At 43.6% G+C, this 144,179-nt stretch overlaps 1 protein-coding gene across 9 annotated transcripts; it reads right to left on the reverse strand.

Moving 5' to 3' along the window:
- Positions 1–500: 500 nt before the first annotated feature.
- On the reverse strand, positions 501–95,332 carry CD44 (CD44 molecule (IN blood group); the record flags this gene model as incomplete). 9 transcript variants are annotated; one of them, XM_079707425.1, is made up of 19 exons in its annotated part: positions 501–1,441; positions 7,607–7,685; positions 9,808–9,879; positions 14,218–14,283; positions 17,276–17,482; positions 18,359–18,448; positions 20,446–20,547; positions 23,514–23,645; positions 25,139–25,267; positions 28,081–28,197; positions 28,671–28,784; positions 30,954–31,079; positions 32,331–32,477; positions 34,619–34,738; positions 39,898–40,131; positions 42,590–42,658; positions 55,647–55,780; positions 59,265–59,430; positions 95,266–95,332. In XM_079707425.1, 19 exons carry the CDS (start codon positions 95,330–95,332, stop codon positions 1,237–1,239), a joined length of 2,376 nt encoding a protein of 791 aa, XP_079563551.1. In that variant the 3' UTR covers positions 501–1,236. The 9 variants fall into 9 exon arrangements, with proteins under 9 accessions (XP_079563551.1, XP_079563550.1, XP_079563543.1 ...); XM_079707424.1 differs by lacking the exon at positions 34,619–34,738; XM_079707417.1 differs by lacking the exons at positions 25,139–25,267; positions 34,619–34,738.
- Positions 95,333–144,179: the final 48,847 nt, after the last annotated feature.

Below are 144,179 nucleotides of genomic sequence, written 5' to 3' on the forward strand. Positions count from 1 at the left end.
TCCAACAGGATCTGCACTGTTCCCTACCCCACTTTCCCAATCTGTGTCGATCAGCTGGGTACTGTCTAGGCTTGTTGATTTCCACTGGTTTCTCCTTTTATTGCAAAAGGTCACAGAAGGCACTTCCATATTGTTTTTGGACACCACGAACAGGGTCAGCGTCTAGGACATGGGACATCACAAATGGTCGGTCATGCAAATTTGATGTGACTTTTTACAGCCTTTCAGGGGAGAGACTAGGTAGCCGTTAATACCTAAGAGCAGCTGAAGCTCCTCCTCTCACAATTCTGGTTCTAAGACAGGACAGAATGCCTTCAGAGCATCAGAAATAAAACAATGCTATCTGCCTTGATCCTCTGTGAGATTTGGGTGAGTGAGCCTGACTGGGGGCTTAGCTCTGAGATGAAGAGCTGTAAGGAGGACCCTCTCATGTCTCCCTGATGAGCTGTCGGGACCCAGACTTTGCTGGTTAAGAAACTGAAGGATCACAGCACAAAGGGTTAAAGTGGAAGGAGTACAGATGTTTATTATGAATTAGCGTAAACCTTTTTATGCTTCTGACAAAGTAACAACAACAAAATAATCATTCTGATCAAAGGATCTCCAGGGTTTCATATTTCAAAAACACAGATAAATAGCTTACTACAGATAAATAGCTTCACCTTTTGGGTATTTTCCAGAAGCATCTGAAAATTTTCCAGGGGGTCTGTAGAAGGGGATGTGTGACCAGTGCACCCCCTTCCCCTACCCCACTGGAAAGAAATGCCCAGGGATTGGGCTGCTGGAAGGGCAATATGGACCCATTCAAATTTCCTCCCAGGGACCAATCCCTCTTAGCCCTGGGGGATGTCCTTAGCCGGTGGCTGTTCCCTGGTCGGTGCGGTGGAGGGAAGGTTGAAGATCAGGAAGATGGATGTGTGGCTTTTGCTAGAAGCCGTCCATAGCACACCCCAGGGTGGGGTGAAAGGCTTCTAGGTGGGAACTGGGACAGTCAAATTCTTGCCGATTATTAACTGGGCCCTCATTTCAGAAAGCAATGCTGTTTTTATAAATTGGAACTGACTTTAAGAAACAAAACACACACTCAAAAAACCCCAAAAAGGAATAGAAAATTTTATGCTGAAAAAAGATCCCCAGTGAAACAATCAGTAGCACATCGCATCTGTGAAGTGTCCCAGCTCCCTGTAAAGATTATGTCTCTGACAATGGTTTCTTTCCAAGGTCATGGAGTAGGTGTTACACCCCAATCTTCATGTCCACATTCTGCAGGTTCCGCCTCTCATCTGCGGTCATAAACTGGTCTGGGGTCTTTGACGACTCCTTGTTCACCAAATGCACCATCTCCTGAGACTTGCTAGCTTCTCCGTTGAGTCCGCTGGGCTTTCTCTCCTGCACAGTGCCATTGCCATTGTTGATCACCAGCTTTTTCTTCTGCCCACACCTAATAATTTAAAATATCACAAGAGAAATGGTGCAATGACCCAATTATCATCATCACTGTCACTGCCACCATCACTACAGTTGATGACAGTCTGAGTATGTTTCATCCTACTGACTCTTAACAAGTGGCACTTCTCAAAGTGAGGTCCTTGAACCAGCAGCAAAAGCATCACCTGTAAATTTGTTAAAAATGCAAATTCTCAGCCCCACCCCAGACATACTGAATCAGAAAACTCGAGGAGAGGGGCCCAGGGTCTGTGGTTTAGCAAACCCTCAAGGGCTTTCTGATGTGCACTTCAGTTTGAGAATCAGTGGTCACAGCTTTGGGAAGCCAGTGCTATTATTATCCCATTATCACAGCCAAAGAAATCCTGGGGCTCAGAAAATTCCATAACTTGCCCCAGGTTATTCAACAAATACTAAAAGAATTGGGATTCAAACCCCGGTGTGTCTGACTCCCAAGTTCTAATTCTTCTTCCACCATACTAGGGAAAGGAAATGTTTGCCTCTTTTAAACTCCAGCCGTTTCTGCAGGCTCAGATAAACCATCAACGGAACGACTGTAAATCATCCTGATTTACATATTCAAGGAAGTCCCATTCCTTCCTCTTCCGGTCAACACGTTGTGGGCCTTGTCCGGGTTATTACTGCAAGTACCGAGACGAATGAGACAACTCTTTTCTAGAAGTATAAGGCCATATTGATTTTCCTCTTAACATTGGTTAACTGCTGTATAACCCTGGATATAGGAGGTTTAACTACCTCCTAGGCAAGTTGTTCACTATTACCTTAAGATTTCTCAGTAACATTACTTAAGATTCAAATGCAGAAGGTCTTCTATGGAAGAGCATGACCTTGGCCTTGTTGCTGGGTCAGAGCATTGCCTTATCATACCCAGCCTGACACAATGCTTCCTCTTTCCTGTAACATAATCATTGCCACACATCTAGAAGTCAGATGCTGCTTAAACAAAAGCAAAGGTGCAGACCCTCACAACTACACATGGAGTGGGGATGAGGGGAAATGGGCTAGCATTTATTGGACACCTCCTGAATGCCAGGCACTTTGCATGTAATTTCATGTAATCCTTACAATAATCTCACAAAGCAGCTGTTATTCCCATTATACAGCAGTGGAAACTGAGGTTCAGGGAGGTTTAGAAACTAGCTTGAGGAACTGAGTCAATATTCAAATCTAGGCTTTTATGACCAAAAGCCTGGGCTCTGCCACACTCTATTCAGGCTACTAACCATCTGGAGATTTGGAAACAGTATGAAGTCGGAATTGTTCACTTTGCCACTGGATATTTGGAGTTGTACAGACAAAGCTTCTATTATTCATGATCATGGGCCATTCCCTCTGGGACTGCCAAGGCCATAAACTTTAATCCCTTGTTTGGGGAAGTAGACATTATACATCCTGAATAGCAGGTTGACCCTGTCTTCTCTGGCATGACGGTTGATGAGGGGTTGGGGGAAGAAGAATGCTTGACTTGTGATGGTCTGTGAGGCTGGACATATGGATGCAGTCCACATAGACAAGAGCAGGGGCTTGGAAGGCCTGGTTTGGGGACCTTAACGCTGTGTGACCTGGGGCAACTCACTTCACTTCTCTGAACCTCAGCTTTCTTATCTGTAACACCAGGCTGTTCAGAGTACCAGTGTCAAAGGATTGTGAAAATCCTTTGAAACAGAGCCTGGCACTGGATACATAAGTCTACCACTGTTTTATTTGTTGCTCTTCTGAACAACGTGGGGTGAGGAAACCGAGGCCTTGGATAAGCACTTAGAACAGTATCTGGAACACAGTAAATATTCAAGAAGCACTTGCTGTAATTGTTAATATAACCAGAGCCATATGAAATGTGTTTGGTTTGTTTCTTCTGGCTACCTCCACCCACCTTGTTATATTTACTCTGAAGATGATGGAAAAGGCCAAAGGTGGACGCTGCTTATGTTTTTTCAGATTGCCAGGGGGTATCTCATATGTTCTTTGTTTTCGATAGTTTTTTGTTTAAATTCAATTTTATTGAGTGTAGTTGATTTATACAATGTTGTGTTAATTTCTGCTGTACAGCAAAGTGATTCAGTTATACATACATATATACATATACATTCTTCTTCATATTCTTGTCCATTGTGGTTTATCACAGGATATTAAATACAATTTCCTGTGCTATGGAGTAGGACCTTGTTGTTTATCCATTCTATATATAATAGTTTGCATCAGATGTTTTTTGGAGAAAAGGTGTCTTATTAAAGTAAATCCCATTCACCTACCTAATGTGTACTTGAGAGGTTGGATGAAATATTGCAGGGAAGTGATTTATACTCATAAAGAATGTTTGTGCAAGGGGGTGAAGTGGGGAGTAATGTTATTACCCTAAACGAAGCTGACTTTGAAAGTGGGTAACATTCAACGTGCAGGGCTTAGGAATATTGGGCTTGGGTTTGGTCCTGACCCCATTTCCCTTTGGATTCATGGTCTCTGTTTTTTGTCTGAGTTATTTCAGGAGGGAAGGGTGATGCTCATAAATAACTCAGCCCAATATTTGGTGCTCCGGGCATTTCATAAGCACTTTTAAAAAGCAAGTTCTAATTTTTTTCATTCTTATTAGTTATAGGAATGTTAAAAGAAACATTAGAGCTGAGGGTACTTCAGAGGTGATCCAGCTAACCTCTTTTCTGAGTCCAAGAAGTCGAGCATATCACGCGAAGCTACCCCGCTAGGTATGGCAGGAACTACACCGGATCTGCAACTTTATGACTTTATGACTCTAAAGGTCAGAGATTTTTACTGAACTGCCTCTTGCCTGTATCTCCTTTCCCCTTCAATCTCAGGCATTAGCTGAGGATGCAGTGACGACACGATGTAGAGGATACCAGACCGAAGCCTGGCCAGGAGCGGGTGGGGTTTAGAACCCAGGTAACATATCTTTAGGGCATGGGGGGATTTATCCTGAAAGACTTGGGTGGGTGGGGAGTAACTTAACAACTGACCTCCTGTCTCTTCTACCTGACAGTCCTTAAAGATATTTAGAGATTTATTTTGCATTGTGTTGGAGCTTTGCCATTCCATCCAGTAGCCACCAGCCAGATGTGTCTATTTAAATTTAAGCTAATTCAAACGAAATAAAATTTAAAATTCACTTTTTTTTTTTTGGTACGCGGGCCTCTCACTGTTGTGGCCTCTCCTGTTGCGGAGCACAGGCTCTGGACATGCAGGCTCAGCGGCCATGGCTCACAGGCCCAGCCGCTCTGCGGCATGTGGGATCTTCCCGGACCGGGGCATGAACCCATGTCCCCTGCATCAGCAGGCGGACTCTCAACCACTGCGCCACCAGGGAAGCCCTAAAATTCACTCCTTAAGTCGAACTAGCCACATTATGAGTGCTCAGTAGCCACAAGTGATTAGTGGTTGTGTATTAGCACAAATGTGGAACACTTTTGTCATCACAGAAAGTTATACTGGACAGCTCTGCTGTAGAGGGCAGAAGGAGATTGGGTGAGCAGAGATTACAGTGAGCTACACTGCTACAGCTTTAAGATGATGGAACTCACGGATCACTTCCTCATGGGAGCCCATGTTTAACTCTCCCACCTCCACTTCAGCAATTAATGCTTTTCCACTTTTATCTTTTAACTGTAATTCACATAACAGGGCCTGGCCCAGAGAATGTTCTCAATAAACATTAGCTGACTCAAATTCAACAGGCCAATGGTGTCACGAAAGCTCAAGATTCTTGCAGAGAAGGGATGGTACCCTTTTCGTTTTAATGTCTTCCTCTTCTCTGCAGTGTTGACTGTCGTAACCACCCCTCAAAAGAGGTTTGCTGAATAACTGAATGGCTGCTGTAGGCTTCTTATCCTCAACCAAACTTTCTTTGATGAAAACAGGATTCTGTGTCCCTCTATAATGCAACGTGCAAAGCAGAAAGGCCTCAGCCTTTTAAGAGGATTAGAAATGGGCTGGCAGCTTTAGAAACACACTGCACATTCAGGGGCCTGTGCAGCTGTTAACCACCCGTTAGCTACGTGGCAAATCTGTTTTTGATTATCAAATCAGGACATAGTAATTTACAGCATCCAAGCAGCTACTTTCCCTGTGAGACACTTGCTGTGCCAGCTCCTGTGTGCCCCTGTTTGCCTGTTGCCAGGGTGACCACTGGTCTTGGCAGGAGGAGGAGGAAAGCAAGGGGGCCCATTTTTGCTGCAGACATGATGAGAAGTGACACAGGAGCTAACCAGCTACACTGCAGGGACTCCAGCTGCTCTGGGGACAACTGAGATGCTTCTCCAAGTTCTCCCCCACGCTGAGAGCATCTGAGGCCAACGTTTCTATGGTGACGTGCACAAAGCTTATGGACTGTATATGTGAGCAGAAGTGGTGCATTCTAGGGCCTGGAACAAAAGGGTTGATTTCTGACAATAGGAAATTCATATTTAATTGAGCAAAAGTCATCTAGGAGAAAACACAGAGGCCGAGGGAAAGTATAAAGACTCTTTGTAAGGGCTCCCTCAAATCGCATTATTTAAATTCAACTAAAAAAAAAAATCTCTTTCCATTTAGTCATGGGAGACTTCTAGGAGGTCTTTCAGATTTATTTTCCTAGTTTTTGTTCCTTATACAATTGGCTATCATGACTAATTTTTTTTTATGCCCTCAAAGGTACAGATGGCAACACAGCTATTCAACTTTAAAAGCACTTTCTTTAACTTGTACCAGTGTAAAATGACATTATTTGATTTCTCCGATAAGTAGAGATACTGCATGGGCTGTAACATGGCAATGAAATGAGCTGTTTCTTGCTTTCCAAAAGCCAACAAGAAAGATTCTAGAATTTTCTCCAGGCCTTTCCCCAAATGGAGGGGCATTTTCTGGCCTGTTAGATGATCTAGTGATACAATCAGTGTGGTCCCACTTGGATGTAAGATTCTTTTGCCTTATAAGAAGAAACCTCAAGGCATGTTTACCAAAGGTTAAATGTTCCTCTGCATTTGCTTGGAGAAACATCGTGGCTCTTTAGAACATCTTGAACAGGAAATTTAGCATTACACTTCTGGAATACCCCTGTGAAAGCTCATTTCCTCTGATGCTAGAATTACCGTTCTCCTTCACTTCATTTTAGGTAGCATTATTTCTAGAGCCTGGTCACAGCTCAATCAGGTGTATGCATTGTGTACGTTCCAAAACGATAGGCCTTGGTTGAGGTAGGAGAGAGGGGACGTTTGACAGTATGAAAACAGCCCACATGCCAGTTCTAGGGAGCTGTCGTTTTTCAGACTTCCCTAAGGAAAGTTTTTTATTGTCTCATACACCTCAGTCTCAGGGAACTCTACCTAGGCCATAACCTGAATCCTTTCAATGACAGCTTCCAGAAAGCAGAAAATACTGTCATTCCAAAAAAAAAAAAAAAAACTCAGCAAATAAAAACACAAACCCAATGCCTACTTTAGGTAAGGGTTCTAGAAGTTTCTAGGGGCCTCAGAGAGGATAAAGGGCCAACCCTTGAATCTCTATATAGCGTTTTTGTGCACTATGAATTCACAATAAATATGTGTTTAATGAATCAATGAATGAATATATCTTTTATGTCTTCCTGGTGAGATATTGCACGACTTTCATCACATAGAGTCTCCATGGGCTTAACCCCCCCAAAATTAAGAACCACAAAAAAGTCAACCACTATTTAAAAGCAGATGTCCAAATAATCACAGTCTCCTTTCTCTAAGAAGTATGCCAGAGCAGAGCTTCTTAAACTGTACTGTCCACATGAATCCCTTAGGTCTTATCAAAACACAGACTCTGATACAGGAGGTCTGGGGTAGGGCCTGAGATGCTGCCTTTCTAACAAGCTTCCAGGGCGCGGAGGCTGCTGGTTCCAGGGGCTACACTCTGAGTAGCAAGGACATATCACCTAAGGCTTTTTAGTTTTAGATTAAAGTATGGTTGACTTACAATATTCTATTAGTCCCAGGTATACAACATAGTAATTCGATATTTTTATAGATTGTACTCTGTATAAAGTTAATATAAAATATTGGTTATATTCCCAGTGTTGTACAATATATCCTTGTAGCTTATCTGTTTTATACTTAGTAGTTATACAGCCCAAGTTTAAATGATGCCCTTTCAAGGTTGAAGGCCCTGAAGAGCATCCCCTTACCTCCTCCTACTGTTGACAGCGATGCAAACTGCAAGAATCAAAGCCAGGGCCAGGAGAGATGCCAAGATGATCAGCCATTCTGTTGGGAAGCAAAAGATATCCATGAACTTGGGAAATAAGCTTGTGAAAACAGAAATGTACTTTATAAATTGACCTGGTCCAAAAAAAGAATTACAGTCAGCTCTATACATGGGTCCAACCAAAGGTCCAGTCAATAGCCAGATAATACTGGAAGAATCATTTTGCTATACATCTTTGCCCAACAGGACTCTTGTTTTCATCTCTTATCATCAGTCAAGATTTCCAAGTCCCCCCAAGAAAAACACGTTTCCAAAAATGTGTAGAATGACCTGTGGGAACTTGTAGGTGCCTTTGGTGCAATGTTATTAAATAAATTAAAGGAACATCCCTTAAAAGGAACATTCCTTTCCTATATGAGAGCATCCACCTTACATTTTATTAAGGAACAAAAATGGAGGCCACTAGAGGGTGGGAAAAAGGACAGTCCTGTGTGTATAGGGCGGGGTCATTTGGCAAAACTTATCAAAATCCTTCAAGATATACAGCCTTTGATCCATCATTAACACTTCTAGGAATATATAGGACCTCAGACTTAGCTATAAAGATGTTTATTACTGTGCTATTTGTGATAGTAAAGTTGGAAACAACCTACTATCCAACAGTTAGGGACTGGTTAAATGAATTAGGGTACATCCATTGTATTGTGTATTAAGATACAAGGGAAGAGTATTTAATGACATTGGAAAGCTGTAGCCAACCAGTTGGGAATGTAGTTTACTAAACAGTGTGTATAATTACAAGTTTGTATAGAAATTAGATTGAAAAATAACAGAAAGGGCATACATGAAAATGGTAACCATGGTATTTCTGGATGGTGAGGTAGATAATAAGGGATTTATATTTTTACCCTTTTGTTTAGCTGTATTTTCAAAAATGTCTCCAAAAATTAATGTATCACTTGTAGACCAATAAAATGTTATTTATATGTTTTAAAACCAAGCTTTAGTAGGATTAAAATATGACTTGACAATTTGCAAGTCAATTGCAAAGTGGGCCCTATATCCACGCAATGAACTAAAGCTTAAGGAACAAGAAAAATGGGAAGCCATTCACTGGCCATTCTTCTTTAGGAAGCTTGATTCTCCTCTGATGACCTGCTCAGTACTGCCTCTGACCTCTCCCTGGTTAGATGAGTTTGGGGAGGGAGGTAGAGTTAGGAGGTGTGGAGGCTGACAGGAAGTTACTATTTCTGTTCTTTTCCCAGGGTTCCAGCCCTGAGATGCTCCATATTCACTCTCACTAGTGCTGGGGAAAATCTTGCTGCCTGATTATAGCAAACTGCATCCCACCCACCCCCTCAGCCCACTCCCTCTCTCCACGTGCTATGCTCAGGTAAGCTGAGGTAAGGGGACGCGGCCCATACCACGTTCTTCTCTCTCCCCAAGGGAGGCTCAGTCTGGAGACCTCTGAAGAGCAGAGAGTTAAAAGAGTCATTTACAACCCTAGGAAAAACCTTCCTTTATTGTAATCCCCCTTTACAAATGCCCAGTTTTGAGCCCAAGTCGAATAAAGAATTTGCCTCAAATGCCTTAAATCCTGATGCTGAAGGGAGCCAAGTGGCCCAGGCTTCTCGCTGCACATCACACATTCTGACACTTTCTTCTGTCTGGATCAGTAAAGACTGTCCCTCGAGAAAAAGTAGTTTTTCTTTTAGTTTTTATGCCAGAAGAATATTCTCTCTCCGCCTAACATGACCCTTATATCTCCCCGTTGTCTGCAATGCAAGGGGAAATTTACACGCTTCACCCCAAACCCGGAAGTAAAGAGATAACTGGACTGGGATAGGAAGGATCAGGGGATGACAAGGAGTCCCTGGGGTGATCACTCATTTGGGAAGGAAGCTGTAGTAACTAACATGGCGCTTCTTTGGGACAGACCAGGGACAGGTCTCAATAGGAGCTCAGTCAATCTGTGGGACCGAGGAAAAAAGGAATGTTCCATCCTTTCCCACCAAGAGGCTGTGGTGCTCTCATTCAGCCTTTAGCTTGAAAAGAGGGGCCATCAGCTTCAAGGTTAGACATGCAGGAGAATACGTTTTCTAGCTGGTCTCTGCTTCCTTTCTGGGACATTCAGAGAGACCCACTTTTAACATTATTTTTCCTTCACAGCTCAAAACTCACCTGGAATTTGAGGTTTCCGCATAGGACCTGAGGTTGTGTTTGCCCCACGTTCCTGACTCTCACTTGAGTGTCCTAAAGAGAAAAACAACATCTCTCAACCAAAGTTTGGCACGTATAACCACAAGTTCCTTACCGAGTAGCACATAGGGCCAATCTCTATGTGCTGCATCACTGTAAAGCTATTTATAGATTCAAGCCACAGACATTTATAATGTGTTGCATGAAAAAACACCTTCCCAGAAAAACTCGGTTTGATTAAGGCTAAGGTTTGGAAATGTTATTTTTCTACAAGAGCATGAGAATTCTCAGCAGCAGTACTATGCAGTGTTTAAGAGGCTGTAAAGCAGGACAGCCCTGGATTCAAGCCATACTTCTGTCTCTTGCCAGCAACATCTGCTGGGTCAAGTCATCCCTCTCTAGGTCTCAGTTTTCTCACTCATAAAATGGAGTAATAATAGAATCTACTTCATCATCATTTTACAGAGGTTTAAAGAAGTGCACAAGAATGGTAATTGTGTGCAGTTACTGTAATAGGGAAGAACCTCTGTTTCTATTACAAGTCAGTCACTAAAGGGATGTTACCTATAAGCTTAAATTATATATAATGGCCCATCTTTGGTAACCCTGCCTCCCAGGGAATGAGCATTATGGTAAAATATCTTTGTTTCACTCATAGGAAACATTCTGATCAGCCTCACCTGTGAATGACTGCAGGAAGGAAGAAATTAACACATCCCCTTGGGAGGCTGACCAGAAACCAGGAAAAGTTTGACTTTGTTCCCTCCTCTTTTAGGATAAAAGAAGCCTGAATTCTAACTCAGGCAAGGTCGTTCCTTGGGATACCAGTCCATCTTCTCGGTCTGCTGGCTTTTTGAATAAAGTCACTATTCCTTGCCCCAACACCTCATCTCTTGATTTATTGGCCTGTCATGCAGCGAGCAGTACAAGCTTGCACACAGTAACATTACAATTTTCTGTTTTTAATTTTAGGACCTTGCTACCCTGGACCAGCAAGATCACGTGGGAGCTTGCTGGGAATACAGAGTCTTAGGCCTCATCCCAAACCTCAGAATCCTCATTTTAACAAGATCCCTAGGGGATTCAAATGCTCCAGGTAGTCGAAAACAAATCTAAAAACCACGTCCAATATCTTCAATAGATATAAATATAGGTATTAAAAAATAAGGATTTGGGGTGGGAGGGGCAATGGCCCCCTCTGTCTGTGAAAAATCACCCGAAGGAGAGTGCCTGTTAATGTATTCCTGAAACATGCATTGCTTAGAAGACAACATTTTCTACTGCTACAAAACCAAATAAGGAGACAAATAAAGGATCTCAAACTGGAAGGAACAGGAAGTATCACAAGATAAAGAATCCACAAGTCAGAATGGGAGGTTCATCAAAATGACGGAGGAGGGGCTTCCCTGGTGGCGCAGTGGTTGAGAGTCTGCCTGCTAATGCAGGGGACACGGGTTCGAGCCCTGGTCCGGGAAGATCCCACATGCCGCGGAGCAACTAGGCCCCTGAGCCACAACTACTGAGCCTGCGCGTCTGGAGCCTGTGCTCCACAACAAGAGAGGTCGCGATAGTGAGAGGCCCACGCACCGCGATGAAGAGTGGCCCCCACTTGCCGCAACTAGAGAAAGCCCTCGCACAGAAACGAAGACGCAGCACAGCCAAAAATAAATAAATAAACAAAATGACGGAGGAATTATGTTTTAAAAGAAACTTCTAAGACATCTTGTGAAGGACACTCACCCAAATGAAAGTTTTGGTGTGTGTGTGTGTGTGTGTGTGTGTGTGTGTTTTGTGCTTCCTCCACTGCTTCAAAGCAAAATGTGAAAAATCCCCACTAAAATCAACTCTTTTTCCCTACCCAATAGGACCCCACTGCAGAATCCTGAAGGCTTCCAAGAAAAAAACCAAGGAAGTCTGCTTGGCTAACCAATGAATGAAGATGGCCAGGCCTTAAATGGTCTTTTTTCAGAGGGTCAAACTGTAGACTGTGCATAGGGGACTCTGAAATTTTGATGGCTGTGGTTATTTTGGGTAGAATGGCTTCTGTTTATGCAATTTGATGTTCTTGTGAAGCTCAAAATGGAGCAAAACAAAGTCTACCAGACATCTGGCTGTTTCAGCAGGCCATTTTGACAGTGGCCTTTTACTTTACAAACCTCAGAAGGAGTCCAAGGGGCTTCCTCTAGCTGCCTCCCAGAGGCCTTGGTCATTATTGGCAGGTGTTTGCCTGTACAGGTCATGGGATACTGGCCATCTAAACTAGAGATCCTTGCCTTGAAAACCACCTAAGAGGTACAGCCACTCTCACTGGTCTTTCTCTGACTCATAGCAGCCTTTGATATTTGAATGGGAGGCCACTAATGGATCACTATCTCTATTTTGATTTTCAAAAAAGTGCCCCCAGCAAGGAAAGATCTGGGTGTGTGTACAACCAGATGAAACCTACCGTTTGAACAATACACACCTGCACAGGAGGCAAACAAAAGAGACTGCTCCCGCCCACCTGATTCTCACTTCAAGCAAGAGCCAAAGAAGACGGAGGAAGATGGACAAGACACAGCAGGCTGCCTCGCCTTGTGCCCTAGAGGCCTGCAAATCTAGCCCGGGTAGGGCTGGCTGGGGAAGTTCTGCAAAGAGGGACGCTTGACAATGCAGTTGGGAGGTGAGATCCAATCTAAGACATATGCACAGAGATCATTCAACTGGCTCTGACCGTGAGGAAGAAGTCTAAGACAGTGCTTCTCAAACTTCAATATACATACAAACCACCTAGTGGGGGAGGGGTGGGGGAGGCCTAGTTAAAATGCAGCTCTCCATTCAGTTGGTCTGGGATGACTGGGGAGTCTGCATCTCCAGCCAGCTCTTAGGTGATGTCCCTGCTGCTGGTCCAGGGACCACACTTGGAGTGGCTGGGGTCTCTTGATTTTAAAGAGCACTTCCTTTTAGTCAGAGATCCATATCATTTCCAAAACACTTTCAAATTCCTGATACCACACGCTCTTCACAAGAACTCTAGGAGGTAACAGAGGCCAGGGTTCTGATCTCCTTTTACCAATAAATTGAAGCTGGGAAAGGCTAAGTGCCCCACCCAAGGTCCCCAGAGAGCTTGGGACTTCTGTCTTTATTTTAGGAGCATTTCTACTAGGCCCTTACATCCCTGTGCTCTTACAGTATAGGTTATTACTGAAGCCACCATGTAAATATCCATCTTCATATTTGCTGTAAGTGTGTGAATCTTCAAGCCTGGAAGTAACCCTGCTCCCACTTGGGCATGAAGGGGAGGACAATAGTTCATATGGCTTACCTGGTTTGCATGGGGTCACCTGGACTGGTGACTGTCAAGGAGACCACAGTGAGACTGCACTGGCAGAACCTTTCAGTAGCCCCAGCATCAGTGGTCACAAGTCAACCTGCCTTATGGCCTACTTTTGCTGCCTGGAGTAATGTTTCTAGGGGTGTGATCATTACAGTAATTACGGCAGTAATGATGGTCATGACAGGGTACTTTCTCCAGATCCTGCTTCTAGAGGCAATACGAGACCCCTGGGCTTGAAACCTGGCTCTACCACTCAGCTCACTAGTCATGTTAACTCAGCCAGGTTGCTTAGCCTCTCTGAGCCTTAGTTTCCTCATCTGTAATACTGGGATAATAATAGTACTGACATAATTAAATGAGTTAATAATAGATGAAACATATGAAATCACTGATATTTGACTGTTGACCTACAGAAATGGCAGTTTCATATGGTCCAACCTAATACATGTAAAGTGTTTAGAACAATGCCACCAGCACACAGTAAATCCTCAATAAAGGCTAGCTATTATGCCATGTTCGGGGAGGGGAGGTTATGCTAAATGCTTTACAAGTATACATCATTTAGTCTTTAAAACAACACCCTGTGACAATTATTATTATCCCAATTTTATTGGTTAGGAAATCGAGTCTCAGATCCTTTAAACAAGGTCTCTCGTTAGCATGTGGAGGAGTTGGAATCAAACCCAGGCCGTTCTTTCTCCAAAACCCATGTTCTTAATCGCTCTGGTGTAATGCAATGTTCAACTGAGCGCCTGCCTGAATTCTTCTTGATCCTTTCAGATGGAAGAATTTTCTTGAAAGCAGTAGTTCTCAAAGTGGAGTCCCTGTCCCAGCAGAATCAGCATTACCAGAGAACTTATTAGAAATACAAATGCTTGGGCTCCACCCCAGACCTACCAAATCAGAAACTTTAAGGATAAGGCCCAGCAACGTAGTTGAATAAGCCCTCCCCGTGACTGTGATGCATGCAAAGAACGTATGAGAACCACTCTTCAGGAGACACTGACTCATACTTCATTAATAATCAGCAGGTTCAACAACAATAACAATAAATGACTAAAGCAGCTCAAACTCACCAGCTGATTCGGATCCATGAGTTGTATAGAACCTCCCGCTGGGGTCATGGGATGAGTCTTGGTCTTCTGTAAGGAGCAATAAACGGAGATTCAGTACTGTGTGCTCAGTTACACCGCCATCTGCTTTTCCTCACGTGTGCATTTCCACAGAGCCCATCACAAAGTTTAGCCTTTTAAAGGTGGCCAAAAACAATGACAAAGGAGCTTTGAATGGGTCCACAATATGAAATATTGTTCATTGCTTCATCTACTGATGAGCGGTCTAGAGCTTTAATCAAAATTTTAAAAACTGCGACAGCACAGACCTGCAAGGATGACCATAGGAAGTGTGGCTTTAGTAAAAATCCCCAAACTGTAACACTCTACCAAAAATATTATGAGGTCTTGGCAAGTGTGAGGTGGGGATTTGATACGGTGTCTTTGAAATAAGGACTATATGCTTTGGATCATGACAAACGTGATCACTGGGAATGCGTGTAGTCTGTGGCTTACGGCATGAGACATTTCAAGAGATTTCTCTGAGGCAGGAAATAGAAAAAGGTTTTGGTGTGCAATAAGGGATCTTGGGGTTGAATCATGTAAGGATTCAAAGAGAAAAGTCAACTGCTTATTTATAGAAAAAGAGTCTGAAAATAAGTGAAAAAGAAATGGGGAGATGATAACTAACCTGTGGCTAAGGTGCACCTGGTTAATAGACTATGTTCCAAATAATACTTCCCCAAAATTAAATCTGTATTTTTAACACCAAGAGTTACTATAATCCCATCTTCTCAAACATCCATCACCAAAAGGCTTTAGGCTGAGGCAAGTTTATGAATTGCTAAAATCTGGATCCACAGGTCAAATCTTGGGTTCAGCATATGGGAACTCTCAATCTTCTCCCTCCTCCCCACACATTTTCCAAAACTATAATGGAATCTTAAAGCGAAACAACACAGGACAACAGTTCATAAAATGGCTATGGTCACCCATTATGAAAGGTTCTTATAAGGAATACACAGTAGTCTGATCTTCACCATGTCCTTTTTTAGACAAGGCAGACATAGGTGACCTGTAATCTATTATGTAATTGCACGGGGGAGATAGATTGTTTTGTTCCTCGGCTGATGGTTAGAAAAACTGAAAACAGCATTTGCTGAAATGCTGAACACCAATACCCCCAATACCACCACCACCATCACCATTATCACCACCACCATCACCACATCCACAATTCCAGATGTTTTCATTCTTAACATCAAGCAAAAAGACGGAGAAAAAAAATGTATGGGAGGAAATGAGCCTTTCTGAGTGTTCTGGAAGAAAACCAAGGGTGATAGATCATTTAATCCATGAAGAACCATGGAAAATCTGTCTGTACCAGCACAGAATGTAGAAGGAATCAGGGTATGTAAATATCAATTTTTGTAGGAAGTATTTTATTTACTAACAAATAGATTACGTAATCCTTCGAGGCTACTGTAACTATTAAAATTGCCATTTAAAATTTAAATTCATTTGGGTGCATAAAGGGCTCTATTTTGCCATAAGAAACCAGGCAGTGCTCTAAGATTCATTTCTCCTGAAGAATACTGACACTGCTGCTAGGAATTTTTAATAACTGAGGGCAGACCTATGCTGAATAAAGAACCAACGGATGTAAGGGCTTTTGTCTTGCCAATACTGTCGAGGTTAGTATATATTTTTAAAATTTATTTATTTTTGGCTGCATTGGGCCTTCATTGCTGTGCGTGGGCTTTCTCTAGTTGCTGCAAGTGGGGGCTACTCTTCATTGCGGTACACGGGCTTCTCATTGTGGTGGCTTCTCTTGTTGCGGAGCACGGGCTCTAGGCATGCAGACTTCAGTAGTTGTGGCTCACCAGCTCTAGAGCGCAGGCTCAGTAGTGGTGGTGCACGGGCTTAGTTGCTCCATGGCATGTGGGATCTTCCCGGACCAGAGCTTGAACCCGTGTCCCCTGCATTGGCAGGCAGATTCTTAACCACTGCGCCACCAGGGAAGCCCGAAGTTAGTATTTTTTAAAACTGTTTTCCTTGAAGCCCTGGGATGGGCAGCCCAAGCATGTGGGCTCTAGGAGAGAGGCCAAGCATGTGGCATTCTCATTCTGGGTTTTCTGTCCCACATCAAGTCACAGTATCACAGCTGTTATCTGTTTTACATATTGGGTTCTCATAAGATTTATTCTTCTTTTGAGAGGGAGGGGGATGGGAAAAGACATATGCTACTATATATATATACACACACATATGCTACCATATATATATATATGTGTGTGTTTAAAATCATGAATCTTTAATATCCCTTAATGGTTGAATGGTAAGAATATTTGAACAGTTGGCACCAGGGAGAGTTCCATTTTAGTTTCTTAGCCAGGGTATTCTGCAGTTTCCTTTTCTTCAATGTTACTTTCTTAATGCAAACAGAGAAACAAAAATGGAAGCAGGGAGGATTGCTAGTTCCATGTGTAACTTAATTGAATAAGTCATCTTCAGTCATCTCTTTGCCATCACAACAAGAGAAAGGGTGCCTAGTCATTAATAGTAGATTGAATCATATAGTCTTAAGTGTACAACATAGTTAGAAGAGGTTATCCATAAGCCCTTAACCAAAAGTAAAATTCACCAATATCCATCACCAATAAAAGAGAATTTCAGAGCAAAGATATTAGTATATGGAAATTATGCACACGTTGGGTAAAACCTTACTACATAGGCAGCATATACTAGTGGAATCAAATGAAATTGACACTTGACTACTTTTACTTACAAAAATATCCACTTCATATGGTTCAACTAAATATATCACAAGATCAGGAAGAAGACAAAGAAAGAAATTCTGCCATAACAATCGTCACAAAAAATAAATGGAAATTTCACAGGCTAATGAAAACATTATCTAAAATAAATCTATTGCACTAGAATGATGATCTGTGTGAAAGCCATTCCCATGTTACACATCAGTCTAATCACAGCCTACACAGAAGACATTCCCTATAATATGAAAGGATGTGTTGTTTCTCCCTATAGAGAAAGCAAACCAGATAACAAATGGCCAAATTACCTGGTAAAGAAAGATAAACATTAGAAGTAGAATCTCCAACAATAGTAACTTCAGTAACTTCAGGGGACCCAGTCTTAGCAGGGGTCACTGGGATGAGGGTTCTGTATTCATTTGTGTCTGGAGAATAAGGAGTGTAACCTTCCACTGAAGTAGTTGAGTCTTCAGAAAGATTTCCACCTCTTCTGCCACCTCTGCCACCATTCCTATCTGTGTGGAGGTGGAATCAATGGTAAACCCACATGTGTAAGACCACCACCAATCGTGTGCTTGTCTTCTGAACGTGAAATTGCTGCAAAAGCTTTCCACTTGTTATTTGTGAACGTGGAGCAAAAGACAGTGTGGTTTGTTACACTATTGAACAGAATCAATATTTTGCAATCAATACCGCCTGGACATCATTCAATGGAAGAGATTTTGGTGATCCTAATATCTAGAAGAGACATTTGTTGCATCATCTACCTGGCTTATTAAAATAAGGTTTATGCCACTAGAACTGTTACCTTGAAGCCAACTCAGGTACTCGATAATCTTGAGCTCTTACCCAATTGGACCCACCTTTGATGAAGTGGAAGAAACAAGCTATTGAGCTGACAGGTAAAATTATGCCCCCTGCGACTGGAAGAGCAAATGCAAAGTTTCAAAGACGTTGAGACTTTGATTATTCTTTCCTTTGCCAGAGGGCACTGCTTCTTGGTCACCAGCACCATGTATTTATGGTCCAGAGGATAAATGGCAAAATAATATTATTAATGCAAGGAAAATAGAGAGTGATATAATTCAGATCTTTCCACCAACTCAAACATAAGCGATCTGTTATTTTTAAACAAAGCCACTAACTCTGGAGTTTAAGAAAACCAAACTTTAAGATTAAAAAAATATAGTTTGCATTTAATATACAATGGCTTCTAAGAGATCTACAAAGCAGAAGAATCCGAGAACCATCACCAGCCACAGCTTCTGATCAGGGGCAAGAGCACAACAACAGCCAACTGATGCACCTCCACCAAAGACACTGCAAAAGCACCCATAGTTCATTGACTTTTTTTTCAATAGCTGAAGCCACCTGGGCTTTACAGTCCTTACTGCTAGATGTTGGAGTAGCAGTCATGGGACGGTCTTTGTCTTCTTCCAAGCCTCCATGTGATGTAGAGAAGCTCTGAGTATCACTCTGCTCTGTTTCAATAAGGGATGAATCCAGTATTAATTTGTAGTCACGAAACAAACCCTCTGTTATCTGCTGATAGGGAGGATCTAATATAGTGGTGTCAGATGGGTAGATGCATAGGAATACCAAGGTTTGTGCACACCATTCTCCTCTGACTGATAGAAATGCGCAACAGAATTCTGCCTTGCCCCTAGTTGGCTTTGTTTTTCAGTATAATAAACAAGGTAAAATGCTAAGGTGAAATCTGGGCCAAAACTTTGCCCACCCTGGATCATCCTGGCCCAATTATAGCATTGCTTCCTGTCACTCAGGAAAATCAGAGAACTCAGAGACAAAGAAAAAGGAATGTTTGAATCCCAGCGTTCCTATCAGCCATCAAGAGCACCTTAGCTGTGTGTCAAGAAGCGTGACTACAGGGAAAATAAACATGATCATAACAGGTAGTATACATGTAACCACAAAAGAGACAGAAGTTCATCTAGAATAACTTGCTCAGGTAACTCAGATCAAATTTATACAAGGAAACACTTAAGACTCTTCTAAAGAACATTAAATTAAGTTACCATTGTACTCAGTTATTAGGTTTTTTTTTGTTTTGTTTTGTTTTTTTGTGCGGTACGCGGGCCTCTCACTGTTGTGGCCTCTCCCGTTGCGAAGCACAGGCTCCGGACGCGCAGGCTCAGCGGCCATGGCTCACGGGCCCAGCTGCTCCGTGGCATGTGGGATCTTCCCGGACCAGGGCACGAACCCGTGTCCCCTGCATCGGCAGGCGGACTCTCAACCACTGCGCCACCAGGGAAGCCCCCAGTTATTAGGTTTTTGATCTCATCTGTGGATGAGAATTCTCATCACTGCCCTGAAATGCCAGGAAACGCTTGTCTGGGCAAACACAGGGTCCTCACTGATATATATCAATTTCAGGTTGAACCATTGCCCGTATCTGAAATGGCTTTGTTTTGAGTTAATTTCTTTTGCGTTCTTCTAAGAAAGGGACCGACCTCTGAGTTACAGGTGCAAGCACTCCATAAAGCACACCGCTAAGCCATGTCTACCACCAAGTAAATATTACAACCAGGAGAGAGACAGTCACCAAATCCCAAACCCAACATCAGAACAAAAGTCAACAGGGACATAAAGTAGGAATATGAGACCCTCCATTGTCAAGGAGCATTTTAAGGCTTATCTGCATCTCCTTTGATGCTTATTTACATTCTTGACAATTAACACGTCCTTGCTGATTTTTCCCTTTGCCTAAAGGGGCTCACATGAAAAGACTCCGCCCATTATGTGTAGCAAACAGTGAAATGAGGCCCTCTTAATTCTGGATTTCTTTCATATTCAGTCAAGAAATTATGAATGACTTTATGGCGATCTCTAGGATAGCCCTGTATCTGTGGTGGACATTAAGGCAACTAGAAGTTTAGCATTGTTTCTACCAGATGTTTAGTGATAGGAAGAGATATAGCAAATGTTCCTCTTTTGTTCCCGGGCCCTGCAACCTATGTCAATTGTCAACAACATGCCTTGCTCCTCCTCTGTGGGCTGATGTGATTTCCGTACTCTCTGTGATTATCTGGCCCCACAACATGTTTTTACAACCATTGAAAAAAGGCTACCCCTCTTCTGCCTTGATTAAAAGATGGGAATCTAAAGGAGCTGGTCAGTTAAAGCATAGAGACACCACTGTCCTAGCTGTGGTCTTGAATTTTCATAACTTCTCAGAAAAGGAAAATCAAGTGGAATGGAGTCCCACATCCTTTTTTTTATGTTTCAACATAAAGTCATTGAATCTGGAAAGCACCACAAATGAAGGTATAATCAGATTTAAAGAACCATCAAGAAAATATAGAAAATGAAGACAGCTTTTATGTTCTGAGCTGAGCTGAGCCATGTAGCACTGAATGTGCTGTCCCATCACCAAGCCCAAGCCCTGCATCGGGGCTAAGGAGAGCAAGAGCTGATGCAGCAATACAGATCAATAGAGACCGAGTGTCATTATCCTTACGAGTTGTCACTGAAAGAGGTCCTGTCCTGTCCAAGTCTTCCACCAAACCTGTGTTTGGATCTGTAGAAGGCTGAAGCGTTGTATTATGGCTGTTGTCCATATCTGAAGGAATTAAATCAGTGTTATTGCTTGATTTCCTAACTACTATCTGAGGGTTGTTTATGGTCTAGAGACAAATTATTCTTATATTCAAACCTGTATAAGAGGAAAGAAAGCACATACTGATTCATGTCTCCAGAATTGAAACGGATTATCATCTCTCCAAAAGAGCATCCCAGGAAATAACTGGTTTTCATTTAAAGGCTGAGTTGTATGAAAACTACAATTTTTGTTCTTTTTTTGCTGAATCTGGAAGAATGCTAAATGAGTACATGATGGGTCTCCCAAGCCTTGCAGACAGATGGAAATATAACCCACGTGTGACTTGTCCCATTCTACACAAGTGATCTGACACATGGAGAAAAGACAAAGTGCACTGGTTCAGGCACCATTTTGTCATATCCCCTTGACGTGGCACAAAAGCTTTTGTTACAGCCCTTTCCCTCATTTGCTCCCCTTTCGCTTCACAAAGTGAACGTACAAATAAAACATAAAATCATCATCCCATACTATCTAGTTGGAGGCTACAGGAACAGTTTAGGCCAAGGAATAAGAAGCAATGGATGTCAGTGAATCATTCTTCCTATAAATGCAAGCAGGAAATGTCTTTGGAATGTAACATGTACAATGTTGAGTGGTACAGAAATTTCACTGAAATATTTATAGAAGCTGTTTCTAATAACTATCACAAATCGATTTTGCTGAAGTAAGTCCTTAGTGAAATAGAGGCCACACAAACCATAAACACCATCACTTTTGCTGGCTCTTGGATTCAAAGTCCACCCACACTGCTGCCTCTGGGGAGATTTAATGTGCTCCAGATGACTCCGGAGGGAAACACTGGAATATTAGGCACCCACGTCTACATTGCAGCCTTTACATATAAAAAGAAAAGAGTATCGAGATCTTTGTAGGACAAAACGTGGCTGACTCTACTATTTAATAATAATAATAGTAGTAGTAGTAATAGTAATAGTAATTATTCAAAAAAGAAGAAAGGCTAACTAATCCAAATCAAAACCCCAAATGGATATTCTCCCAGAAGAAGTCCTGCCTGTTGATGGCCTCTAGACACTCTTGTTCATCTTTCCTTTAAGAGGTATCACACCACTCCATAGTTGAAGCCAATTGTAACGTTCTTGACATCATCAGTTTGACAGAAACTCTTTCCATTCATCAGTATGGAGACTTAATATTGATTCTGAAGCTCTTTTACTGGCTTGGTTTTCCACAATGGTTATCATCAGAGCCTCTAGCCACCATGTGCATAAAATGTGTAATGGGCTTGCAAGTGGCACTTCAGCCACACCACATAATGGCCCCAACCTCACCATTCACACTCATCTTCCTTTGTGACATACAGATCCATTCACTCTGCCAAACTCATTCCTTGGCTTTCCTTCCTTTAAGCCTGTCCTTACATGTGCTTCCTTCCTAGAAAAACTTTCTTCAACTACCTTTCTCTGACTAACCAGGGTTTTTTCCATTTTTCAAAAAACCAGATCCAATCTACATTTCTCTGACGTTCTCCAAGGGGTCCTCTGAATTTATTTTGTGTTTATTGCTAGCAATATTCATTTGACATCTATTACTTATTGTATTGTACTGTTAGATCTATTTTGAAGCTAACTGTTTTCTTTTCCTAACTAACTTTTAAGTTCCTTAAGAGCATGGACCATGAATTAAGTGTACATTGTTTGTCTCCATAAAGCATTGCACATAAAGTATTAATACAATTCTATTAGCAGATATTTAAGACGATTGTACTTTAAGGGATATATGATCACTAATATTTGGGTACCACATAGTTAGGGTGTTCTGCAGAAATGAAACCATAAAAACTGTTGGATTGATTTTGGAGATAACGTTGTTTAACTCAATACCAAGAGACATTATCATTTCATTCTGAGAACTCATTTCATTAGTTTTGGGTCACGTATACCCTTGGGAGTTTGGACCCAAATAATATATTTAATGCTACGACTGAAAATTCATATCCCCATATTGGTTCTTTTGGTTGATCTCCCTTTTTGGAATGTCACATTTCTGTGATCAAGACATCTTGTTAAATTAAAAAGAAATAAATAAAACTTGCATAATTCTATTCATGGATATAGTAAGGATTTTTCCCAAAGATAAAACATGGATTCTTCCACTTCGTAAACACTGAGAAAAGAGGGGCACCACCTGCTACCAACTCTTTCAGATTCTCTCAGGAACACTGTCATCTGGTTCTGATAAAGGAAAAATTCCTTTTAAATATAAAAATTTGTTAAATAAAATAACAATCTTCCATTCTTGCATAACTCCAGCTAGTATTTTCTTACTCTCTCTTGTTTAATTCTGTTTTTGAATTGCTTATAGGTAAATAAGAATGCTAATTAAGAAAACAAGGATTCCATCTTGTGTAAACGTTGTCCATTCATTAAATTCACGAACATTTATTGATGGACAAGAGTGGTCTAAATCCTAAGTCACTGGGTATAGTATTTATTTCTAAGTGTGCAAGAGTAATTAATACCATTTTCTGAGCCTTTTAGTTACTTCTTTGGAATGAGTACTCATCAGTTTTTGATCTCTAAGATTTCTCTACCAAAGACAAGTTTTATCTTTGGGTCTATAATGGAGACAGTCACTGAATCCATCACTTCACTCTTTTTAAAACCCTGCACTTAGAAGTAAATGGAAAAGAAATCTTGAAACTGCTCCTCTTCAGAGGAAATGACTTCCACTCCCATCATCTTAGGACTAATCCTTCTTTAACTTTCCCACCAAATTCTCCACTCTCATCTAGGACTTCAGATTCAGATGCATGTGCATATCACTCTTACCAAGAAAACTAATTTTTGAAGAAACTTAAAGTTCCTTAGGAAAGCAGACTGGTCTAAAGCCAAGGGCACATTTCTAGGAAAATAGCCATTTGAGGGCTTTCAAAAACATAATATATAAAAAAGCTCAGAGATTATTACCCATCCTTCTTTCTGTTTGATGACCTCGTCCCACTGGATGTGAGACTGGGTCGAAGAAATAAGTCCAGGAACGGTCCTCTTGGCTCTGCTGTGTCACTCTTTGATTTTGATGGCTGTCATGGGCTGAGGCTGCTGTGACAATGCAGTTCAAGCAATTGTCAAAGTGTTAGTTGACATTTGGCCAGGGATACACTGATTTTTTAAAGACTTTATTTTCTATGCAAGACAATGAAACCGTCTTCCGGATATAGAGGGCCAGGAAGTTGCAGAATGTTTTAGTAGGTATAGGTTCATTCATGCTCATTTTTCCTAGCAATCAGCATGTGAACTCGAGGACACAAAAGCATTAACGACTTCTCCAGTGGGTAGATGAGAAGTTATAGACATCAAGTGAAGATGGAGGAGAAATAGTTCTTTACCCACACCATGTTGCCACCATCCCTTAAAGGAGGAAGTGTAGAAGTCCAAACACATGATGTCATTCCTAGACCATGTCCCAGTGAAATGCACATTAGGCCAGTAGTGATTTAGAGAAGGAATCAGATAACATTGAGATAAACATGAAAGTAAATGCCATTGAGATAAACATGAAAGTAAATGCCATTCATCTCAAAAGCATGAGTGGAATCTATTAAAAACATCACCTTCTAACAATGAGATTTATGGCACAGTGGCATATAAGAATGCAGCACATGCTTTGGCTTCACTCTGAGCCACTGAAGACGTATAGGTAGAAAAGATGACAATAGTAGCCCCTTAGCAACAACTACACCACATATCCTGTCACTGAATCCACTGCTCTGCCAGCTATGCATTCAGAAGCTGCCACACACCAGAAGAACATCATGCATTACATTCTATATTGCAAATAAAAACTTAGGGATATTTCTCACTGATATTAAGTAACGATATGGAATTCACATTCTTTTACGAGAATGCATCTTACATGCATTTCAATATTTCTGTCACACAGACAAAAGAATCATGCACAGGAGCTGGTAGAGCCAAGTTATCTGGCATCAGTTAGAAATGTTGACAAGATTGGGTCTAATCTCCCCAGTCCCACAATTCAAATATAGAGAAGAGGTGTTTTTTATAAATCTAAGAAGAAAACATTGTACATTCAAGGAGAAATCTCCAAACAAACATGACAAAGGGCCAAATGACACCAGACAGGTGTTTTTCTCAAAATGTCTGGCTCCCTTTCTTTGACTACTGAGGTTCTGACCAAAAGCTTTCTAACAAGCCCAGGATTTCATAGAACTGTGTTGTAAAGCCTGGATCCATATCATAGAGCAGATTCCTTTACAAAAGAAAAGGGAGTATTTTATAAGATCGGAGTCCCTGCATCCTCTTACTAAGGGATGCCCAAAATTAGATCTGAAAGTGACATATGCAAGGGCATATTCTCTGTGTCTCCTTATGTGCTTGTATCCATTTCTGTTCTGGTGATTTGTTACGAGCACTTAAGGGTTGGCTCTGTGTTGACTGAATGGTAAGTGATTAAGGAACTGTAACATCTTGTGACATTTCCTTCAAACTCTTCTTGTTCACTGTCTTCAATGCCCAGTACTTAACCCCAGAGGAAGTTTTCACCCAAGTCTGCCTGTGAAACCATCCATTACCAGTTGTCCCTGCTGTTGAATGAGAGTCTTCTTTTGGCATTTGGGGATATTCCCCAGGCCATCCATTCTCAAACCACTGCTCTTTCTGGGTAGCTGTTTCTTCTGTTGTACTAGTAGGGGGTGCTCGGGCTGTGAGAAGAATGTCAATTGTGAGCTGTTATTGTTCAATTAATTTCCTTACCAACACATATCTTTCTACCTTAAGAGCATATACATGTGGGAGAGAAGGTAGAAAAGGAAAGCAGGGAGGAGAGACACCACTGATACTCTGAAAGGAATATTAGACATCAAATGGCCTGATACTTTAGCTTTTCAGATGGGAAAACTGGGGCTCAAAGAAGCTTTGATTTGCTCAAAATCATATAGCCAGGTTGGTACAAAGTTAGAATCAGACCACGGTCTATGAATTCCAGTATTATTCTTATTTTGCTAGAGTCTATGGCCTCATATATCCTGTCTGAGAGAACTGTTCATTGAAAAAACTTAACCTGTCTTCAGTGATCTTGGAGGGAGGAGTATATTATATAACAGTCCATGACAAGATCAGCCTAGTAGGAAGCCTTCTCAAAAGGTGGTCACATGACTCATAATTGCACACACTGGAAATACACCAGCAGTGCATTTGCCCAGCATGAAAGATGCTGGGAATGATTGAGATGTTACCCCACTGACATGTTACAAAGTTATGTCTATGGAGCATCTAAAATTGCCAAAATGACTTTTTAAGAAAATTAATTCAGTGGAGAAAAACTTTTCTAGCCAGTGTTTGGCATTATATAAATAGTAGAAGTGTGTGACAGGCTTAAAATTTCCAAGGCTCAGTGTTGTAATTGTCCAGTTTTAAAAAGGGCATAATGAATGAGATGAAATTGTATCGGGGTGCCTTTGGTAAAAATCATAAAGCCACTGACATTTTCATCTGTAGCGACTAATACTAAAGTTTTAGTTCATCAAGTAAATGAGAGTGTTATAATACTGTATATCAACTATACCTCAATTAAAAAAAAGAAAAAGAAAATGAGAGTGTATAAACTTGCCAAGCTGAAGTATATTTTGCAACTTGTAAAACTGGTTTATTTCATTATTTTAGAAATTAATATGTATGATCTGATCATTGCGAAGACATTTAAAAAATAAAACTTACTGTCCTTGTTTCACCCTTGCATTGGCCAAAACATTCCTGGGGTTAACTTGTTATCCAGAGGGAGGGGAAAAAAACCCCAAAATCTTAAGTTTTCCCTCCCCCTGACTAAATCACTACCTCATGACAAATAATAAAGTTAGAGAAAACACTGTGTGTAATTACAAAAAAAGAAAAATTAACCCAAAACATAGACTGCATATTTAAAGTTTAAAAAAAAGAAAGGAAAAAAAATGCGCATACACACACACACACATGCCCACACATGCGCACGCACACACTATTCTATACTACTTCTACCTCTCCCTTTATAAAACACAATGATCCTTTAAATATCCAGTAACCCCTTGTTGTCTTCAATATATGGGTTAGCAGAGTAATGGATTTCCATTGCAAATGACTCTCTTCTGGAAGTTGTAAATGTTCTTTTGACAACGCCCAGAATCACCAACCAGAATCACTTAAGTTTTGCAAGTCCTGATAAAAGAATTGCTGCAGCAGCTGCTGCTTTCCCTCTGTTAGGTTCTGTTATGTCCTGTTTTTCAACTGCCCTCCAGTAATCATGGCCCTCCCCCCCATCTTTTGACAATAGGATCATTAATTCCAAGCCTCTTAGTTTTCCACTTCTTAAGTACAAACCGTCTTAAATAATTTCTAAAATACACTGCTAGGATCCAAAGGGACTGGTACAGAATTCCATTCTGAAGACACTTCTGTTTCTTATGTCCTTCCTCTATCAGAAGACTCTTTTGTTAACTCAGCCTATAATCCACATGTGTATATCGAATCTGTTGGGGCCAATAATGAGATATAGGCCTGTTGGGTGTATTCAGTACAATGCCCAGGAGGTAGTAACCTATTCAGTCCTAGCTGATGTCTGAAACTTTTTTTTTGTTGTCTGAAGACCTCCTCAAACCATGGATTCCCAAACTTCTTTGGCTTCTAAGTGATTGTTTCTTACATTTTTGCTTTAGGAGTATTCAAGGCTATGAGAATCATGGTTGAACCATAATTTCTAAAGTGCTACAAGCTGTTATCCTAAATTAAAGCTTCTTTTATTCCAAACATCATAGGCATCGCTCTGAGAGATAGATAAAAAAAAGAAGAGTATACACTTCTTACTTCTTTTTTTTGTCCTATCCTCATAGGCCAGGAGTGAGACCTGAAATTGTTTTAGGAAACCTGAGATGTTTGCACATAAGTAAAAATAACAGCGTCAAAGCCTTCCCCAAGTTACCCTGGGCTTAAAAACAAAAAAAAGAACAGTCAAGGAATTCATATATAGACCATCTGAGCAATTGACTTTCTTCCAAAGAGTACAAGGGATGCCTTTCTACAATGCAGTGAGGAACAGAATGTGAAAAAGAAACTGAATTCATCAAAGATCTTTATAGAAAACAAGAATTCCAAAGATCCTTGCACTTGTCATGCTTTCTTTCCAGATCCCACTACTAAGCATCAAAAGAACACACTCTTCTTCAAACATTTCCATAAACACACACAAATTACCCAAATGGAACCTCTGGGAAACTTTAACACAAAAACTGTATCTCAGATATTTTTAAACATTTTAACTTTTTAAACATTTTGGCCTTTTGGGCCACCTGACAAGTTAGTATTTTATTCCAATTTCTAAGAAATTGTGTGCAGATTTGGCAGCTTTTCATGCTCTGGGGATAAAAGAAATTACTGTGTGGAAATAGAAGATGTAGCCAATATCTGCAAAAAAAGTCTTCCCCATTCTCTGGAGTGACTTCACTAACTCAACTAAACCAGAACTGATGCCTGCCATCCTTCTTACTTGTGCTTGTAGGATGCTGGGTCTCCTCTTCATCATGGTATCCATGGTGACTGAGAGAAGAGTGTGTTTCCTGGGTCCATTTTCCTCCATAAGCACTGGTGCTACTTCTGTCCACATCTGTCGTGATGACGGTTATGTACACTGTGACTTTTATCAACCAACTTTTGATTGTTCTGTTTTTTCATTAAAGTACATGCCATCTAATGGTTCGATGCCTAACTAGTACCTCTGAGCCTCTCCTCTTAATACTTTTCAGTGAACTCACTAATATCTCCCAAGAGAAAACCAACGGGCATGGAAATTACTTAATGATTACCTGTTATTGTACTACAACCACTTTATCAAGAGCAGCACCACAAACCATTTTAACGTATTCATTTTTATAATGAAGCAACATAAAATATCTTGTGCCCAGATGATATAATTGACAAATGACTCCTAAGCTGAACTGAGTATCCTCGTGAAAGTTCACTAAGAATTTGTGATGAGATCTTAACTGAATTTCCCACTGTGTCCCGATGATTGATCTTTGCAGCATCAAAGACTTTGAGGGAAAAAAAGTCTTTAATTAAGTATGTGTAACCCATTACCAGTCATCCTTGTGGTTGTCTGAAGTGATACTTCTGGATTCGAATGGCCTGGGCTCAGTTGCATCCAATCCTGGTTCTGTTGTGGGTGGTTAAAAACCCGTGGTGTGGTTGAAACTGTGATAATGATGATTGAAGTAATAAGGAGAATGTTATTTCTTGAGCCTTCACCACTTGTTTTGCATATCTCTCCCTTCTTCAGTCTATAGAGTAATTCATCTATACCAGGCTGTATAGATGGTTGAGTGGAAATGAAGGGAAAGCAGAGGGTGCCTTCAGCTTGATTCAGCCATACTGTTAAGCATCTCAGTGTCCTTTGCATTCTGTCAGAGAACACATAGGGGTCAGAACATGAGATCTTCTGGAGAAAGCAGCCAAAGAAGCTGCAGCAGGAGGAAGAACAGCTTTGAAAACACCAGCCCTACACCAAGGAGAACCAAAGATGTCAGCACTTTGCCTGTCCATGCAGTCTGTAATGACCCTCTGCAATTGAAAGCCCAAGGAATCTGTAACACTGCCAAGTGTGCTACATGTAGATCCTCAGGCTGAAGAGTAGATAACTAAAAAGTTATACCATGATGACCAGTTTACATTATTAGTAGCTTTAGTGGGGAAGGAAACACCCTGAGCAGCCAGAGCTTTCCTATAGATGATTCTAACAAAGAATATCTACCTAGAACAGCCATGTGATTTAGCTATACATTTCTGAATATTTATATTTATCAAACACCTATGGTATTCTCATCAAACACAAAGCATTTCATGAGCAAGCCATTCATAGCCAATGAAAGAAAACCAAGACGCATACATTCAGTAGAAAACACCATAGGTAACCAACCACCATCACAGCAGCTCCCCAAAGATAAAAAGGGGCATACATCCACCAGTGCCCTGACACTGTCACCCAAAATGATAGGGCTGGAAGAGGAGATGCACCTGACAGAAGAACCATGACAAAATCAGAATCAATGTCTTTTGTGAAAGGTTATTTGCAAATACATCCTAATTCTTTCAAACTTTATTTTGATACCCAAATAATACAAAAGTCTTTTCAGAACTATAATACTATGAGCTCTATTTCACAAGTTAATAAAATCAGGTTTAGAATCATTAACTACATTCTCAGTAAGCATGAAAAACTGGCAGTTATCATAACCCTACAGAAGAGAGAGGGCATCCTGCTGAATTACGTGCACAGGTGCCAAGAAGAAAAGTGAGCTGAAGTCGGAAAATATGCCACAGAGATGAAAAAATATCAAGGGAAGTTTTCTCCTGGAGCTTGATGATACGATTTATTTTCAGGTTGATCTGTTTGGCTTGCCACTCAAGAGGGTTTAGTTTCTCAAGTGTCAAGACCACATCTTTCCTGATGCCCAACTTAGAAGATGTAGCCACATCCTGAACCCAGCAGACAGTATAATAGTAAAGCTCCAGTGTCTTGGGGTATTTGGTTTTCTTTTTGAAGTAACTAAAGAGAGTTTCTTTGTTAGGTCTCTAAGCTCTGCAGGGGTGTCCAACTAAGGAATACACTACTTGAAAGCTTAGATATAAAGCATATAGTTCATCTCGAGTATTTGTTGTATCGATGTCATATACTCAGATGACTCAGGCCTAAGCTATGCTTTTGGACCCCTCCCTCCTGGGGTGCTGTCTTTTTGGGGATGAAACCCTCAGGTTCTAATTGGATGGACAGGACTTCTGTGACCTGAGAGAGTTCATGTAGCACCACAAAGGCACATCTTCTCTAAAAAAAAGGCAGAGCTGTGATAGAGTCAGGTTCAGGATTCTCATCTCGGTTCAGCAATATCTCAGATCATGACAGGTATGTACAGGAAACTCAGTCATTTGGCAGAATATTAGACCAACCTTTGAATTTTTTTAAAGGACCTTTCAGCTCAATTTCCATCTCTGTTCTCAAAAAGTTTTATAATTGTCACGAATTTGGATACTATTATGCAATGGTTTCACTATTTGTTTTTAATAATTGGCACTGTTTTGTTATATAGCTCAGCTTTAACACATAAATAAACAAAACAGGAAGTACCTGAGGTATTAGAAATTTTATAAAAGATATTTTTTCCATTTCTCTTCCAAATATATTTTGGCTTCCATTAAAAAAAATCAGTTTTTTCCTTCATAATCTCATCAAGGTATAATTAACCTGTGATCATAGGCTTATGCTCATTTTTCATATTAACTATTTCCTAAGATCGATAATCTTGGGCATCACTCAGATTAATCGATAAACCTGGCATAGATGGTTCTACAGGAATTGATTATTCTTACTGGTGTTGGAGATAAAATCTTCATCATCATCAATGCCTGATCCAGAATAACTGGGGTGTCTGTCACTTTCATCTTCATTTTCTTCAGTTGGCTCCCAGCCTGCTGAGATGATATTTGAATCCGTACCTGTTGTGGTGACTTGCATTAGTGGCTGAGCTGGATGCCAAGCAACCCATTTGACAAAGGAAGAAAATCAGGCACAGAATGTATAAAAGAATTCCCAAGATCATAAGAAGAAAGTGAGAGATTTGACTTCTATACCTCAAATTCCTATATTCTGGTCTCTGAAGCTAATGTATAGATCTAAAAACAACTGGCTATGATCTTTACAACTGAACACTCTTTTTAAGGAAGTTAAAAGAATAAATATGGACATAACCCCACCAAACAAGTAAAAGAAAAAAAAGGCCAATAAACACAGCCCCATGCTTTCAGATGCATTTATTATTAACTTATTAACCATATGCCATGAAAGCTAGGGTGTCAAGAATAGAATGAAAAGGTTTCACACGTGCCTATTTGTTTTATCAAGCCACCTTCAGTAAAACCTTGGAATCTAAACACGTCAGTCATTTCTAAAAATCCCTTAGTTGTATTCACTATTTGCTATTCACCCAGCTATTAGGTTTGATCTTCTCTAGCATTCGATTACTGTAGCTCTGAACGCAAATGAAAGCTATACTGCAGTTCCCATCAATACTTTAGCATGTAGCCAGAAAAAAAAACAAAATTAGTCAATTAACAGAGAAATTTTGCGGGGCATTTATTAGTCAACCAAAAGGGTTGACTAGAGTGGATTGTAGCCAATATTTGCAAAAATTCTCACTTTTTCCCTTTTGGATGCAATCCTAAGAAAGGAGATGGAAAGCTCCCACCTCTTCGCAGTGGTTACTGTAGATGTCTCTTTACTAGAAAGAGGTTTCCTATATTTTGAATGAGATTCATGCTATCTTTCAGAATGACCATTTATCTTTGCATCCTATGAGTATCTATCCCGAAAACAGTTCCATTGATGGAGATTTTTGTTAGCTCTACCTATGCTATTTTATTTTCTCATGAAAAGTCAAGAACTTTTTATCACTTCAGTCATTTAACAACATCTTTCAGAGTCAAAGTTTTGTTCTGTCATTGAGAAAGACCTAGCCCCCCTTCTCCAGCCCCCAGATTAGCCTCCTCCTGGGCTACATTAATTCTATAGAATATAAAGAAGAAATCTGCTTATTAGTACTAGAAAGTCAAACATATAGATCTCAGAGTCATGAAAAACATTTGTGAAACCAGCATGAACTTTAGACTTTGACAATATCCCCGAGGTCAATGAAAATTACTGAAGACTGCCAAGAAAACATATGAAATGAGATAATAATAACTCGTTACCAGCCATTATTGTTGTGGTGTGAAGATGAATCTTGGATGTTGATGGCTGAAACCACCAAGGAAACCAATCCTGCCAAGAAAACCAATCCTGGGCTTCTTGCCTCTTGGTTGCTGTTTTGGAAGTTGTACCACTAGGGCTCATCAAAGCTGTTGTAACCATAATTGAATTGATTGTTGAAAGGTTAATTATCAGTGCTTAAGAAATAGCATTGTATGTGCTTTCACTCTTTTACCACTCAAGAGTCATCTATACATGATACAGATGGCAGAAAGAAAGAGAAAAAGCACGGAAGTTCCATTTCTTTCCAAGGTCCAAACCAGGGTTCATAGAATGTCAGAGATGGAAGGACCTTAAACAGCATCTGGTTCATGCTCCTCATCTTGAAGATGAAAAAGCTGTGCTGGACAGACCTTGACTTGTCTGAAGTTAGGATGATTAAACAAGAGAGAAGTCTCGAGGAGAGCATGAGAGCTGTCTTTGAATTTTGAAAGGCTATAACATAAACAAGGGATTAAGTTTTTGTTTGTGTTCCTAAAAGGTCAAACTAGGACCTGTGGTGAGAATTTCAGGGAGATTAATATTCTTCCAGATGTTAGATTTAAAAAGGTAATAATCTGAACTCTCCAACAATGACAGTATTATACAGAAAGTATTATAACCCCCACCATCAGAAAGAGCACTTAGCAGGAAAACTGTGTCAGAGATTAAATGATTAGAAATGTTGATGGAACGAGACCATTTAATATCCTCTCCACATCTGAGTCTTTGATTCTAAAGGATGATGAGTCCTAGCCCATCATCTTCTACACATTCTATCTTGGTCAACCAATATCATCCTCCAAGAATTTAGGGTATGACATTTCTGCCAGCAGTCCCACACACATAGCCCCAGCAATATCTTATACGTGGAAGAAGGACACATGAGGTGGAAGCCTGAAAGAGATGCCATTCCACTTTAGTTGGCGTCCCAATTCCCTAGCAGCCTTGCCCATGGTCACTTTTATATCAGCACTAGATTTTGCAAAGCAGAACAGAACATTTTGAGACCCAGTTTTTGAAAATAGGATAATCAATCAGGAAAGACAGACGAAGATGAAGTGACCCAATGATCTCACTAACAAGACCAGAAGCAAGAGTCTTGATTTGAAAACTTCCAAAGACTGCCATTTCTGCAACCATGATGTGCATCAGAAGAACAGTAGAGAATAGCAGACAAAAAACTGAAAAAAGTTCAAGCAGAAAGGCTGAAACCATCATTAAATTGCCAAGTACAAAAGTAAAGTGAATTAGATTTCTTCTTTCCAGTTATCAAGAAAGCCCAGAAGTGTCCCAAGATGAAGTACTTCAAGACCTTTTCCTTCACAGTGTTTGTACTATGAAGATGAACATTGTCAACATTTTAAAAATACCATTTTTTAAATTCTGCAGTCAGTCTCTCTCTCTCTCTCTCTCTCTCTCTCTCTCTCTCCCTCCAGCATTATCTTAATCAGTATGATATGCAATCATAGCATAACATCAGTACTATTTTCCTCACAGGAGTATTTGTCAAAATAAAAAATACAGTTTATTCAATGTATTATAAGCTGAGCAAATGTAAAGGACCATTTTTATAACTCTTTTTCTGCATAAACAATGCTTAATTATTTTGAAATATGGCCATATCCTCCATCAACAAAAGTTAATAAGTGAAGATATGCTTATAATATCCCATCGTTATAGACTTTGAATCTTTTTTCCACAAAAGCTCTCAAACTCTCAAAAACACTTTATAGTGATTTAGAATTAACAGTCAAACATCCAGGGAGCTTTTTAGAGGCCTAGATTTTGATATAAAGCAACAGGTCACTTCCCACACTTTATAGTTGAGGTATCAGATGTCCAAACAATTGTTCAGGGCCTATACTTTCCATCTGTAAATCAGTATTCTCTTCTATTATTACTGGCTGGATAATTAGATCAGTGGAAAGTAGGAGTATGCATTTTCTAATAGACTTCTTTTAAGAGGACATGTTCTGAATTAATCTCTTAATTGAAGCTCTGAAGGAAAAATAATTCTGATTCTATGTGCATGTTGCCAAAGGAAAACAAGTAGGACACTGGGCAGAATCCAGTCATGTCCCCAGATCCATGGGCCTCTCTGTTAAATGAAATGGTACCAGATCCTGTTCTAAGGATGTGGTGACAGCACATCAGTAGGAAACTTCAGCATGATAATGGTGTCCTTTCCCTTAACATTGAAAGGCTTGGCATTTAGGACAACAGATAAGCAAAAGACATAACAGTTTACCTGCCATTGCTGTTGTGGTCTGATCCTGAGTCTTAGGCTGTGAATTACCAAATGAGGGCCATATCCAATTATTTTGCTCCTGAGCTGCTGCATGGCTGTTTGAGTGCACAGTTGAAGTAACTGGATCAATTATGAAAATATCATTTTGTGGGGTCTTTCTAGAAAACCTTTACTCTCAGTCCTGTCTATATTAAATGTATGTATATATTGTAGAGTGAAGATTAGAGAAGAGCGAGGCCTGATTTTATCTTTCCGGTCTCCTAAAGTCTCTTAGAATCTTAGGACAACATCAGAAATGCAAATTCTGTATGGATAACCACAGAGTGCTACCCATTCTTCAAACTGAGACCCCTGAATATAGGCTCAGAACAAAACCAAGTAGCAACGGAATAACCCGTGATGGAAAAGAGATTTTATAGCTACCTGATTGGGTGACCCAGCCATGAACTGGATCATTCATTTATTTTCGGAATATCTTTAGAGGTGCTTGCTTGTATCTTTTGGATCTGTCTATCATTTTATCCAGGAAGCTTGTGATGACAACTAGCATTTCAAAGTTCTACCCACACTCATTAATCTCAAGTCAAGCTTTATACTTGAGCAGGAACTTTGCAAAGGGTGTATATTCAAAGTGTTGAAATCAGATAAAGCTTTGTCAAGTATCCATCTAACACTTTCTGTCACTTTTAATTCTAATTCAGAATGTGTTTCCAGAAAAGAAACACAACTGCCCAAGTTACAGAAATTCTGGACTCTATTCAAATTAGAGAAAGGATAATCGGTGCTATTTTGCAATTTGAAATCTCCCACTTGACTCTCAAGCTAGACTTGAGTCAAGAATGTTTCTCTGTAGAAGAAGAATGGCAAAGATCATCAGGATAAACATCTAAACCAGTTGAGATTTTTAAAAACCATTTTGAGTCATATGCGCCCTTGAAAATCTGATATAAGTCATAGCTTCTCTCCTAGAAAAACAGATCCTACACATACGTATTCTCAAAGTTTTGCATATTTTTTTTGGTGGCTCTTAAATAGCTTATGGCCTATCATTGAACCTACTGGATGTCCATGAACTCCAGGTTAAAAGCTTTGACTCTATACACACCCAATGTCAACTACCTACACAATATGCTCTATGCTACAAAGTACGCATTTGCACAGAATAGACTAGAGAGATTGGAACCAATTTCACCACTGATGCCCCCAGATAAACCTGGGCATCCCCTTGGAAAATCTGCAGACACCACTTTCTTACCCAAGTAACTTTATTAAAGATGCAGAACTCTGGCCACCCTCACCCTATAGTACATCAGATAGAGACCAACAGGAAGCAAACATACAAAAGCAAGACAGAAATAGGCATTATTTCTGTCTTCCTAAAAAGAGGTGTATGAGGGCTTCCCTGGTGGCGCAGTGGTTGAGAATCTGCCTGCCAATGCAGGGGACACGGGTTCGAGCCCTGGTCTGGGAAGATCCCACATGCTGCGGAGCGACTGGGCCCGTGAGCCACAATTACTGAGCCTGCGCGTCTGGAGCCTGTGCTCCGCAACAAGAGAGGCGCGATAGTGAAAGGCCCGCGCACCGCGATGAAGAGTGGCCCCCACTTGCCACAACTGGAGAAAGCCCTTGCACAGAAACGAAGACCCAACGCAGCCATAAATAAATAAATAAAAATTAAAAAAAAAAAGAAAGAAAAAGAGGTGTATGAGATTTGGGGAAAATGAAAAAAGCTACTGCCAAGACAGCAGAGTTTTCAATTTTCCCCACCCAAGTAGATCATGCCAGACCAAAAAATAATAATAATGATAAAAAAATTTTAAATATATACTTATATATATTCACATACACATATATATTTTTCTTTTACACCCAGAAGACAAGGAAATAGAGCGTTCCAAGGCAGGAGTCTGCTTCCTGAATTAGTTTAAGTTTTTGGATTCCAAAGAATTCCTGATCACCAATAGTAAAAAGGCTTATGACATGCCTCCAGGAAAGCACTTCCAAAAACAACATTTATAATAGAAAGCCTGCTGGAAGTCAAAACCTACCCAGATGGTCGTTCTCACTGGCTCTCCCTATTGCCACCCACTAAGGACCCTTAAGGATGGAATCAGCCACACAAGCCAAAGATACTCTTCTCTGTGCTCAGCCAGCCCTCCTCTTGACCTTTGTCCTCCTGTACGCATTAGAGGGGATTTGCAATCACTCCCTCCTGGTAAGTCCCAACTCTGAGTCCAACACTCATGAGGTTTTGGGATTCTCCTCACTGGGCTTAGAAACTATGGTCTATTCATGAACCAGCACTAACTTGTTTGAGTACACCATACGCTATGGTCAAGTTTCTACCTGATTCTTTTCTTTGACACCTTTCTTCCCATGAGCTGATTTATTTGGCACTGCTGTATTGGGTTCTAAAGCACTTCCATGACTCTCAGGTTGGCTCTGAACTCACTCTGCTGGACATACAAGTCTCTCTCTTCCTAAACTACTGAAACTTAACTAAGTGCTCTGGAAAGAGGAAAGCACAATTCTTTTCTCAACCCAAATCCTGAACTATTCGTAGTTAAGTAAACATACTTAACTAAATCATTTCCTTGATTTCTGAACAGTATATAGGCTCCATGAAGGTAGGTCCAACTCTGAGTCCCTAGTAACTAGAGCAATGTCTTGCACAGAGAAGACCTCAAATACCAGTTGAATGAATGACTAGGTTACTAATCCTTACTTCTCCTCAATATTACTTTCTAATGGTGTTTACCAATAGGTCCCAGGCATTAGAAGAGCTTGGTACGTAGTAGGTCTTCAAAATATGTTTGCTGACTAAGGCAGGAGAGGCACGGTCCTTTAAAAGATGTGCTATGAATGTTTATAAAATGTCCTCATTGTCTTTTTTAAAGGACATGTGTAATACTATTTCTCTACAGTCTGTCAGCAGCTTGACTGTTAATTTCATCTGGTTCCCACAAGATATATTTTGTCACTATTTTCTTCTTTGGTGGGAAATGGTACTTTAGGATAGACCCGATCTGCTTCCTGCTGAGACCACTAGTTGTTGCGTTTGCCAACATCTGACAAAATTGCATGTCCTGATGATAAACCCCTTCAGTGTGGCTACTTTACGAAGGCAGGGAACTCAAGCAGCAAGTAACTAGCAGCCCACCTGCCTGGTTTGCAGAAGCTTCTCTCAAGAAGGGTTGTCCGTGGAATTACAGACAATACAGTGACACAATCTTCGGAGAGCCAATAATCTGGGAAATCATGGGAAGTTTGAAAATATGTGCTTTTTGAAATGTTTCAAAGAATCTGAGGAGAATGATCAGAACCCAACCCTATTTGTATCACCCTTCTCAGCAAGATGCTAACAGAAATTTAAGACACTGTTGAGAAAGTAACCTTACATTAAAACCTAAGTGTTCATCGACAGATGAATAGATAAAGAAGACGTGGCACATATATACAATGGAATATTACCCAGCCATAAAAAGAAACAAAATTGAGTTATTTGTAGAGAGGTGGATGGACCTAGAGACTGTCATACAGAGTGAAGTAAGTCAGAAAGAGAAAAACAAATACCATATGCTAACACATATATATAGAATCTAAAAAAAAAAAATTGGTTCTGAAGAACCTAGGGGCAGGACAGGAATAAAGACGCAGACGTAGAGAGTGGACTTGAGGACACGGAGAGGGGGAAGGGTAAGCTGGGACGAAGTGAGAGAGTGGCATTGACATATATGCACTACCAAATGTAAAATAGATGGCTAGTGGGAAGCAGCCACATAGCACAGGGAGGTCAGCTCAGTGCTTTGTGACCACCTAGAGGGGTGGGATAGGGAGGGTGGGAGGGAGACGCAAGAGGGAGGGGATATGGGAATATATGTATATGTATAGCTGATTCACTTTGTTATAAAGCAGAAACTAACACACCATTGTAAAGCAATTATACTCCAATAAAGATGTTAAAAAAAAAAAATCCTAGTGCTCTGGTGATTTCCCTGGCTTCTGGGTGATGAGGAATAGAAAAGGGCCCTGTCTGGAGCATTTGCAAACCAGTAAATTTCTGCCACACTCTTTGAAGACCCGAGTTCCACCCCTCAAGAGCCATAGCCAGGAAAAGAGAAAATCCACACCATACTAGGAAAGTTGCTGAAGAGGCAGATGCCCTATTTGAGTGTGAATAATCCTCCACAGAAGGAATGCAGCCCATCTGGAAACCTGTTTTAAAACAAACCATAGGGGAAAAGTAAAGAAGGAAACAGAGAAGGAGACAAGGGGAAAATGTAAACACTTTCCAATGAAAGTGAAGCACCGGGGCCAAAAACCCAAAGGAATCTAACGCAGTGTTTACATATTTGCACTCTAGCTGTCCCAAAGTAATGTTACCCACATAACCAAGCAAGAATTAAGAACCTTCCCCTACCAGCTGGGATAGCAAACTTTTAAGCAGATTACTTTGATCAGATAACTCCTTCAGCTATGCTTCCTTAGACCAAAACCAAAGGAATTGCTTAGCAAATCATGGGTGGTGAATATGACTAATTATGACTCAATTAATAATACGAATATAAATCAGGTTAAAACCTAAAAATATAAAATTAAACTGAGAAAAGTAGCAGATGAAAAACGCTATGACCACAACTTTGTGAAAACAATCTTATCCACAGATGGATAAGAACGAGAAGGAAACATGCAAAAATGAAAATAGCTTCTGCATCAGGCTTGAATTGTCACCGTATCTCTGGGACAAGAGAACAAGGGAAGTTCTTCTGAAAAACTTCCAATATGGTACTTCTCGTAGATGAAAAAAAAAAAAAAAAGGTAGACAGTAGCAGTCAATGCATACGGTGCACTGACAACCACAGCAACCTGCCTCCCCAGATGATGTCACCACCTTCTAGAGACGGAGGCAATCAACAGGTGAGTGGGAAAGAGAGGCATGGACATATATACACTACCAAACGTAAGGTAGATAGATAGTGGGAAGCAGCCGCAGAGCACAGGGAGATCAGCTCGGTGCTTTGTGACCGCCTGGAGGGGTGGGATGGGGAGGGTGGGAGGGAGGGAGATGCATGAGGGAAGGGATGTGGGAACAGATGTATATGTATGACTGATTCACTTTGTTATAAAGCAGAAACTAATAAATAAAAAAATAAAAAAATAAAAAAATAAAAAAATAAAAAAAACCAAAAAAACAGGTGAGTGGGGATCGCTCAGGAAGAGCAGAGACGTTTTTTGCAAACGAATCGCTATTGGAAAGCACAGGGATTCATTCTCCTTACTGGTAGCCAGGGTAGTCTCTGGGTTGCTGGGGACCCAGGGACTATCTTGGTCCGGAGTCGGGTACACGGTTGGCAGATGGGTGTGGAAGATGCTGTAGCCCCCTGAAGTGCTTCTCTCACTGGAGGATCCACTGCTCATGTCCTCCTCGGGAGTGGTGCCAGGGTTGATGTCATCGGGGTTAGTTCTGTATTCCCCTTTCTTGGTGTACCGGGTGCCATCACGGTTAACGATAGCTGGAAGACAGAGGAGGCACTTTCAGAGCTGGACAGCTGACGTTTTCCGACTGTAGGAAAACTGTGGCTTATCTTAGAAGACTTTAAAGCTATTTTTCTTTTTTATGAAGCAAACCAACACCTAACTACCTCTCTAGTTGGGGGGATAGAGTGAGCGATGCACTAAGAAAGTGAACTCTCCCTGCCCACCCACACACCCTGGAGATGGGGAGGGGGAAAGAGGGTGTGTTTGGGAGTCCCCAGGTTCAAATCCCAGTTTCGTGTGGCTCTAGACAAGGTAGGTAACCCTCTGAGCTTCAGTTTCATCATTTGTAAAATAGGGATGATACTACCTTCTGCTATGAGCACTATATGATATGTTGTATGGAAAGTGCTTAGCGTAGTATTCAAGACAGAGTTTGTGCTCAATAAGTGATCATTCTCCTGCCTGGTCCCTACCCTCCCTTCTCAAGTGCATGTAATATTTGTTGCTATTAATTCCATCTATTTCGAGAAAGGATTTGAAATAGGAGACAAAGAAGTGATCGGTCTCAGCAGGGAATATACAAGCATAACTCATTTATTTGTGCTTCACTTCATAGCTTCACGGATACTGTGTTTTACACCTTGAAGGCTTGTGGAAACTCTGCGTTGTTAGATAATGGTTAGCATTTTTTAGCAATAAAATATTTTTAGTTAAGGCATGTTTTTTAAAACATAATGCTATTACACACTTGGACTACAGTATAGTATAAATGTAATTTCTATATGTGCTGGGAAACCAAAACAATTTATAGCAATATTCACTTTATTGTGGTGGCCTGAAACTTAACCCGCAATACCTCTGAGGTATGCCTATAAATTTAAAAATCCACAAAGAATTAAATTTTCTTTCTAAGCGGCAAATGTTGTCAGTTTAAATGAACTCCCAGTCCTGGCTAAGAAATCAGCATGCTTAAATATCGACAGAGCCTCTGCCATCTTCTGTGAAATTCAACCTAAAATGAAGAAGCACGGATGTATACAAAGGTCAAAGTCTTTGGTTTAAACAAGCAGATGACTAGAATGACAGGAGGAGAAAGAGCAAGGAGGACTTCTTTCATTGTTCTCCTCTAAATGTGTTTGTTGCCTTCGAGCGTGGGTCACTCACTGCACAAGTGTGCATTTAGCAGAAATGATTTTCTGCTGTATGACATTGGTAGGACTAAAGAGTCTGTCTGTCTGCCTATCTAGATTGCCCAAGTAGAACTATTAATAAAACATAAATTTGAAAACATTGCAAAGTCTCAATCACCCTAATTATCTCTGCAAATAAAGATCTGACAAGAAAATATGACTAAACTTGAACAGATCCAGACTTTGAGAGAGATCTGTGGGGACCAAGGAAATGGGGCATTTATTGAGCATCTACTAGGGGCCAGGCGTGCATCAGACACATTATCTTTCTTAATTTTCATGACAAATTTCATATGTTTCATTACTCGGATGAGAAAACAGGCTCAGATCACCTGGGTGGTAAAGAACTAGGATTTCAAACCAGGCCTGATGTAGACAGCATACCTCACAGTGCAGGCCTCCCCTTCCTTTTCCAAGGTATAGGCCAGGGCAATCTCTTTCCTAACTGTGGGGGGCTGGAACTGTGTGGTCCAGGAAGATTCTGGTCCCCCTGCCACCATCACCATTGTCCCCATGCACACCGAGGGGTCTGGCTCTTAGGAGGCAGAAATCCAGCCTCCTCGTCACTGTGATACTTCTCAAAACATGAGGCTCAGAGTCGATCAGATCAAGGTTAACAGGTTGACCTATTTGAAAGTTCTGGCTGAAATATTCTGTTTTCCGCAGTGCCAACTGCCTACTTCTGAGGATAATCAAGATGGTTTTAGGTCGACATGTTGTAAATCATGCTGAAACGCATATCAGGAAGTTTGTATCATTTATTATCATTTTTCAATACTCCAGTTAAATCAAACAGAAAATTTGGGGGGCCAGAATGTCCCTACCCCTGACACTTATCAATCCCTGTCTCTGAGAGAGAGAACATAGCTCAGACTCAGAGCCTTCAGCAGCTAGAATTTAAGAACATCATTTAATTTTTCTTACATTTAAATTTATTTTTAAGGTTACGTTTTATTTATAACCAGAGATGTTGGCTTTACATTTGCAGTTTTTTAATGTATTTTAAGTAGAAAAGAATGGGTCAATTAAATGAAAAATATCAAGTAAAAGATACTTCTGTGTCCACAGAGATGCCAAAAAAATGTGAAAGTAGTTTTCAGATGACTGATGTTTGAGGAACAATGTATTGGGGTAAACCAGAGAGCAGTTTTAAGTCATCGAAGGAAAAGGGGAAGGGTTGGTAAATCATAGCCACTGTCCCTAACCTTAGGGAAATAAGTGCTATTTTATAAAACATAGAAAATACACCTCATCCTTTCTCCAAGAATAGGAATACTCAATCAAGGTTAAAAGAGATACGTACTTATGGTAATTGGTCCTTCAAAGGAATTGGGCAGGTCTGTGACTGATGTACAGTCTTCTTCAGGTAGAGCTATGAAGTAGAAAAGAAAAAAAAGGCATGAGAACTTGAAAAAAATAGGAGCCTAATTGATGTCCATTTCTACTAGTTAGGATGGTTTTTTATTATAACTTATCCCAAATCATTCTCTTTTTCTGAAACTTAAGTTTCCCAGGAACTTCTCTGATCTTGGTGACAAATTTTCCATTTTGATTTTGCTGCACACATTTTTGGAAGCTTACTTGTTCCCCTCCCCATGCCAACAAATTCATTCATTAACAAATGTATATGTTCTATATCAAGCACTGTGGAAAGCTGGGGATACAACAGTAATACGATAGACATGGTCCTTCTCTAATGAGGTATACATTAGAAGTTATTTTTAATTTGTTATTATAAAATTAATATGGGAATAACTGTAAAACTGTTAAAATAAAGAAATGTATGAACTATAATGAGGAAATCACGTGTAATCCCAATAATTTACAGAAATGATGGAAAAACACAGCCGACAAATGCAATCAAATGCTTATCAACATGAACAGCATGAGAATCTGAAGATTAAAATAATCAACAAAGAATTTACTTAGTAGAAATATTTTTTTAAAAACTAATCTTTCATCTTTTAATTAATATATTCATTTATTTAACAAATCTCCTAAGTGCCTACTCTATATAGACTGCTTCTCCCCACATAGTTTCTGAGGTTGTCCGTCTTTGGTCTGGGTGCCCAGAATATTTCCTGAGGCTTCTGTTTTGGCTTATCTCATCACAGGCGCCTCTGACTTCTTTTTCTTTTGGCCTCCATTTATCTTCTACTTCCCCCCACCCTTCTTCAGGGATAAAATTTCTGACTGTATGTTGGGCCTGCCTGATCACCCACAAATGTTACAAGAGCAGCCCTTTGAGAAGCACTGTCTAAAGCTCTCTGAAAGCAGACCCTGAAAGTTCCACCCTGCCTGCCATCCCGTGAGTCCTAAAGGAAGCTTTAACCAGTGGTTCCATTCCTGCCCAAATGCTCTATTCTGTAACTGGACCTTGTGTTGAGCTCTAAAAACTCAGAGAGTTTTAAACTGGCTTTGCTGTTATAGGAAGATTGGATTCATTTGTGTATTACAGCTTTTATACTCTGTGTGTGTGTGTATATGTGTCTGTGTGTATGTATGTGTGTGTGCGCGCTTTAATGTAAAATGGAAACTTATTTGTTAGGTTGGTTTTTTCCAGAGTTTCTTCTTGGCAAAGAGGAAAGAACAAAGAGATGGATGGATGGATGGGTGGATGGATGGATGGATGGATGGATGGATAAATGGGTGGATGGATGGATGGATGGGTGGGTGGGTGTATGGATGGATGGATGGATGAGTGGATGGATGGATGGATGGGTGGGTGGGTGTATGGATGGATGGATGGGTGGGTGGGTGTATGGATGGATGGATGGATGGATGGATGAGTGGATGGATGGATGGATGGATGAGTGGATGGATGGATGGATGGATGGATGGATGGATGAGTGGATGGATGGATGAGTGGATGGATGGATGGATGGGTGGGTGGGTGGGTGGATGGATGGATGGATGGATAGAGGGAGGCAGGCAGGCAGACTGCTATCACAAGGAAGTCTGTTATCACAAGTATTTTAAGTGTCCTGCCATAAATTGCTGGGTACTCATGACACTGGACAAAAACACAAGTCAAATGAAACAGAGTTTGATTGCTTCCCACTTCCTAGGGCCATCTTTTCCCACAGATAAAGGGAATGTCCTTTACCTGCCTATTCTTTGGCCTCACAGTGAAACTAACTGGCAGCTTTATATATTCAACTGCAGAAGAGCAGGTTTTAGAAATAGCTGTCCTTGCAAGGGCTGATCAAAAGATTTCTCAGAAGAGAGACTCTTCAAAGAGAAAGTCACCTCCTTGGTAAGGCCATTCCTCACCATCCAATCTAAACCAGCCTGTCACCACTCTCCCACATCCATCACCATTGCATATTTGTTCTCATTTCTTCTTCAGGTTTACCGCTAGCTAAAATTATCTTATTCACTTTACTTGATGGCTGTTCAGGTCACATCTCACATCCCCTACCCTCTGCCACCCACCCACCTCCACAGAAATATGGAAACTCCACAAGATGAGTAGTAACTTCACCTTTCTTGGCTAGAGCATTTATGTGTGATGGGGACAGAGAAGCACTCAAATATTTGTTGAATGAATGAAAAAAAAATCACACCAATATAATTTCCCAACAGTCCATTCTTCCAGTAAACATACCTAAGATATTAATCCCCAAAATGGTCTGCAAATACAAACAGGTCAAGAAACATCCAGATGAACCCTGAATGACAATGCCATAAGAAATAATTAAAGGACGTTTCAGATCTATCAGTTCTTTTATTCATTTTAAGCATTTACTCAACACATATGACAGACCACATTATAAACAAGGAGCAAAAAGATAAACATTTCTGTCCCTGCTTTTGAGGAATTCACAGGTCATGGGAGACAATAATAGTATTTCTTTAGATTTTTACAGTTTTCAAAAAAATTTCCCAATGATTCCCTCACTTGAAAATCAGGGCAAATAGCCAACCTGGGAGATCTTGCAGAGTATCTACATAATCTGTTCTGGGGACACCACCAGAAACTGTCCTGACCTATGAGATGTTTCTGATATATTATACTGCTCAGACCCAGAAACAGGCCTTAGATTATGGTTTCTTAATGGCAGGGATGGAATAACCTCCCCCAAATTCAAACACAATTGCAGGTAACAGTAGTACACGGGGGATTTCCAGGAGTAAAGTTGTAACAGAATGAAGCATGATGTCAAAAACACTAAGACAGTTTTGCAAATGATGAGAGCATTTGTTCGAATGGAGTCCCTTCATGCTCCAATTCACCCTAACTTTTATAAAGAACATCAAGTCTGGCAAGCACACTAAGATGGATGCTGACCCAAATGTGCAGTTAATACATCACGCTCCCATGTCAGATACAGGGCATCATTGGACAGCCTTTCACTGTGTTTAATGAGCATCCCACTGCTGGGAGAATCAAGCCTGGTGAGGTTTCCCTGAACCAAAGGATTTGTTAGAAAGACTCTGAGATGAGCTTCCTGATAGGCTGCATCTCAGAAACCTTGCGTCCACTGCACCAAAATGGCCAAGAGCAATGTTAATTATTCAGTCTAGCCAATCACTCAGTGACATAGAAAGAGAGCTTCCTCAATGCCCAATACATATTTGTTGAATAAATGAGTGAATGAATAAACAGATGAATGCAGAATCTTCCCCTAAATTCCTCCTTCAAAAGAGAACGAAGTATTTTACTGAAAGCAAACTTCAAAAATGAACTAATTCATGTCAGTTCTCTGTGTTAACACAGAAGTCATCAAGCTTGTGTTGGGCCTGACCCCTGAGAAAAGAGGCAATAAAAATCATGAAGCCTTATTTTCATTTGTAAACCATAGGCCGTGTTTTACAGAAACACTGCTGAAATTGTAAGCTTATAGAAAGTATCTGCTAAGATGGAGCTGGCTTTGGTCCCTGTAGCCAATTTGTCTCAGGATCACATCACCAGGTCCTGACCACTTGCTTGTAGGTCTCAGGCTAAGATGGATTCAAAGATCTTTCCAATGGGATCCTTGGCATAGAGCACAAGGATCAAGATCTGTCTCTCACTCAACACTCCCATTGTCATTAAACTCTAAACCAAGACATTTAGAATGTATTTATCCTTAGAGAAACATTCTTCCCCAGCTCCTTTATTTTTCACCTCATGACTTCAACAAGATTAAATTCCAAGACAAGAAATATGCCCTCTGGTTCCTTCTAACTCCACTCTGCCCAACACACTACTGAATGCATGTCGTTGATCAATAAATACTCTTTTTAAAACATATAGAAAATTGATAAAAGCGCTCTAACCATATTGAATAAATTTAGATACGAGAAAAGGAAAACCATCGCTTTGAACTTTACTACTTTGCTGCAGCTGCTTTGCCACTCACTACCCCCCAGGGCATCTCAAGCTTTTTAACAGAACTAACCTCCCCAAAGAAGAGGAAAGTTCATCAGTACCGTTCACTCCTTTCTTTGAAGATGGGCCCAACTCTATGGGCAAAAAGGACAGGGAGAAAAGTCTCAGTAGTAACTGGCCTAGACGGCTTCAACTCCAGGTGATAGAACAGTGGGAGCTTCTACCTTTTTGAATGAAGGTTCTTTCCAGCAAGGGATACCAACTTGTAAAACAGGCGAGACAATGTGCATATACTACAACATAATTTATTGCATACATTCACCAGAAAAGATTCAGTGGGAGAAGCAACAGGCAGTGCCCAGAGGCTGGAGAGTATGCGGCCTTGAATTTGCCCTTCCCACATGACCAACCCCTTCACCTAAAGCATGAAGCCTTCCCAAAGCCTTCCTCTGACCTCTGACATTAAGCTAACCTAGTCAGACCATGTGTTGCTCTGTGTCTCTTTCCTACTGAATTGCATGTGGTTTTTCTCATCATGTTATTAGAATAGACTTTCTGGTATGGGTATGGGGACTGGATAGCAACCACGTATTGTTTAGCCTCAGTTGGACTCTCCTCCTTGGGTCAAACTCCATTTGTGTTCTTTGCTTATATAACAGGGAAGAGTAAACACTCTGTAGTTTTCCTCGTTTTAAGTGCCCCTCCATCGGTTCAGTGACCTGTATAAATGTGACATAATTTACTGGCCTCATGCACTCCATTTCAACTAACCAGCCCTGATATTTTCTCTTTCTCCTAAGTGCTAGAATTCCCTTCTGAATTCCCACTCTCATCCCTGCTGCTCACACAACAGTGGATGGGTGGGGAAGCCAAAAGCTACTGATATAATCTCACAATTTCTTTGATGCCCCTATTTAAGCTTAAAAATCCATGTAGATTTTATATTCTACTACCATATGTAATATCTGTGTTTGATTTATAAAAACAATGTCTTAAGTCATCATGTAATAATATCTGTCTCATATAGGTAATATCTTAAGTCATTTTCCAGCTAATTTAACATCCCCTTCCTACCTTTAAGGAAACTGACATGTCAACAAGATGTGCCACATTTGCCTTGTGACTTCGTCTTCCCCTTCACACAACCTTAAACCTTCGGGGGGGAACAGAAGGCCCCATTTGAGAAATAAGACATTTGATTGTTGGCATTCAAAAATTTGACATTGCTGGGTTTGACTCTCTTCAAAAGGCCCTGAAGACCCATGGTGCACAGAATTTTTTTTTTTTTTTTTTTTTTTTTTTTTTTTTTTAGTCTAATTCTTTCATTTATTGACTTGGTTATAATCAAACATACAGTCTTCCCTAGAGTAAGGCATGACGTCTAAGTACCAAGAACTTCTTTCCAGGAATCATCCAATACATAGGTTAAATATCTTGTTTCTCACACCTTGTTTTCACCCTCAAAACTTATAGATGGGTTTTTTTTATTTTTTTTTATTTTTTTTTTTTTATTTTTATTTTTATTTATTTTTATTTTTTTTATTTTTTGCTTTATCACAAATTTAATCAGTTATATGTATACATATGTTCCCATATCCCCTCCCTTTTGCGTCTCCCTCCCACCCTCCCTATCCCACCCCTCCAGGCGGTCACAAAGCACCGAGCTGATCTCCCTGTGCTATGCGGCTGCTTCCCACTAGCTATCTACCTTACGTTTGGTAGTGTATATATGTCCATGCCGCTCTTTCACTTTGTCACAGCTTACCCTTCCCCCTCCCCATATCCTCAAGTCCATTCTCTAGTAGGTCTGTGTCTTTATTCCTGTCTTACCCCTATGTTCTTCATGACCTTTTTTTTTCTTAAATTCCATATATATGTGTCAGCATACAGTATTTGTCTTTCTCTTTCTGACTTACTTCACTCTGTATGACAGACTCTAGGTCCATCCACCTCATTACAAATAGTTCAATTTCATTTCTTTTTATGGCTGAGTAATATTCCATTGTATGTATGTGCCACATCTTCTTTACCCATTCATCCAATGATGGACACTTAGGTTGTTTCCATCTCCGGGCTATTGTAAATAGGGCTGCTATGAACATTTTGGTACATGTCTCTTTTTGAATTATGGTTTTCTCAGGGTATATGCCCAGTAGTGGGATTGCAGGGTCATATGGTAGTTCTATTTGTAGTTTTTTAAGGAACCTCCATACCGTTCTCCATAGTGGCTGTACCAATTCACATTCCCACCAGCAGTGCAAGAGTGTTCCCTTTTTTCCACACCCTCTCCAGCATTTATTGTTTCTAGATTTTTTGATGATGGCCATTCTGACTGGTGTGAGATGATATCTCATTGTAGTTTTGATTTGCATTTCTCTAATTAGTAAAGATGTTGAGCATCCTTTCATGTGTTTGTTGGCAGTCTGTATATCTTCTGTGGAGAAATGTCTATTTAGGTCTTCTGCCCATTTTTGGATTGGGTTGTTTGTTTTTTTGTTATTGAGCTGCATGAGCTGCTTATAAATTTTGGAGATTAATCCTTTGTCAGTTGCTTCATTTGCAAATATTTTCTCCCATTCTGAGGGTTGTCTTTTGGTCTTGTTTATGGTTTCCTTTGCTGTGCAAAAGCTTTTAAGTTTCATTAGGTCCCATGTGTTTATTTTTGTCTTTATTTCCATTTCTCTAGGAGGTGGGTCAAAAAGGATCTTGCTGTGATTTATGTCATAGAGTGTTCTGCCTATGTTGTCCTCTAAGAGTTTGATAGTGTCTGGCCTTACATTTAGGTCTTTAATCCATTTTGAGCTTATTTTTGTGTATGGTGTTAGGGAGTGATCGAATCTCATACTTTTACATGTCCCTGTCCAGTTTTCCCAACACCACTTATTGAAGAGACTGTCCTTTCTCCACTGTACATTCCTGCCTCCTTTATCAAAGATAAGGTGACCATATGTCCGTGGGTTTATCTCTGGGCTTTCTATCCTGTTCCATTGATCTATCTTTCTGTTTCTGTGCCAGTACCATACTGTCTTGATTACTGCAGCTTTGTAGTATAGTCTGAAGTCAGGGAGCCTGATTCCTCCAGCTCCGTTTTTCGTTCTCAAGATTGCTTTGGCTATTCGGGGTCTTTTGTGTTTCCATACAAATTGTGAAATTTTTTGTTCTAGTTCTGTGAAAAATGCCAGTGGTATTTTGATAGGGATTGCATTGAATCTGTAGATTGCTTTGGGTAGTAGAGTCATTTTCACAATGTTGATTCTTCCAATCCAAGAACATGGTACATCTCTCCATCTATTTGTATCATCTTTAATTTCTTTCATCAGTGTCTTATAATTTTCTGCATACAGGTCTTTTGTCTCCTTAGGTAGGTTTATTCCTAGATATTTTATTCTTTTTGTTGCAATGGTAAATGGGAGTGTTTCCTTGATTTCACTTTCAGATTTTTCATCATTAGTATATAGGAATGCCAGAGATTTCTGTGCATTAATTTTGTATCCTGCAACTTTACCAAATTCATTGATTAGCTCTAGTAGTTTTCTGGTAGCATCTTTAGGATTCTCTATGTATAGTATCATGTCATCTGCAAACAGTGACAGCTTTACTTCTTCTTTTCCAATTTGGATTCCTTTTATTTGCTTTTCTTCTCTGATTGCTGTGGCTAAAACTTCCAAAACTATGTTGAATAAGAGTGGTGAGAGTGGGCAACCTTGTCTTGTTCCTGATCTTAGTGGAAATGGTTTCAGTTTTTCACCATTGAGGACGATGCTGGCTGTGGGTTTGTCATATATGGCCTTTATTATGTTGAGGAAAGTTCCCTCTATGCCTACTTTCTGCAGGGTTTTTATCATGAATGGGTGTTGAATTTTGTCGAAAGCTTTCTCTGCATCTATTGAGATGATCATATGGTTTTTCTCCTTCAATTTGTTAATATGGTGTATCACGTTGATTGATTTGCGTATATTGAAGAATCCTTGCATTCCTGGGATAAACCCCACTTGATCATGGTGTATGATCCTTTTAATGTGCTGTTGGATTCTGTTTGCTAGTATTTTGTTGAGGATTTTTGCATCTATGTTCATCAGTGATATTGGCCTGTAGTTTTCTTTCTTTGTGACATCCTTGTCTGGTTTTGGTATCAAGGTGATGGTGGCCTCGTAGAATGAGTTTGGGAGTGTTCCTCCCTCTGCTATATTTTGGAAGAGTTTGAGAAGGATAGGCGTTAGCTCTTCTCTAAATGCTTGATAGAATTCGCCTGTGAAGCCATCTGGTCCTGGGCTTTTGTTTGTTGGAAGATTTTTTATCACAGTTTCAATTTCAGTGCTTGTGATTGGTCTGTTCATATGTTCTATTTCTTCCTGATTCAGTCTTGGCAGGTTGTGCATTTCTAAGAATTTGTCCATTTCTTCCAGGTTGTCCATTTTATTGGCATAGAGTTGCTTATAGTAATCTCTCACGATCTTTTGTATTTCTGCAGTGTCAGTTGTTACTTCTCCTTTTTCATTTCTAATTCTATTGATTTGAGTCTTCTCCCTTTTTTTCTTGATGAGTCTGGCTAATGGTTTATCAATTTTGTTTATCTTCTCAAAGAACCAGCTTTTAGTTTTATTGATCTTTGCTATTGTTTCCTTCATTTCTTTTTCATTTATTTCTGATCTGATTTTTATGATTTCTTTCCTTCTGCTAACTTTGGGATGTTTTTGTTCTTCTTTCTCTAATTGCTTTAGGTGCAAGGTTAGGTTGTTTAGTCGAGATATTTCCTGTTTCTTAAGGTGGGATTGTATTGCTATAAACTTCCCTCTTAGAACTGCTTTTGCTGCATCCCATAGGTTTTGGGTCGTCGTGTCTCCATTGTCATTTGTTTCTAGGTATTTTTTTATTTCCTCTTTGATTTCTTCAGTGATCACTTCGTTATTAAGTAATGTATTGTTTAGCCTCCATGTGTTTGTATTTTTTATAGCTCTTTTCCTGTAATTGATATCTAGTCTCATAGCATTGTGGTCGGAAAAGATACTTGATACAATTTCAATTTTCTTAAATTTACCAAGGCTTGATTTGTGACCCAAGATATGATCTATCCTGGAGAATGTTCCATGAGCACTTGAGAAAAATGTGTATTCTGTTGTTTTTGGATGGAATGTCCTATAAATATCAATTAAGTCCATCTTGTTTAATGTATCATTTAAAGCTTGTGTTTCCTTATTTATTTTCATTTTGGATGATCTGTCCATTGGTGAAAGTGGGGTGTTAAAGTCCCCTACTATGATTGTGTTACTGTCGATTTCTCCTTTTATGGCTGTTAGTGTTTGCCTTATGTATTGAGGTGCTCCTATGTTGGGTGCATAAATATTTACAATTGTTATATCTTCTTCTTGGATCGATCCCTTGATCATTATGTAGTGTCCTTCTTTGTCTCTTCTAGTAGTCTTTATTTTAAAGTCTATTTTGTCTGATATGAGAATTGCTACTCCAGCTTTCTTTTGGTTTCCATTTGCATGGAATATCTTTTTCCATCCCCTTACTTTCAGTCTGTATGTGTCTCTAGGTCTGAAGTGGGTCTCTTGTAGACAGCATATATATGGGTCTTGTTTTTGTATCCATTCAGCCAATCTGTGTCTTTTGGTGGGAGCGTTTAGTCCATTTACATTTAAGGTAATTATCGATATGTATGTTCCTATTCCCATTTTCTTAATTGTTTTGGGTTCGTTATTGTAGGTCTTTTCCTTCTGTTGTGTTTCTTGCCTAGAGAAGTTCCTTTAGCATTTGTTGTAAAGCTGGTTTGGTGGTGCTGAACTCTCTCAGCTTTTGCTTGTCTGTAAACGTTTTAATTTCTCCATCAAATCTGAATGAGATCCTTGCTGGGTAGAGTAATCTTGGTTGCAGGTTTCTCTCCTTCATCACTTTAATTATGTCCTGCCACTCCCTTCTGGCTTGTAGAGTTTCTGCTGAGAGATCAGCTGTTATCCTGATGGGGATTCCCTTGTGTGTTATTTGTTGTTTTTGCCTTGCTGCTTTTAATATGATTCCTTTGTGTTTAATTTTTGACAGTTTGATTAATATGTGTCTTGGCGTATTTCTCCTTGGATTTATTCTGTATGGGACTCTCTGTGCTTCTTGGACTTGATTAACTATTTCCTTTCCCATATTAGGGAAGTTTTCAACTATAATCTCTTCAAATATTTTCTCAGTCCCTTTCTTTTTCTCTTCTTCTTCTGGAACCCCTATAATTCGAATGTTGGTGCGTTTAATGTTGTCCCAGAGGTCTCTGATATTGTCCTCTGTTCTTTTCATTCTTTTCTCTTTATTTTGCTCTGCATTAGTTATTTCCACTATTTTATCTTCCACCTCACTTATCCGTTCTTCTGCCTCAGTTATTCTGCTATTGATCCCATCTAGAGTATTTTTCATTTCATTTATTGTGTTTTTAATCGATGCTTGATTCATCTTTAGTTCTACTAGGTCCTTGTTAACTGTTTCTTGCATTTTGTCTATTCTATTTCCAAGATTTTGGATCATCTTTACTATCATTATTCTGAATTCTTTTTCAGATAGACTGCCTATTACCTCTTCATTTGTTAGGTCTGGTGGGTTTTTATCTTGCTCCTTCTCCTGCTGTGTGTTTTTCTGTCTTCTCATTTTGCTTATGTTACTGTGTTTGGGGTCTCCTTTTTGCCGGCTGCAGGTTCGTAGTTCCTGTTGTTTTTGGTGTCTGTCCCCAGTGGCTAAGGTTGGTTTAGTGGGTTGTGTAGGTTTCCTGGTCGAGGGGACTAGTGCCTGTGTTCTGGTGGATGAGGCTGGATCTTGTCTTTCTGGTGGGCAGGTCCACGTCTGGTGGTGTGTTTTGGGGTGTCTGCAGACTTTTTATGATTTTAGGCCACCTCTCTGCTAATGGGTGGCGTTGTGTTCCTGTCTTGCTAGTTGTTTGGCATAGGGTGTCCAGCACTGTAGCTTGCTGGTCGTTGAGTGAAGCTGGGTGCTGGTGTTGAGATGGAGATCTCTGGAAGATTTTCGCCGTTTGATATTATGTGGAGCTGGGAGGTCTCTTGTGGACCAGTGTCCTGAAGTTGGCTCTCCCACCTCAGAGGCACAGTACTGACTCCTGGCTCCTCAATTTGGGATGATTTGTTGTCTATTCATGTATTCCACAGATGCAGGGTACATCAAGTTGATTGTGGAGCTTTAATCCGCTGCTTCTGAGGCTGCTGGGAGAGGTTTCCCTTTCTCTTCTTTGTTCTCACAGCTCCCGGGTCTCAGCTTTGGATTTGGCCCCGCCTCTGCGTGTAGGTCGCCGGAGGGCGTCTGTTCTTCGCTCAGACAGGAAAGGGTTAAAGGAGCAGCCTCTTCGGGAACTCTGGCTCACTCAGGCAGGGCGGGAGGGAGGGGCACGGAGTGCGGGGCGAGCCTGCAGCGGCAGAGGTCGGCGTGACGTTGCACCAGCCCGAGGCGCGCCGTGCGTTCTCCCAGGGAAGCCGCCCCTGGATCCCGGGACCCCGGCAGTGGCGGGCTGCTCAGGCTCCCGGAAGGGCGGTGTGGACAGTGACCTGCGCTCGCACACGGGCTTCTTGGCGGCGGCAGCAGCAGCCCCAGCGTCCCACGCCCGTCACTGGGCTCCGCGCTTTCAGTCGCGACTCGCGCCCGTCTGTGGAGCCCCTTTAAGCAGCGCTCTTAATCCCCTCTCCTCGCGCAGCAGGAAACCAAGAGGGAAGAACAAGTCTCTTGCCTCTTCGGCAGCTCCAGAGTTCTCCCGGACTCCCTCCCGGCCAGCTGTGGCACACTAGCCCCCTTCAGGCTGAGTTCTCGCCGCCAGCCCCAGTCCTCTCCCTGCGCTCTGACCGAAGCCCGAGCCTCAGCTTCCAGCGCCGCCCGCCCCGGCGGGCGAGCAGACAAGCCTCTCGGGCTGGTGAGTGCCGCTCGGCACCGATCCTCTGTGCGGGAATCTCTCCGCTTTGCCCTACCCAGGTATGTGGGGAGTTTCTTGCCTTTTGGGAGGTCTGGGGTCTTCTGCCAGCGTTCAGTAGGTGTTCTGTAGGAGTTGTTCCACGTGTAGCTGTATTTCTGGTGTATCCGTGAGGAGGAAGGTGATCTCCGCGTCTTACTCTTCCGCCATCTTACCCGGAAGTCCGGTGCACAGAATTTTAAGATGTTGCTAGGGCCTGAGTTAGACTTGTAAGCATGAGTCTTCAGGCTGGTGGTTGGAAGCAAGTCCCTTACACAGGGAGGGGGGCCTGGCCAGCAGCCCAGAATGCATATCCTAACTTGGCTTTCTTATTCTCTAGCTGTTGGGTTTTCAGTTGTTGGGTAAGGACTCAAGAAGGTCAAAGGCCTACCATATATCCTCCCAGCCTTCTCTCCAGCCCCAACAGGTAACAAACACCTCTAAGCAAAGCCATTTGGCTTATGCCCCAATGCTACCATTAGATTCGATTCATGTCACTCCCTTATTCAAAACCCTGCCATAACTTCCCATCACACTGAGAATAAAGTCCAAACTCTCTACCATAGCTTACAAAGCCCTATGCAATCTGGCACCTGCCTACCTCTCTGACTTCATTCCCTGGCTTTCTCCCCTCTGATCACTGAGTTTTATCCACCATGGCCTCCCTGCTACTCTCAGCACAGGCCATGATGCTCCCACAGGCCTGGCTTTGCACTGCTATCCACGGTGCCATGGCTTCCCTTCCTCGCTTCGCTCAGGGCTCTCCCTATACCCAGCTCCTCAGAGGCACTTTCCCTGACTATCTTCTCAGGAAAGCAAAGCATCCCCAGCACTCTGTAGCCCCTTGCTCTGCTTTCTTTTTTGTAACACTTGTTACTCTCTGACTTCACGTAAGTTATTTAATATGTATTTGTTTACCGTTGGCCTTTCCAACTTAGTAGGTAAGCACCCTGGAGACAGGAATCCTTCTTCTACTGGAGAGATACTCAGTGAACATCTGTTATGTGAATGGAGGCTACACGAATCCCCACTTAAGCCAAGATTGTCAGCCATGTTGCCGAAGGCTGGCAGGCCAAAAGCAGCCCAGAACACAAAGCCAATCCACTTGGAACCAACCTGAAGCATTGAAGCAATACGTGTCATACTGGGAGGTATTGGATGTAAGGATGTACACTCCCGTGTTGTTTGCAGCACAGATGGAATTGGGGTGGATCCGGGGGATCACCACGTGCCCATCTATGAACCCGTACCTGCAAAAGAAAAACCAGAGGTTATCCACCCACAAGGCTATAAGCAGGGATTTCATAATATCCCATCGAATGACATTTCATGCAGTGCAATACTTCCTTCAGTTCACCCCAGGGATGCTACAGGTTTCGACAACTGAGTTATGGGAAAGCCAAAAATAACAGCAGAGGGACAGTGAAAGGGACCAACAAGGCTGATGAAGACAAAGTGATTTTTTCGGAGCTCTATAAAAAGTGTTTTAAAAAATCGATTCATGAAAGAAAAAAAAATTAGTTTCAAATAAAATCTATGGTCAGCAGTCAGGCCAGGTTGAACAAGCAGAGGGAAGCCCAAGTCACAGACAGAATGACCCCTTGACGATGTGAGACCCACTCTGGCCCGCCATTACCTTCCTATTTGCCAGAAAATACAGAAAATGACTGGCTCGCATCAGACAGAACTAGGTGGCTCTTCATTTCAGTCCACGAATGGCAAACCTGCCTTATTTCCCATCCCCTCCTCTTCTTTCCTGGCCTCACCTTTTCCTGTGATTCCCTCACGCCAGACCTCATTGTTCTAAACACAAAGCCTTGTTTATATGCCAGATACAACGCATCTTGTCCCATGAGCATCTCAGGCATAATTCCATTGCCAGTGGAAGTAAATTGACCGTCATTAAAATGGGAGTCAGAGTGATTAAGTAGATAGAAATGCCTCATTAGCTCAGGAATTTTCCAGAAGCAGCAGAAAAGTGCTTAAGCCCCTTTGCCCCACCATGGTGTTTCTGGGAGTGGTTTGGAGCCGGAGGCTCTTTCAGATACAACATACAGAACCCAGCCTCTTCGATCAGCATCGTGGTGGCTGAATATTCACCGCACGATTTCTCTACAATATAAAATGCCTCAGAAAATGAGACGTGGGCTGAGAAAATACCATTTACAAGGGAAGAAGCAGAGAGGGAGAAGCTAAAGCCAACAGGTTTTTGAATAATGCAGTGCTGGCTAAAATGCACAGCCCAAATCCTTTTAATCTTTCCTGCCAGGGGTGACAGTACATACTGCATCACCCTGCAAGACCTATGGGAATGGTTGTGAGTCTGAAATTTCTAAGCACATCGAACTCATTATGTCTAAGTTGCAAAAGCTGACATGACTAATTCGTCACCTGAAAGGCCAGACTGGTTTCTCCAAAGACGCCTGAGCTTGGTGGGGGGAGTGGCCGCCATTAAATGTTAGTAAGTTTCCATGTATCTGAGAATTGCTACTAATCAGGGTGGGGCAGACAGAAGAGAGGAGATGCAAAGGTTTTTCCATCACCTGTGAGACTCTCGCATCTGTCCTGTGGCAGGTATCTGATTCATAGCTACCTGAGTGAAATTATGGAAATAAGTTTTGCAACACTTAAAACCAGCTATGCGTAGAACGATAGCTGTCTTTGGCACAGTTTTTCTTTGTTTTTTTAAAATAATAACACTCCTTGGTGAGCCTCCTGCCCACCCCATTCCCATCACATTCTGCTAGCCTGTATCACACCGACATTCTAGAATTTAAATTATTCCTGAGATTCTACAACATTGTGTCGACCGCTGGTTTTATGTGTCATCCTGTCTATAAGTTGGAGATATTAAAATTTATATATGTGTATACTTCATGAGTAGGTTGTTGTTCCCAGGGAGGAAAGAAATACTCAGCAAATCCATCCATGCACCAGACTTTCATCTCCCTTTTGCTCTCAGTTCTTAGGGAGGGTGGGGTCATTAAATCTTGCCCTGGCCTCAGAAGCTGGTCTGGAATCCGAACTCCTCCCCATGAGAGTGATGTGGCCCAGGGCAGGCTGCCACTAAGCCTCAGTTGCTTCCTCTGCAAAGTGGGGTCATATAACCGACCCCTGGTGCAGTCTGAGGATTAAGAGAGGGATATGGGCAGGTGGGCTGGATGATTGGCCAGTGGTGGGTACAGTAAGAACTTCCCCTGTTTTCAGCATATGAGAACTTTTCTGTATTTAGCAAGTCTGCCTTGTCTGCATTTCACAATCAAAATTCAGCTTACTGAATCCACTTTCTTAGGCCACTGGCCTAGTCAGGGCCATATTTAAACAATTAGCCTTAGGGATAGAATACGTGGACCTGCTAATTAGCTTTCCTTCATTGCAGCCTACAGCTCAGGTTCAGAAGCTACCAGAGCTATCTGCTCCTTTTCTATTCTCCCAAGACCCTGCTCTGAACACACACAGATGCCTGCACACATCTGCTCTTTGTTTTAGAGCAGCACTGCTCATTAGAACTTTCTGCAAAGCAGAAATGTTCTATAATCTACATTGTCCGATAAAGTAGCCACTAGTCATTTGTGGCTAATCGAGCACTTGAAACGTAGCTAGTGCCAATGAAGAGCTAAAGTTTTGATTTTATTTAATTTTAATTAAGTGTAAATAGCCATCTGTGGCTGGTGGCTACCATATTCGTGCAATTGTGAAGATGCTCTTTTTCCTCATCAGCAGAAGTATCTCAGTTCCCACGCATACTATGGGTGCCTTACTCTGTAACCAAGGACAGGGGATAGATGTATTTAACTTACATGTAATGGTTTCCATAAAGAGTTCTGCAGCTTGACTTTTTAAAAAGCAGCCTGTGTTTGCATGTTTGCGCGTTGAAGAGAAAAGGGAACCACATTACCCAACGCTATCACATTGCAAAAGTGCAGAGGGGTAGCTGCAGGCTGGGGTGGAAACTTCAGAGAGCAGTTGTCCAGATTCCCCAGAGCTCTTCTAAAGAAAACAAACCAAACCGAAACGCTTCACCACGGCGGTCACCACTGCTTGCTCTTAATGTGCACCGCTTTCCACAGGCCCATGAGAAATTCAGAAAAATAAGGGCCATGCCTGCTGTGAATACCCTGGAGCAGATATCCTGGGCCTGAGGACAGCTCCCTGAGCACTGTGATGTCTGGTAGGAGGCCTCTCAGGAGGCCTCTGTTGGTCCCTCTCATCGCTTTCCCATCACTTGTAATAATACATCTCAATAATTTTCATGCCCTTTTCTCTCAAATCAGAGCAATGGAGAAGAGAAACAAAATCAAAAGAGAGAGAGTTGTTTGAAAAACCTGCTTTAGCCAAGTCTGCAGGGTGAAGACTCCACCAGGCACAGATTTATTTTAAACACTGTTATTTGGTTCCCTTTCTCTTGTGGTTCTGACAATGATATTGCACGCTTCTTCAAAGCCTGGAGAGCATGTTGTGGAAGCACCTCAGGCAAGTGGCTTCCAACACATGACCCTTAAGGGCCTCCTCTAGGCAGCCCCTCCCTCTGTGATTCACAAAGGTGTCTTCAGCCGGCCCTCAATTTCAGCGGTCATACTGGTTCCAGATGGACTTGGCCAGATTAATGGGTGGTGCCAACTCTTCAGGCAAGCAGCCATTCAGCTGTCACGGAGGAGCCTTCCTGGGTCTAAGCCCCGTCCCCTGGACCCAGGCAGCCTACTTTCCCGCAGCAGGTTGGGGCTGGTCCCTTACCTGCAGGTCTCAAACCCTACGCGCAGGGCTGCCTCCATCTGGGCCATGGTGGGCAGCGTACAGTTGAAGGCCTTGCAGAGGTCAGCAGCCTCAGTCTTCGAGATGCTGTAGCGACCATTCTTCTCCACGTGGAATACACCTGCGTATCGGCAGGTTATATTTAGATCTATGGGATGAAAAGAAAAAGATTCTTCTGCATCAATAATTTGGAAAGGATAAGAAGTCTGTTTTAGAGCAACCTCATTAAAAAGACAAATAATCTTCCCTACTGGCCAGAGCCTTCAACATTCACTGTAGCATTTCAAAGCATCACTACTTCACTCTCAAATCTGAGACAAGAGGCAGAAAGTAGCATCACTTTTACATTCTCTCCACCGACTGCTCTACAACAAAGTTTTTACAAAGCATGTGATTTATTTCTGATTAGGAAAGTAGCACAAACTTGGGGAAAACTTACAAAATTCAGGGAAGTAATGAAGGAAAAGCAAGTCCACCTCTAAGAAACTACTGCAAACATTTTGCTCTATCTTGTTTCAGTTTGTTTTCTGAATGTGTGTGTTATGTATACACTTGCGTAGTTTAAATGGTACTAAATATACAATTTTAGGTGTAAGAATCTTTTTTTCCACTTAATGAGTATTTTTCCACAATCACGTGGTATGGCTCCCCAGCTGATAACCTCCAGTGACTTCTAGTCACACCCAGAATAAATTTCCTTATCATGGCTGATAAGACCCACATGACCTGGCTCCTAACCTTTAAGTCGCTCACTCTGTTCCAGGCACAAAGCTTTCCTTCCGTTCCTTTGGACATTCTGAGCCCTTTCCCACCTTAGAACATTTAGGTCTGACTTTACCATTTCTTTTTTTTTTTTTTTTAAGATTTTGCAAAAAATATATTGATAGGGTATATGTGCGGAAGTCCGTTCTAAGGGGGAGTTAGAACAAGATGGGATAGATGGGATACAAAACAATATCAGACCTAACTTACTGATATGAGTGCATTTTAAATGTTTAGGTTTTTAAAAAAATTTTTTATACAATTTTTAAAGGTTACACTCCATTCACAGTTATTACAAAATATTGGCTATATTCCCTGTGTTGTACAATACATCCCTGTAGCTTATCTTACACCCAGTGGTTTGTCCCTCTTACTCCCCTACCTCTATATTGTCCCCCGGCCCCTCCCAACTGTTAACCACTAGTTTGTTCTCTACATCTGTGAGTCTGCTTGTTTGTTATATTCACTAGTTTGTTTTATCTTTTAGGTTCCACATATAAGTGATAGCATACAGTATTTGTCTTTCTCTGACTTATTTTACTTAGCATAATGCCCATAAAGTCCATCCATTTTGCTGCAAATGGCAAATTTTAGTTCTTTTTTATGGCTGAGTAGTATTCCATTGTATATATAGACCATGTCTTTTTATCCATTCCTCTGCTGATGGCCATTTCTGTCTAGAATGTACTGTCCTCTGATCATCATATTTTGTTTTTCAACTTGAAATCACCTCAACTTAGGGTCCTTCCCTGAACATTCTTATCCAACCCTCAGCGTCTCCCTCAACTTACTATGCTTTTGTGTCTTCACAGCAACTTGTCTATTTATTTGTGCATTTGGTTTTTTCTGTCTGTCCTTTCTTTTGATGGAAACTCCAAGAAAGCAAGGGCCCTTTGCCTGCTTACAGCTGTTTCTCTAACACTCGCATCAGTGGCTGACAGAGAACAGATGCTCCATAAATATGTGTTGAATAAATGAACAACTCATTGGAATTTCTTCAAAAACACACTTTGAACATATTGACAGATAGATCCAAGACCTGTTCTTTACTCGCAAGAGTTAATGCATCTAAAATGAAACCTAACTGCTACTAACCAGTTTAAAAATGATTTAGTCCTAGGACTTCTGTGAGTTTGCAGACACGAATCTGAAATCTCAATAAGGAGCTGAAAATTTTTAAAAAATCACCTGGTGCTCCCTGATCCTCTGTAACAATCTCAAAAGACTTCAAAGCCCTTAACTGAAAACTCAATATTCTTCTGTATGATGCCCAGTTTGCACTTGCGTAAACGCCAACACAGAAAGGTTATGTCCTTGAAGCTGTCTTGGTGAAACAGGAGCACTTCCTTGAGCCTCAAAGACAGTCAGACATTGACTCTGCCAATGCCAGACACCACTCTGTCAGTCCCAATTCAGACAGAATTGGCTTTAACTCAGAATCTCTCTCTCATATGGGTGGGTCCAGAGGTCATCAGGAAGATTCTGCTTATTTATCAATGAGAAAACCGAGGCTCAGAAAAGTGAGCTGCCCAAGGAAGTGACGATTGCTGTCCAGAGCCTGTAGTTGCCTTCCTGAATCACAGTTGCTTTGTTTTACATTTCTGAGCTGATAGCCAGGGCGGAGAAGCCTGCAACTGCAGCGTCCCTGGTTACCCGGCAACTTTGGGGTTCTGTGTGGCATCACCTTTCAAAGATCCTGAGAGGTGACTTGTATGTATGTATGTATCATTTATAGGTGAAGAAATTGAAGCTCACAAAAATGAAATGACTTTGCAAAGTCACCCAGCCATTAAGTGGCAGAGCTGGAATTCCACCTCAGGTCTGTTTAACGCCCAAACCCATGCTCCAATCCATTTTGCTATGTGCCCAAGAATCCTTTCATATCATTAGAGCAAGTTTTCACTCTGGAGGAGAGAGATACACCTAAACAACTGTTACATAATGACAAAGACAGGGTCAGTGTTAATGGAATTGTACAGCCAACAACTGCTTTCTCCTCTCTGAGCAGGAAGCAGCTTCCAATCACTAGAAAACAGAGTCTGATGAATGCAAATCGAGATGGTAAGAAAACTGTTAAACTTCTCTACAACCTTTCTCGACTCTGAAAATAGTAAAAGAAGATATAAAAAATGGAGCTTTGCAAAGATATAAGCCAATATCAAGTGATTCTATTTTCTTTGTATCATTAGCATGGAGGTGCTTTTAAAAAACATTAGAACTAGGTGAAATGGAGAAAACGTGTTTTGGGGAGACTAATTCCTTTTTGGAGTGGTGTCCTTTGGAAGCCACTCACACAGTACTTGGCTGATGAGGCCAGGGGAGCACAGAGCAGGGAATGTACAAGGCCCTTTTGAAATGCTGTTTGTTTTTACTGACATTTTCAGCTTTGGCCTCGGTTGGCCAATCTTTGCCAAAGGAGACTGTCACGCTGGGTGACCGTCCTTCCGGGGGCCCTCTGTGTGTAGCTTACAAAAGAGAAGCAAAGCCTCCCAATCAGTTTCTTGGAGGTGAGGGAGACAGAGGACACTTCAGCAGATGCCAGGAGAGGCAGACCGCCCATCAGCGTGTGGCCAGGTGGCTGCTGGCACTCCTAGGTTAAAAATAAAGTCTGAGGCATGGACGGTGGTTTGGAGCTGAATGGCAGTTTCTGTCTTATTAAAATAAATTAGAGTTTGCCACCTGGCACACAGAATATGCAAATGCAAAAGGAACCGATTCACACCGAGACTTTTGAATAAAATCCCTTGAGTTCCCCGGGCGGCAGCCAACATCACTTGATAGATGATACACACAGGAATGTGTAAGTGTGTTTCTAGGTGTGCATGTGAGTAGTGAATGTGTGATGTGTGTGTGTGAGGTCAGCCAAGACAGGAAGGGACAGATAAAATCAAGCTTCAGCCTTCCTAGAAATGCAAGGCTTACACCGCGTGTGTAGTAGGTATCAGGAAAGGGCTGCTGAATGAATGAAGACATTCTATGCAATGTGAGAATTCCACGGCTAACATTTATCTTAATCTCACACATAGAAAAGGTCCAACTCCTAATCTTGATGGCATTCAGCCATCTGGGAATTCCAAAGATGGTGCCAAAACCTTCACTTCAGGTCAACAGTATTCACAGTTCCTCCCCTCTGGGTCCCTCGTGTCTTAAAAAGGACCAAGCCTTCAGGGCTGTGTATCCGTTAAGCCCTGATAATTTATGAAGACTTTCCAACAGGCTTTCTTAACACTTTTGCAAACAGAAATTATTACCCCAGAGGGTATTGATAATACTAACAGCAATAATAGCAGCTAACACATGTTGTGCACTTATTATGTATATGCCAGGCACTCTTCTAAGCATTGGACAAGTATTAACTCATTTTATCCATAAAACAACCCTATGAAGTAGGTAATATTATTATCCCCACCTTTCCCGATACAGAAACTGAGGCACAGAGAGGGGAAGAAATGTGCCCAGGTTCACAGAGCTCGTAATGATGGAGCCAGGACTCAAACCCAGCCAGGCTGGGCACTGAAGAGTCCACAGGCTTAACCACCAGGGCACACTATACTCCTCACCCCAATTTACATAACTTGTTTTGCCCTCTCAACCTCCCCCATGTACAGCTGAGAATATCCCCAAGGTTCAAGTAAGGTTAGGGTAAGGCCGAGGCGTGAGTAGCCACGGACCACAGACCACCGGATAGGCACCCGTGTCCATGGCAGTGGCACTGGCCACACTGCAAACCCCTGTAGAGAGGCTGGACTCCAGAGATATCTGTGCATCTCTCCTGAGAAACAGAGATCCCTGTGATCCGGGAGCTGCCGTGACTCAAGAGCCTAATATTAAATGGCCGATTGCATCTCTCAGACAAGCCTGTCCAACTGGACGTGAATCAAGAATGTTTTCCGTTAAGCCCTCTGGTCTCCAATAAATCTCCTGTATCATGTAATAAAGGAAGGATTCCAAGTTCCTCCCTCCAAGAGACCCAACGGGCAACATGAATGTTTGGAGGCCACTTTCGGATTCAGGGTGGAGCCTTTCTGGAGGGTGCTCATTACGATGGGGTTGCCAGGAGGACAGAGGGGTCATCGGCCCAGCACCCAAGGATCTCATTGCCCACATGGGAAGAGATCTATCAGTAACCTGCCAGGAAGACCACAAAAAAGGAGCTCTGCAAGAGAACTGTTTAACCAACTCTCTGGCACCAACTCACGTGAAGGCTGGTAGCTCAACTTAGAAGAGATCCACCCCAAACTGGGTTCAGATCCTGACACTGACACTCCCTCCAGGTTACACAGCTAGTTAGTTTCTTACCCTCTCTGACACTCAGCCTTCTCCTTGATGGAATGACAATAACATCAGGGTTTGTGGGACTGTGAAATGAGCTAAATGAATTCTCACAAAGGTGCTATGGAGTGGGCACTATTGCCAAACCCACTTTAGAGACAAGGAAACTGAGGCACAAAGAGGTTAAACAGTGTATCTACAGTCACCCAAGTGGGAGAGTCAGGGTTCTAACTTCTGTGCTATGCTGCCAATTATGTGGGGTTCTGGGTAAATTCCTTCTTATTTGGATAAACTAAAGCTGACCCATAACACCATTAATTTTACCTATATTTTTCACTAAGCCTCACATCAAGGAAAACAGATCTTCCTAGTAAAATCGCCCTGGGCCTGAGACGAATAGCTTCTTGGTTTGCTCCAGTCACTTCGAGAATGATAGAAAAGCACAGCATCTGCTGAGAGTACAGCACTGTGTAATCTTTACCCAACTCACCATTATGTGCACGTGTCCAAATTTTCCTAAGAGGTGAGTGAGGGTGGGGATATTACACAGCCGACTAGCAATGGAGCTGAGTGACAAGACATGTTCAACCTGGAATCCACAAGTTGGTCTTCAGGGGTCTATAAACCTGGGAAATTATACGCAAGACTGTGTGTGTACGTATATACGTGTCTACGTGCTTGTATGCATGTGTGTGTGTGTCGGTGTTTGGCTAGAGACAGCATCCCTCAGTTTCCATTAGCTCCTCAAAGATGTCTGTGGCAGAAACAGGTAAAGAATTACAAGAAATTATTATCTTTAAGGTCTCTTCAGTAATTAGAAATTCCAGGATTCTGGAATTTTGGAACTTCCTTGTGGGCTTCATGACAGCAGGGACTGCGTCTCTCCTTCAGCATGTGTCCCCAGGACCCTGTGCAGCACCACACAGAGTAGGCACATGTGGAACAAATGAATGAATGAATGAATATTCTCCCACACACACAGGGCAAGCAGACGTGTAGGATACAAACAGAACACGCCTCGGGGCCACTCCCCACGTCACATCTAAAAGAATCACCAGCTGGGCCTGGTTGAGAATTCCCTAGTAGACACTTCAAATGTTTAAATATTTTTAAACCGAAGCATTTGCTTCTGAGAACCTCTGCTGTTTTCCCTGAAAGCAAATGTTTCAGAGACCAACTTTTAGCTTTGCAACTGGCGTTGTCTGCCTGGACTTTGCCGCTGTCATCTCAGAGACGAGCACAGCCTTTTCACATCCTGTCATAGGGCCCCTTCTGAGGCCGGATCTCCTGAGACAGGAATGACAGGCACAGTGCATCCCATGTGAAGACCACAGGAGATGATCTACCATCACGCTGTGCCCAGAGACTCTCAATTCTCTGAACCAGACTTCTCCAGACGGTCCAAAATAAATTCATGTATTTTCCAACAGGCACCACCTAGATGTGCCTGGTTCCTTTCGTCATCTCCTCAGGAAGGATGAGGCAGAATTAGATTTTTTTCTGATTTGGTCCCAGAGTAGCTATGTGTCTGGGGAAGTTGGTTTTCTTGAAGATGGGGATAAGGCCAGTTCCTGAGACCCAATGACTTGTGCAATTCCCATGGCCATGAGGACAATTGCAAACATTCACCTAGCGCCTAATCAGGCCCATACGAGGTTTCCAACATTTTACACCCAAAAATTCATTTAATTCTCATAACAGTGGTATGTGGTAGGCACTCTGGTTATCCCCATTGGATGCAGGAGGTAACTGATTCTTTGAGAAGACATGAATGACCTGAGCTAGGGGCTAGTGGACCTGGTTTCAGACTGGGCAGTCCAGCTGATCATACTGCAGAGTTAAGTGGCACCTTGTGGGTGGGACAGATGCTAAACTACAGGAAACCCTCTTCTCCACGTGGTTTTTTTTTGTTTTTGTTTTTGTTTTTGTTTTTTGCGGTACACGGGCCTCTCACTGTTGTGGCCTCTCCCGTTGCAGAGCACAGGCTCCGGACGCGCAGGCTCAGCGGCCATGGCTCACGGGCCCAGCCGCTCCGTGGCATGTGGGATCTTCCCAGACCGGGACACGAACCCGTGTCCCCTGCATCGGCAGGCGGACTCTCAACCACTGCACCACCAGGGAAGCCCTCCACGTGGTTTTTAAAGTGCAGAGAGGTGAGCATTAAAAGAGAACTCTGCAGAGAGGAATTTGAGCTTATTAAATATTAATAAGCTCAAATATTATTTTAAGATCACAGGTCTCTTGATTCTGGGCTAAAGACTTAAAGGGCAGGGCCCTTTGCTCAAGAGCTTGGGAAAACTTAGATGGGAAAACCTGCACTAATGGAACTTCCACCCTCTCCCCAAGGCAAAGATTCCGAGGTCTCTGTGTTCTCTGGCTTTTCCCAACAGAGGTCTGGCTTCCTCTCTTTCATTCTACCTGTGCTCTTCCCGAGATCCCCCTGGGGATCAGAGACCCCCAACCCCAGCTGCAGCCTCAGGCCTCTTCTGTCCTTTACAGCCTGAGGGCTCTGGCCAAGGCCAGGCAGAACAGAACGAAGAGATGTTGGCCCAAGGCTGGGATGCCAGACCACAGGCTGTCCTTGTGACATTTTGAGATGTCTGTTGCCCAGCCCCCAAACCTCAACAGACCAGGCCCTTCTAGCTGGAGCATGGCACCCCAGGCTCACTGCATCCGACTCCATCGAGCCCCTGGAGTCAGTCACATGCAAGCCTCCTGGGCAGAGGTGGCCAAAAGCACCAGCGAGCTCTCCACATTTTTCATCTTTATAGTGTTTATCATGAAGCAGCCAGGATTCTCTTTCTGTCCTCTGATTTGCTGAGTTCATGTCTGAAAAAGATTATGCAACATCACAAATCTAACTGAACTGATCCTCATCAGAATTAGGGAGAGATAGATAAGGCCAATTGTTTTTTAAAGGATTATTGCTAATTGGATCATCCGTGTTTAAAGCAAGGAGGAACAATAGCCAGCGAGCATCAAAAATTCTCTTGAGACCCAAGAGAAAACAAAAATCCACAATGACTGAGCATGGTCCCCCAGACAGTTGTGAGAAAAGCAGGACCTCCAGGGTCCATAATTGCTAGATTCCTGACCCCCAGTCCAGTTTTCTGACTACTGAACTGCTTTTATAAGAGGCCTGAGCAAGCCATTCCAATAAAGCCACAGTCCACTGTCTTAATGGGACATGAAGAAGCCATTCTCTTCTTCATTGTGATTGTTTGATGTCTTCAAAGCCCAGAAGTTTCCATCTGGGAGTCTTCCTAGCTATTATAGCCCCTGCTGCCACCCAGGCCTGCCAGTCCAGAAGGCTGGCAGCCTTCCTGCTGCCCCACATCTCTCGCCCCCATCCCCTGATGCCCATGTGATGAGCGCCTGGTGAAAGGGTCTATTGTTCAGCATCCCATTCTGAACGAGGCCAAAATCACACTCTGTGGCCGAATCGCCTTTGGCTGCCCGGGGCAGACCATAAATCTTGAAGGACTCAGTCTCTCCCCGAATTGCCCTGGAGGCGGGTGAGGGTTTAATGAGCAGAGAAAATAGTCATACACCATCATACCGAGAGAATTTCCTCCAGAATGTGTCCTGGGTTGTTTTCAACTGAGCTATTCATCCCTTGGCACTTAGAAGGGAAATGCACCCCAACTTCTTGGTGCTGGCTATATCCCCTGACCTCTCAGCCCTTTTGTCCAAGGAGCCTGTCATGGCAGCCAACAAGGGCCCATCACATCCACTCTGTCAGAGAAGAGTCCAAGGGTTCTCTCAGCCACTACCCTGGCCCTTCAGTCTAGGCCTCCAAAGTAGCAATCCAATGAAGCTCTTGGATTGTTTGTACAGAGTCTGAAGAAAGACCCCCACCCCTGCCTCCTGGTGGGGTAATGGGAACTGGGGGAGGGGAGAGGGTGGGAAGGTCTCGTTAGGCCCCCATTCCCCATCCTGGATCCAACAGTCTTTCTGGCAAAGGAGAGTGTGTCCCAGAACTGTTACCTCTGTACCCAACTCTGTGAGGCCATTGGTTTTTGGTGAGCGAGTCTCCGGGAAGACAGCTGGGGGAGAGAAACCACAGTGTGTACCCCTGCGTGTTGCCATGGTGACCGGGAAATATTTGGCTTTGGGCCTGAGACCTTGTTTTCTTCTTTTTTGGACCATATCTGTTTAGCAGACTGGCTAGCACAAACCCAGGATGTGGTAAATGAAATGAAAAAGCATCTCAGGGGCCCACATGGGGTTTTTCCTGTTGCAAGTAGAAAAAAAAAGAGGTCCTACTTTGTTTCATAGTTAGATTTTTGGGGGGGGAGCTAATTACAGTTCTAACACCTAGTTCAGGTACAGCTTTGGCTCAGGTCTATGGCCGGATCTTTGAGGAACTGGCTGATTTTAATCTGAGGGAAGTATGTCATGAGAGCTGAGGTGGGCTGAGACCGTCATTCACAAGTAATAGCTGCATTTCGCGGAGGTTAGTGAGTCACTGACACGCTGATGAGCCATGGGCCCCCATCTGGGAGAAGCACAAACGGTTCTAGCCTAACTCCTGTTCATTATAAGCTGTGTGACGTTGAATAAGTCACTCTAGATCTCTGGTTCACACCTAGCCTTCCTGCCTCCCAGGATGAAGCAAGAAGTTAGGAAATGCTTGAAGCTAGTGGGATAAAGCGGGGAGGAGTTATAGGCACACCTGGGACAGTATGAACATCTCAGAAAGCTTCCCAAAAATCTAGTATTCATTAAGACATATATGGGCTCCAACCCCAGCAGAACCGTTGGATCAAAGTACAAGCAAGCGTCAGTAATAGTGCCATGGGGGGAACTTTCCATCTCCAATTATGAAGCATTTCCACATCCAAAAGCAGCCCCATGAGGCCCATCAGGTAAGTACTATGGCCCCATTTTACAGACGAAGAAACAAAGGAGCAAGAGATTCAGAGACTCCCAAGTCTTACAGAGTTTGAATAAAACCCAGACCTCAACTCAGATTTTCAAGGTCTTCTGAGTTTCCCCATTACCCGTGGTGCTGCCCTTTCCATCCTGGGTGTCAGCAAGCAAAGGGGCAAAGTAGCAGCACTCAGACAGAAGAGCAGTGGTTTTCATACTTTTCTTCCCCTCCCCCTCCCAATGATGTCTTAGGCAGAACCACAATATTTAGGATAGGGGAAAGCAGAGCTGCTCCCGTGGGAGTAGGAGTGAGGGTGGAGGGGCGGACCCCAGAGGCTCGATCCTCCAGGGGCTCATTCTTGCCCAGCCTCCACCCCACCCCACCAATGGTCCTGACATCCTCCACAATGCTTTAGGAGGCTGCGTGGAACACTCTGGAAACCACCGCAGTAGGGGCCAATCATAACAATGATAACCACCCCTTGGCAAGGCTTGCGATGTGCCAGGGGCTCCAAAGCATCCTAAGATGTTTAGTCGCCCCATGTGACAGCTGTGGAAGCAGAGGGTCAGAGCGCTAAGTAATTAGTACAGGGCTCTGCAGCTCAAAGGCTGCAGCCCAAATGAAATGCATTGTATAAAAATGCTTTACAAGTGATAACAGGCTTAGCATGGTTTTTTTTTTTTCCTGTCAGTCTCAAGAATAAAAATACCTTGCAATGTAAAGTTCCCCTGAAAGGTTGTCCCTGGCTCACCCTGTGGAGAGGAGATAACAAAGTCTGCTTTTCTAATCCTAACCTACAGGGATGGGGGCTGGAGAGCAGTGGACTCGAGAGGATTTATAGATCCAGAAACTGAGGTGAGGCTGTTGTCCTTCAAGGTAGAGCCATCTAGATGGAGGGGAACAAAAGGCCACCACCAACTCCCACAGAGTCCAGCATTACTACACAGTCCAGGGTATCTCCAACTCGGATTTGATTTTCTCTTCCCTATATCTTTTAGCATCCTTTCAAGTGATAAAGACAAGATTCTAGAATTTATGGAGCTGCTATTGTGTCAGACATTAGTCTAGGTATGGTAACAGGTGTCGTATCGTGTGATCTCCAGAGCAGCTTTGAGAGGTCAAATCATCAATCCCATTTTGCAGATGAAACAAGTGAGGTTCAGAGCACAACTGACTCAACGTTTGCTGTGAAAGTGGCAGGGCCATGAGTCAAACGCTGGGATGATATCTGGTCTCTGACGTGAGTTAGCCCAGATGCTTACCAAAGCCACCCCCTTCTGCTTGGGGCACACAGATTCTCACACTGGAGGCTAGAAATGAAAGGACCCTGTGGGGTGTGGTTGGGACAGGTCCTACTGCTGAGCCCATGGCTGGGCTCCCCAGAAATATTACCATGGATGGAGCACCTACTGTGTGCTAAGTGCTTCACACTGACGATCTCATTTAATCTCCACAATAAATGTATGAGATAAGGACTATTACTGACATCAGACCTTATTACAGATAAGAAAACTGCAGTTTAGAGAGGTTAAGAAACTTGCTCTTTTCCTATTCATTTATTTATATAATTAAATGTAAGTTGCCTTTATAAGTTATTTTAACTATGTCATAAATATGTAATTGTTGGCATTTTACTTGTTTTCCTTATTTCTGAATTTTAGTACTTGGAATAAAGACTCTTATTATAATGTCAAAAAAAAAAAGAAAGGAACTTGTCCAAGTTTGCACCGTTAGGGGGTCAGGCAGCCTGGCCCCCCTCTCTTAAATGCCACACGAATGCCTCTCTCATCACTTAATTTCAGGAGATCCCAGGTGAATTGCAGGATAATGCCTCTTGCCAGATAGTTTGTGCATCTACCGGATTTGTATTTGCTAGTGTCATGTCAATAGAGTTGGTGGATGGTGACTGCTGTCTCCTCCAAGGGGTAACTAACAGACCCAAGGAGATGGAGACATTTTCATAGAGAAATGAGTCCTGCACTGGGACTTAAGAGCCCTGTGCCCTAGGCAGGGGTGACTGTCTCAGGATCACAGTGAGAGGAAAAGGTTGAGGAATGGCTTGGATTTCCACCTGGCTTTGACAGTAACTCGCTACCTCTACTCTTTCCATGACAGATGGTACCTAGTTCAGACACCCCTTAGATTGATGGTTTTTATCCTCTTTCCCCCATGGCACCACTTCAAATTCACAGGAGGGAGCATGTCAGTCACACTCCGATGGGCACCAGGTACCTTGCCGTCCCTAGTGGCCTCTTTCCCTGTCACTCAAAAAATCTTACCCAAATGCAAGTGACTGAGCATGCAAAGTCTTCTAGGAATAGCCATGAATTTGCTGCAGTTTATAAGAGAAGAAAGTCATTCATAAGCCTTGGCACCTGGTTGCCAGTAGCCCTGTACTTACAATTTACCTACTACCAATCCTGACCTTCACGTGGATTGAGATAGAACAAGAACCATGCCTTTAGGTCATCCATTTCCACTTTAAATGCATCAGCAGTGAAGCGATGTAGCTGCAAAAGCATTTGTTTACAACAACAAGTATTATAAGTGACCAAGGAGAGTTCTAGATATTCACTGATTTCGAATTAGGAGGGCTCAGAAATCATCAGGTCGTATTTTAATGACTCAGTTGCTCTCTTTTCTCATAGACTCTCTCTCTCTCTCTCTCTCTCCATCAGATGCTAAAGTGAAGAGGGGTGTGAGTGCTCATGTGAGTAACAGGCCCCTTCCCAGTCCAAGAACCCTACCCTTATTTATTCTCTAGATGCTTTTAAGAGTAATACAAATGTTTCAAAGCAGAAACCCTATAGAGGGAGAGGCTGGATTGAGGGGATATTTTTTTTTAAATCTGGGCCAAAAGATTTCCAGGATCAGTACAGTTCCAACTGCCCTGTGAGCTAAGAGCTTGTAATTCACACCTCTTCCTGAGCTTTCAATCTCTGAAATCTCATCTGTAACCACAGATGCCAGTTGCAAATGCCAGGCTCCAGAGAACACATTTCTGACAAGCTTTTAAATCTGACTCGAGCCACAGGGTTTGGACCAAAACCTTTACCATTTCATGTGTAGCCGGAGTGGGCCAAGCATAACTTCCTGCTTTTAAGGAACATGGCTCACGCAAAAAGCCAGGAGGCTTAGAAATGGAGGAAGCTACAAATGATCCTTCTGTGAAGTTGTCAAAGAAAATAAGATCTTGATTTTCCTTCAACTAAATAGCCATCAAACATGGCAAGAGACCACACCTGGGTGAAGGCCTAAGCTACTTTCAGCCCGGACACTTGAGAGGCATTCTAGAAGCAGCAGGATAGGCACAACAGGGCAGGGCCTCCTCCTATGAAATCTGTGCCTCCCAAATTGGTCTTCTTAGGGCATGGCGCAAGGCATCCGTTCAAAGCACCCTCTAGAAGATGTGAGTGTTATATACCAGATATGAACCTGGGTGCTGAGGAGACATACGAGGTCCCTGCCCTGAAAGAGCTTATGCTCTAGTGTGGGGAGACAGACGGTATATAGGGAAACTATTAGCATATAAATAAGGCAATTTCGGGAGCAGTAGTGCTACACAAAAATAAAAGGGGAACAGGCTGCCTTTTTGGGCAGTCTGTGTGGTCTGAGGCACACTCTTCTATGAACTTATGGGCATATTTTCCCTATTTATTATGGGGCCTTTGGTGAGATCAGATACATGGCGAAAGGAAATACCTACACACACACACACACAGATTAAATCAGATTTGGAATTCATCGCCTTCCAGGGTCCATAACGAGATGTCCTTAGCATGTGGACTTAGTAGGGTAAACAAGGGAGACTTGGAAGGCAAAGGCTATGGCAACCAAACGACCCGGCTTGGGGGATAAGAGTTCCATTTGAGTCATAAGCTGGGTACAGAGCTGATGGAAGATGGCTCTGTCTGCCCCTTCTGGGTCTTGGCCTGAACTTCAAGGAGGCAAATCAAACAGCGTGACAGAGCAGCCCGTCAGAGTGCAACTGTGATGTGTCCACTCACCAGCCCTCTGAAGGCTTACAAGGATCTCCTGGCATCTTCAGCCTCCCTTAGTTTATAGTTACTAAGGTGACAGAGCAATTACCCCTATGCTATTGTAAGATGGCACAGCGGCCAAGGTCATAGTCTTTCATATCAGAAAGACCTGGGTCCAAGCCCCAGCTTGGGCTCCTGTGGAATGTTGGGCACACCATGTTTTCTTAACCTTTCAGCCTCCGTTTCTTCATTAGTATAGTGAAGGCAATACCTGCATCATGGGGCGCTTTTAAGGTGTCAATGGGGAAATGCACCTGAAACACGTAGCAAAGTACCTGACGCTTAGCAAAGTGGCTGGGACTTGATCAATATTAGGTAATCATCTCAAAGATTAAGTGTATGTAAGGCTACTTAATCATAAAGAGCCTCCCACTCTGACAATTCTTGATTAACTGGTCAGTCATTCACTGTATCACTGGTAATAGCCACTCAAGACCTCCAGTTAGGAGCCAGAAGCCTAATTATACAATACCTGAGCTCCTACTCTATATAATACATGTGATAGATAGATAGGTAGATAGATGATAGATAGGTAGGTAGATAGGAAAGAAGGAAGGAAGAAAGAAAAAAAAGAAAGAGAGGAAGGAAGAAAGAAAGAAAGAGATAGATGAACGGGTGGATGGATAGACAGATGGATAGACAGACAGACACTATCTATAAAACACTATTCTAGGAAGAAGTATGCCTCAAGTGATACTAACCCACATAATCAAAATGGGTTCCACTGGGATTATGCCTTGTTCATCCTTATATCCACGATGTCTGATACATAGTATGGTGCCCAATAGATGTCTCTTTAGTTTTGTGGGAAATGCATGAGAGTCCAGTGACCTGGGACCTAGAGTTGGACTTCTTACTGATAAGCTGTCAGTACTTATCAGTACGGCTTCAGGTTCTTTGTCAGAGCAGGAAGAAGTTGGCTTTGGTGGTGTCTAGGTCCCTGGCCAACCTAATGCCCTGCCTCTAGAAGTCTATGTTTCTTTTAAACTTGTTCTCTAAACACTCCAGGAACCCGAGTGGCTCCCTCTTGCCTGCAGGGTTGTGGCATATCCCTCTGGAATCAAGGCAGTGGTGGTGTGATGGATGCGTCAAGCAGGCTGGAGCGGCCAGCAAAAAGAAACAATAGACAAGAGTGTTACCAGCATCCTTCTCTCCAATTACAACAGCTAAATGCCTTCCAGCACACAGAGACTACAACCTGCCCCATCCAAGCTGGAGGGAGAGAATGGTTTCAATTAAGGGAAGCACAGCAGGATGGCTGATCTCCTTAGAGAGACTACTCCTAAATTATCACGAACAGCCCCAGCACTCCCTGCAGTGAATTTCAGCATCACGGGCCAATGCAAACCATTCTTTAGTTGTGAGACAATCCTCAAGTGAGGTGCTTCTCAGCACCTCCCACCTGCACAACTGGAAGTCGAGACATCCACCCCCAACTGGCTCCCTGATCTTTGGTGGTCTCGGAGGTCCCATTGCCAATGGGAAGAGCAAAGAGGGAAGTTCCCTTCACCTGTTTTCCCGAAGATAACTCTTGGTAGTACTAAATTGTTTCAAGGTGCTTCATTTTCAAGGAGCCAGAAAAATCCAGATTCTCGGGAAAAGGAGATGCCTTGAATTTTCAAGGCCTCCAGTTCTGGAGATGGAAGGACAGGATGGGCCCCATAAAGCTGAATGGAACGCTGGTGTGATGTGAGAGGGAGAAGATTGAATTCCAGCCCCACCACATGAGAGCGGAGCCTTCTTGGACAAGTTACTTCATCTTTACGAGCCTCAGTTTCTCAGCCTGTAAAATGACTCTAAGGAAATTCAGTCATTTATTCATTCAGTGGATATTTGATATTTGCTGTGTACCGCAAAGAGAGGTTTATGGGAGTTAGATAATAAACTCAAGGGAAACACCAGCGTTGCATTTGGTTCATAATAGGTGCTTAATTTTCCTTCTCCCACGGGAAGATAAAACCCTGGACGACCAGTCACAGTTCTCCCAGATACCAGGGGGGACCCCTGGGTTCTAATTTATAATGTATTTACACCACGAACAATCATCTGTGTTTTGATAATCTTCTGTTTCAGCCCAAACAACAGTCTGCAACTACACTCCTATGAAATTAAAAGCAAAATGAGAACCTGACACAAAGGCAAACACTCCTATTAAAAGGTGCAAAAGTTTTAGCCACTTCTGAGGTGTGGCTGGGAGAGGCCAGATGTTCCTTTCTTTAGAGGTGAAAAGAACTGAGCAGTTAAAGGCAATTAAAGGTATTTTGGGAGATAAGACGATTGAAAACCCCAGTGATTGATGTGTGGGCGCTTCATGTACTCAAAAGCTAGTCCCCTCCACACCTCCACAACCAGGAAATTCTAAGCCCGGGCTTCTGGGGAGGAAGTGGGCTTTGGGAAACTTCAAAATTTCCAGAATGAGAAGAAAGCTACTGCATTAAATTGCCCCTAAGGGTCTTTCTATACTCTGAGACCAGGGAACGGTACTGTAAAGAAATACTTCTACCCAAGAGGGAGGAAAATACCATTTCCTCCTCCAGCCTCACTGCCAACTGCCAGCACCGAAGGCAGGAAGAGGCAGATCCTGCTGGGACAAGCAGCCCAGGAGACTGCCTGTCATTGTGCAAGTAAAGACAGGACCCGGAGCGTGTTTCCCCACTCGCTTCCACCAGCCTCTGCAATAGCCAAGCTTCCCGGAACATCCTATGCTGCCTTATCTGCCTGGCAACAGTTGTGCCAGGAAGCATGTGGGTGCCAGCACTTCGGTGTGCCCTCCCCCCAAATTAAATGAGGTCTTATTGGCAAATGTTTTGCCCAGAAATGGAATGAAAATCTTCCAAAGGCAGCTGGAAGCATGTCGCAAGTGCAGCAGGAACAGAGTTTGGGCTGAATGGGGAAGGGAGAGGTCCCAGGTCTAATAATTACAGTGATCTCGATGATTACTGAGGATGCTTGCTCCTGTCAGTCATTCCGCACACAGGATCACAGTTAGTCCTTACACAGCCCTGCACGTAGGTATTATTACTCTATTTTAAAGATGAGGAAATTGAGGCTCAGAGTGTTAAGTCAATTGCTTAAGGCCACATAACTGATGAGGGGCAGGACTCGAACCCAGATTTAACTCCAGGACCCAGACTGCTTGCTGAGAGCCTGAGATACCAGACTTCGATCCCCCTCATGCATCCCTGACCCCTATACTTGGCCCAGAGGCTAAACTATGTAGGATGATGAGTAAACACTCTCTAATCTAGCCTTTAGAGGAAGGTAGGCAACCTCACTTTGACAGACACTATTCCCTGGTGGCCTATCTCTAAATGTCTTCCAGGGGGTCTGGGAAGCTCATTTGGAGAAGAAACTGGATGTGTTTTCCAAAGGTTTTAACAATGAAACCAATGCAGAATACAGAAGTAGCTGCTGACTTTAGCCTTCCAAACAATACAAAGAATAGGAAGCTCAAACAGATAATAGGGTACCTTTCCTCTACCCTGAGAAACAGTCCTTAAGGAAGGCTGGAGATTATCTGATGATACTTATTTGAAAGGAGAGAGAGCTGCCCCAAACATGTTCCAGAAGCGAGCCACAGGGAGCCCCTCCCTCTGCCTCCAGGAAGAAGAGTCTAGAATATCCAAGGCTTGCCTTCCCAAACCTTGCCCCATCTCTTCTAGCCCTCAGCAGAACTTGTCTTTCACATCCATGAAATATTGCACATATTCAGCCTCTGTTTGGTACCTTTGCAGGAAACCACGGAAGAGACTGTTTCTTAGGTGATGCCAGCCAAGGAAGAGGAATGGAAATTGGGGTGGTGTATGGCCATAAAGGGAGGAGAAAAGATGTGGTCTGCTTGCTGACCCTCATTTGCATTTTTTTTTTTTTTTTTTTTTTGCCGTACGCAGGCCTCTCACTGTTGTGGCCTCTCCCATTGCGGAGCACAGGCTCCAGACACGCAGGCTCAGCAGCCATGGCTCACAGGCCCAGCCACTCTGCGGCATGTGGGATCTTCCCGGACCGAGGCACGAACCCGTGTCCCCTGCATCGGCAGGCGGACTCTCAACCACTGCGCCACCAGGGAAGCCCCCTCCTTTGCTTTTTAAGCACTTGTCTCTTTTTCCAATAGATAGATATAGATAGATAGATAGATAGATAGATGAAAGATACATGGATCATACACATATAAAGTTGTTTTTTTTTAATTGAATTTGGACATCACGGCCTGAATCCACCATGGTAAGCCACAATCCCACAAATCCAACCAAACATTAAAGTGGACACTGGTCTTCAGAAAAGAGAAGATCAATCCCAAGTTTATTCATTCAACAAGGTTTCATTCAGTGCCCCCATGGGCACTGTGCTAGGCACTGGGACCAGGGCATTGAAAAAGGTCGGCAAGGTCGCTGTCCCAAAGGAGATTATGGTCCAGGGGAGAAGACAGACACTCAACAAGTCAACAGCACAGCACAATAAACGTTGTAACAGACGTGCAAGGTGCTGAGCACTTAGTCTAAAGGGAAGCCTTTCCTCCCCAAGGCCTTTGCTGTCCCCAAGAGATGCCTCCCCAAGGCAATGACATTTCAGCTGAGAACTGAAGGATGGACTGGGAACTAGCAGACCAGGCTCAGCGGGCTTCACAGTCAGGAAATTCACCCTCAAAATAAAGCATAAATCATTTCAGTTTGATAGAATCCATTTCCTCAAGCTCTTTCATCATTCGATTTTGAGAAGGAGAGGCCCCCTTCCCATGTAAGAAAAAAATCACATTCTTGAGGTCCACATTAAACATCCCCTGGCTTTCTCTTCCCTGGATTCAGTCATTATGAATCCTTTAATGATATTTAAATGATAAAAAGGAATGGAAAAAAAAATTTTTAATCCTGAGTTTCCCTTGGTGCTGTTAGATTCATGAGCTAACTGCATATGGAGGCAGGGGACTGGCCCAGAAAACCCACCTGTCCACCTTTGGGCTTATTAAATGTTAAGATGTTGGGCCCTTGAACTTTGGACTCAAAGAAACTATTAGGAAAGAGTTTTCCTGCTTATGAAAGAGCAATTATTAATATAAAATTCAATAGTCAATTCTAGACTCCCTGGTCAGATCCATTGGGAGCCAACATAGTGTGGTGACATGGACATCAACTCTGTGGGTGGACAACTAGGGTTCAAATCCTGAATCTGTACTAATGAGCTCTATGACCCTGGGAAAGTCATTAAACTTCCCTCCTCTACAGGAGTGTAATAATGCTAACCACAAAGTTAATATGAGGGCTGGATTAGATAATGGAGCTGAAAACACTTCACACACATTAAAACACTCCAGGGGTGTAGTTTTTGAAAAGGGAAGCAGGCTCTCTCCCTTGAGGGGTCATCATCTCATAATTTACAGGAAGAGATGCTCTTCCAAGGTCACAGTAATTCTTTTTTTTTTTTTTAAGAAGATGCTGGGGGTAGGAGTTAATTAATTTATTTATTTATTTTTGCTGTGTTGGGTCTTTGTTTCTGTGCAAGGGCTTTCTCTAGTTGTGGCAAGCGGGGGCCACTCTTCATCGTGGTGCGCGGGCCTCTCACTGTCGTGGCCTCTCTTGTTGCGGAGCAGAGGCTCCAGACGCGCAGGCTCAGTAGTTGTGGCTCACGGGCCTAGTTGTTCCGCGACATGTGGGATCCTCCCAGACCAGGGCTCGAACCCGTGTCCCCTGCATTAGCAGGCAGATTCTCAACCACTGCGCCATCAGGGAAGCCCAGTAATTCTTTTTAAGTGGATCACTACAGACTAGTGGTCCTCAGGCATAGTGTAGCTCCAGCAGTGCTGAGATGGGTTGCAATAATGAGTTCCTAATAACAAAGTGCTCAAGTGTGCAAAGATGGACTGTTTCTTATAAATTATAACAGATTTAAGGTTATTCCCTGATATGCTTTTTTGGAGAGAGAAAAGGATAAAGTTATAGCTATTGTGACTGAGTATAAACCCAGATCACCTAAGCCTCAAACTGCAGTGTGTCCCCCATGTGAACTTCATCTGTGAGGCGTGTCTTCTTAGGATAAGGTTGAGGGTGTGGCTTAGAAACACAAGAACTTAGCTTTGCCTTTTTTCTTTTGCCTACATAGAATCTCAAACCACAACTCTACCAGTTGCATAGACTCCCTTTAGGGCCTTACTCATTATAACAGACATTGTTACCGATGCAATAAAATTCTAATTGCAAGCCGATTTTGTTCCAAATCTCAAACTTGTGCTTCTGGGGAGGTGAGGCCCCAACTCCTACCTCAGTTGGGTAGATCATGACTGGTCTAAGTCAAGCACTGTGGTCAGAGTTCTCCTTGCCAGCGATTGGTTCAGTGTGGGCATTCCAGGCAATGGGACCCCATTCTTCCAAAGGGAAATCAATCAAGAACTTCTAGAAAAGCCATTCCTCCATTTTTCTAGAAGAGATGTTTATGAATAAGCATCTTTCTTCTGGTGCTGGATAATGATATTGTTTTTCCATTGGATGCCTGGAACTGTAGGAGTCAATTTGGGACCATGAAGGAGGCTAAACTAAAGGAAGACACTGCGAGGGGCAGAGTGGGAAGTTGGAAGAAAACCGGGTCTTTGGTAACAGCATTGAGCTTCTGGAATCATCCTACTTCCATACTTCTTGTTATGGGAGATAATGTTTTATGAGGGTTGATTATTCTGTTACTTACAGAGATACCCAGCTGACATGAACTGATGTAGGTATACCAAGAAAAATGTGACAGATAACAATTACATGGGGGGCTACACATCATGATTTGATGCATAGATGGGTTGTGGCTTATGTTCAATCATGATACCTATAACTCCACCCTTATCTCTCCAACCCAAGAAAGCACATCTGAATAAAAGGGAAAGGATGTTATAATCATCATCACTGGTTGCAGTGGGGGGGATAAACTTGAACCTGTTCTTGTTTATAAGACACAGTGGTTTATAACTGACTACTTGGATTGCCGGTGCCTATATTCTACCAATTGATAAATAAGTGATGTTTTGTGTTTTTGTTTTTGTTTTTTCTCACTACATCGATCTCACTCTCCTGATAGAGTCCCCTCTGGTCATCTCCAAGTAGTTAACCACCAACAAAGGAAATAAAAGAGTGACACCCTTGTAGTCAAATGGTTGGACATCTGAATCCCAGGGCTCTTGCCTGATCCTCCTGCTTGGACCCAGGAGATGCACCTGCATGGCTGCTGGAAGTCATCCTATAAACTTCCCCCTTCCTACACATCAATAGACCCTGGGCCCGAGCTCTAGCCACCAAAGTGCTTAAAACAAGACCAAGAAACTTCCAATAAAATGGGCCAATAAATTTGACCCTAAACCGAGGCTTAACGCTCAAGGTTCCTAAGTAAATTATGAATTTTTCTCCCATGGAAAAATGACACTTCTTGTTTCCCGGAGTTTGGGTTTCCTTTTCTCCCCCAACATGTGCTTCTAAAAGCTTGAGTCAGCTTGGAGCTTCCCATGGTTCTCTTCCCACCGTTGTCTTTTGCAGGGCAGGTAGGATAAACTGGTTGCTTTCGGAATCTTGAGGAATAAAACTTTCTTTTCTGGCTCTCTTACTCAGATGACCCATGTGTGAGGCAGCTAGACTAGGAGTTGCCTTGGCTAGAGTTGCTATGAGGAGCTTTGACCCCACCCACCAAACTGTCCCACGGTCCTGAGAGCTGGTGGGGTTGAGAAGTCCAACAGATAGGCCTCCCAAGGAACTGTGGGGATCCTGCAAACATAGTCACTGCTATCCACTGAGAAGTCTTGAGAAGTCTTCCTTGATGCTGTAGATCAGATGAGGACTCCCTGTTACCAGCTCTCACAAGCTCCTGCTTCTTCCTAGCTCTGGTCACAAGTATAATTAAATAAGGGCATAATTAGTTGTTTACTGTGTCTTCCCAGATAGCTGGTAAGTTCCATCAGAGCAGAAACTGTGCCTCTCTTGTTTAAAGTTGTATTCCCAGCCCCTAGCAGAGTGCCTGGCACATACTGGTATTCAATAAATATGTGTTAAGTGAACACATGGAACATTTGGAAACCACTGATTGATCAGACAGGCTGGGCAAGAGCAATGCCAGGTTATGCAGGGCCTTCTGGTTTCCAAAGGCTCATTGAGTCAAAAAGGATCAAAACGAACACCAAATATGGATGTACAAGATACTACACAGGAAACCAGATCCAAGTACAATGAAGACCCCAGCAGAGTGTAAGCACCTACACTGTTTCCCATTGTGTCACACACATAAAACCCCCAAAACCCAGGATCTTTTTATCTTCCCCTCTGTCACTCCAAGTCTTCTTGCCCTGGTCAGCCACTGTCCTCCTGTTTAGTGCCCTTTCTTCTATCATCTGAAAGTATGAAATGGAAAGAGTACTGGATTGAGGTTCAGAAACCAGAGTTTTGACTCGAACTGGTTGTATGACCTTGGGCAAGTCACATGCAGTCTTTAAGACATCCTTCCCTTGTTTGTTTGTCCAATAAAACTAGCGGGCTATACAATTTCTAGCACCTTCTCCCATCCTGACATGCCATCATCATTGGCTTCGTGTCACCAGCTCATGAAAACTTCTCACTTAGGGCCCTTTCTCCCTTTCTCTTTTTTTCCCTCTTTGGATCCATACTTCGACCCAGCTCAGTCTTGCACCTAAGCCCTAGCAAAGCATCTGAAAGCCCTCCTGCCCCTGCCTCCAGCACTCTTATTGAGTTACCCCAGCAAGGGGATTGTGACTCAACTTGGCAGCGTACCCCAGTCCCCTGCAGGCTGGCTGCCTCCGCCTGTCTCTGGAAATGGCAAGACCAAGAACCTGAGCACATAGCAGGGCCCCCTAGATAAGCACTGCCCAGGAGGGGATGGCAGCTCGCAGGAGATGGGTGAGCATTCTGAAGAATACAGTTTCAATGACTGGGGTCAACCAGCAACAGGAGACAGAGATAAAGGTGAAAGTGACTTCAGGTAATAATAGAACCTTGTAGTTCTACATCACGTGCTTCTGCCTACCAGCACAAAACACTTTCATACCAGCAGGCAAAGGTGGAGAGGTCTAGGGGAAGCAGACAGATTATTATCCCTGGGTGGGTCACACACAGTATTGAAGCATGAGACAGATAAAGCCAGTAGCCCAAGGTCACACAATTAGGCTTTGACACAGTGGGAATTGGAGCAGAGTGTCCTAATCTCACCCAGGGGCTATTTCTAGTAGACTCTTGATGGAGCCTTTTGTTTATACCTTGGTTCTATCTTATCTTACCTGCCCAGGTAGTGAGCTTGCTTTTTCCCTTGGGGATGAACAGAGGGAAACTTGAGCAGCCCAGAGTGGGTTGACCAGCCTGAGTTTAGAATCCAGCCTTCTTGACTTAGATTCTACCAGCAGGACCCAGGAAGGTCAGACTGTGGAATGCTGCTACTGTTTGCATTTGGGAAGCACAGAAGAGCCCCAGTGGCAGCTGAGAATGCAGAGGCTCCAGGGCTGATAAAAGTTGTAATTAACGTGCATATACGATCTTTTCATCTTCAAAGGCTTTAACTCATATGAGCTAGTTATGCCTCCTATCACCCCCATGGCTGAGGAATCATTTTTGTCTTCTCAGTTTGCAGATGGAGAAGCTGATGCGAGAAAGAGCTCTTTGCCAGGAAGTCTGGCCCTGATTCAAAGAGAGGAAATTCTTTGCTCCCAGCATCTTACCTCACTTGGGGTAATGGGAAAACAGAGTGTGAATTAATCATAAGAGAAGGCTCAAGGGACCAAACTCCTCTGGGTGAGAGACTTCATTTATACTGTTCTGGAAGGAGGTGGAGTTTATGGTATGGCTAGCTGACTAGATTCAACTCCCAGAGTTACACACAACTATCAGAAATGTAGACTAGAAAAGCCTACTGCTCTACTGTGGGGATGTCCATGTGATACAGGGGGGTCAAATCCTCCATATTGTGCCCATGGCAGACATCACTAATGGATCACAGCACTCTCTGTGGGTGAGCCAAGGTTTGGCTTCTTAGCACAGCCCCACAGGCAGCCTCTAGCAATCAACGGGAAATGGTACAGGAGATGAAATCTGTTATTGCTGCCCTGCCATACAGTCTGTTTGGGATTCTCTTAAATTGCCAAAAGTTGCCAAAGTTTTATCTCAGCCAATGTTGGAGCTGGCCTTTTTCTGAACTCTGTCTAGCACAGTCTAAAGAGGGTGTCATGAGAACTTCTAAGTCTCTGGGGCAGCATAACTGGATCTCATAGATGTTGCCACTGTTACATGATCACCTGGAATCTGTCCAACCTCATCCCTCACTGTTCTTCAACATGGCCTCTCTTATTCAGGTAGATGGAGCCCCCTCCTGACCCCAATCAAGCCGTACTTATTTCTCTGACTTTAAACTTTCAGCTGATCCTTTACACTCCCCTGCGTTGCTCTCCCCTCTCTGTCCATCTTCTTTCCCATGCTCAGGTCATCCTCAAACTTTACTCCTTCCATGAAGCCATCCTATACAACTGCCGCTCACAGAGAGGTCTGCTTTCTTGTATAATTAATTACTTCACTTGTTTAATTTTTCTTTCACCAAACGGTAAACTCTCTGAGGACAGAAACTAGATCTTCTACATCCCTCACTTCTTTCCACAAAGGATTCTTTCCAATCACATGATAGTTTTTAGTGCATTGATTGGTGAGTGTATCCCCATTTTACAACTGGGGAAACAGAGGCAACCAATAAAGGAAGAACCTTGCCCACAGTCATCCTGTGACTAAGACAGAGAAATGTTGAGCCTCTGTTGGCCACATGTGGTTCTCACTTCTCCTAGAATGCAGTGTCTGGGGGACTGGCTGGAGATACAGATGACTGAATGGTACCCAGTAATCACCGAGGGCATTGCCTACTACAGGAGAACTAAACCCAGGCTGGTGTTGTATTTCAACTTCTGGTTAGTGGATTCCAGATGGATATGGACATACCCAGGATGGACTGTGATCTGACAAGGATTTTCAGTGACTGATAGAAGGTCAGACCCCAACAGGGCATTTAGTCTCAGACCCATCACTCTGACAAACTCCTAAGTAACACGGTCTTTATAACTTCCTTTTTCTTTTCTTTCTTTTCTTTTTTTTCCCCACTGAGCAGTAAGAGTTTCTCTGGTCTCATGAAAAAGAAAGAAATATCTTAGTAGGAGTATGGAAGTTTCTCTGTAGAAGAAGCAACTCACCATCTCAAAGGTCTGCCTTGCCCTGTGCCTTGGTATCTGGATGTTTGTTTTTGTTTGCCTTTTTTTTTTCAGATTCCCATGGCTGTCCAAGTTACTTTCCCTAGGATACTAGAGCTTGCCCTCTAAGCACTGCTTTGGCTGAATATTAGGGTTCATTTTGCACGAACATGTTGCAGGATTCCCTTGAGGGAAGCTGAGAAATCCAATGTGTTCATGGAGCTCTGAGAGTGAAGGACACAGTCTTTTCTCTTCTTCAGGGGTTTACTGCTCTGGCCTCTTGAAGCAATGTTTTTTCAAAGAATATTGCATCCAGATCCTGTGGCTAATCCCAGGGCTAACTTCTTGCAGTTTTAGCTGTGTGACTGACACCTGTTGCTAACTTCTCTGGCTTAAACTTCATCTGCTCACCTGCAGGTGGTCAGGAGGATTCGGGGGAGTCCTCTGAGCAAAGCACCTTGGCCTAGGAGTCCTTCTTGCCCATTGGAGTTTAGAGTGTAACTGGGTCCATATGCTTGTTGTTTCTGGTGTGGATTAATAATTCACTTCTGACATTTAATACAAACCAGGCATCGCTTTTGTGTGCTGGGGGCACTGGGGGGGACTGCATTATAGTTGTGTTATTCCTTCCACTAAGTTTTATGAGGCTTAGGTGTTTGTGGGCCCACAGAATGGTGGGTTTATAGAACATGAGGCCTGGAAAGGGCTGCACAGATCAACTAGAATCCTGCTGTCTCATCTCACACATGGAAAATCGGAGGCAAATAGGAAGCAAAATGATTGGTTTGGCATCACATAGTGAATCAGTAACAGAGGAACTAAAATATCATAGTCATTTCTATTCTTGGGGCACCTTCAGTGTACTAGACACTTAGCTCTAAACACTATGAGCTAAACATTGTTATAGACGCTTAATGTGTGCAGTGCTGGAGCTCACGCTGCTCTTAAGGGGCGGGGAGGAGAATCAACCTGTTTTACAGCCCTTCTTCCTTCCACACGGCCCTCCTCCACAGCCAACCTCCTAACTCCCATACCACCATACGAAATAGCTGGTTTGGTATGGACGGTCTTTAAACCATTGAAAGAAAGAACTCCTCCCATTTTTCCCTTTTAACTTAGTGACCGAGAAGCCAAATGCTTTTCTCTGAGTGTTCTTGAGAACATGATTTTGAAGCTTGGGGTTCTTTCTACATGAGGCCGGATTTTGGAGGGCAGTGCTGGGGCCGAGAGGCAGACAGACTTCTAAGAAATCAAGATCCCTGGTTTACTGGACAAAACCCAGTGAGCTCTAAACCTCCTCCGCCTTGCCTGACATGTCAAACTCGAAGAAGGATATACTCAAATTAGAGAGCATGCAGAGAAAAGTGATTTCAAGGAGATGTGAGGATTAGTACATGAGCCACTAGGAAAAAAATAATAAAAAGGTTTCTATAGATCAGAAAGATAAAAAAAGGATGAAAAAAATTAGCCGGAACCCATAAAAAATCACAGAAGGTAAATGATAAAGATGGCTTTGCTAGCGAAATCTAGAAATCTCATTCATTCAGTCAGCCATCCAATATTTATTGAACGTCTACTGTAATTGGGGAACTGACAGCTGGGGACTACAGCCATACAAAATTGTACATAATGTACATAAATGTACATAATGCATAAGCTTTCCCCTAAGAAGCTTATAGGATCACCTGTGAAAGAGAACAGAGCATCATAATACAGCTCAGAGGCATCCCTTGAACTTCTTTTTAGATGGAAATATGCTTGTGGGGTTTTTATGAATTATCAGGGAGAAACAGTTAGTAGACAACAGGAGAAGGTAAAAGTCACTTTGGGAAGTCTAGAGGGATGTACCTGACCTCTAAGGTTGACCTTGGGAAGATAACTAGTTCCATCACAGAGGATCCACTGCAAAGACGAACTTCTGGGCAGGAGATTTCTGGGCAGTATTACTTCTCTCTCCAAACTCTGATTTGCGTCTAGGTGAACAACATGCTGGTGGGTACCTGAACCCTTGTCCACCCCTTGCGGGGAAGTGTGGCCCTGAAACTCACTGGTGGCTGTGGGGCTGACTCAGTGACGTCAACTGGTCTCCTGCAGACTGTAAGATGGTGTTCAGCTCTGCTGGAATCTGCTTCGTGGACTGGACACATTCAACAATGGCAACATTTGTGACTGGTGTATAGTATTTACACCACTTAATACTTTTGGAGCCAGGGGCCTGGGCAGAAATGACCTTCTAGGTCAGAGGCAGGAGACCAGGTCTGAGCTGCATGGAATTGTTAATTTCTCCCTAGCATCTCAATTTCCATAATGGTGAACACTTGTGAAGAGGTCTTACCATCCTCACTCTAATATCTTGGTGGGTTCTCTTTGAGAGAGGATGTAGAAAAAGACGCTGCCTACATCCACTACTGGCTTGTGATTTCTTCAGGAAGGCACTGCAGACCCGCTCAAGTGCAAAAAGACGTACTGAAATTGAAACAGATGGGGATCTGTGATGAGTTTCTGCCCCCAGGCCAAAGGCGGAGGTCCCTTCCTGCAGACTGAGTCAGACGTTTCTAGGGGGCTTTGCCTCCTTCCTTCCGGGATGGCTTGTTTCTCAGACAGGCACCCAGAGGCAACGCTCCCCACCCCGCCCCCCCGCCACTGCAAAGATCACCTGCTGGGCCAAACAGAAGCCAGACCACTGGTTTGCACTGGAGCTGGGAAGAAGGGTGGCGGCACACTTCTAGCTTTTGCTCGATTCCTGGTGCCCGCGGTGAGCATAGACTGATTCCTGACAGCCTTCGCTCTCAGAGGACCCCTTTCTGTCACCAGTTCTAGCTGGTAGAGAGAAGCTCCTGGCATCACGGACCCGTAAGCTGAGGGCAAACATTTTTGCTGCTGTTTGATTGGCTCCTCTCCCAACTTTTATCCTGTCATGAGCCAAAGTCCTAGATGATGGAGCAACCCATCAGCAACCTCCTCGTCCATCAGGTGACAAGTACGGAAGTGATCATGAACAAACAACTCAATTCACCATCCCTTTGAATCCGAGCCTCTCCCCAACTCCCCCCGCCTCCACCCCATATAGAAGAAAACAGAACTTGTATCCAGGAATTGGAATGAATGAGCTGCTCAGAGTATGAATGCGAAGACATTTCCATTACTTCTTTCTCCTTCATATTTGCAATTCCAGCCCCCTCCTCTGACATCACATGTATAAAGGGAGAGCAAAACCAGCTCTGTGGACGTTAGGATCCTGCCCGCCTCTGATTCCTAAATGGGATTTATGAAGACAACCAGCGTACTAGCAGGTATCATCGTTCGGGTTTCTGGGGCTCCCTGACATCTTGATATACGAAGGGAGGCACAGCAAGGCAGTGACCAAGAACATGAACCCAGCAGTTAGACAACCTGGGTTTGAATCCTAGCTCCATCACTTACCAGCTCTGTGGCCTTGAGCAAGTTACTTAAATTCTCTATGACTCAGTTTTCTCATTGGTAAAAGAGGGATAATAATAACACTTCTTCCTCAGGTTAGTGCATGGATTAAACAAGTTAGTATAGAGGAAAAATTAGGATGGCACCGGCATGTGGTCAGCACTCTGTGTTTGCTATTATTAGGAGTAGCGGTGACGGTATCTCAAATACATACAACTAGCTGCAAAGAAACAACCACAAAAGGCACAAGAGCTCTAACTCTCAAGAAAGGCTGAGGGTTAGAAAGATGAACTTTCAGGCACAGCTTGAGGAGACTCGCCATGACACCAGAGCAAAGACTCAAAATTACTGGTCTACGTGAATTCTCTGTTTCCCTGGAGTTTTGCAATTAATGTTTACTCTCAAAAGCTGAAGACTCGAGAAAGATTTTTCAGGCCTGAGTTTTGCAAATCACCTCCTTAGTGACTCAGCCCTTCCCCACCCACCTGGGGCCTGTCTGTGTACACTTGTTCTTAGAAGGGACACTGGCCTCAGGAGGACACACCCAGGCAGGTGGTGCACCCCAAACTCAGGGAGATCTGGCTGCATCAGGTTCTGTGCCCCCATGACACCCACCCTCTCGTCCTGTCTTTGACTCCCTGCCCCTACGTTTCACAGGGTGGATGATCCATGGGAAGGCAGGACCTGCCCTGGTTGTGGGCGACTTCACACGTGGTGAGCTCCCTGGAAAGGAGGCACAGTTTGCTGCTGAAGTAGATGTCAGGCTTCCCAGGAGACCTGTAGCTGCTGCAGGAGACGCACACAGAAGGCAAGGACTTCTGGGAAGTACTTCTGCTTCTCTCCCAGCTGCCACCACCTTCCAGAAGCAGGTGTGGCATTGCACGGGAGGGTGTGGGCCTCTCACCCAAAGAGTCCAACCTCAGATCAGCATCTTCAAAATAACCAGAGCTCCAAGTGGGCCATTGCATGGGAGTGTTTTATTTTGAGGCTTCAATTTGGGGATTGGTGTCATTATCCTGCCTGGCTCTCACTCTCTTCTTGGCCCAAGAAGTGAGTCACCCTGTCCTTAGTCGGACGTCCCCAGACACAGCAAGCAGCCACCAAAGCCACAAACAGACGGGCGATCTCCCTCCTTGGGCAGACCAACCATGAGCCCTGTGGTGGGCAGCTGGCCGGCCAAACGCCTGTCTCAGCCCTGTCCTGGAGAAGGCAGCCATCACCACTGCTGTCATATACAGACAAATGCATCTGTATCTTAGGTAGACTGTCAGGCATGCTTTCATATATAGCATGGATGTAGTAATTTCTATATTCTAGACATTCATTTCAGTTCAACAGTTACTGGTAACAATTACGGGCCAGGACTGGGATCCGGGACCACAGAAATGAGTGTGGTTCTATCCCTGATGGCAAGGGGCCCGCACAGCACTGCAGAAGAGATATAAGAGAAGATCTGTCTGGTTTGGGGTTTTCCTCCAATGAGAAGCATGAAAGTCATTAGCACCCCTTGGCCCCAGATACGCTTATTTATCTTGATTTTCCTGTGCAGCTTTTAGGCTAATTAACTGGGGACCTATGGGAACCAGATACCTCCTCGTCAGAGATGAAGTTGGCCACCATCCAGTGACACCAGGGATTCTCAACCGGGGGCGACTTTAACCAACCCCCCCATTTGGCCATGTCTGGAGGCAATATTGGTCGTCACACGGGGTGTGGGCGGGGGGAGGTTTGAACTACCAGAACCTAGTGTGTGGAAGCCAGAGATTCACAGTCAGCCGTTATCCAGGAAACCCTACACTAGACCATGAACTACTCAGGAGTGAGGAGTGTGTCCTTCTGACCATGAGCTCTCAGGACCTATCCGCTGGGTGCACCAAATAGGCAGTGAGTGAGTGAACGTTTGCTGGATATATTGTCCAGTTAATGAACTTACTCAAGAGGAGGTAAATTAATAGCAGAGTAACAGAAATATACACACTCCTATCTCACTCCCTCTTCTTCAGATATTCAAATCCTCTCTTGTCCACACTGCCCCCTCCCCCTCCCCATCACTGATTCCCCAGCCCTCCTAGCTGTGCTTCAGCTTGGCAAGGCTGTTAGCTTTACAATCTAAAATGGCCAGGCTGTCACTTGATGGCACTGTCTTACATGTGTAGAACCATAAGGTTCTTGGATAGAAGTCCCACAGCTCATACACTTAATCCCCCTGTAGTACCCCACACAGCATGGGACCTACAGAAGACACATTATGAATGCTTAAGGATTGACCAGCAATACCCACATTATGTGTAGACACATGTGTTCAGATGCATATATACCTACGGGCACATCCACACCTTGTGTATGTCCACACCTAGCAAGCAAAAACCCTATATGTAGCTTTTCTTGGTACTTCACATATTGGGGTGATCAAAAAATGGAGAGTGGAGGAATACAAATGTTCCTCTCCAAAAGTACACATTTTCTGAACCAAATATCAATTTAATCGGACACTAGACTGATTCACGAGTTGTATAAATGTGATTTTCATTTATGCAAAAATCCATGCAAGTTCCTGACTTCTAATCACACAAAGCCATGTACTTATTTGTAGAAAAATATATAAATATTTAGTCAAAATATACACTAGGCTTCAATTGGTAGAGTATTTGCATATTTGAAATCCTGACACTCCTGGAAAATCTGGAGTGCCCCACAACTGCATCCATGCCAAGCTAGACTCCGCAGCCGCAAACTTCCCAAACCCTTGCTGGCCAACTTTGGGGGAGGGCCCTTTTTAAGAAAAATATCAACTTGCTAAGGGAGTGAAAAGTGGGGTTCCAATTTAAGGTTGGAGGCACCAGCCTCCCCTGGTGATTCTAAAGAACACTTGTGTGCTTCCCATTCAAGAGGGGACACAAAGGAACTTGAGTCATCAGCTTCTGGCTGTGCAAACCCCCCGAATTTCTCTCTGAGGCAGAAAAGATCCCCTTTGAGAACTGCACTTTGTATGGCAGCATCTGCCACCTGCTTCAGTTCATTCTTTCACAAGACCCACTTCCCTTTCAGGCTCTGGGTAGAGTCAGCTAAAAAGGAGGTGCAGGGGAAACACAATGGCAGCTGGTATCTCAGCCCCCATCCCAGCCAGGATGGATGGCTGGGGAGGTCGGCTTTGCTCCCACCACCTTCTCTCCATCAGGGACCCCCGCCTGGAACCGTCTGACACCCAAGGCCAAAGTGAAATCTCACTTGAGTGACCATGTTCCACCTAGAACCCCACAATGACTTTCCATTCAAGACCCCTGAGTTTTCTAGAGAACCGTGTCAGCCCATGACCGGGGTCCTCAAGACTCTCCCTCACTGGACACATATGACCTGCTAAATGCTGAGGGTTTCCATTGAGCATGGGATGAGGGGGCTTCCTGGCTCATTGTACCCAGAATGCTTGCAGGGTCAGAGCCTCTGCAGGGCCCCTTTCTTAATTTCCAGGCAAAAGGCCTTGCCCTGACTTGTCTCTTAGACAAGGAACAGCCTCTCCCTTTTCTCCAAGCCTGCAAATGAGAGCATGTCTAGAAGGGCAGCTGGACTCTGATAAGGGAATCAACTTATTTTAGTAACAAATAACTAGGTTGGCATCTCTTGACAGCTGTGGCCAGGCCTGGGGAGAGACAGGCCAGGGCAGAGCAGGGCAGCCAAGAGTCCTCAGCCTGCCAGGGGGAGAGGAAAGCCACTCATACCAGGCTTCATGTTCACTGGCCTCACACAATTTCCAAAGTCCTCCAGAGGCAAAGTAATGAGTCAAAGGAACACAGGCATGGGAGTCTACCACGGGGGATGTTAGAAAACTCCATCACTCACTAGCTGCGTGTCCTTGAGCAAGTCATGTCAACTCCCTGAGCCTCAATTTCTTTATCTAGAAAATGGAATGAAGAGAGTGCTAAGTGTACATAGAGCTGTCATGAGGCTTATATAGGATAACCTATTCAAAGCCCCTGGCTGAATGCCTAGCACAGAGTCAGTGCTCAGTAAATGGTATTTCCTGGGGACTTAGGACCCTACTTCGCAGAGGAGCAGAACGTCAGGCTTTTAAAGCCTGAGACTCTTCCCAAGCAGCAACTTTGCTCGATTATAAGAAATATATCATTACTCTTACATTAAACTGGGTATATTGTGGAGGAAAATGCAAAATTGTAATGAGTATTTAAGACAGTATTTCAGGCATGAAACAAATGTTGCTACGTCATAGACCGCACTCTCCCCACCCCCTGCAGGGCGTAGAGGTGGAGCTGTCAGAGTCCTTGAGGATGGAGGTCTTTCAGAGACCTGAGGTTTGGAAAGCATCCTGCACTAACACTCAGCTTGAGAGAGGGGAAATCACCTTTCTCTCCCTTTTGGGATCTGTTTTCTCCTTGGGAAAAAGAAAGCGTTTTTTAAAATGATCCTTGGGGTGTATGACAGTGAGTCAGGAAATAGTTCTTGAATGAATGGAAGGCGATCTGTCATAAACTAAGAATTTCACGCTGCCCAGCATCCTTTCCTGCGTGGGGCAATTTGGAAAAAGAATGGAAACTTTTCCTACTGGCTGCTAGCCTCAAACACACCTACTTAGCCCTGTGCCTTTGCAGGAAGTAAGATGTCCATTGTGGTTTTGGGGCACAACTGAATTAATGGATGCGAACTGACCTCAGCAGCGGTAGAGGTTTGCTTCCTTTCTTCTTCACCTGGGAAAACACAGCCAAAGCTCTAACTCCCAGAAACAGGGGTCTTTAATGCTCAGAGGGATCAGAAGGGTGCCGGCCACCCACAAGCCCCAGAGGTCTCAGACGCACCCCTCTTTCTAAACACCAGGGGCACGATTCCCTAGCAGCGACCTCTCACCCACAGAGAAAAGGAGGCGGAGAGGTATGGAGGGCTCATCCCACTACCCTCTACCCAGGGCCATTTTCTTCCTTCCACATGTGACACCTAGTTCAAGATATCTGTTCTCCAACTTGGAGAGTCTGGGTCCAATGCTGCTTAACTGCATTGGGCCATGTCTCTACTTCTTGCTTTCCAATATGAAGACGGGACACTTTCTTCCTCCCCCAAAACTTGCCCCTTTCCAGAGTTTCCTCACTGTCCTCCACAGCCCACTGCCTCTGCTGGTGGGGCAGCAGCAGAGCCTCCCCGCCTCCCCTTTCTCCTTCCTCTCTCTTCCTGCCCAGCCCGAGCCCGCTGTTAGGTCACATCTCCTTTCCAAGTCTCAGTTCCTTCCAAACAGCTTTACAAGCACACGAAAGCCCGGGTGCAGGCAGTTATTGCTACTGGCACTTTTCTGTGCTTCCTCCAAGTGACGCTGCCCAAAGGGACCACGGAAACGCAGGGCGGGAATGAGCCCACTGGTCTCGGGGAGAACTTCAAGGGTCAGGACAGTGCCAAATATTGGGGGATGGGGCCCTTTAGAAGAATCAGGGCTAAGGATGGAAGGAGTGAGGAGTCAGAATCCTCAGAATCAAAGCAGAAGATGTCACGGGAAGGTAACATACAAATAAACTTCCCTAGAGGCCATGGAGACACCAGCATGGTCCCTCTTCCCTGAGGCCAAGCTCACGGCTCTCCCTGAAATCTTTCCCTCTTCTCTGCCTTTCAAGGACTCCTTGGAGCTCCAGTTCCCTTTGGAAGCCTCCTCTAAGGCCTCTGGTCCACCATGACCCGACCCTTCCTTCCGTAAAACCCCTTCTGGGTTTATCTATGCCATACATACAGCCTGATGGATTCTGACTAAGCAACAGGCTAAGGGGCCTGGTTCACATGAGCACCAATCCTCTTGGCTGTGTGAACACCAGCAAGTCACTTAACCTCTCTGAGCTTCAGTTTGTTTCCCTCCTAGAAAACAGGACTAACAACACAACACGTCTCACTTGGCCATTGTGAGGGTAAAATGAGAGAACGCATGTAAAGAATTTAGCACAGTGCCTGGCACAGCCAGTGTATAATAAATGGTGGCTAGTGCTGTCATGCCTCTTACTACTAATTATTATTATTAATTATTGCTTTTTCTGTTTCAGGAATCTAAGTCCTAGATCCCCACTTATCCTCAGTCTAAAGCACCCAGGTAGGACTGTGTCTTTTACTTTCTTGGTACCCCCAGAGCTGGGTTTAATAAATACTTGCTGAGGGCTTCCCTGGTGGTGCAGTGGTTGAGGGTCTGCCTGCCGATGCAGGGGACACGGGTTCGTGCCCCGGTCCGGGAAGATCCCACATGCCGCGGAGCGGCTGGGCCCGTGAGCCATGGCCGCTGAGCCTGCGCGTCCGGAGCCTGTGCTCCGCAACGGGAGAGGCCACAATAGCGAGAGGCCTGCGTACAGCAAAAAAATAAATAAATAAATAAAAAAATAAAAAAATAAAAAAATAAATAAATACTTGCTGAGTGGAATTACCCATAGGTTGACCCAGCTGTCAATTCTTAAAAGAAAAATTAATTTTGCCGGTGATAAGCAAATCAGCCATGTGATTACCTGTAGATATATAGACAAAGGAATGCTTGGAGTTCAGCCTCACCAGAACCCCTCACACACAGCCACTCCATCCACAGCCACCGAAAGAAAGGCACAGACCCTGTTGGGATGGGATATTGGCAGCCCGGCTCCAGGATCCATGATGCCCCCCTGGAGCCCAGGTGGCCCCCCCTGCTCCGAGGCTGACAGGCAGAATATAGGAGTCACATTACTGTCTGGATTTCCCCTAACCCACTGGCAGAAGCAGGAGGCTGCAAGGATGGGGCAGCTGGCCCAGTCACTGCCTCTCCTACTCACACTCCTTGCCCCAGGCTGGCACCTCGTGGCGACCCAGAACCTCGCCACAGAGCTAGTTCAAGTTCCCACAAGCATTAAGATCGTTAGTGACTGGAGCCAAATGTAAGAGCTTTGGAACCCAGGCGCAGTGGGGGAGCCGCAGGAAGCCAGGACTCCTTTCTGGAAAGCTCACTGCCACCAGCTCTCACTCATGGCAACTGTGCCCACCTCTACGGTCACCTCGCTAACAGCCCTGTCCCTGCCCCAGCCCCAGCCCTGCCCAGTTCTTCGCTGCCCGGCCACTGCCCAGCCAGGCTTCAAGCGCCCTTGGGCACAGGAGCCTGTTAGTCCAGACACGGGCGGCGCGCACCCAGGAATACAGTTACTTTCTGCCCTGTGCTCCTCCGGCAGCAAAGACCTCACCCACGACCGCGCGCCGGCAGCCTGCCCAGCAAACTTTTCTTCGCCCTTTCTCTTTTCCTTTCAACAAAACGGTGCTTCCCACCGACAGGCTCTCCAAGAGCTTAGCGCAAATCCTCGCCCCGCTCTCCACCAAATCCCAGCCGCTCGCCGCCCATTTAACTCCGGCCCCCCAGGGCCAACTCAGCCCGCGCGGCTGCCGGCTGGGTCCCGGCCACTCGGGCCACTCCCTCCCGCCGCCCCGGCGGGCACTCACCGATCTGCGCCAGACTCAGCTGCACGAGGCAGAGTCCCCAAGCTGCGCGCCACCAGAACGTGTCCATGGCGTCGGAGCGACCAAGAAAGCAAGCGAGTGGAACCGGAGGGGCCGGGCGCTGGGCGGGGGGCAGTGGAGCACGGGGCGAGCAGGGCGCCCGAACCTGTCGGAGTCTGGGGTCCGGCTGGCAATGAGGGCGCCTCGGAAGTTGGGTGCAGTTTTTATTCGAGGGCTGAGAGAGTGACCTAAGAGGGAGGGAGCGAGGAAGGACACACCCAAGCGAGGGGGCTGTGACTAAGCAGCCGGCAGAAGTTTAAAGACGTACCAGCTCTCCTTGGCGCTGGTCCCCCTCCCTCCACGCCCCGTTCTCCTCGGAGCTGGTAAAGCGGGGGGGGGGGGGGGGGGGGTGCCTGGGCGGGCGCCCGGAGGGCCTCGGGGTCCCCGTGCACCCGGGGCGCACCGGCTTTCCTCTCCCGGCGTCTGGGAGCGCAGCCTCTGGACGCAGGAGGGAATGACTGAGTCCTAAAACCTCGCGCCGTTGGGTTCAGCCTGTGGCCTCTCCTCTCCGCTAGGTTTCTCTTTGACTGTGGCGGGGGAACTCTTCTTTCTGGGTTTCACAGGCAGCTGGATATTCTGGGAGAGGAGCTGGGACAGTGGGAGAGTGGTTTTTCCCTGCCCATGGTGGGGAGCTTGCGATTCTTCCCAGAGGAGAGAGGAAGAGCTCATTCTTCTTCCCTTGAAAGAGAAGGAAGTCCACATACCTCAGGTGAATTTTTTATTCTTATCAGGACTGCTTGGAGAAAGCTAATGATAGCCAGCCATGGGGCTGGAATTTGGCTCCACTGACCTATGTGTCATCATCTTCCAGTCCCAGGCAGGCATCTGGATTTATCCACCCATTCATCCATCCTCCCAAACATCCTTCCATCCACGCATTCGTCTACCTGCCCATCTTACCTTACATCCCTCCAGGGCTCACACATCTATCCATCCTCCTGTCCATCCAGTATGCACTCACATCCATCCAGCCTCTTGTCCATCCATTTATCCAACCACACATACTTTCATCTGTCCATCCATCCAACCACATATTCTTCCAGCGCCCCTCCCATACAACTTCTCATCCATCTTTCTTAAGCTTTTCACATCTCTTTGTAAATCCACATCCATCTATACACTATTCTCTTCTCCATCCATCCACCTACATATCTGTTCATACATGTATTCATCCATCATTCAACCATCTATCAATCATCCACCTATCCTTTCATCATTTTATCTGTCCTCTCACCCACCCACACATCTATCCCTTCTCTCTTGCTTCCATGTATACTCCAATCTATGCAAACGTTAATCCACTTTCCCCCCATCTATCCTACTTGGCAAATCTCAAAAAAAGGAGGAGATTGTCATATTCTTCAGCAGAGGCATTTTGAGTTTGAAAAACCATACTTTGCATCATAATTTCATATCTGTCTATAACATTGTGGTTTAATATTTGAAAAGCAGAAACAGTATTTATTGTTAATGTGGACGACTGAAAGTAAATCTGAATGGAATTCTTGCCTGGTGAGACACACAGAAAATGACAGTGGTTACCAGTAGCTGTGACAAGACCCTGAAGGAGCCTTTGACTTTGGAGAACAGTTGGAACATTTGATCAGATGAAAAGGTTGAAGGGGGACAGCAAGGCATGAGGCTGGCGGGAGGAAGCAGGGGCCAGTTTATAAATTATACTAGGAAATCTGATCCTTAAGAAATAGGGAGCCAATGTAAGTTTATTATTGTTGTTGTTGCACTAACATACACCTAACATAAAATTTAACATTTTAGCCATTAGGTAGCATTTCATACAGTCACAAAATTGTGCAGCCATCCCCACTATTTTAGTTCGGGCTGCTGTAACAAAATACTACAGACTGGGTGGCTTACACCACAGAAATTTATTTCTCACAGTTCTGAAGGCTGAGAAGTCCAAGATCAGGGTGCCAATATGGTCTGGCTCTGGTGAGAACACTCTCCTGGTTTGCAGATAGTCATCTTCTCTGTCTTCTCCTATCCTCACAAGAGGGAGAGAGGGGGATGGAGGGAGAGAGAGAGAGAAGGACAAGCTCCCTTGTGTGTCTCTCCTTATAAAGGCACTAATCCCATTCATGAGAGCTCCATTCACATGACCTAATGACCTCTCAAAGGCCCCACCTCCTAATACCCTCACACTGGGGGTTAAGATTTCAACATATGAACTTGCAGGAGAGACAAACATTTAGCCAATAACAAACACTATCTAGTTCAGTGTAAGTTTTTGAGTTGGGGAGAGGCTGCTTGACAATAGGCTGCTCTTCTTGCATTTTCAGGGACAGTGTTTGAGGCTAAAAAATCACTGGACCCACTACTCCCCAAACGCTCAGTGGCTGGCATTCCACAACTCTCTCATGGGCTGGCCTGTCTGAAACAAAGACAATGCCTCTGAGCCCCAGCTGACGATCAGGCACGTTGATAATGCTACCAGTAGCAGCAGAGTTGGCCCTGCTGGTCTCTGTGATGAAGAGGACACTTTCCTGCAGCAACTGGGGGCACACTGGCTTCCAAGCAGATCCTCAGGCTCTACCCACCAAGAAACAAGCCCTAGTGAGTTCCATGGAAAGAACACTGGACAAGGAATGGCCCTGGCCATCTTATGTCACTTCCAGGGCTTTCAGCTTTCTTGTTTTGGAGGAGGGGGGAAAATGTGGGATGGGTATTTATATTCACTAGAAATACTAGAAACAATGTTTGTCTTTCTGTTTCATGGAACTAGGCGGTTCTTTGGAGACCCTTCAGAAACACAGAGGTCAAAGCCAAAGCTTAGGCATGGGTTGTTCCTCCCCCATCCCAGCCACAGAAGTCCCACTTGCATCAATGTTATACACTAGACTACTGTGTGAGATTTCATTTTGACAAAGGATTTTACTTCAATCAAAAATTGTGTATAGGGGCTTCCCTGGTGGTGCAGTGGTTGAGAGTCCGCCTGCCGATGCAGGGGGCGTGGGTTCGTGCCCCGGTCCGGGAGGATCCCACATGCCGCGGAGCGGCTGGGCCCGTGAGCCATGGACGCTGAGCCTGCGCATCCGGAGCCTGTGCTCCACAGCGGGAGAGGCCACAGCAGTGAGAGGCCCGTGTACCACAAAAAAACAAACAAACAAAAAAAAAATTGTGTATAAAAACCACTAGACTAGGTCATCTTGAACCCTGGTTCTTTCTGCACTTGTGCAGTAAGCATTCAGCAAACGAAGAGACGGGTGTGAAAGTGTTTTGTAAACTGTAGAGGGGCATGCAAATTCTCAGTATTGTAATTAGGATTCTTCTCCCAGGGGAAATCTTTTGCCTGCCTTCTTCCCGATAGTTTAGTGAGGGACAGAGGTTGTTTGCCCCCATGCCACACATGACTCATTTCAAACTGACCTGGTGACTTACTGAGTCAGTGTCAGCCTTTGGGAATTCCTGGATCACCTCTCAGAGCTAACCCCCGTCTCCTTTCCACTCCAGACACCCCTCTCCCACTGTGCCCACACCACTGGTCTCAAGATCATCCTTATTATTGTTATTTTATAGTTTCATAGTATTCCACTGTATGGATAATACCATCCTTCAATTACTTATATTTGGACATTTAGAATGCAATTACAAACAATGTTGCAATGAACAATCAAAAAAAAAAAAAAAAAAAGACTTTCCCGTGCTCTTCTCTGAGCCTCTATAAAGGTTAGATCCTCAAAATCACTAATTTTAGATGCTCAATATCTATTGCAACAGCTACTTTTTTAAGCCTAACTATGAGATGTGGGAAAGTGAAAAAGAGAGCTTGAATTGATCTGGGTTGACAAGAGATTACACTGTTTGGGAAGAATCGGGGACTCAATCAGCAGCCTTGGATGAGGAAGCCCCAGTCTGAGCCTTGATTCTCCCGCTTAGCAGCCCGTGACTTTACTCAGGTCACTTAGCCTCTGGGAGTTTGGGTTATCCCATCCACAGAATGAGATTAATAAGAACGTTCTCACAGTCTGTTATGAGCAGTAAGTGAAAGAAGGCATCGAAACTCTTTACTGGGGTCTCTGCCTCATGGTGAGAGACCATGACCCACCAGCCTCTAAGCTACCTAAGGACAGGGCCATGTTTGCCTTGGGCCCTAGTATATACTCAGTTCTGGGTGCCTGACAATGCCCCGTCTCTAGTAAATAAACACGACATAAATGCATGAATGACTGTTATTCTTTTTCCTCCCAACACACTTTATAGGGTGACTTTGGGAATCACAGGAGCAAATAGGTAGAAGCATTTAGATATCTTAACGCCTTCGAGACAAACGCAAGCAGCCGTGTCATAACTGGGTGACCACTTTCAGAAGATCCAGGGGAGCCGGAGCATGGTTCCTGCTGGCAGACTAGACTTTGTTTATTTTTCCTCCTAAAATATTGGGATCTGCTGTCTTCTGACTAGTAATAAATCTTGTTCTTCTTGAGCAAAGAGAAGTCAGATCTAAACCAATGTTAGCAGGTGTGTGTGGAGCAAAGCTGGGAGATGGGAGACCAAATCATGCGATTTGAGGATTATAAACACAGCCACCGGGCTCTTTTAAAGGGATAACATCCAATTCTTCTCTCCCAGAGAAGGAGCAAGCTGGCAAAGTAAAGAAAAAGTGCCATTCCGTTCATGTTTCTCTCAAAAAAATAAATCCATTCTTAGATCACCCTCACAGTGTGAATTCCACACATGCACGTGAGCAGCGCTGAAAAAGCTCTAGTGAAATAATTATTAGTGAAGTCCAAATAAACCGGTCATTTGGGAAGCAATCTTCACGATAAATAAATGACATTGCATGACTAATTGGTCCCGAGATAACCAAGTGTGACTACCAAGCTGAGCCTTTAGGATTACTAAGGCTTTCAAAGTAAGGCAACTGAAGTAGTTGGTGCATTCTGGAAATGCCAAAGGGACAGGGTGCCTCTGGAGTCTAGGTATGTCCATGTCAGTTGCCAAAGGGGCTTTACACAGACCTTTGGAAGTTAAAATGGTGTGTCTTTAGGACCAAATCCCACAACTGGAGAGTAACTAATTTAAAAATGTGAATTTTTGAAGTTGAGATTTGAATTAATGGTATGTGACCTTATGTAGTAACCTAATTAGGAGGAAGACAAGTGAGAGTCTGTATCGTTTGCACAATTATTTAAAGGAAATTTAATTGTATTTCTTTTAAGCACATGTAGTAACTAAAATGATTATTTATTCATCTTTTCTCCATGTCATACAAATTGTTAGTTAAACATCTCTTGGAAATCTTTAAGGGATCTCCGTTAATGAACATTGAAGTATGATTTGTGTTGGTCATATCCATGTTTGATATATAATGGTGGCTGATATACTTAGGGTTGTCTGAAAAGTGCTTGCCTCTTCATCCATTCACTATGTGACTATTAGATGCTGAGCAAAATTTAAACATTCTTGATTCTATCATAATTAATCATCATCACCATCACCACCATTGTCACTACCAACCCCACCACCATCACTTCACCACCACCACCACCATTGTCACCACCACCACCACCACCACCATTATTACTACCATCACCACCATCACCACCACCATCATTATTACTACCATCACCATCACCATCACCACCACCACCACCACCATTATTACTACCATCACCACCACCATCACCACCACCACCACCACCATTATTACTACCATCACCATCACCACTACCACCACCACCACCATTATTACTACCATCACCACCATCACCACCACCATCATTATTACTACCATCACCATCACCATCACCACCACCACCACCACCATTATTACTACCATCACCACCATCACTTCACCACCACCACCACCACCACCATTATTACTACCATCACCACCACCATCACCACCACCACCACCACCATTATTACTACCATCACCACCATCACTTCACCACCACCACCACCATCATTACTACCATCACCATCACCACTACCACCACCACCACCATTATTACTACCATCACCATCACCACTACCACCACCACCACCATTATTACTACCATCACCACCATCACTTCACCACCACCACCACCACCACCATTATTATTACCATCACCACCATCACCACCACCACCATCACCACCATCATTATTACTATCATCACCATCACCACCACCACCACCACCATTATTACTACCATCACCATCACCACTACCACCACCACCACCATTATTACTACCATCACCACCATCACTTCAACACCACCACCACCACCATCATTATTACTACCATCACCATCACCACCACCACTACCACCACCACCACCACCATTATTACTACCATCACCATCATCACTTCACCACCACCACCACAACCATCATTATTACTACCATCACCACCACCACCACCACCACCACCACCACCCCAACCCCATTATCATAGACAGGGCAGCTAACCACCAGTGCTTAGTACACGCCAAACCTAATGCCATTTAATTGTCACCACAACCCTATGAAAAGTTCATTCCTATTTTACAGCTAAGGAAACCGAGGCTCAGGAAAGTCAGGTGACTCGTCCAAGGTTGCATCTTCATTTTACTTAAAGGAAATCTTTCTTGCCATTAAGAGATATAGAGATAGAAAATTTTGATCCCATTCTGATCTTGATCTAGCAAAAATACTAAGTCAGTTGAGTCTTAATTAATTAGTTTTCACTAGATTTTATCTCAGTCAGTTTCTTTTAAGAAAGAAGATCTCCTTCAGAAGCTTTTGTTACCTATGGAGGTAGAGAAGAGGTACCTAAGGTAAAAGGTGGAGAATGTTGATTCTCATAACTCACTGAAAAATTAGTCTCTTAGAATGAGGCAACTTTTTTGTTTTTTGTTTTTAATTTTATTGAAGTACAGTTGATTTACAATGTTCTGTTAATTACTCCTGTACAGCAAAGTGACTCAGTTATTCATATACATATATTCTTTTTCATATTCTTTCCATTATGGTTTATCCCAGGATACTGAATATAGCTCCCTGAGCTATACAGTAGGACCTCGTTGTTTAAGAATGAGTCAACTTTAAAACTCAGGTCTTGATTACTTACTAGAAAATTCTAGATTTACATAGGACTATGCCTTCATTCCTTAGAATATCATTGTGAGATAGCTGTATGTCCTTCCTAGAAATAAACACCATTCTCTATTTACAGCATCTGAAGGTTTATTCAGTGACCATAGTCCACACAAGCCACTTTTTGGTTTGCTGGCCCAACTCACAAGTTATAATTCTTTCTCTCAATATTGCATCTAGATCGTCAAAGGTTCCCGTGGCAGCCATAATTTTACTATGTGACCCCTACCTCCCATGCCCATGACTGGCTGGACCTGACACCTGATGCAAGTTGGGCCAATCACTGTCTTTCTTCTAGAAACTTGGGATTGGAGTAGGCTGAACCTGTAAAACACATAGTTGCAAGCTGTGGGGTAGCCATGTACCTCCGTGTGGATGAAGAAACAAAAGAAAGAAGAATAAGGCAAAAGCTGAGAGAAAGGCAGAAAAACTTCAGTTCTGACACTTTTTCGGTTCCTCATTCTAGTTCATTCTTGACACATGACTTGCGTGATGCACCCTGATGTCCTTTCATAAACCCCCTTTCTTCTGCTTGTGTTAGCTTTAGCTGGTTTCTGTTGCAACCAAAAACCTTGATGAATATAGGAGGGCATCTGTCTATTTTACAAAAGAGTAAACAGGGGCTTAAATGTCTGGGATGTGCCTCCTACTGGGTCTTCAATTCAGGAGACTTATGACTCTAAATCTCAGGGTTTCTGATTCTAAGTTCCATGCTCTTTTCACTACCCGGCCTCACCTACAACCCCTCCCCCCATCATCCAACTATCCCGAGAGAATACAATTTTTTCTTCTCACTGTTATAGACAGTAGACATCTCTGATGATTTGCCTACAGTTGCATGGCAATCCAACTGAGTGGCAGGTCTTCTGAGTCCTGCGTTCCCAGGCCTTCTCCAAAAAGCCCCTTTCTGCCTGAGCATGCCTCACAGTCTATTTCAAGGGCAAACCTTTCAGTTGGCAAATGGTAACAGCTGCCTCTCTTCAAAACACCCAAAGGGTAAAACTGCTGGGCTCCAATACACAGGCTTGAGGCTCCAGCCAAGTCTGGATGGGGCTTTGCGTCAGCTCCTACAGAAAAGGGAATAGGTACTGTGCTTGGATGTGAGGCCAGGCCCAAACCCATTTTAGGGCTGGATGCTGTTCCTCCACCACAGTAGACTGCTGTTTTGGAAGGCATTGTGTGTATGTGAGCAAGAGACTTGAACTGAACTTCACTGGGAGAGGATGTGGTGAGCGGGGGGGAGAAGAGAGAAAAGAGGAGACATCTTGAGTGAGTGTACGTGAGGTGGAAGGGAAAAAGGCACAGATATGAATCTACCATGATACAAAGGGAAATAAGAGCCTTCTAACACCAATGAATCAGAAATTTAAGGGTACCTTACTGGAGACATTACATGGACTCAGCATGGAGGAAAAGCCCCAAATGAACCGGACCTGCTCTCTCTCCTCAAAAAGATTATGCTCTATATTGGGGTTGGCAGATTAGTTTCCTTTATTATTTCCAGAAATATTTAGTAAGCACCTCCATGGACCAGGAGCCACTCAGTAATGGGAACGCAACAGCAAAAAAGACAGACTCGTGTTTTCTTATCATTGAGGAGGAGAGTAGAGGATGCAGGATAAGTTCAATGAGGTGAACAGGAAGGTCTGCCTGAAGAGATGACATCTGAGCCAAACTTGCAAACATATGAGAGAAAAGCTTTCAAAAAAAAGTGGGCACAGCACGTGTAAAGGTTTGAGATGAGAATATTCTCGGTGTGTTTGAGGAACAGAAAGGCCAGTGTGGCTGGAGTGGAGTGAGTGAGAAATAAGTGGTTAGGAAATGAGAGTGTAAAGGAGGGTAAGTTCTAGCTCTTGTGTGACCTGGCAGGCTATGGTCGGAAGTTTGGATTTTATGCTGATTGCAGTAGGATGATTTTGGTAGGTTTCCCTTCATCTTACAGCTTTAATTAACCAGTAGTGATGGCTTAGGTCACTGTGATGAGAAAGATTCTGAGGTCTTACAGATCAATGGGTAAGGGTTCAGTGATGGGTTGGTAGTATTTATCACATCTCCAGGATGGGGCAATGGTTATGCTAATGATCAATGTTTGCCATCTCTGATGAGGATGGAATGTTAAGTTTATTAGGATAGTCTGGGTTACACTGCAGTAACAGCATCACCAAAATGTCAATGGCTTAAATTTTTAAGAAATTTCTCACAAAGTTAGTACAAAACATAATTTTGAAATCCTTGAACTAGAGTAAGCAAGGTTGTCTAGACAACCTACAGACTGGAAGAAAATATTTGCAAATGATGTGATTGACAAAGGGTTAATTTCCAAAATACACAAACAGCTCATACAACTCAATAACAAAACAAAACAAAACAAAAAACCTAATCCCAAAATGGGCAAAAGACCTAAATATATATTTCTCCAATGAAAACATACAGATGGCCAAAAGGCACATGGAAAGATGCTCGACATTGCTAATTATTAGAGAAATGCAAATCAGAACTACAATGAGGTATCACCTCATACCAGCCAGAATGGCCATCATTAAAAAGTCTACAAATGACCAATTCTAGAGAGGGTGTGGAGAAAGGGGAACCCTCCTACACTGTTGGTGAGAATGTAAATTGGTGCAGCCAGTATGAAAAACAGTATGGAGGTTCCTTAAAAAGTAAAAATAGAGGTGCCATGTGATCCAGCAATCCCATCCTGGGCATATATCTGGAGAAAACGATAATTCAAACAGATACATGCACCTCAATGTTCATAGCAGTACTATTTGCAATAACCAAGATATGGAAGCATCCTAAATGTCCATCAACAGATGGACAGATAAAGAAGATGTGGTGTATATATACACAATGGAATACTACTCGGCCATAAACAAGAATAAAATAATGCCATTTGCAGCAACATGAATGGACCTAGTGATTATCATACTAAGTGAAGTAAGTTAGAAAGGGAAACACAAATACCGTATGATATGACTTAAATGTGGAATCTAAACTGTGACACAAATGAACTTGTTTACAAAACAGAAAGAGACTCACAGACATAGAAAACAAATTTATGGTTACCAAAGGGGAAAGGGGGTGAGGGAGGGATAAATTAAGAGTTTGGGATTAGCAGATACAAACTACTATATATAAAATAGGTAAAGAACTAGGTCCTACAGTATAGCACAGGGAACTATATTCAATATCCTGTAATAAACCATAATGGAAAAGAATATGAAAAAGAATATATATGTATAACTGAATCACTTTGCTGTACACCAGAAACTAACATAACATTGTAAATCAACTATACTTCAATAAAAAAAGAGTGTGCAAATATTAATATTGACCATATAAATAAGGTCTTATATTCAACACATTGTTACAAATCCCAATAGAGTACAGTCTCTCTCTTTGTATATCTTTGTATTGAAAGAGGACTGGAAGCATATGGGGTGAGATTATTGGTGATTTTTTTTCCAAACAGGGCAATGAAGATTTAATGGAAGGATACATATGCACAAAAGGAAGGTGGAAATCTTTTTTTTTTTTTTTTTTTTTTTGCGGTACGCGGGCCTCTCGCTGTTGCGGCCTCACCCGTTGCGGTGCACAGGTTCCGGTCGCGCAGGCTCAGCGGCCATGGCTCACAGGCCAAGCCGCTCCGCGGCATGTGGGATCTTCCCGGACCGGGGCACGAACCCGTGTCCCCTGCATCGGCAGGTGGACTCTCAACCACTGCGCCACCAGGGAAGCCCCGGAAGGTGGAAATCTTTAAAAAAAAATTTCAATTATAGAAAATTTCAATCATAAATATAAATAAACAGGTAGTGAGAAAAGTATAATGAATTCCCATGTACACATCACCCAGCTTCAACGATTATCAAGTCATGGTCCATTTTATCTGTCTGCACCTCCTACTTCCTTCCTCACCACTGGATTATTTTGAAACAAATCCGAGACATCATGGCTTTTTTTTTTTTTTTGCGGTATGCGGGCCTCTCACTGTTACGGCCTCTCCCGTTGCGGAGCACAGGCTCCGGACGTGCAGGCTCAGCAGCCATGGCTCACGGGCCCAGCCGCTCCGCAACATGTGGGATCTTCCTGGACCGGGGCACGAACCCGTGTCCCCTGCATCGGCAGGCGGACTCTCAACCACTGTGCCACCAGGGAAGCCCCATCATGGCTTTTTATCTGTAAATATTTCAGAATGTGTCTCTAAAAGATAAAAGCTCTTTAAAATAACATAACAACAATACTATTATTACATTATGGGTGATTTAAAATTGTCTCGACTAGACGTTTGTATGCACATTATAAATATATATATATATAACTTTTGAATCAAACAATGATCATGATGATGAACAACGATCATATTTTAAAAACATATTAAGATGCAGTAAGCATAACTGGTGTCTTCAGGTGTGTGCACAAAGGATGCACACACACATGCCGAGTGGCTTCCCCTCATCTCTAGGAAATGCCCTGGTCCCGTGGGCCGTCTCTACCACACGCTGGTTGATGATGAACAATGAGGATGTGAGGAGGGTGGGGGAAAGTGAAAGGGAGACAAGTCAGGGGGAAAACAGAAGTTAAAAGAAGATAGAAAATGGGGAGTGAGAAAGATGAGACGTATCTGAGAAATCGATAGAATGCCCATCATTCCTGTGCATCCCGCAGACGGCACCCACCTCTGCCTAGCACAGGGGCACCATGAATACAACGTAGAGGGGAGCAGGCTCCAGTCATGGGACACGGGGCAGTTTCTCCATGAGATGAGGCAATGGATACGCCACTGTTGGTTGATTTGTCGGTGGAGATACATGACCCCCTGTTCTGGGGCTTCCCCTCCTCCACAAGACTAGGCCAGAATAAAGAAAGTTTTCCACCCTTGAATAAGGGCAAGCCATGTCTTGCCAGTGTCAACTGTCACTGGCATGGCCCCATCCAGCCTGGGAAAGGGGCAGTGGTTGCTACTGAGAAGCCAGATTTGGTACAATTGGAACACAAGCTAAGGAGGTCTTAGGTACAGCCTCTTTCTGGGTTTTCCCTCTGGTTTTTCCTGAGTATTTTCCTCGTCCACATCCACCTGAGCCAAACTTGCTGGGGAAGAATGATCTTCTCAATTCATTGACCCGGCAACAAGAGTGGCTGATAAGGCTTTACGAGTTTACATGGTAGATGCTGGGGCGTCAGCTGCAGTAGAACTGGAAGGGAAATCCTGCCCATCCTCATCCCAGTCTGTGAGAAATGGGGCTGAGGGTGATCTGGTCCGGTCTTACAAGGGCTGTGAGTGGTCCGGACAGGCGGCCTCTGGAAAGGGATGCACAGGAGGCTGTCAAACCCGAGAAGCAAGAGGCAGGACCACCAGGTGACATCCTGAGAGAAGGTCCAGTCAGCCTCTCTACTGCCAGCCAGCTGACGCCCCAGCATCTACCATGTAAACTCGTAAAGCCTTATCAGCCACTCTTGTTGCCGGGTCAATGAATTGAGAAGATCATTCTTCCCAGCAAGTTTGGCTCAGGTGGATGTGGACGAAGAAAATACTCAGGAAAAACCAGAGGAAAAACCCAGAAAGAGGCTGTACCTAAGACCTCCTTGGCTTGTGTTCCAATTGTACCAAATCTGGCTTCTCAGTAGCAACCACTGCCCCTTTCCCAGGCTGGATGGGGCCATGCCAGTGACAGTTGACACTGGCAAGACATGGCTTGCCCTTATTCAAGGGTGGAAAACTTTCTTTATTCTGGCCTAGTCTTGTGGAGGAGGGGAAGCCCCAGAACAGGGGGTCATGTATCTCCACCGACAAATCAACCAACAGTGGCGTATCCATTGCCTCATCTCATGGAGAAACTGCCCCGTGTCCCATGACCGGAGCCTGCTCCCCTCTACGTTGTATTCATGGTGCCCCTGTGCTAGGCAGAGGTGGGTGCCGTCTGCGGGATGCACAGGAATGATGGGCATTCTATCGATTTCTCAGATACGTCTCATCTTTCTCACTCCCCACTTTCTATCTTCTTTTAACTTCTGTTTTCCCCCTGACTTGTCTCCATTTCACTTCCCCCCTACCCTCCTCACATCCTCATTGTTCATCATCTCCCCAGTTTCCCTGCATTCCTACCTCTCGGCTGGCTTCCCCTCCCACCAACCACATTTTTTTTTTTTTTTTTTTTTTGCGGTACGCGGGCCTCTCACTGTTGTGGCCCCTCCCGTTGTGGAGCACAGGCTCCGGATGCGCAGGCTCAGAGGCCATGGCTCATGGGCCCAGCCGCTCTGCGGCATGTGGGATCTTCCCGGACCGGGGCACGAACCCGTGTCCCCTTCATCGGCAGGCAGACGCTCAACCACTGCGCTACCAGGGAAGCCCCCACCAACCACATTTATGCCTTTTCTTGAAACTTCAGTCTCGCTCCCAACCACTTTGGTCTGCCCGTCTGCCACCTTGTCAGCCGGGTTTTGTCCCTTCTCTTTCCCCACCCACAGAATGTTGGTCCCTGGCGGCCTGGCTTAGGTCTTTCACGTGTTTCCATTCTCATCACATGCAATCTGGAAACTAACCTTCAGAGCAGAGGATGGCTCTAGGGCACAGCCTGTCTTACACTTCTCTCTTCCCTCAGGAAGCCGGGACAGGCTTCTCTGGTCCTTTGCTGGGGAGGAAGACAGAATGACAGGAAGTTAGCTCATGGGATAAACACGGAGGGCACAGAATATACTATACAGTCCACATCTCCATGGGGAGAGAGATGGAAGACAAAGAAAGTCCCAGTTTTGTATGGAGCAGTCACTGGGAGAAGGGTGACTTCAGGATGTCTCAGTGAATTCTGTGCTGTAGGAATGGCTAGTGCCACTTAGTGATAAAGAACCTGAGGATCAGAGAGGTTAAGTGTGGCCTGCCCATAGTCACACAGCAGTGGAGCCAGTGACGGAACTTTGTCTGATGCCAAAGCCCTTGTTCTTTCGACTGCAATGAGGGCCTCTGTGGACTGAGGAAACTGGGCTACTGGTCTGCCTTTTCCTGTCTTAACCATTCGAGAAAGTCTCTTACCATCCAACACCTCAGCATTTGTTTCTCTCTTTCCTGCCCTTTACTCATTTGCGTCTCATTTCCTCTAGAAAAGTTTATGGTGTAAATGTCTTCACCTCCTCTCCCATGCCTTTCTCCACCCACGACTCAGTGATGTCACCAGTACTTTGGGCAGTCTGCAAAACCTCCCTGCTACGTGGAGTTTCGGGATTCTAGCTGATTGGAGTCAGAATCAAAGTTTCCCTTCCCTGTGGGATGCTTATAGGAACCTGTGCTCAGGATTTCAGCAGCTGCCTCAAGTTAAAAGGACACCTAGGATCAGGCTAATACATGCAAGTCGGATGGAGGCTCAGCAGTATCAAGCTGTCCCCAACATTCCCAGGGACCCTTCCCCCACCAACAAACTAGCTGGTGCACAAGCATGTAGTTCTACCTCCAGCGCTCCATTCAGATCTGTTCTGCTTTATTGACAAGGTAGTGCCTCTGCAACGTTGAAAATAATTTTGGTAAAAAGAAAAGAAGATTCATCTAAATCCCAATCTTTTTGTTATTAAAAGTTATTTTTGTTTTTGATATTTCTTTTTAGTTTTTTTTTTTTTTGTGTGTGTGTGTGTGGTACGTGGGCCTCTCACTGTTGTGGCCTCTCCCGTTGCGGAGCACAGGCTCCGGACGCGCAGGCTCAGCGGCCGTGGCTCACGGGGTTAGCCGCTCAGCAGCATGTGGGATCCTCCCTGACCGGGGCACGAACCCGTGTCCCCTGCATCGGCACGCGGACTCCCAACCACTGTGCCACCAGGGAAGCCTCTTTTTAGTTTTTTGTTTTGTTTTTTGCGGTACGCGGGCCTCTCACTGTTGTGGCCCCTCCCGTTGTGGAGCACAGGCTCCGGATGCGCAGGCTCAGAGGCCATGGCTCACGGGCCCAGCCGCTCCGCGGCATGTGGGATCCTCCCGGACCGGGGCACGAACCCGTGTCCCCTGCATCGGCAGGCGGACTCTCAACCACTGCGCCACCAGGGAATCCCCTCTTTTTAGTTTTTGATCACAAATGCTCAGACTTTTTTTTTTCCTACACTGTTTGCCATCACAGTGTACACACCATTTTCTCTTCTGCTTTGTTCCCTTAGCACTGAATTCTCTAGTGCTCATTTTTCAATGAGAGTTCCAGAATTACTCTTTTAAAATTATATCTAGCATTCCATTGATTGGATGTAGCATAATTTATTAAGCTATTTCCTTGCTGATGTCCATGTAAGTTGCTTCGTCTGGTCACAATTATATCAAACATTCTAATGGAAGTTCTTATGCATGTTACTTTTTGCTTCCATCAAATTTTTCCTCAGAAAATTTATCAGGAATGGGAATTGGTACTTGCTAGCTGTGTGACCTTGGACAAACTACTTAATCTCTCTAAGCCCCAATTTCCTCAAATGTAAAACAAAGCTAATATAATGCTTAATCCATAGGGTTGTGGTGAGGACTGAATACAATAATGGAATAAAATAAAATAACATACATTCCATATATCTTAACTGGTACTAGTACTACTGCTGCTGTAACTGCTACTACTACTAACACTATTTTTTCTGTACCTTTAGACTCAGCTGACTCAACATCATGTGGTTGAAACCCAGAATATTTTCTTAGAGGCAAACACAGCCTGGTTTGCAATCATCCAACAGGTCAAATTATTTTAGAACTTCTTATTTCATACACACCTCTCAGCCCTGCCACCTGTTCCTTACACACATCTCCTGTCTGTCCTGAGTCTGAGACTTTAGTCAAATCTCTGTCCTTATTTGATTTTTTTCTTAACATCTTTATTGGAGTATAATTGCTTTACAATGGTGTGTTAGTTTCTGCTTTATAACACAGTGAATCAGCTATATATATACATATATCCCCATATCCCCTCCCTCTTGCGTCTCCCTCCCACCCTCCCTATCCCACCCCTCTAGGTGGTCACAAACCACCTAGCTGATCTCCCTGTGCTATGTGGCTGTTTCCCACTAGCTATCTATTTTACATTTGGTAGTGTATATATGTCCATGCCTCTCTCTCACTTCGTCCCAGCTTCCCCTTCCCCCTCCCCGTGTCCTCAAGTCCATTCTCTATGTCTGCGTCTTTATTCCTGTCGTGCCCCTAGGTTCTTCATAACCATTTTTTTTGTTAGATTCCATATATATGTGTTTGCATACAGTATTTGTTTTTCTCTTTCTGACTTACTTCACTCTGTATGACAGTCTCTAGGTCCATCCACCTCACTACAAATAATTCAATTTCATTTCTTTTTATGGCCAAGTAATATTACATTGTATATATGTGCCACATCTTCTTTAACCATTCATCTGTTGATGGACACTTAGGTTGCTTCCATGTCCTGGCTATTGTAAACAGAGCTGCAATGAACATTGTGGTACATGACTCTTTTTGAATTATGGTTTTCTCAGGGTATATGCCCAGTAGTGGGATTGCTGGGTCGTATGTTAGTTCTATTTTTAGTTTTTTAAGGAAGCTCCATACTGTTCTCCATAGTGGCTGTATCAATTTCCATTCCCACCAACAGTGCAAGAGGGTTCCCTTTTCTCCACACCCTCTCCATCCTTTATTGTTTGTAGGCTCTTTAAAGACCTTTGTGAGACCTTGGCCCTCTTAATTTTGGAAAACATACTCCAGATCACATCAGGCATATTAAAACATTCCTGTCCCTCCATATCCTGCAGGAAATATAACATAGGAGCAGTAGAGTAGTAGAAGTAATGTGAGGTTTTGTATTAAATTAAACACTTAATAATTTTGATTTTGTGGTTTGGGTTAAGATTTAGGGGTCTAATGAATAATGTCTTTCATATTTCTTCCTGAGTTCAGAACTAAAGAAGAAATATATTCAGAAGACAGATAGATGGAGATCAAGATAGCAGCTTTATTACTAGGAAAAGCTGAAGAAAAGAATCTGTTTTAAATATGTGGTCAGAGAGAACTTTCTAATGCTGCCCTCTGAAATGAACTTGCAGCATTCCCTCCAAAAACCTTCAGGCTTCCTCCACTTGCCACAGAGTGGATGGAAGCCCAGAATGTTCCCTCGCTGCAGGGTCTGAAAGAGGGGAAGAGGGAGGAGCTGAGTGGAGAATGTTTGGTTTTTCTCCAAACTCACTGGCCAGAAAAGAGGGGGTAAAGGATGATCAGAGAGGCCAGGAGTATTTTTAGCTGAAATTCCTCCACATGAAAATATTGAGCCATTTGCAGCAACATGGACGGACCTAGAGATTATCACACTAAGTGAAGTAAGTCAGACAGAGAAAGACAAGTATCATATGATATCACTTATATGTAGAATCTAAAAAAAAAAAAAACGATACAAAGGAACTTATTTACAAAACAGAAATAGACTCACAGACATAGAAAACAAATTTATGATTACCAAAGGGGAAGCAGGGAGAGGGATAAGTTAGGAATTTGGGATTAACAGATACAAACTATGATATATAAAACAGATAAATAACAAGGACCCACTGTATACCACAGGGAACTATATTCAATATTTTATAATAACTTATAATGGAAAAGAATGTGAAAAAGGACATATATGTGTGTGTATATATATATATATATATATATATATATATGAATCACTTTGTCGTACACCTGACATTGTAAATCAACTACACTTCAATTAAAAAAAAAACAGAAAGAAAATATTGGGCCAGGGAATGACAGGTTTCTTTCTGGACCCAATATCTGGGTGTCATTATGTCCAGCTGACCTGCTGGACATAATGAGAACAGGTTCCATCTCACCATTTGCACCTTGTGTTGTATGTCTCACATACAACATGTGGTTATGACCACATGGTTAGACCCACTCTCTCCTGCCTTCTCTCCTGACCTTCCCCTTAACCCCTGGCCTAGTGCTGGCACCCCTAACATGGGGATGCTCTTCTGACATTTATGGCTCTTGATTCATGTTTTCACTTTGCTTTCCTGTCAATGTGTAAATCTGTCCACCATAGAATAGGATTAGGTCAGAAGCAAAGAAAACAAAACAAAACAAAAACAAAAAACAGAAAACCAAAAACAAACAAATAAGCAAAACAAAACAATCCCAGTTCAAACTGGCCCAATTTACATTTGGGAAACTTATTATTTCACATTACAACAAGGGAAAATGCTAATGTGGTATTAACAATGACTCAGTGATATTGAAACAAGTTTCCTGCTGCTCTGTCATCCCAGAATTTAGGCTTCATCCTAAAATTGGTCCCACCTGTGTTCCTAAGATAGCTGCTGAAATTCGAGGCATCCCGTCCAGGAACCACCACATCGAGAAAAAGAGAAGAGACCAAGCTGTCCCTGCTTTACTATTTTAGATGAGAAATCTTTCCTAAAATCCCCCTCACACTGTATTGGCCACTGTGAAACCAATCTCTAAGCAAGAGGCTAGAACCACCATTACCGTTTTAGACCTACTCACGGAGTTATGACTGGATAAGGTGGATACCCCAACAACATCGGGCTCTGACAAAAGGAAAAGGAGAGAACAGATGTTGGGTAGGCAGCCAGACATGTCTCTTGAGCATCACTAGACATTTGCTTCAGTGGTTATGATTTTAAAGAACCAGTTTCCTTCTATTTCTCTGTTCTCATCTCTGAACCCCAATTTCCTCATCTGTCCTCTGCACCTTGCAAGGCTGCTGTGATGATCAAGTGAGATATGTAAACTACAAAGTGCTGTGTAAACCTTGCTTCTGATGAGCATGATGAGCATGAATGTGAGCTTTTCCTACCACCACTGAGGTGCAACTCATCGCAGACTTGAGCAGTTGTTTGCCAAGTTGGGGTAGTCCTTATAAGACTGGGAAGTGGAAACATCTCACCATTGGGAAGAAAGTTCCTCTTCGACCTCCAAATAGAATGAAAAAATGGAAATAAAGAGCTAAAGCAGATTAAACAAACACATGAAAAGATGCTCCATGTCACTAACCACTAGGGAAATGCAAATCAAAATCACAGTGAGACGTCACCTTAAACCCACTAGGATGGCTACTACAACAAGTGCTGGCAAGGATGTGGGGACTTTGCAACCCTCACACGCTGTTGGTGGGAAGGTAAAATGATGCAGCCACTATGGAAAATGGTATTGTGATTCCTCAAAAAACTCAAAATAGAATTACCATATGACCTAGAAATTCCACTCCTGGTTGTATAAGTAAAAGAATTGAAAGCAAGATCTTGAAGAAATATTTGCATACCCATGTTCATAGCAGCACCATTCACAATAGCTAAAAGGTGGAAGCAACGCAAGTGTCCAATGGATGAATGGATAAGCAAAATGTGGTGGATGCATACAATGAAACATTTTTCAACCTTAAAAAGAAGGGAAACTCTCGCATGCTATGATGTGAATGAACTCTGAAACCATTATGCTGAGTGAAATAAGCCAGTCATGGAAAGACAAATACTGTATGCTTCCACTTATGTGAGGTACCTAGAGTAGTCAAACTCATAGAGATAGAAAGTAGAATGGTGGTTGCCAGGGGCTCGGGGGGAGGGGGCAATGGGCAGTTGTTGTTTAGTGGGTAAAGAGTTTAAGTTTGGCAAGATGGAAAGTTCTGGAGATTGATTATATAACGATGCAAAGGCACTTAATGCCATTGAGCTGTCCATTTATAAAGGGTTAAGATGATAAAATTCATGTTATGCATTTTTTACCACAGTAAAAGTTTTTTAAAACTAAAGTTTCAGAATATGCAGTGCTGGATAGTACAGAGTGAAATAGGCACTCACCCCCAACCCATAAACTTCAAATGGGCTTATTTTGTGGGGATGGTGGTTTGGTAACATCTGTCAAAATGAAAGGCAGAGAGGGAGGAGGTCTATGGGACCTAAAAGAAGGGCCATTATATAATAGGCCCAAGTGGGACCCCAAGAACGGGAGTAGAGTCAGTGTCCAGAGACTGCTCAGCCTCTGCCCAGCACATGCCGTTTGCAGCCAACATTAGGAAACTGAGCTAACCATCCCTTCTCAGTTGGGTGACCCATTCCACTGTGAAGGCCTCTACTTGCTATCCTTCTCCTGGTCATCAGGTAAAGGTTTTTCTACCTGTCATTTGCTGATCATCTGGATAGAACTGTCATCTACCTATGCCCCAAGATTTTGCTAAGCCCTGTCTTTATAATCCATATTAAGCAGGGTTCACTAACCAACAAATAACCTCAACATTTTAGTGGCTTAACACAATAGGACTTTATTTTGTTCTTATACGAGGTTCAATGCAGATGTTCTTGGTGAAGCAGCATTCCCGGGCAGTTCTCCTTCAAACAATGACTCAGATATCCAGGTTTCTTGCATCTGGTGGCTTTGCCATGCCTTAAGGCCCTCACAGAGTCTTCCACTTGAGCCTCTGCATTCAGCCAGACAGCAAAAGTTGCAGGGGTCATTTTAGGGGCCAGGCTTGAAAGTGGAAACATCACTGCCACCCATATTCTCTTGCCATGAGGCAGGCAGTCCGGAGCCAGGGGAACTCCAGAAGCAGTTTGACCAGGGCTTCGTACTGTTTCTCTGTTCTTCTCTTGGTTCTCTTCTGTGTTGATGCCGCCCTCTTGATGGCCGTTCTCATGGCTACAAGATGGCTGCCAGCTGCATCCAGGGAACAGGTTGTTCACATTGAAAGGGAGAGAGGAAAAAGAAGTTTCTCTCTCCCAGAAGCCCTGAGCAAATCTCTCCTCACATCTCACTGATGTGAAGTGGCTTTGGACCGCCCAATCCTGAACCAATCAGTGACAGGGGAACTACTATGAAGGGTATAAAGTAATTGCATAATCTACACGAAAGGTAGAGAGTCAACAATAGTGACTCCTGGCAGGTTTGGGCCAGACTGTGGAAAATATTGAATCTCAACCTCAGGAATCTGTATATAAAGTAAAAGACATGGGGAACCATTGATTGTTCTTCCAGCAGGGGAGCAGACAGAACTAAGTTCAGGGCATAATTATTTGCGTGTGTAGATCGGAAATAATCAAGCAGAGGGGAGTGGATGTGGAAGGACCACATGCCCGCTGCCACCATGTCTTCTTCTCCCCACATCAAAAATGGCTCCCAGGGCTTTCCTGGTGGCGCAGTGGTGGAGAGTCCGCCTGCCGATGCAGGGGACACGGGGTTGTGCCCCGGTCTGGGAGGATCCCACATGCCGCGGAGCGGCTGGGCCCGTGAACCATGGCCGCTGAGCCTGCGCGTCCGGAGCCTGTGCTCCACAACGGAAGAGGCCACAACAGTGAGAGGCCTGCGTACCGCAAAAAAAAAAAAAAAAAAAAAAAGGCTCCCAGAAGAAAAGCTGCATTCACATCAGGTAGAAATGACTGACGAGGTATGAAGCCAGTGGGAATGGAAAGGAGATCTTTGATGGAAGGAACAATCCGGAAAGAATTGACAAGATGACAGTAGATGGGGAAAGAAAACTTTTCAGTGATTCTGAAGTTGTAAATTTGGACGATTTTAATGTATAGTACCATGGATAAAAATACGGTCATCTAGGAGAATCAGTGAGGGGATTTTGAATCTGTAAATCAGATGGATGACTAATAATAATGATAAAAATAAAATGATGCCAGTAATAAAGTAAAAATAATTAATAATAAAAATTAGCATATATTGAGCAGTTAATAAGTGTCAGTATTTCCTAAGGTACTTACTTAATATTTGCTAAGATGCCTCCTGTTGCTCTGATACATACGTATGCTTTCGTTTACTCCTTACAACAATCCTATTATCACCCCCATTTCGTAGAGGAAGGAACTGAGGAATAAAGTGGTAAAAGTACACAATTCAAAGTCATATAACTAGTAAGTGGATAAGGTAGGATCAAGCCCAGGCTATCTGACTCAGGACCCTATTCTTTCAGTCATTATAACAATAGCTAATATTTATTAAGCACCTACTATATGATAGTACTCTACATACAGTCTCTTTAATGCTTACGAGTCAACCTATAAAATCGGTTTCATAGATGAGGAAGCTGAGGCACAGAAAGGGTAAAAGACTTGCCCAGAGCAGCCCAGCTAGTAAGTGGCAGAGGTGGGATTCAAACTGCAGTGGGCATAGCTCTAAAACACATGCTCTTTCCACGATGCAATGAAGAAGACAAATGCATCCTAGGACTGCAGGATCTATACCCCTTGTCTTATCAATGATGATTTAAACTTCTAGGTTGGGGACCAAGCCTCACATATCTGGGGTACACCCTTGGTGAGTACAGGACCTGGCACATAGATGTCCAGAACCAACAGAATTGTAAAGTTTCTGGAAATCTCTGCATACAAAGAAAAAGCTGAAACTATGGCGGAAGGATTCTGACCAATGGAGGCATGAAATTCAAGGAGGTGGAAAGGCGGGGTCAGACAGTCCTGAGTCCAGTTGCATTTGCTGGAGAGCCTTGGGCAAACTGCTTAACCTCTGAGCTTCCATGTCCTCACCTGTAAAATGGGGATAATAATAGCGGTACCTCACTCTGGAGAGCAGTCTAACGACGACTACCCATCATAAGAGGAAGCAAGTGAACGTTTGGCTCCTAGCCCTAGCAAACACTCATTACATGGTAGCAATGTTGCTATGATTGTTGTCATTGTTATTATTTCTACAAGAGAATGTGCCAAGGAAACAGTCCATGCCTCCGGGAGAAGGATTCTGCAGCTTATATTTTATAATGTTCCTGCCCCTTTGAAGCCTCCACACAGCAGCTGCCTTGGCCTACAAAGTTTCGCGGCAGGATCTCTTCAAACCCAAATGACAAAAGCCAGCTGCTGCTTGGGCTTCCCTGGTGGCGCAGTGGTTGAGAGTCCGCCTGCCGATGCAGGGGACACGGCTTCGTGCCCCCGTCCGGGAAGATCCCACATGCCGCGGAGTGGCTGGGCCTGTGAACCATGGCCGCTGAGCCTGCGCATCTGGAGCCTGTGCTCCGCAACGGGAGAGGCCACAACAGTGAGAGGCCCGCGTACCGCAAAAAAAAAAAAAAAAAAAAAAAAAAGAGCCAGCTGCTGCTCCAGGAGCAAAGGAGGAAGGGAAGGGGGGAGGGCAGTGGTAGGAAAAAGGAGGTGGAGAAGGCCTGCCCACCCAAGGAGTCTTCCCTAGGTCCTTCCCGGATCCCACTAGCTCTGCAGTGTGGCCCCAGAGCTGGCTGGCACTGCGCTTCCTGCTGGGTCACGTGGCTTGTATTTCAAAATGTAACTAGCAGCTGCTGGCTGCTGGTTCTGGCTATTAATACCATGACCAAAAAGTGGTGGATCTATGAGGTCAGCACTGGCACCGGAGCAGCTGCCGTCTCCCTGTCCACATGGGTGGGGAGTGAGCCGATGGGGAGGACCCAGCCCTGGGAACTATAGCACAGGGCATTGACTACCTCAGAGGGGCTTTCAGATCTTCCAGACGGAGACCCCCAGCTCGGCTCACCTAGACCCAGACTCTGGCTTACTCACCAGGAGGAAGCAACTCCCCCTCAGCAGCCATCGCTCCCAGAGTCTTCTGGAATCCTATGAGTCTCCAAGTGCTTAGTCATGGCACTTTAGAGCTGGCAAAGCCCTTAAACCAACTATCCCGTTTTATAGGCAAAGAAACTGAGACCTAGAGGGGTGAAGTGACTAGTCTAAGATGGCCCATGAGTCAGGGCAGGGCTGGGCAGGAACACTTGCTGCAAACAGCCAGCCTGGGGCTTTTCCATTACTCAAAACTACAGGGCCTGCCCTGGCACCCTTAGCTCAAAAGAGCTGGATCCTGGGATCCAGTTGGGACCTGTGACCCAAACCAAGTGCTGCACACCTTTGAAAGAAGGCTTAGGGAAAACAAATAGTGAGGAAACATGTTGGCAAAGAAAAATGTGTTCTGACAGAGATACGTGCTCACCCCTACAGTGTGAAATGAAGAAAAATCGGATTCCCCAGGCACAATTCATCCTATGGTCTCATATGAATAAGGAGCACGTCGTGCACACACATGTGGACACAGAAAAAAGACTGGAAGGAAAAGTAAACCAGACTTACTTCCAGAAGGCAGGGTTATGGATGGTTTTCATCTGTCTCTTGTCTTATCCATATTTTCTAACTTTTCTACTTTGGGAGTGTTTACTTCTGTAACAACAATATTAAAAGGATACAAAATGAATAGACAAAAAAAAAAAAAAAAAAGAATAGCCAAGTGCCCGGGTCCCCAGTCACCCACGCTCAGTCAGGCTTGGTTTGCAGAAGATTCCAGAACAGGCTGCACCCATTGCACAAGGAGGGGGCGTTTTCCTTTCTGGTGAAGGCTAAGCCAGCTCGGGCCTGAGGGCAGCAGTCACGGCACGGCTTTGCTGCAGTCTGGGGCAGCAGCTCGTGCTTAGGTCCCCCCCGGGTCCCCCGTATGCACAAGGGAGGGAGGACCACACAGCAGACCCCAGCCTCACAGCTGGCCCTGCAGAGCACGTGCCCACGGCCTGACGTGTGGAGAGTGGGCAAGAGCCAGAAAAAGGCCAGGTGGCCCTCTGGGGAGCTCTCCCAGTCTCAGCCACGCCCTCCAGGAAAGCTCATGGCCTAGTGTTGTCTTTCAGACATGTATATCGCACTCACATTCTGTTGCCACTTGCCTGCCATGGTGCCAATGTCCTCGAGACCAAGCCACCTTTCCGGGTTAGCCCATGAGGGCTGCCTGCCAGCTAGACCTCCCAACCTCCTTCTTGAGGAGTACAGCCCAGGGAATGGTGGGTCTTGTCCCCAGTGCCACGGAGCTCAGGGACAGTTTTGTTTAGACAGAACACTGCCCCTATGCCACATACCAAGTCAGGACTACAGTGCCTGCCCAGTGCCCTGGCTGGGGCCCCCTGCTTCTTAGACATTAGCTAATTTATGCTTCCCCAAAGGGCCCAAATACCACAGGAAATGTCATCATACATCGAAGGGGCACCTCCATGAGGACAGCTTCTCTTGTCCCATAAAGGGTGGGTCTTACCACATCTTCACATGGTAGTGACAAGTGCAGAGGGAACCCATACAATCAAGTCTGAGAGCACCATGGCTCTGCTCTCCACTAGCCCATCTCCTGGGCCGGTTACGGAACATCCCAGGGCCTCCGTTTCCTCTCATGTAAAATGAGTCTCAGCGGTGCTGGCAGGATTCATTCACTCTCAGCCTCCACCTCTGGGGTCAGCACACTACCGCCCTCGAGTACCTGGTGTGCCGCTTGTTTCTGTGTGGTCCTCAAGCCAAGAATGGTTTTTACATTTTCAAATGGCTGGAAAAAAAATTAAAAGAAGAAGAATATTTCATAATACATGAAAATTTTATGAAAGTCAAGTTGCAGTGTTCATACATAAAGTTTTATGGGAACACAGCCATGCACTTTTATTTGCATATTTCCTGTGGCTTCTTTTGGGCTGAAGCAGCGGAGGTGAGTAGTTACAACAGAGAACAGATGGCCCACAAAGACTAGATTATTTACTATCTAGTCCTAAACAGAAAAAGGTTTGCTAACCCTTGGTCTGAATGGCCTGGTACATGGCAGAATGTTAACAAGCATTCCTCTCCCTTCTCATCATCTTTTTAATCCTCCCCACCAGGTACCATTTGGTCCTGGCCCAAAGACAAGGAGTATCGCTGTTTGGGGAGGATGGTGAAGGAGGGGGACCCTCCTCACTGTGGATCGTCAGGCTTGAAGTTGGAAGATCAAGTTACAGAGGTTGGATCTTCATTCTGCCACCAACTGGCTGTGTGACCTGGGGAAAGTCACTTCACCTCTCTGAGCCTCACTTTCCCTCACCTATAAAACAGAATAATGATAACAGCTGATGCTTACATTACTGCTCGCCGCGTGCCAGATGAGGCTGCATGATGCCACATGGCACATCGGTCACTTATTTAGTCCTGACAGTTCTATGAGTAGGTACTCTCATCACCCCATTTATGGGCAAAGGGAGCTGAGGCAGTGGGAGGGCAGTTCTGGCTGCCAGTCAGAAGTGGGATTCGGGCAGTCTGTACGAGTCAAGCAGGAGCATCACTTCAGTGCCTCAATAGCTACTGCGAGCCCTCAGGCTTTATAGCCATCCTGGGAGATTCAACTGAGACAAGGAATCTGAATGCTTTTCATGACAAGTTCTAAAATGACATGAACTCTTTTTATCTTGCAAGAACAGAAAGGGATAAGGTTTCCAAATCTCTCGCCAGTGGTGGCGTTTCAGAGACTGTGGCAGCACCTGGACAGAAGGAGACATCCATGGGTAACAGGGAGCCCTGCCTGGGTGGTTCTATTTCCTAGCGCTGCCTGGAGAAAGCAACCAGCTCTGCTCACAAAGCCAGAGTGCTGTGTTATTGAGAGCTGTTCCCAGCTCACCCTTGACTGATAAACAGGAGTCACCTTTCTCCTCGGGGGATGGGGACGCTCTGGCACCTTTCCCGCCCTGATGTGGGTCTCCACCCAGCCACTGCTCCCTGCCCCATCTTGTGGAGGAAGAGCCCCAGCTCCTCAGCCATGAGCGTTCTGCATCTTCCCAGGCTGCCGAGGACGTACCTGTTCTGTAGAGGTCTCCCCAGCTTCCCCCCCAGCCGGCCCTCAGCCCTCCCTTCTGCCTCTCACTCCCATATCAGCACAGGGATGAGTGGTAAGGGCTGGGAAGGCTGTGTCTTGTCTTTTTGTCTAATTAATACACATGGGTGCTCTTGCTTGGCTGGGAGGGTGCGGAGCTGGCATTAAAGATGCAGCACATGTGGTAAAGGGTTAACAGCCTGAGCTCCACAGTTGAAATTCCTCCACCACTTCCTGGCTGTGGGACCTTGAGCAAGTTACTTAACCTTTCTGTGCCTGTTTTCTAATGAGCAAAATGGAGGTTGTTGTAAGGATTCGGGGACCTGCAAAGAGCCTGTGATCACGCCTGGCATATACTAAGTGCTCAACAAACATGCACTATGATTATTTCTTTCCCTCTCGGCAACGGCTTCAGCTTAAGGTACCTCAAGAAGGTGACAAAAGCTTTTCCCACATGCTTTCATAATATCCTGCACCATAATGCATCCTTGATTCATCCAGTATGTGTTGAGGGCCTACTAAGTGCCAGGCACTGTTTAGATCTAGAGAATGCAAGAATCTAACACTCAGGGGGAGGGAGGAAGAAGACATATACACAGATAGTACACTGGAGCGGGGGTCGATGCTCTGAGACCCATGGGCCCTGGGGAGGGAATCCTCCAACACTGGTGAGCCTGTGACAGTGGAGGGGGCAGGGGGCAGGGAAGACCTGCCAAAGGACATAAACTTGAACTGAATCCTGAGTCATGCATAGGCCTCGCAGGAGCTGGGAGAGCATTGCAGACTGTGAGAACAGTGATGAGAGGGACAGCTCAGCGCATCCCACCCACACAGCTGTCTTCGTGAGCCTCCGTGGAGACCCGGCTTGGTACCTGAGCTTAGGGCCCAGGCATGGTCCATGGGGGAAGTGTGAAAGTTCCTCTTAGCAACTAACATTGAGGCCATGGCTGCCAGGACTGGACAGGGTTGGGGAGACAGCCAGAGCCACGGCTGGGAGGGAAGGGAGAAAAAGTGAGAGTGCTGGGGGAAGGCCAGGGCCGTTCCATCCCAAGGCTGGCTCAGAGCGGCTCCACCCTGAACCCTGCTCACAGCCAAGGAGACTCCACAGGAATTGAAAGCAAGAAGGGACTGAAGAGAATAAAACCAACTTTCCCAAGTCTTCTGCGAAGGGAAAAGAACCAGCGGTGTTTGACTGGGAAAAGAGGGAGAACTTGTCCAGGGAGGTGCCATCCTAGCAGGCCAAGGATGGGAACACCTTCCCGAAGCTTATGACCATAAGGAAAGCTGCCACCATCTCCCCTGCAGGAACTGGAGGGGACCAGGGCAGTGGGGACCGATCAGCAATGCTGGTAGATACCATGGCTGACTGCTCCGATGCCTGCGACCCCCAACTCGTCCGTCCTCCTTCTCCAGTCCTCCTGCTCACCTGAGCCAGGCTTTCAGCTCAACCCTGCTGAACGTGGGAAGCTCATAGGCATCCACATCAGGGCAGGAGCTGGCTCTGGACAAGAGAGAAGCACAAGCCCAGCATCTTGGTCCAGTGTTTGCTCCTAACCTGCAGTGTGGCCCTGGGCAAGTTTCCACCCTCTCTGGCCTTCTGTTTCCTTATCCTTATAATGAGACCACATACTCGCTTTCCCTTCAAGTTTGCTGGGAGGAATTAATATAATGTGTAAAAACACTGAAATGCTTAAATTGGGAATGGCTGTGTTTTTTGACGTCTTCACTGAATGTGGAGCCCCGGGGAAGGGGAATCTGTCTGGTTTCCTGTTGCATCCAACATGGAACACACCCAGCCTGCTTGCAGGTGGTTCCGCCCAAAATGGGGGGAATCGGGGGAAGTGATTTCAGGCTTCAGCAGGTCCCCGTACCTGCTCCTGCCTTGTGATCACCTGCAGCTGCTAGAGCTGTGAGAGCTGCAAAAACAAAAGCAAAACCCATGGAGGCTACAACACAGTGGCGAGGAATACAGTACCTGCTTCCTCTAACTAACCTGGCCCCTGAGACAAGTGGTTGGAATCGCCTTCCCTGTAGCCAGTTTGCCTTCTTCCTGATGAACGCAAGTCCACTTCAGCCTGACTTGGCGAAGTTTTGAGGCAAAAGCTACATTTCTCACCACCCTTGCATCTAGCATAGCCATGGGACACAGCTGTGGCCAAAAAGATAAGAAGGTGCTGGATTGAGACTCTGGAAAACCTCCAACAGATTCATCTGGTATTTTGCCATCTGATCTTCCTCTTCCTACTACCTGCAATGCAGAATTGCTGCCTAGAACTTTAAAAGCCATTTTGCAACCATGAGGACACAATCCATATGCTAAGAATGACTGAGCAAAGGCTCTGATGGCATCTTTGAGCTGCCATATAACCCTGGACTGCATGCTTCTGGAAATATAAACTTCTTAGTTGTTAAAGCCACTGTTCTTTTACCCCTCCCTGGGGAGAGGTCAAGATGAGGGGATGGAGTCTGCTATTTGCAGTCAAGCACAATTATAACCAATACACCCTTTCCTCCAAAGACTAGGTCAGTGCCACCTTGGACATCCTCTAAGACTCCACAAAGGTCTTATCATACTGCACTGTAAGAGCCAGTTGCTCATATACCATCCCTACCAGGCGCAAGCTCAGGGAAAGCAGGGTGCACATTCTGTGTTGATCACTGGTGCATCCCCAGGGCATGACAGTTTCTGGCAAACATTAGCTTCTCTCTATACTTTTCTTGAATCAATGAATGAAAGAACACTTTAAATTGTAATTCCAGGAGATGTAGCTAACTTGCATTAGACCCGGGAACCATCATTTCTGGCCAGTTTTGAAACCTCTGTTGACGCATCTTTGAAAAAGTCAGTTTTAGAATGGTTTGCCTAAAATATCTAAAGCTTTGTAAATAACTCTACCAGCCTCCCACAGAACCACTGCCTTTTCCTAACCACCCACAGCCCATCATGGCTGCCCTCAACTTGCCACTACATGACCCAGAAGGCAACTCACGCAAACCCTCCGGCAGATTCTGATGCCAAGTGATTATCATAGCTGAGAAACGGCACATCCCACGATATATGGAGAGCTTGACTGAATAAAAATAAATGTGTAAAGGGAAACATTCACAGACATAGTTGTCAGATTGTCTTCCTATCCAAATATCTCAGTTATTTTTAGACTTGTAAAACTACTTTCTTCAAGACATCTGGAAGGTTCTTTCCTTTATTGTGACTTTATCCTCAAAACCTGCTGTTTTCACTGTGTCCTCAAAATATTCACACTTTTTCCGTATTCAAGTTATCCAACTTGGAGATCCAACTATATAACTTCTTCATTTTTTGTTTTTTAATATTTATTTATTTATTTGGTCGCACCAGGTCTTAGTTGCAGAAGGTGGGCTCCTTAGTTGCGGCTTGTCAGCTCCTTACTCGCAGGCTTCTTAGTTGTGGCATGCAAACTCTTAGTTGCCGCATGCATGTGGGATCTTGTTCCGTGACCGGGGACCAAACCCTGGCCCCTTGCATTGAGAGTGTAGAGTCTTAATCACTGTGCCACCAGGGAAGTCCCTATATAACTTCTTTATTTGCCTTCTTTTGGAAAAGCATGGGAAGTCCATATATAACTAATGGGAATGCAGAGTTCATGTGTTACCTACAAACTTGCAGTTCATTTGTTCAAGATGTTTGATCCCTTGAGGAAAATCACAGATGATGCAGCAGGGCTGCCTGCTAAAGCTCTCTCAAGTTCTTCTTTCTGGGTTCACACTCTCCCATGATGTATGGTGAGGGTCATACATCCTGAGATCCTTACTCTCCTTCCTTATCCACCTGCTGAATGGGGAGGACTCCAAGGACTTAGAGGAGGATGGAGCCACAAGATGGAAGGAGCTTGGGTCTCTTGAGCAGCTGCATGAAGCAGAGAGTTGCAGATCTTGCACTAGGCCGTTGCAGGAGTGAAAGAAATAAATGTTATGGTACCAACGCTTTGGAAGTGTATCTGTTACAGCAACTAGCATTATTTCAGATTACTCCTTACTTATCTATAGCCTGTTTTAGTATCTTTATTCTAAAATGCTGTCCCACTTTGCTTTGTATTAGAGCTCTTGACAGTCCATGACTATACTGAATGTAAGCCTTTAGATCATTGGTTCCCAACCTTGGCAGCTCAACAGAAGTAACTGAGGAGCTTCTGAAATCTCCCAGTGCTTAGGCCTTACCCCCAAAGGTTGTGATTCAATTGGTCAGTGGTGGGACGCAGCCTTTGCTATTTTGAAAGAGCGTCCCAGGTGATACTAAGGGCAGCCAGAATTAAGAGCCATTGTTCTAGAGCAAGTATTCTCAAAATTGAGTGTGCACCAGAACACGTGAGAGACTTGTTCGAATACATATTTCTTGGCCCCACCCCCAGAGTTTCTGATTCAGTAGGATCTGGGGTATAGCCTGGGAATTTTCATTTGTAATACATTCCCAAATGAGGCTGATACTGCTGGTTCAGGGACCACACTCTGAGAACCACTGGTCCAGACTTTTAAATCCTCCATAATAATAACAACAGCAATCACTGGTGTCATCCCTAGAAAACACTAGCCACTCAACAACTGAGTATATAATTGAGTTGAAATGAAGGCTCATAGGCCTTTATACTTGATGATTCTTCTTACTTTGTTTTTCAGTAGATTCAGATTGAGTTTGCTTAGTTGTGCAATCCAACCAAGACACTCTGTAGGAACAGGAAGAGGGGAGAATGTTTGGGTGAGGAAGAATTTAATACTTGGGTTTGAGCTGGCATGTGGAGCAAATATTTATTTAGTATCATGTATGGTCATGGCACTAGGTTGACCTCTCCCTATTTTATCCTTTAGTGAAGGGAGATTTCCAAAAGAGAGAGGGACTTCCAGCCATCTGTGACTGAGTAGTAAAGCTCAATGAGATGGAGGCAGGAGGGTCTCCGTAGGAGGAATGACCTAAAATAATACACATACACACATACACACACACACACACACGCATATACACACACACACACATTGGATTTATAGGGAAAGTGGGAGAATTGGATATGATATCTCAAAGAGGCACAAAATAAATGATGGAATGAAGTAAGGAAGTCTGAGGACCCAACCATATCATCTTTGTGAGTCCTTTAACACCTGAAGTTCTTTTTCCTCCCAAAAAGGAGGACACACTCCCAATCAGTGTGTGCTCTAAATAGAGCACCTTTCATAGCCTACAGTCTTCTTTCATACAGGCGGACCTCACTAATGCATAATTTTGTAATTGTGATATATATACACACACATACATATACATGTACACATTATACATACAGACACATATGATATAAATGATCACCCGGCAGGCAGTAAAGCTGTTTAAATTTAGTGGACCATACAACTTTACACTTAGAGTTTCTAACACTGTTTATTTTACTCATTAATTCTACTACAAATTCCAGTAGTTATTTTTATAAAATACTATGTATCTATAAAAGGCTATTATGAAACCCTCCTTCATATTTGAAGATACTTATTTACAAAATACAGAAATGGATTCTGGCTATTAAAGGAAAAAAGGGGAGGGAAGAGGGAGAATTTATTAAAAGGTATTGATTAGCTCAAAAAACTGCAAGGGCCAATGAACTAGGATTAGAACCTACACATCCATGGACAACATCACAAATCGAAAAACTGCAAGGGGCAATGAACCAAGATTAGAATCTACACAGCTATGGACAACATCCAAAATCATGCCCGGACTGGTCACAACCAGACACCTCTACTGCCAATGCTCGGCACCACTTGGGCTGCTTCTACCTCCAATTCTGAGCATGGAATGTTGCCGCTATCATTGAAACACTGCTGCTTTGAGGAAACAGATGAACCTGCTCCTGCTGCCACCATCTTTGCTACAAGGATTCCTGCCTCTTTGCCTCACTAGCTCTCTCTCAAGTGGATGCCCCATATGGGTGTGTCTCACTGGTGGAGCCTGAGTCACATGCAAATTTCCTTATTGCAGAGGAGTCTGGGAAGTAGTCTCTCCCTTCTACTAAGAGTCATAAGGTGGGAAATTCTCCATACGTAGCAAAGAGGTTTATATCCTGGGCAGTCACACAGAATGATAGATGTCAATGTTGCTAGTTTCAGGAAATTAAACATTACATGATTTTCATTTCCTTAAAAAAAAATACTGTTCCTGAGATATTTCAAAGTCATACAGAAAAAAAATTTTAATAATAAATTTGCATGCTACCTCTAAAAGAAAGCATGTGTAAATACTAGCAAACAGATCCAACAACACATGAAAAGGATCATACAATATGATCAAGTGGGATTTATCACAGGAATGCAAGGATTCTTCAATATATGCAAATCAATCAATGTGATAAAACATATTAACAAATTGAAGGATAAAAACCATATGATCATCTCAATAGATGCAGAAAAAGCTTCTGACAAAATTTAACATCCATTTATGATAAAAACCCTCCAGAAAGTAGGTAAAAAGTGAACTTTCCTCAACATAATAAAGGCCATATATGACAGACCCACAGCCAACATCGTTCCCAATGGTGAAAAACTGAAACCATTTCCTCTAAGATCAGGAACAAGACAAGATCGTCCACTATCACCACTATTATTCAACATAGTTTTGGAAGTTTTAGCCACAGCAATCAGAGAAAAAGAAATAAGAGGAATCCAAACTGGAAAAGAAGAAATAAAGCCTGTCACAGTTTTCAGATGACATGATACTATACATAGAGAATGCTAAAGATGCTACCAGAAAACTACTAGAGCTCATCAATGAATTTGGTAAAGTTGCAGGATACAAAATTAATGCACATAAACCTCTTGCATTCCTATACACTAAGGATGAAAAATCTGAAAGAGAAATTAAGGAAATGCTCCCATTTACCATTGCAACAAACAGAATAAAATACCTAGGAATAAACCTACCTAAGGAGACAAAAAGCCTGTATGCAGAAAACTAGAAGACAATGATAAGAGAAATTAAAGATGATACAAACAGATGGAGAGATATACCATGTTCTCAGATTGGAAGAATCAACATTGTGAAAATGACTATACTACCCAAAGCAATCTGCAGATTCAGTGCAATCCCTATCAAGCTACCAATGACATTTTCCACAGAACTAGAACAAAATATTTCACGATTTGTATGGAAACACAAAAGACCTCGAATAGCCAAAGCAATCTTGAGAAAGAAAAACGGAGCTGAAGGAATCAGGCTCCCTGACTTCAGACTATACTACAAAGCTACAGTAATCAAGACAGTATGGTTGGGCTTCCCTGGTGGCGCAGTGGTTGAGAGTCCGCCTGCCGATGCAGGGGACACGGGTTCGTGCCCTGGTCTGGGAAGATCCCACATGCCGCGGAGCGGCTGGGCCCGTGAGCCATGGCCGCCGGGCCTGCACGTCCGGAGCCTGTGCTCCGCAACGGGAGAGGCCACAGCAGTGAGAGGCCCGCGTACCGCAAAAATAAATAAATAAACTTCATCAAAATTAAAAAAAAAAAAAAAAAAGACAGTATGGTACTGGCACAAAAACAGAAATATAGATCAATGGAACAGGAGAGAAAGCCCAGAGATAAACCCACGTACATATGGTCACCTTATCTTTGATAAAGGAGGAAAGAATATACAATGGAGAAAAGAGCCTCTTCAATACATGGTGCTGGGAAAACTGGACAGCTACATGTAAAAGAATGAAATTAGAACACTCCCTAACACCATACACAAAAATAAACTCAAAATGGATTAAAGACCTAAAGGTACGGCCAGACACTATAGAACTCTTAGAAGAAAACATGGGCAGACACTCTATGACATAAATCACAGCAAGATTCTTTTTGACCCATCTCCTAGAGAAATGGAAATAAAAATAAACAAATGGGATCTAATGAAACTTAAAAGCTTTTGCACAACAAAGGAAAACATAAACAAGACAAAAAGACAACCCTCAGAATGAGAGAAAATATTTGCAAATGAAGCAACTGACAAAGGATTAATCACCAAAATGTACAAGCATCTCATGCAGCTCAATATAAAAAAAACAAACAAACCAATCCAAAAATGGGCAGAAAACCTAAATAGACATTTCTCCAGAGATATACAGATTGCCAACAAACACATGAAAGGATGCTCAACATCACTAATCATTAGAGAAATGCAAATCAAAACTACAATGAGGTATCATCTCACACCAGTCAGAATGGCCATCATCAAAACACCTACAAACAATAAATGCTGGAGAGGGTGTGGAGAAAAGGGAACCCTCTTGCACTGTTGGTGGGAATGTAAATTGATACAGCCACTATGGAGAACAGTATGGAGGTTCCTTACAAAACTAAAAATAGAACTACCATATGACCCAGCAATCCCACTACTGGGCATATACCCTGAGAAAACCATAATTCAAAAAGAGTTATGTACCACAATGTTCATTGCAGCTCTATTTACAATAGCCAGGACATGGAAGCAACCTAAGTATCCATCCACAGATGAATAGATAAAGAAGGTGTGGCACATATATCAGTGGAATATTACTCAGCCATAAAAATAAATGAAATTGTGTTATTTGTAGTGAGGTGGATGAACCTAGAGTCTGTTATACAGAGTGAAGTAAGTCAGAAAGAGAAAAACAAATACTGCATGCTAGCACATGAATATGGAATCTAAAAAAATATGGTTTTGAAAAACCTGGGGGCAGGACAGGAATAAAGACACAGATGTAGAGAATGGACTTGAGGACATGGGGAGGGGGAAGGGTAAGCTGGGATGAAGTGAGAGAGTGGCATGGACATATATACACTACCAAATATAAAATAGCTAGCTAGTGGGAAACAGCCACATAACACAGGGAGATCAGCTCGGTGCTTTGTGACCACCTAGAGGGGTGGGATAGGGAGGATGAGAGGGAGGAGATATGGGGATATATGTATATGTATAGCTGATTCAATTTGTTATAAAGCAGAAACTAACACACCATTGTAAAACAATTATACTCCAATAAAAAATAAAGAAAATTTTAAAAAGCATGTGTTTCTTTGGCATGAAAAGTGCTTTCTCAAAGTCTCTGGATCTTGAGGAGCCAGAAAATTGATTCTGTGGCTCTGAATGTTTCAATAAGGAACAGATATGTTCATGGTGGGTGGCTGTAGAAATACTAGGCCTTGTTTAGACTAACTGTCTGGATTTTAGCTCATTTTATGTTCACTTCTGGAGACTCACTCATTCTATCTGTTAGAATTTTAGCACAAAACAGATGGCCACTCCAAAGGATGATTGGACAGGGTTCAAGGAGGGGTTATTTACCAAAGCATGGTGCTCATGAGTGGAAACAAACAAGGGATGATGAAGCACCCTGGGGCTAGTAAGGGCAGAAGCTGTTGTGATGATGGGTCTGAAGGGGCAAAGGGTCCTGTAGCCATGAGAGAGTGAGAAGACACTGTGACATACTCCATCATAGACCCTCAGTCCACCTGACTTTAGCACAACGTGGTGGACAGTTCCATGCATTTTGCCCACATCAAAGTCCCACATCAAGGGCAAAGAACTGAAAATAGAGATACTATATGATACCACAATCACACTCCTGTGCATATATCTGGAGAAAACCATAATTCAAAAAGATACATGCACCCCAAATTTCACTGTAGCACTATTCACAATAGTCAGGACATGGAAGCACCTTAAATGTCCATCGACAGAGGAATGGATAAAGAAGATGTGGTACATATATACAATGGATTATTACTCAGCCATAAAAAAAGAGAGAGAGAGAGAGAGAGAGAGAGAGAGATTGGTTCAAGATGGCAGAGTAGAAGGACATGTGCTCATTCCCCTTGCGAGAGCACCGGAATCACAACTTACTGCTGAACAACCATTGACAGGAAGACACTGGAACTCAACAAAAAAGATACCCCACATCCAAAGACAAAGGAGAAGCTGCAGTGAGATGGTAGGAGAGACGCAATCACAATAAAATCAAATCCCATAACCGCTGGGTGGGTGACTAACAAAATGGAGAACTATTATACTACAGAAGTCCACCCACTGGATTGAAGGTTCTGAGCCCCACGTCAGGTTTCCCAACCTGGGGGTCCGGCAATGGGAGGAGGAATTCCCAGACAATCAGACTTCGAAGCCTAGCTGGATTTGATTGCAGGACTTTGACAGGACTGGGGGAAACAGAGACTCCACTCTTGGAGGGCACACACAAAGTACTGTGCACATCAGGACCCAGGGGGAAGGAGCAGTGACCCATAGGAGACTGAACCAGACCTACCTGGTAGTGTTGGTGGGTATCCAGCAGAGGCGGCGGGTGGTTGTGTTTCACCACGGGGACAAGGATGCTGGCAGCAGAAGTTCTGGGAAGTACTCCTTGGCATGAGTCCTCCCAGAGTCTGACATTAGCCCCACCAAAAGTCTGTAGCCTCCAGTGCTAGGTCACCTCAGGCCAAAAAACCAACAAGGAGGAAACTCAACCCCACCCATCAGCAGACAAGTGGATTAAAGTTTTACTGAGCTTTGCCCACCAGAGCAACACCCAGCTCTACACACCACTGGTCCCTCCCATCAGGAAGCTTGCACAAGCCACGTAGATACCCTCATCCACCAGAAGGCAGACAGCAGAAGTAAAAAGAACTACAATCCTGCAGCCTGTGGAACAAAAATCACATTCACAGAAAGACAAACAAAATGAAAAAACAGAAGACTATGTACCAGATGAAGAAACAAGATAACACCCCAGAAAAACAACTAAATGAAGTGGACATAGGCAACCTTCCAGAAAAAGAATTCAGAATAATGATAGTAAAATGATCCAGGACCTCAGAAAAAGAATGGAGGCAAAGATCAAGAAGATGCAAGAAATGTTTAACAAAGACCTAGCAGAGTTAATGAACAAACACATAGAAGAATTAAAGAACAAACAGAGATGAACAATACAGTACCTGAAATGAAAAATACACTAGAAGGAATCAATAGCAGTATAACTGTGGCAGAAGAATGGATAAGTGACCTTGAAGACAGAATGGTGGAGTTAACTGCCACAGAACAGAATAAAGAAAAAAGAATGGAAAGAAATGAAGACAGTGTGAGAGACCTCTGAGACAACATTAAATGCACCAACATTCGCATTACAGGGGTCTCAGAAGGAGAAGAGAGAGAGGAAGGACCCGAGAAAATATTTGAAGAGATTATAGTCGAAAAATTCCCTAACATGGGAAAGGAAATAGCCACCCAGGTCCAGGAAATGCAGAGTCCCAGGGAGGATAAACCCAAGGAGAAACACACTGACACACATAGTAATCAAATTGACAAAAATCAAAGACAAAGAAAAATTATTAAAAGAAACAAGGGAAAAATGACAACGTACAAGGGGACTCCCATAAGGTTAACAGCTGATTTCTCAGCAGAAACTCTACAAGCCAGAAGGGATTGGCATGCTATATTTAAAGTGATGAAAGGGAAGAATGTACAATGAAGATTACTTCACCCAGCAAGGATCACATTCAGATTCAATGGAGAAATCAAAAGCTTTACAGACAAGCAAAAGCTAAGAGAATTCAGCACCACCAAACCAGCTGTACAACAAATGCTAAAGGGACTTCTCTAAGTGGGAAACACAATAGAAGAAAAGGACCTACAAAAACAAACCCAAAACAATTAAGAAAATGGTCATAGGAACATACATATCAATAATTACCTTAAACGTGAATGGATTAAATGCTCCAACAAAAAGACACAGGCCCACTGAATGGATACAAAAACAAGACCTATATGTATGCTGTCTACAAGAGACCCACTTCAGACCTAGGGACACATACAGACTGAAAGTAAGGGGATGGAAAAAGATATTCCATGCAAATGGAAATCAAAAGAAAGCTGGAGTAGCAATACTCATATCAAATAAAATAGACTTTAAAATAAAGAATGTTACAAGAGACAAGGGAGGACACTACATAATGATCAAGGAATCAATCCAAGCAGAAGATATAACAATTATAAATATATATGCACCCAATACAGGAGCACCTCAATACATAAGGCAAATGCCAACAGCTATAAAAGAGGAAATTGATAGTAACACAATAATAGTGGGGGATTTTAACACCTCACTTTCACCAATGGACAGATCATCCAGACAGAATATTAGTAGGGAAACACAAGCTTTAAATGACACAATAGACCAGACAGATTTAATTGATATTTATAAGACATTGCATCTGAAAACAGATTACACTTTCTTCTCAAGTGCACACTGAACATTCTCCAGGATAGATCACATCTTGGGTCACAAATCAAGCCTTGGTAGATTTACGAAACTTGAAATCATATCAAGCATCTTTTCTGACAACAACTCTATGAGATTAGAAATAAATTATAGGGAAAAAATGTAAAAAACACAAACACATGGAGGCTAAACAATACGTTACTAAATAACCAAGAGATCACTGAAGAAATCAAAGAGGAAATCAAACAATGCCTAGAGAAAAATGACAATGAAAACACAAAGATCCAAAACATATGGAATGTAGCAAAAGCAGTTCTAAGAGGGAATTTTATAACAATACAATCCTACCGCAAGAAACAAGAAAAATCTCAAATAAACAATTTAACCTTACACTTAAAGGAACTGGAGAAAGAAGAACAAACAAAACCCGAAGTTTTAGAAGGAAAGAATTCATAAAGATCAGAGCAGAAATAAATGAAATAGCAACAAAGAAAACAATAACAACGATCAAGAAAACTATAAGCTGGTTCTTTGAGAAGATAAATAAAATTGATAAACCTTTAGCCACACTTATCAAGAAAAAGAGGGAGAGGACTCAAATCAATAAACTTAGAAATGAAAAAGGAGACGTTACAATGGGCACCACAGAAATACAAAGCATCCTAAGAGACTACTACAAGCAACTCTATGCCAATAAAATGGACAACCTGGAAGAAATAGACAAATTCTTAGAAAGACTGAACCAGGAAGAAATAGAAAATATGAACAGACCAATCACAAGTAATGAAATTGAAACTGTGATTAAAAATTTTCCAACAAACAGAAGTCCAGGACCAGATGGCTTCACCGATGAATTCTATCAAACATTTAGAGAAGACCTAACACCCATCCTTCTCAAACTCTTCCAAAAAATTGCAGAGAAAGGAGCACTCCCAAACTCATTCTACGATGCCAACATCACCCTGATACCAAACCAGACAAAGATACTACAAAAAAAGGAAATTACAGACCAATATCACTGAGGAATATAGATGCAAAATTCCTCAACAAAATACTAGCAAACAGAATCCAACAATACATTAAAAGGATCATACACCATGATCAAGTGGGATTTATCTCAGGGATGCAAGCATTCTTCAATATATGCAAATCAGTCAATGTGATACACCATATTAATAAATTGAAGAATAAAATCCATATGATCATATCATTAGATATAGAAAAAAGTTTTGACAAAATTCAACACCCATTTATGATAAAAAAAAGAAACCCTCCAGAAAGTGGGTATAGAGGGAACCTACCTCAACATAATAAAGGCCATATATGAAAAACCCACAGCAGACATCATTCTCAATGGTGAAAAACTGAAAGCATTCCCTCTAAGATCAGAAACAAGACAAGGATGTCCACTCTTGCCACAGTTATTCAACATAGTTTTGGAAGTCCTAGCCACAGCAATCAGAGAAGAAAAAGAAATAAAACGAATACAAATTGGAAAAGAGGAAGTAAAACTGTCACTATTTGCAGATAACATGATACTATACATAGATAATCCTCAAGATGCCACCAGGAAACTACTAGAGCTAATCAGTGAATTTGGTAAAGTCGCATGATACAAAATTAATGCACAGAAATCTCTTGCATTCCTATACACTTACAATGAAAGATCAGAAAGTGAAATTAAGGAAACAATCCCATTCACCATTGCAACAAGAAGAATAAAATACCTAGGAATAAACCTACTTAAGGAGGTAAAAGACCTGTACTCAGAAAATCATAGGATGGTGATGAAAGAAATCAAAGATGACACAAACAGATAGAGAGATATACCATGTCCTTGGATTGGAAGAATCAATATTGTGAAAATGACTATACTACCCAAAGCAATCTACAGATTCAATGCAATCCCTATCAAATTACCAATGGCATTTTTTTTTAGAGAAGTAGAACAAAGAATCTTAAAATTTGTATGGAAACACAAAGACCCCTAACAGCCAAAGCAATCTTGAGGGAAAAAAAGGGAGCTGGAGGAATCAGATTCCCTGACTTCAGACTATACTACAAAGCTACAGTAATCAGGACAATATGGTACTGGCACAAAAACAGAAACATAGATCAATGGAACAAGATAGAAAGCCCAGAGACAAACCCACGCACCTATGGTCAACTAATCTATGGCAAAGGAAGCAAGGATGTACAGTGGAGAAAAGACAGTCTCTTCAATAAGTGGTGCTGGGAAAACTGGACAGCTACATGTAAAAGAATGAAATTAGAATACTCCCTAACCCTATACATAAAAATAAACTCAAAATGGATTAAAGACCTAAATGTAAGACTGGACACTATAAAACTCTTAGAGGAAAACATAGGAAGAACACTCTTTGACGTAAATCATAGCAAAATCTTTTTGACCCACCTCCTAGAGTAATGGAAATAAAAACAAAAATAAACAAATGGGACCTAATGAAACTTAAAAGCTTTTGCACAGCAAAGGAAACTATAAACAAGATGAAAAGACAACCCTCAGAATGGGAGAAAATATTTGCAAACAAATCAATGGACAAAGGATTAATCTCCAAATACATAAACAGCTCATGAAGCTCAATATTAAAAAAACAAACAACCCAATCAAAAAACGGGCAGAAGACCTAAGTAGACATTTCTCCAAAGAAGACATACAGATGGCCAAGAGGCACATGAAAAGCTGCTCAGCATCACTAATTATTAGAGAAATCCAAATCAAAACTACAACGAGGTATCACCTCACACCAGTTAGAATGGGCATCATCAGAAAATCTACAAACAACAAATGCTGGGGAGGGTGTGGAGTAAAGGGAATCCTCTTGCACTGTTGGTGGGAATGTAAATTGATACAACCACTATGGAGAACAGTATGGAGGTTCCTTAAAAAACTAAAAATAGAATTACCATAGACCCAGCAATCCCACTACTGGGCATATACCCAGGGAAAACCATAATTCAAAAAGACACATGCACCCCAATGTTCATTGCGGCACTATTTACAATAGCCAGGTCATAGAAACAACCTAAATGCCCATTGACAGACAAATGGATAAAGAAGTTGTGGTACATATATACAATGGAATATTACTCAGCCATAAAAAGGAATGAAATTGGGTCATTTTTAGAGATGTAGATGGACCTAGAGACTGTCATACAGAGTGAAGTAAGTCAGACAGAGAAAGAGAGACTGTTTAAGAAATGCCTCTGCTTTGCTACTTGGGACTTTCTCCAAGGCTGCCAAAGGCCACTTAGCCAACATAGGTACAACACAGACAGTCATGGAGTTGGTATTTGCAGGAGCAATTTCAATCAATAGTGACTAGGAGTCATGGATAAATGGCCAAACTTCTCAGTCTCCATGGAAATCCTTCTGGGACACAGGCTAATAGTTCCTCAGGGAATCCCCAAAGTGACTGAGCCCCAGTTGCCAAGGGCAATAACCAGATTATCAATAAACACTCTATTGTTCCTTCCGCTTCCTGAGATCAATTCCCAAGTAAAGTTCCAACACTCAAGTTCTTTTTTCAGGTGCTGCTTTCAAGGGCACTCATAATAAAACAGAAAACCAATCTTTGCCAGAGAAGCAGAGTCACTGCCAATCTGAGAATTGACCTGGCAGGAACTGGAGGAACAAATAACCCTACCTATCTCCTTCAACCCTGTGATGTCCTGCCAGGGCATCTCAGAAGCCAGAGGCAAGAAAACCCAGTGATAGTGTCTCTAAAAGTCAGTCTCACAGGGAACAGAGAGGGAAAGATGGAGAAGGGCAGAGTGGATTGGGACAGGCAAATAGAAACTATTCACTTCAGCCCACGCCTTCTGTCTCTCAGCAGTTTCCAAGTCCTTCAAATATTGCATCATTTCAGGGTGATGAATTCCATCACACTGTTGCCTGAAATCTAAAACGTTAGTCACCACCAGAGCTATTCTGATAAGGTAGTGAGGAAAACAGAGGCAAAGGAACAATTCACATCCTTCTAGCCCCCATTCTGTAGCAGCACCCCACTTTTCCCTTAGAAATCATAGTGACTGTCTTCTCTGTTGGTTCATGTATCTGAGGCACCCCTAATGATCATCAGCAAGTTCAGCTTATAATTTATTAGAACTAAGGCTGTGGTCTCTGGGGAAAGCATTCTACCCTTGGGCCCTAGGACCTCCAAACACATTAAACTCAAGGACACAGGGAAGGGAGGAAAAAGTTTTCTGAGTAGGTTATTTCTTGTAATAGTGAGAGGGGATACTTCTACCTCCATCCCTGGTTTTCCAGACCTGTGAATTCTCTGGTGGGAGAGGTGGTACCACATGTTAGCTGTTAATCATTTTTACAGACTGTAGGACAGCACCCTAGCCTACAGGACTATACATGAGGCTTCAGCAGGCTGTCTTACTGCTATTTGCAGAGTAATAGGAAGCCTCTAAAATGGTTCCCAAAGATCACTGCTTCTAGGTATTCACATCCTTGTGTATTCCCCTCCCCTTGAACGTGAGCTGGACATTGTCACTTGTTTCCAATGAATAGAATATAGCAAAAGTGATGGGATGCCATGTCTAAGATTAGATTGCAAAGACTCTGGCTTCTGTCTTGCTGGTTTTCTCTTGCTCTCTGTTTGTTTGTCCTGATGGAATCCAGCTGCTAAACTGTAAGCTGTTCTTTGAGGAGGTCCACATGGCAAGAAACTGATATCTCCAGCCAATAGACAGCCAGGACCTGAAGCCTGCCAACAGCTGTGTGTGTGAGTGAGTGATTCCTCCCCTGCTCAAGGCTTGAGAAGACCACATCCCTGGCCCATATCTTGCTAGCAGCTTTGTGAGCAACCCTAAGTCAGAGGTACCCAGCTAAGCCATGCCTATATTTGTGATCCATCAAGAAACTGGGAGATAATGTTTGTTGTTTTAAAATGTGAAGTTTTGGGGTAATTTGCAGTAGATAGCTAATACATCCAGTCAGCTCTTTCTGGATGATAGGGTATATGGAAACAGCAATGAATTCTGTAGTCATGAGCCCTATGCTATACTTTTGTTGCTCTTAAAAAATGAGTTCCCTGTTGGGAGCCAATATTGTGTGGAATGCCATGGTAATAGATAAAGCTCTTTATACACCCCTAAACGATAGAGCTGGCCAAAGCGTTGTGGGTAAGGAAAGCAAATTCTATATATGAAATGGATATCTCTTCCCACTAGGACAAAAGCTTGCCTTCTCCATAATAAACGGGGTCCAATGTAATTATTCTGCTACCAGGTGGCTGTCGGTCCCTTGGGTAATGGTGCCACATTAGAGGCTTATATCGGCTTCTTTTTTGACAGAGTGGACTTGGCAATGGTGATAGCTTGAGCAGCCTTGGTAAGGGGACCTCTGTGTTGTTGGGCCCATGTATGGTGCCCACCCCTGCTGCCATGACCACTCTGCATATGGAGCGAGCACAGGGTCATCTGGAAAAAGGATTGACATCCCTCAGACAGATCATCTTGTCCATTTGATTGTTTGGAACCTCGTCTGCAGTTAATGCCCTTGGTAAGTATATTCACAGGACATATAGATGTCTTTACACTTGGTACCCACTCCTAGAGATCCATCTACATCCATCTCCCCAGACCTCCTTGTCGCCAGTCTTCTAATCCTGCAAGAGCCAAAGTCCTTGCACTGCCAAAAGTTCTACCCACTCAGAGGATTTTCCATCACCACTATCTTTTAGGGCCACCCCTGAGTAGGTCTGTAAGTAGTGGCATCCACTTCTTGTTGGTGCCAGGATACTGTGTAGATCCACCCATACACCTAGTCTGTCATTGTCTTTTCTTCTTTAACTAGCCATGAGAAACTTCCATGGAGCCATAGGTATGGCTGTAAGGAGAAAGTGTAAGTGCCATGGGGGTCTGAGTCACTTGCTTAGACAAGGCACTGTGCCTTCCAGACCACAGAGGCTTGCTGATTTTCTATCTGCATTCTCAGTTGGATATTCAAAACTTTTAATTTCTTCTTTTCTCTGTGAATACCCTTTAGGGTCTCCAGAGGTGGCCAGCCTGCACCACAATCTGAATAATCACCATTGTCATCAGAGTGACTAAGAAGCACAGCCACTGATCTCAAAACATAATACCCTCCGTGTGCATTGTTGCTGCAATAAAGCAAGAGGAAATAGAGCTAACTCCATCTGGGCTTCCGTTATTTATTGCCTCTGTGTCAGGCACTGTGCTAAGAAAGAATGAAACCACTCATATCAAGACAGATGAGTCCTTGGACTTGGATGACACTTACATTCTAGTTGGGGGAGAAAAACAAAAAGCAAGGAAGCAGATTGATTCGTCAACTCAGATACTGATAGGTGCTGCGGATAAAAGAGGCTATGGGAAAAGCAGGGCTTGGCAAACTCTTCCTGAAGATGGTAAATAGTTTCAGCCTTATGGACCATATGGTCTCTGTTGTTGCTACACAGACATAGTCCTCAACTCTGCTGGTGTAACACGAAGGCAGCCATAGGCAACATGTGAATAAATAGGTGTGAACAGATTTGACCCTTGGACCATAATTTGCCAAGCCCTGGGATAGGGCAAGCTTGGCCGGGGAGTGTGTTAAGAGTGGAAAGAGTATGAGGTGATGTCACCAAAATAGGATGCCACTGAGTCTGGAGTTTTTCTAATTATGACAGAAAGCCACTGGAGGGTTTTGAACAGAGCAATAAGCAGAGAGACCTGTTCTTGTCAGAGAGAGGAAAGAAAATAGCAGCCCCTTATTTACAGAGCACCTGGCCACTGCTTGGCTCATAGAGGTAGCTAATACCTTCCTGGGTATTGGTCGCTAAGGCATTGTGCCTCCAAAGGGTCACCAAATCCTAGAATAGAAGGGACTATAGAAACAAGGTAGCATGTCTCTTGTGTTTTACAGATAAGTGCATTGAAACCCAGAGAGGTTAGATGCTTTGCCCAAGATCACTCAGCAAGTCAGCTGCAGAGCTGGCACTAGAACCCAGAGGAGCAAGAAGCCTGGCCTGATAAAGCAGTCATGGTGAGAAGGACAGCATGATTCTGGATCCAGTACAGTGATGTCACTTGGCCATATTGGCACGTCCAGCCCCACAGGGACTCAATGTGAGAGTTCCTGGAAGAGACAAGTAATGAGAAAAACCTGAGCAGAAAAGATTTCCAGGTGCAAGGGACCAAGCGGTGGCCTTGAGTGCACAGAGGAAGTCTTGGGCATGACCGTTCTCGCCGTGGCTGTTGACTGAAGAATCATGGACATGGGACTCCCCTGGAAGAGGCCAGAGGGGGACAGGACGACAATGGCAGGCACCAAGTGCAAAGGACAAGGGCTTCTTTCTGAGAGCATCTGATAGAACCCCAAGAAAGCTCAGAAACACTCGAGTGACACTTTGAGAAAAGTTGAAGTGTGTGATAGCAATTGAGACCAGTGAAACGTGATTTACTGCTGTCAGTGGCACCCATTTTTGTCACCCAGTCTGGTGTGCTCCCAGGAAACACAAGTCACGTTCCAGAGTCATGTGAGAAGATGAGGACACCTATCCCAGTCCATTCAGCAAATACACGAGCACCACCTTAAATGTCTACCTACTACCTCCAACAGGTTGCTTTTTCTTGGAGCTGGTACACATACTATCAATGACCCCAGATCCATGCCAAAGGAAAGCTTTGGCAACCTAGTCTGGGCAGGATGGTGAGAGATGGAGGGTCATTCCTTTCATGTGGAATACAGCACAGCTGGACAGCAGGAGGGCTGGGCTCAGGATCTTGAAGTCAGATCTCAGGAGACAGGGCTTCTCCCAAGCAGGGAAGCGAGTCTTACCAGGTCAAGACAAGGCAGCCTTCCTTTCCTTCCTGGGTTAGGGCTTCAGTCCCGCCTCTTACACAGCAAAGCTACTTTTTCATTTTTAGGGGAAAAAACTGCTATGAAATGTACTTTCCAATTTTAGGGCTCTTTCCTGGGCTCTATTTCTAGTGACCAACTGGGAAAATACCTCTCATTCTGCATGTACATATTTGAAATCTGGCCAGTGGTTTCAGAGTCCACTCCCTGGAGAGGGTTTGCACAGTGAATCAGTTCCAAACAATGACAGGCCTTTGTCTTTAGGAGAATGTCGGCCTGCATTTTGCAGAGAAGATGTGAACCTCCATGGCACCAACCCTGCTACCTTCAGCCACAGGGAAATTTGAATCATGTTTTATTTCAAAGATTCATTGATGGCCTTGGGGCTTTCTGCTAATGAAGATAATGAGAGGTCGGGATGTATAAGTAAGAAAAGTCAAGGTTCTAAGAAAAAGAGGCACAGTCCTTTCATGGCTTTCTCCCAGTGGGTTCCATTCCCAATAGGAATTATGGTCCGGGATAGGGGAGGGGCTTGATGTTGTACTGTAAACAAAATTGGACATGAGATGGGCTGAGTGGGCCTGTTCACCTTCACCAGATAGGAGCCAAGGCTCCATGGGAAAGGTTGGAAGGCAACCAACATCAATTGAAACGTTAGTTGATCTTCACAGTGGGACTGGTGACCAATGCAGTGAAAGGAGGTCAACTCCATTGGTCCAATATGACAGTGATGTAGCCAGCATTATTCAAATGTCTCGAACATGCTTCTGCTCCTAGGAGATAGGAACTGTGCTCTCTTTCTGGCAATGATGACTCTTTATGTTTTTTTTTTTTGCGGTACGCGGGGCTCTCACTGTTGTGGCCTCTCCCGTTGCAGAGCACAGGCTCCGGACACGCAGGCTCAGCAGCCATGGCTCACGGGCCCAGCCGCTCTGCAGCATGTGGGATCTTCCCGGGCCGGGGCACGAACCCGTGTCCCCTGCATCGGCAGGCGGACTCTCAACCACTGTGCCACCAGGGAAGTCCCAATGATGACTCTTTAACCCTGAGTACACTTGATGAGGCTGGGGAATGCCTTTGAAGGGTCTAAGGCCTGGCTTTTTAGGCTGGAGGCCCTGTGCCCCTGAGACCATACACAAACTGTGACAGGTACACAAAGCTTAGGAAAACAGAGTGTATGTTTCTGGAACATTCATTTCACTTGCTGATTGGTGGTTAAAACATAATGTTAAAGTAGATAGTGTACAGGTAAGGTCTCTTCTGACCACTAGTGTGTTCTGAAAGCCTTTTCTCTGTTGGGAAAACGTCTCACATGGTGGGCCCTGCTGGAACTGGCTCTTCCATCTTCTCTTTTAGCTGAGCTATGGGCTGTGTCTTAGGCCAGGCCGTACAGACATTCACATAAGACCTCAATTTGGCAGAAAGCCACTAAGGATGGGGCCTTGAGGAATCCAAGTTTTGGCAGCATCATGGCAGAAGCACCGATTCCCATACACAGCAGTGGCGGTGCCTCAGTATCCAGTCCCCACTGGGCTCGGAATGCACAGCTCTGTCTGGCAGCTGTGGTGTTTGTGTTCAAGGCCAACCCCACTGGGGATTCACGGGGGCAGCCCCTGAGGGGTGGTTTGGGCATGTTTCCTGTACGGGGAGAGCTCGACTCTCTGGTTCCCCTACAAAATCTACAGTTGCCCTTTAATTCCTGTTCTGTCTGAGCTACTGAGAGTGGGCTCTGCTGTTTTCATCCAAGAACAGTAACTGTTACACATGGATAGATTACAGAGCCAAACACGAGAGTCACAGGAATCTTAGCAATAAACATGAGGTGCCAAAGAAATTTCACACTCTAATAGGCACTTTAGGCTAAATCTTTTTTACCCTTTTTAGTTGTTAAGGGCATTTTGGTGGAAATGTTTCAAAATCCCTGGCTTCAGGGATAAGCCTGGTAAAAAAGGAAATAAATGAAGACAAGAGGGAGGCAGGACAAAGAAAAAAGAAGGCACAGAGAGAAGGACAAGTAAGCAAAAGAAATATTTGTGCATATAATTGCCTGCCTTAAAAAGGCTGAGACATACATGATCTCACGCGATCCTTGTGTCAACTTTGTGACGGTCCCTATTTTACAGATATGGAAATTGAGGCTGCATGAGAGATGATGGGAC

The sequence above is a fragment of the Hyperoodon ampullatus genome (genome assembly GCF_949752795.1).
Source record: "Hyperoodon ampullatus genome assembly, chromosome: 7".
Classification (NCBI taxonomy): domain Eukaryota; kingdom Metazoa; phylum Chordata; class Mammalia; order Artiodactyla; family Ziphiidae; genus Hyperoodon; species Hyperoodon ampullatus.